The sequence below is a fragment of the Ursus maritimus genome, unplaced genomic scaffold (genome assembly GCF_017311325.1).
Source record: "Ursus maritimus isolate PB19 unplaced genomic scaffold, ASM1731132v1 scaffold_34, whole genome shotgun sequence".
Taxonomy (NCBI): domain Eukaryota; kingdom Metazoa; phylum Chordata; class Mammalia; order Carnivora; family Ursidae; genus Ursus; species Ursus maritimus.
Genome location: NW_024426008.1, coordinates 19,000,069 through 19,122,947, shown reverse-complemented (window position 1 = coordinate 19,122,947; position 122,879 = coordinate 19,000,069). Strand labels below are relative to the sequence as shown.

General features: G+C 41.3%; 3 protein-coding genes across 7 annotated transcripts in view; all 3 read left to right on the top strand.

The window, feature by feature from the left end:
- Window positions 1-3,827: 3,827 nt before the first annotated feature.
- On the top strand, window positions 3,828-55,007 carry CBWD1 (COBW domain containing 1). Of its 5 annotated transcripts, none has more exons than XM_008690933.2 (15): window positions 3,828-4,078; window positions 7,712-7,798; window positions 9,563-9,659; window positions 10,802-10,893; window positions 24,810-24,869; window positions 26,287-26,324; window positions 32,096-32,142; window positions 34,114-34,200; window positions 36,770-36,814; window positions 42,528-42,584; window positions 46,117-46,168; window positions 51,389-51,457; window positions 51,559-51,624; window positions 54,183-54,312; window positions 54,690-55,007. In XM_008690933.2, the coding sequence occupies exons 1-15, from the start codon at window positions 3,925-3,927 to the stop codon at window positions 54,794-54,796; spliced, it is 1,188 nt and encodes a 395-aa protein (XP_008689155.1). In that variant the 5' UTR covers window positions 3,828-3,924; the 3' UTR covers window positions 54,797-55,007. The 5 variants fall into 5 exon arrangements, with proteins under 5 accessions (XP_008689155.1, XP_040476214.1, XP_040476216.1 ...); XM_040620282.1 differs by having other exon boundaries at window positions 3,853-3,990; XM_040620281.1 differs by having other exon boundaries at window positions 3,935-4,198.
- Window positions 55,008-60,373: 5,366 nt separating this feature from the next.
- LOC121100126 (forkhead box protein D4-like 1) lies at window positions 60,374-64,712 on the top strand. Its single transcript, XM_040620279.1, has one exon. It carries the CDS (start codon window positions 62,641-62,643, stop codon window positions 63,988-63,990), a length of 1,350 nt encoding a protein of 449 aa, XP_040476213.1. The 5' UTR covers window positions 60,374-62,640; the 3' UTR covers window positions 63,991-64,712.
- Window positions 64,713-102,863: 38,151 nt separating this feature from the next.
- Window positions 102,864-122,879, top strand: part of PGM5 (phosphoglucomutase 5) — a 182,568-nt gene continuing 162,552 nt past the window's right edge. The window contains exon 1 of the mRNA XM_040620278.1: window positions 102,864-103,152. Within this exon, the coding sequence (XP_040476212.1) occupies window positions 102,892-103,152 (261 nt within the window). The 5' untranslated portion in view covers window positions 102,864-102,891. The remainder of the gene's footprint in view (window positions 103,153-122,879) is intronic.

Below are 122,879 nucleotides of genomic sequence, written 5' to 3'. Positions count from 1 at the left end.
GGAAAGAGTATTATTTCTTGTCCTTACAGTGGTTTTACATCTTAACAGAGGGCATACACTGTTTGAATATTGATATTCTAATCTAACGGAAGCAGTCACAAAAAGGCTTTGGCTTCTGGCCTTTCAGAGATGTTCCCACTAAGTTCATGTGCACCTAGTGAAAAACCAGCAAATAAGTCAATAAATGTTAAGTGTTTAATGGATGTTTTGTTTGTTGTTTGTTTACCAACCACAGCTAGGTAAGAGGAACTGGGTTAATTCTGAAACCCTCAGTTTCCTTTTCTCTAAACCAATAGCTATTTTGGGCCACGAATGTGTTCTTTCCTTTGTAGGAAGTTGCAAAATGAGAGAAGAAAAAACAAACAAAAGAAAAGCAAAACCAAGCTGGCATATCTTTAGCTTTCCTCTGATTTGGCTATAGCTACACTCCTTACTTTTTCTTCTGGCGACTCTCTCTTAACTGCTCTAAGGAGTAAAATGAGGCAAAGGGGAGGAGCAGGGAATTGTGCCAAAGGACTTAAGGCAAGGTTATTGTCTCAAAGCTGAGCTGCTGGAATGCAGGAATCCAGACAGCCAGGGGGCTTATCTGCTCCACTCCAATGCAGGCGGCTCCTCCCATTAGGAAGACTCAGGTGCCGCCTAAATTGGGTCCCTCCGAGACCAGGTATCAGTTTCCTTGGAGAAATAGTTTAAGCCTCTTGGCTTCAGATCTTCCTCTGAATATGAATATGGTGGTAACTGTGGTGCCCTACCCTTTGAGGGCAAGGCATTGTTGCAATGGTGAAGGATTTACAGACTAAGCTTAAAATAGCAAGAATGCTATTTAAAAAAAAAGAGTAGTAAATAAACAAAAAAAATTAGCAAAGTTGATCTATTTTTGCAAAATTTCATTTAATACAGCTTAACAAGGCAGCGCATGTTAGCTAGATCTGCCGTTGGCGGACAATGGCTTATTGCCTCTCTTTGTACTGCCTGCAAGCTGAGAATGAAAAGAATAGTATTTCATGACATATGAAAATTGTATCAAATTCAAATTTCAAAATTTGCAGAAATTTTTTCTCTCTTATGATTAAGTACCTACATAATATCCTTGAATTTGGCTGTTGACTTGTGAAACATAAAATATTTACTACCTGGTTCTTTACAGAAAAAGTTTGAAGATCCCTGGTTTAGGTGAACATGGGATCGAGTATCCGGTAAATCTGGGATGAGCCCCAGGGCTGCCACTTACTCATTGTATGACCTTGAGCAAGATATTTAACTTCAAGCCTTAGTTTCCGTTTCTATAAAATGGGCACAGAAATAATATTTATCTTGCCAAGTTAAAGGAAGTAATGCCTTTGATATGCTTAACACAATGCCTATCAGATGGTAAGGCATCCACACATTACTATTGTTGTTGTCGTTTTTGTTTTGCCACAAAGCTACTGAAACTAAACAAAATGGCAAAACTAAGGAAATTTTAAAGTTACCTTAGAAAATGCAATAGATTCTACAATACTATAATTAGGATTTTTTTTTTCTTATTTTAAACGGTATTTGGGATTCAATAACAACAAAACCTCCCTCAAAATAGAATGGATAAAAGTGGAAAGTCCTATGTTAAGATACAAGCGAAAACAGTCACACACATGTACGGAGAGCTGAGATTGCAAGCCATATATCTGAATATATCAAAACCCTCCCCTCTTCAGACACATGCATGCTGAATTTTGAAAAAAAGTTAATAAAAGAAAAAAAATAGAACTCTACAGAATTCATGGATAGATATATTGCTGAAGAGTCTTACAGAAACAGATGGGAAAGGAAGAAATTCATTAAGCTGCAATCTTTATAGTCATGCCTGTGTGTGGCTCAGCTGAGAAATCACCACCAATTAGGTTCAGACTTAACTGCTCAGAAGGCCAGGACTTGAGACGCCTGGAGGCAGACCTTGCGGGGAGTGCTTCTCTGCAAATTCACACTGGCACCCCCCACATTTTAATGCACACAGTAACCTTTAACACTTTTAAAAATAGCAGCTCTGTTGGAGTAAAATTCATGGCGTCTGACTCTTGGTTTCAGCTCAGGTCATGATCTCATGGGTCATGAGATCGAGCCCCGAGTGGGGCTCTGCCCTCAGCAAGGAGTCTGCTTGAAGATTCTCTCCCTCCGCCCCTCCTCCCCCACGCTCTCTTTCTCTCTCTCAAATAAATAAATTTTAAAAAAAAAGTATACAATTCAGGGTTTTTTTTGTGTGTGTTTTCACATAGTTGTGCTACCATCACCACAATCAATTTTAGAACATTTTCATCACCCCCAAAATACACCCATGAGCAGTCACGCCTCTCAGCGCCCAGTCCCTGGTAACAGCTAATCTACTTTCTGTTTCCATAGCTTTGCCTACTCTGCACATTTCACATAAATGGAATCATACGATATGTGGTGTTCCAACATGTGAAGTGAACACCTTCTTTCACTCAGCATAATGCTTTTGAGGTTCAACCATCTTATACAGGTACTTCATTCCTGTTTGTTGTGAGAGCATTTTTCATTGTATGGATGTATCACATTTTATTTATTCATTCATTGGGTGATGAACACTTGGAGTGCCTTTAACTTTTGACCACGGTAGTGTAGAAAACTTTTTGCTCTGACCAAGGCTATATACTGTTACAGCAATCTTTGTCAGCCACCCTGCCTTAGCTGGCCTTCTGGGCACAGGTTGCTCTTGGTGGGATAAGAGATGTTAGTAAAATATTCTGTCAGAGCCACGTAAGGGAATCTGCAAGAACGTGTCTGAGAAATGTGCAAGGGAAAGTGGTCAGGGCTGTAACAGCTTCTGTTCAGGCAATAATACAGTGCTGAAGTGTCGCTGAATGCTGTCCATAGAGCAAAACCTGGAAATAATTGACAGGAAATGAATGAAGAAGTTGCTGTATAGTCACATAACTGAATATAACACAACGGAGGAGTTGAAAATATAGATAACCCCGGGAGATGACATACTGTATGATACTCTTTTTATGAAGCTCAAAGACAAGCAAAATTCAACAACATATTGTCTATGCACATACATGTTTGATAACACTAAAAAGAAAGGAGGGAATGATCAGTCATGTGAACTCAATTCAGGATAATTGTTACTATCTTAGGGGAGAGACAGAGCCAGAGGGTTGGAACAGGGTACTGGCTCCACGTAGATAGGTATAACTTACTGTAATGTTCTTGGGCTAGGGATGAGGTCAGAAGAGTTCATTATAAACATATAAATATAAAGGAGAGCTACCCATGGATTGATGATGAGAGTGTCATGAACCAAAGAATATGATAAATGAATACAGGTTACGAGTCCAAATAAGAAATGAGAAAGAAAAATAAATAAACGTAATGCGTGTACATTGTAAAAATTTGGATATACATGTAAAATATGTAGTTATAAAAAAGAAGAAAAGTTTCACTGGTTATTTCTTCAGGTAGAAAAATTACAATTAATATAGTAGTGTTACAGCTTCCCATTCTTTCCCCTATGAATTAAAAAAAGTTTTTTAATGACACTAAAAAATGTCAAATTGATAAAGTCTGTTCTCTACGGGGACTATGGGTCAAGCTACCCACTCCAGCCTCCCACCACCCAGATCTCAGTCGGTGCACAGAGTGACAGCACCGCGGCTGGAGCCCTAACAGCTCCGCCCAGCTTCGCGCATGTTCAGAGAACACGCCTCGGGGGCGTGCCCAGCTCCTCTGGGGGCGTGGCTAAGAGGCGAGGCGGGCCTCAGCCGGCGCTCAGGTAATCTGGGCGGGACTTGGAGGCGCCACACGTCGCGGCGTGATGACGTCAAGAACGCGCCCGGCGTGGCGCTTTCGGCGTGCGCAGCTGCGTTTCGGCGTTTTGGTCCGGTCTCCTGTGCCGAGGGAGAGAGACGTCTTGTGCACTTGGCCGGGATGATACCGGCTTTGGGTACTGCGGGTGAGGAAGAGGAGCAGGCGGAGGAGGACTGTCCTGAATTGGTACCTATTGAGACGAAGCTAAGAGAGGAGGAGGAAAAGTCTGGTCCCGGCGCTAAGATCCCAGTCACAATTATCACCGGGTATTTAGGTAACTAACCATCCCGGTCAGAAAATGCCGTGAACGCTGGTATCCTGGGATTTTGGGGGCTGCCGGTGCCTCTTCACCTTAGGCATCTGGGCCTTCTGGGCGACAGCACATGTCTCTGAGGTAGGGGCTGGGTCACTCGCTCCCCGTTTGGGTGTTTTTCATCTCGGGGCTAAAGGATGCCCAGACCCTTTGCGTTAGATTCACATTTATCGAGGGAGATTGAAAGTTAACCTCGCATTTTGAAACTACTTTCGGGTTTGCATATAGAGGCTTGGACCCGCCCCCCTAATTAGCCCTTTGGCCTCTAACAAGTTGTCTTACCTTTCTGAAGCTCGTCAACCTTACTGGAAAGTGGAAGTAATATCGGTCACCTGGTTGAGTTTGTTTTCTTAACTGCTAAATGGGTCAGGAAACACCTATCTTTATGTTCGTTACCTTTAAAGGGTGTCCTGTCTATAAAATGCCAGACCCACAAGGGGCATTCTTTAGTAGATTACCCCCTTCTCCACGGGCCAGCCTCTTCCAGCTATTCGAGGAGGGGACTTCTATAAACATTTTTTTGTTTGAGGTCTGTTTGCGAAGCACTGTAGGAGAAAGTAAGAATAAAATCTCTACCCTCCCAGACTTTTTCTCAAGTCGAGGACGTTCAGGAATGCACATGGACACTTAAATTCATGGGTGTGTAACCGTGCAGTTTTCCTGAAGGACACTTTGCGGGCTTACACTAGAGGTACTTTCTTGAAAGAATCTGAGAAGTATTTTTTTAAGGCCTTACATTTTGCTAGAAGGGCTAGAATAAATACAGGACCATATTAAAAGTGTGGGGGAAAGTTAAGAAATACAAATAAAGTGAAACGATTTGGGGTCAATAATACCATTTCTAGATGATGCCAGAGACAAGTACAAACTTGGTGCACCTGAGGGCCTTTTACATAAAAATAAGAAATCTCTGGTGTTAACTTTTTTCACTTTGTAGACTGAGTTTATTCTCCTTTTTCTTCTGGACTAATTTTGTAAAGGAATTTATTTTTGGTGTGTCCCCACTGTTATTCAGAGGCTGCTCTAAGAAGTTAAGGAAATTCCTTGTCTGAGACAGTGTAGTTCGGTCTTCTTTGGCCTTTCCCATTTTTCTTATTCCTAGGCCAGTAGAGCATTGGAGGTAATGCTCTGAAGCTTAGGAATGAGAACTTGTGCCAACAACCTTGTTGCTGAATATAGGGGATCTAGTTTCACTGCTTATTCTTGACCTTTTTCTCTTTTTTGAAACATTGTTCTGTCAGCTTCCATCACGTTTTTCTTCTGAAATTTCCACCTACTTCTCTGGCTTTTCTCTTTTAAATTTTCTCCCACCTCTGTCCATCCTTTCAACTTCACACTCTGTTTCTATTTTGATGTCCCACACCTCAAACTCAGCAGATCCAAAACTTCGTATGTTACCTTACCCTCCAATCCTCCTGCTCCTGTGATTCCAACCACTTGGAATATTCTAAAAGTTTTCTAACTAGTCTTGTGTCATTCTTCCCTTTAATATATATATTCTCTGTATTTTAGCCTTAATGATCCTTGTAAATGTCAACTGTGTTACACCCTTCAGTGATTTCCATTTGGTTTGTAGTTCAAATTCCTAAACTTGAATCAAAAGGTCCTATGTGATCTGGCTCTTGACAGTCTTTCTAGCCTTCAAAACTGTGGTCCAGCCGCATTGAACTACTTTTACTTATGAAGGGTACCAAGTATTTTAGCCCCTGGAATACTTTTTTGTTATTCCTCTGCTTAGACCTCCCTTTTAGGTGCTTATATATCTGTCCACTCTATAGTCCTGTGACGTCATTGCCTCGTTATTGGTCTGAATTACCTTTTATCTCCCACTCTCTTAGGCTTTGTAAGCATTGTGAAAGTAGAGACAGTTTGTCTCTGTTTTGTGCACTTTTCACCAAGGCCCAGCCTGAAATCTGGCCCATAGTAGACTTTTGAATGAACCGTGCCTTAAAGTCTTCTGCTTCATAATATGGTTAATTATTAAGTCCTAGTAATTTTATTAGAAGGTCTTTTACATCCACCTTTGCCTTTCCATTTTCACTGCCACTGCCTAGTGCCCTCATGTTCAGGGTCTGTCTCACACTTGGACTGGTTCTAAGAGTTTCCTCATCGCCCTGCCTCCTTAAGCTCTGTCCCTTTCATTCTATACTTCATACTTTTGTGATGTTGAGCTTTTTAAACACCAGCCTTTCATCCTTTCAACAGCCTTTAAAGGAGTATGACTTTAAAATGTGGAAGATATTAATACCCTAATGGTCATTAAATCCCTCCTAGTTACAGGCTAAAAATCTTGTAAATGTACTTCAGAAGTTGCATACAAGCTTACACATAAAAGTTCTTAGCAGACTGTTTGGGAAAATAAAACACTGGAGATAACCCAAATACCCACCAACAGAAAAGTAAATAAATGATATACTCGTACAATTGAACTACACTACTGTGCAGTTTGTTTTTCGTCTTTGAACTTTGATGTGTATAGTTGTTCACAAGATAAATGTTTTTCTTCTACTTGAGCTGAACATACTAGGTTTAACCTGCCACCTACTGGATAAAGTTAGTGTAGCTTTATGAATTTATCTTCCTAGTACTGAATATTCTGTATATTGTTAACATTTTCTACATCTGTTCTCCCTTTTTGTGTGTGTTTTATAGATAGGTAGACAGATACAGTTGACCCTTGAGCAGTGTGGGGGTTAGGGGTGCCAACTTCCTGCACAGTAACTTTGGACTCCCCCAAAACTCAACTAATAGTCTACTGTTGATCAGAAGTTTTACTGGTGATATAAATAGTCGATTAACACATATTTTGTATGTTATATGTATTACATACTGTGTTCTTACAATAAAGTATGCTAGAGAAAAGAAAATGTTATGAAGAAAATCATAAGGGGGAGAAAATACAGTACTGTACTATATTTACAGAAAAAAATCCACATAAAATTGGACCTACAACCCACACAGTTAGTTGTTCGAGGGTCAACTGTATATATACACGTATTTTCTTATAGGTTACTTTAAGTACTGAAGTACTTGAATTTGTGTCTGGTTAATGATGGATGTTGAAATAAAAGATAGGGCTTTATGTGTAAGTTTTAGGGAAGTAAACCATGTATTCTTGGCTAAGAAACATTGTCATCATGTGAAAGTGTCTAAATATTTTAAATAAAGTACACAAGTAATTTAAATAAAGTAAATTTAATTTACTTTACATTTAAATAAATAAAGTATGTGAGTACTTTATTCCCTGGAACTCATTATTTCAATAATTTCTTAATAGAAAATTTAGATGTCTTTACATTAATTATATTATAAATTGTAGAGAAGGCGTATTTTTGCTATATGAGGTTGAAGAAAGCTGTGATCCAAGTTGTAGGCGTATTTGTAAATGTTTATTAGAGTTTAAGTCCACATAAAAGTTTTTTAATAGTTTGTAGAGGATACTTTAATCTTTTCCTCTAGAATCTTCTATACCATAGTTAAATAATATTTTTAAAATAGCACACAAATTTTTAAAAACATTGGGATTCTGTTTTTGTGTGTGTGCCTTTAAAATTAGCCTTGGATGTTGTTATTTAAAACAAATATGTTTTATAGGTGCTGGGAAGACAACACTTCTGAACTATATTTTGACAGAACAACATAGTAAAAGAGTAGCAGTTATTTTAAACGAATTTGGGGAAGGTAAGTAAAGTTCAGTGAATGCCATGCTGTAGGAATTTACAGGATAGCTTATTCCCCTGGCGACCTGATAGTCCATATTTAAAAATGAAAATACAATGTATTATAATGTGAACACGTTGATGCGGATAGTCTTGGGAAAATTAATTCCTTTTCAAGCTTTATTTTGTACAGATTTGAGATACTGAAATTAAATAGGTTTTATAAAATTTTATGTAACTTTGGAATTCACAGCAATAGAATTAAGTTTTTACATGAAATAAATCCAGAAGTAAAAATCTATAAACATACGAGAGAAAGTTCTTTCAGGCACTTTCTATGTACTTTTGTACTGACTATATTGTTCACTTGTAACTTTTGAAAAATTCTTTAAAATGCTTCAGTTTTTACAAGTTTACCGTGTTGGATGTTTATTGTTTGCAAAGCATTTAAAACTGAAGATTTAAAGAAGTTAAACATTGTTTCCATCTCAAGCATTTGCAGTTGTCTGTGGAAATACATGCATTTAAAATTCCATTTTTTTTTGTTTTTAATATTGAACTGTGCTTAAAGAAAATCTATACAGTAGTGTTAGACACAATTCTTTGATTACTTTTAGAAGTTTTTCTTAAGTGTGAATTTTAACTGTAGCCCACTTTTAGCCAAAAAATATGTTTTATGTTGAGCTATTCCTTAAAGCATACTGTTTTCTCAGTTGTAAATGAATAAAGGAGCTAGATTTTATGTACGAGAAGGGAGAACCTGTTAAACTTGATTTCTCATTTTAATAAACTAAAGTGAAAAGTCCTATTAAAATAAAAATACTAAGATTTTTAAAATCATTGTCTTGTACTCCAGCTTCTTATTAACTGATCTGTTGGACACTGATCACATTTATTATTTTTTATTACTATTTTTCTTCATACCTTCTGGATCATTTATATAATTTATATAAGAGATTTATTTGCAATATTTCCTTTGCATTTTATTCATATGCTCTATACCCTGAATTCTGTAGCAGTTGCATTCCGAGCTCTTTATCTTTGCCTAACTGAAATATAATCAAAAAATACATATATGAAAAATTATTCAATTTTCTTTTGTGGCCATTTGCTTTCCTGGATATTTAGAACTCTTCCTTGGCTTTGGTATATTTATTGGAGGAAAAGTAAGATATTTAAAATCATTCTTGTATGATAACAATCTCAGAATTTCACATATATATTATTCTTTCTTAAGCATTGCTAGGACACTTTTGTTTAAAAATTTAATTTTTAAATGAGCACATTGATACCCTAGCCAACAAACTTCCTCACAATGAACTGGGGTTTTTACTCATACCAGGAATATTGAGTAGTCTGTCTGGTTGAAACAAAACAATTTAGAAGAAGAATGAAAAGAAAAAAATAGAGAAGGCAGTCTTTTAAGAGGTTTAAAGCCACATTAAAAACCAATATATTAAGCATACTAGTTGGCAAGAAGTGCTTTTGAAATAGGCACTCTATTAGGATATAGGAGTGGGCAAGTGAGAAGACCAAAGAAGTAGGTATGAGTCATTAATTTTGGATTTGCCTTTTTAGGGACTTAAATCCTCTTTAAAAAATAAAAGCTGAAATAATCTAGAGTAGTATAGTTTAAAACATTGAGGCTGCACAAACAGAATGAAAGAATAAAAGTTATAAAAGGTATTTGTATAAAATGATTTGAAATCGGTATTGATATCCTCATCTTTGTTTTTGGTTGGCTAGTGAACATAATCTAAAGACTGCTTCTTGTTAATTATTCCAGGAAGTGCAGTGGAGAAGTCCTTAGCTGTCAGCCAAAATGGAGAGCTCTATGAAGAATGGCTGGAACTTAGGAACGGTTGCCTCTGCTGTTCAGTAAAGTGAGGAATGTGTTTATTGTGTGCTTGTTGGTTTGTTATAAATGTTTATTGATTATATTTCCAGCTTTGATTTTCTCGTGTAATGTAACTGAATTTACAGTCTGCTTCATTGTATTTTCACACAGAAAATAACTTATTAGGATGTATTTTCTCAGAGTCTTGCTGTCGTATTTATTTTTCTTTCTGCTCTAATGCTTTGGTTCTTTTATTGAGTTTCTTTTTATTGTCTTTGATGTCAGGGTTTAATTAGTAATTTCTGTGGTACATGAAAGTCACATTTCATGTGTAAAAATTATTATTTTACATTGAATGAGTCATTGGTCTTATTTCCAGAGATTCACCTTCTAAAAACAAAAATGACCATCAAAAAGGTGAAAAAGCTCGTGTTGTGTTCCACTAGTGATAGTTGGCTTCCAAGGACAGTGTCTCTTTTTTCCACTAATATACCATAGATCTTAGAAAAGGACCTGACATACCTATTCACTCAAATATTTGTTGAGTAAATTAGGAAAATTAATACCTGTACTGTTGACTTTGTATATTTTAGTGAATTAAATCTTTTCTACATCGTTTACAACTTAGATTTGACTTTGAGTCAAATATATTAACAAAGCTAAAGTCGTGACAGATTTTCTTGAACAACCAAAATGAAATCCAGTAAGTATTTTCTTGCACTGTTGACGTTCTAAGAAAAAAGGGAAATTAAAGTCTGGTACTCTTATGCAGAACAGAATTGAAAAGTAATGATCATGTCCCTTTAGATGTTATAGTAAATCACTGTAATTCATAAATTTTATCATTGTTTTGGATGTTGAATTTTTTCTTTCATACTACTATAAAAATAGCAGATTTTGACTTCAGTTAGGGTTATTAAAGTTTCCTCTGCTTTTAATTTTAATAAAACTAAAGTATTAACTCCTCATGTATCTGATTTATATTACTTATCAGTACATATGCCTGTTTTTCCCCACCGTTGGTAAATATTGATGGATGTTGTGTTAGAAGTTTGGGAATGAGTTAAAGTTTTCACATGCCTAAGGATATTTTTGTCTCAGGTTGCTAAATGTATTTTAAAACGTTTATAATGATCAGTTTAAAATATTCAGGTAATCAGTTGTATTTTATATTTTGGTATTCTCCAGGGACAATGGCCTTAGAGCTATTGAGAATTTGATGCAGAAGAAGGGGAAATTTGATTACATACTTTTAGAGACCACTGGGTTAGCAGATCCTGGTAAGAAATGACATTATTAATAACCAGACTATAGTTCTTAAACATTTTTAAATGTGTTAGAGAAATATGTAAAGTAAGCATTAAACCTGTACTCCAGACTAAACATTTTTTGTTGTTTAAAAACAGGAAAAATACTGGATTGTACTGTTTCTTTTGCAGATAAATCATAATCAGAGTACTTGGTACTTTTAACTTGATAATAGGATTGAAATTCAATTGATTGATTTAAGATTATTGGTAGGAACACAAGTTGTTAAAAGTATGGAAATTTAGGAAAAATAAAGACATTCTACTTCTAAGTTCTATTTCTATATTTGATTGATTATACTCTACAGAGATCTTATTTCTGATTGCTTTCTAATCCAGCTTTCTTAGAGGGTCATTTAAAGATACTTAAGGGTTTTGGACTCTAATCTCAGCATTACTGACTCTTTTTCAGTTAATTATTAGCATTTTGTTTTTTTACTACTGAAGTTGAATTAATTTTATTTGTAAACACTGTTGTTAGCTACACAGTTAAATTAAGGCTACCAGGCCTTTTTTCCTGGTGTGAAATTAATGATTATTCATGAAATTTTTATCTCTGAATAGAATTACATGTAAACTTCTCTATTGAAAGCTACACCAAGTTGAACTGTTTTAACAATCGATTTCTGTTTCCTTCTTACCCAAATATCTTTTAGGTAACACCTTTATTCCTAGTTTGCAGAACATTTAGTGTTCATTGTGTAAGTCTGACCGTACCTTTTTTTTAATTTGAGTTAATGACATTGGGCCATAAAACTACATAAAGGACTATATAGAAGTACTGTTTAGGAATAATTTATTAGGAGTCGTAACTGTTTAAAACAGATATTGAAGTATACTGAAGGTCCAGATGTAATCAGTGGTTATTGTACTTATAAATATTGCATAATAACATTGTCCTCCTGTTTTCAAATTAGTGTTGAGTTGGGCTGTTTTGTTCCTGTAGTAGACCATACTATGTACATTTTCATACATTTCTAGTATATTTGACTGATGATAGGACTTGGACTCTTACATTGATGTTAAATATTTAATCTGGTAAGATGGGAAAATGTATGCCTTCTTTTTGAAATAGCAAATATCAATTTCTTTCATGGTAGTAGCCACTTCTTAGAGAAAAACTCTTGTAACTTTTCTTCAACGTGGGTGAGTTTAATAAAACATGGTTCAGCTTTTCAGAGGGAGAGGAAAAGTTAAAGATCTCAGAGAAAGCTTTTGTACAAATTGTAGGTGTGAACAGGTTAATGTTTCTTGCTTCTGACTTTCTTTAGAATAATGATTTTATTGTTTGGGTAAAAATGGAACATTTGTTATAAAAAAAAATTTACCCAATATCTAAGAAAATGCAAGAAGAAAGTTAAAATAAATCACACTGTATCTCATTACCATGAAATACAAGTAGGTAAATTTTATTGCAGGGGTTTTTCTGTACTATTGCTACTTGCTGAATGACAGCTTCAGTCTCTGAAACTTGGGAAAAATGCAGATTCTTGGGCTCCATCCCTCAGAATCTGTAAGGGTGTGAGCCTAGCAATCTGTTTTAATAATCCCTCCAGGGGATTCTTAGACATTCATAAATTTGGTAAGCAGTGCTCTGTGTGCTTCTGAAAGCTGTATAAACAGACAAATAATTTTACAAAAATGTGATTGTATTCTTTGTGCTATTCTTAGTAATTATTAATTTAGTTTTACTTGAATCTAAAAGAAGAGAACTTGGCGGCAGTTCAAGATGGCAGTTTAGGAACACCCTGAACTATCTCTTTCCATAGACACACCAGATCTACAGCTACTTATGGAATAATTCCTGCTCAGAAAGAACTGAAAACTAGCTGAACAGCTCCTTCTACAACAAGGAATGTAAGGGCCACATTGAAATGGATAAGAGAGTTAGAGATGTGATCCTGCCAAAAACTTTACGCCTGGTGCAGCAACTCAAAGAAGGGAGGGGTTTCACGGGTCTGGAGTCTTTACCTGAGGAGGGATGGGTTTATACCCCACTTTGGGTATGCCAACTCTTGGAACCTGCACTGGAGAGTCAAGGCCCCCTCAAATGGATTTGGAAACCAAAGGAGCTTGTGTACAGTGAACCTGGGGGGCTGTGGGAATCTGAGATACTGCTTTTGAGGGGCTCACACACTAGCACAGTCATCTTGGGACCCAGTGCAAAGGCAGCAGTTTGAGAAGTGACTGAATTATATGTGAAGCAGATTCATTTGCTAATTCTAAAGTGTTTGCTGAAGTAGCTGGGACCAGTAGGGACTTTGGGTCCAGCGGTGCTTGTGAGCACCATTTTTGCACTCTCCTTCCACTTTGCAAGTGCAGTTAGGCACCGTGGACACAGACAGCCTCCCTAAAGCCATGGGCGTGCCCTATCCCCAGCCATCTCCCTGCCTCACTAAAGCCTCGGGTGTATCCTGCCCATAATAGTTCTCCTTCTGCATCCCTGAAGCCATGGATATGTTCCACCCTCAGTACTCTTGAAGCCTTGCTAAAGCCTGTCTTGAGTGCAGTCCACAGAGGGAATGTCTGTTGATCACCTGTCCCTGGTGGCCAGAGGGGCTTGAATTTCTGCACCCTATGGGACTATAAAAGGAAGGTAGTTTGGGGAGGGCTACCATACCCAAGGCACTGCATAGACAGCAGGCTGAAACACTATTTGTCTGCCTATGAAAAAGGCCCATCCACTTGTCCTGGAAGGTGCTCTCAAATGTAGGCAGGGGGACACCATCTTTGATCTCTCCTTTGGCCTCAACCCAGCTTGCTGGTATCTCCGAAAAGTTTATGCACTTCTCTGAAGCCCTGATTTTTGCAGCCTGAGTTCAGGAGACATCTCCAGATCTCTTGGGCTGGCAGTCAGCAGGGTTTATAGTTGTGGTGCCACAGGGCTATATATTTGTATACTACAAAAGCTCCTTCCTGTGGATCTGTCTTCCAGTCAGTCTGAAACTAGGTGCTGAGATCACTCCCTTTGGAACACTGGCAGGTCTTAACACACTCTCAACAACTGTGGGATCTATCAAGAATAATTCAGGCTAATTAGATAATCACAAAGTTTCAGAGAGACAACCAAGAGCTAGGGCAAGGTTAAATAATAAAGTTTATCTCCTATACAAGGCCACTCCTTCAAGACTGGGAGAGGTAACTGTTTTGTTTAATAAATAGAGAGTCAAGCAAAATGAAGAGACAGTATTTTCCAAACAAAAGAAGGGGACAAAACCTCAGAAAAAAGATCTTAATGAAGTGGAGATAACAAATCTACCTGATAAAGAGTTCAAGGTAATGGTTATAACGATGTTTACCAGAGTCAGAAGGATGGTTGAACACAGACTTCCACAAACAGATAGAAAATATAAGGAAGTACCAAATGCAAGTCACAGAATTGAAGAATACAGTAACTGAGCCAAAAAATACACTAGAAGGGTTCAGCATCAGAATAAATGAAGCAGAAGAACAGATCAGTGACCTGGAAGACAGGGCAGCGGAACTCAACCAAAGAAAGCAACAACAACAACAACAACAACAAAATTAATGAAGATATCTTAAGGAACCTATGGGACAATGTCAGGTGGAATAACATTCATATTATAGGGATCCCAGAAGGAAAAGAGAATGAAAGAGGCAGAAAACTTCCCTAGCCCAGGGAAGGAAACAGACATCCAGGTCCCAGAAGCACAGAGAGTTCCAAATAAGATGAACTCAAAGACATCCGCATCAAGAGACATTGATTGCAATGTCAAAAATTAAAGAGAGGATCTTAAAAGCAGCAAGAGAAAAACAACTTGTTAAGTACAAGGGAATCGCCAAATCACTATCAGCTGATATTTCAGATGAAGCTTTGCAGGCCAGGAGGGAGTGGCATGATAGATTTGAAGTACTGAAAGGAAAAAACTTCCAACCAAGAATATTCTACCTGCTATGGTTATCATTCAGAATTGGAGGAAAGTTTTCTAGACAAGCAAAAGTTAAAGGAGTTCACCACTAACTGGCCTCATAAGAAATGTTAAAGGGACTTCTTGAAGCTGAAAAGTAAAGATACTAATAACAAGAAAACATGGGAAAGTAAAAATCTCACTCGTAAGGGCAAATATATAGTAAAGGTAGTGAGTTAACCACTTATAAACCTACTGTGAAGGTTAAAAGACAAACGTAGCAAACTTTAGAATAACTACAATAATTAAGAGATACACAAAGTAAGAAGATGTTAAATATAACATGAAAAACAATGTGGAGGGGAGAGCAGAAATGGAGAGTTTTTATAATACATTCAAATTTAAGTTGCTATCAATTTGAAATAGGCTTTTATTTATATATAAGTATATATATGTAAATATATATCAGTATAAATATAAACATAAGCATATGAGTATACAAACATAAGTATATAAATATATGTGTGTGTGTGTGTATATATAAAAGCTGCATATATATATGTATAGGCTGCAAGGGAAGTGAGCAAGAGAAAGAAAGAACAGAGAGGAACTGCAAAAACAGCAAGAAAATAATTAACAAAATGCCAAGAAGTACATACCTATCAATAATTACTTTAAATGTAAATGGACACAATCTCCCATCAAAAGATGGGAATAGAATTAAAAAAAAGACTCATCTATATATTGCCTATAAGAGATTCATTTCAGATCTAATGACACATAACACTGAAAGTGAAGGGATGGAAAAAGATATTCCATGCAAATGTAAATGAAAGAAAGCTGATGTGGCTATACTTACATCAAACGAAATACACTTTAAAACAAAGTCTGTAATAAAAGATAAAGTACATTGTATAATGACAAAGGGTCAATCCAACAAGAGGATATAACATTTGAAAATTTTTACTCACTCAGCAAAGGAATTCCTAAATACATAAAGCAGATATTAAGAGAATTAACGGGAGAAATGGATAGCAATACAGTAATAGTAGAAGACTTTAGTACTCTATTTACATCGATGGATAGGTTATCCAGACAGAAAACCAATAAGAAAATATCAGCCTTAAACAACATATGAGACCAGGTGGACTTAATAGGTATGTGGTTAACCCTTAAACAACATGGGGTTTGACCTGTGTGAGTTCACTTATGTGCAGATATTTTACAGTATAATACTATAAATGTATTTTCTGTTCCTTATGATTTTCTGAATAACATTTTCTCTTTTCTAGTTTATTGTAGGAATACGATGTGTAATACAACCTTCAAAATATGTGTTGATCGACTGTTTATATTATCAGTATGGCTTCTGGTCAGGAGTAGGCTATTAGTAGTTCAGTTTTTAGGGAATCAGAAGTTACATGTGGGGGCTCCTGGGTGGCTCAGTTGGTCAAGCATCTGCCTTTGGCTCAGGTCATGATCCCAAGGTCCTGGGATCAAGCCCCTCATCATGCTCTCTGTGCAGTGGGGAGCCTGCTTCTCCCTCTCCCCCTGCTTGTGCTCTCTCTCTCTTATATGTGGATTTTGGAAGGTCAGTGCCCCAACTCCTACATTGTTCAAGGGTTAATCGTATACAAAGTATATCATCCAAAAGCAGCAGAATACACATTTCTTTTCTGCATATGGAATGTTCTTAGGATAGGTCACATGTTAGACTACAAAGCAAGTCACAATACATTTAAGAAGATTGAAATCATGTCAGATATCTTCTTTAATGATAGTGGTATGAAACAAAGTCAATTACAAAAAACTGGAAAATCATAAATATGTGGAAATTAAATAACATGCAACTATTATAATCAATGGGTCAATGAAGAAATCAGAGGGGAAATAAAAAATACCTTGACACAAATGAAAATGGAAATAAAACAATCCAAAATCTGTAGGATGCAGCAAAAGCAGTTCTAAGAGCAAGGTTCATAAAAAGACAGCTCTACCTAAAGGAACTAGAAGAAGAACAGATGAATCCCATAGTTAGTAGAAGGAAAGAAGTAATAAAGATTCAGAGCAGAAATTAATGACACAGAGACTAAAAAAACAATAGAAAAGGTCAATGAAAGAGCTGGTTATTTGAAAAAGATAAAATCAGAAATAAAAGAAAAATTAACATACCACAGAAATCAAGGATCAAAAGAGACTACTATGATAATGAAATGGGTTAATTCCCAGTAACAGACAATCTCTCAAGACTTCCAGTCTTCCATGAAGAAATAGAAAATCTGGATAGATGCATTACTAGTAAGGAGATTGAATCTGTAAACAAAAACCTCCCAGCGAACAAGTCCAGGACCAGATGTCTTCATTGGGGAATTCTACCAAACATATAAAAAAGATGTAATATCTATTCTTCTCAAACTCTTCCAAAATATTGAAGAGGAGGGAAAGCTTCCAAACTCATTTTATAAGGCCAGCATTACCCTGATAACAAAACCAGAGAAGGACACCACAAAAAAGAGAAAATTACAGGCTTGTATCCCTGATGAACATAGATGTAAAAACCCTCAACAAAATATTAGCAAACTTAATTCAACAATACAGTAAAAGGATCATACACCATTATCAGTGGAATTTAGCCCAAGAATGCAGGGATGGTTTAACATCTGCAAATCAGTGTGATATACCGCATAACAAAATTTAGGTAACAGTCATGTGATCACCTCAATAAATGTAGAAAAAACCTTTGATAAATTCCAGTGTCCATTTATGATAAAAACTCTTAAAGTGGGTATAGAGGGAATACTTACATATAGTAAAGGCCATACATGACAAACTCATACTCAGTGGTATAAAGCTGAAAGCTTTTCCTCTAAGATCAGGAACAAAATAAGGATGCCCACTCTTTCCTGTTTTATTCAAGGAAATCCTACCCACAGCAATGACACAAGAAAAAGAGATAAAAGCATCCAAATTGGAAAGCAAGAAATAAAACTCTCACTATTTCCAGATGACATGATACTATATATAGAAAACCCTAGAGACTCCACCAAAAGAACAATAAATGAACTCAGTCATGTTGCTGTATACAAAATCGGTGTACACTTCCTGTTGTGTTTCTATACACAAATAATGAACTGTCAAAAGATTAAGGAAACAATCCTTGCAAAAAGCCTAACAAAACAATTTGCATCAAAAAGAATACAATACCTAGGAATAAATTTAACCAAGGAGGTGAAAGACCTGTAGATTGGAAACTGTAGGACATTAATGAAAGAAATTAAGTCAGAACTAAATGGAAAATTATTCCATGCTCATGTTTGGAAGAACAGTTTGGAATACTGTTAAAATGTCCATACTACCCAAAGCAAAATATATATTCATTGCCAACTCTATCAGAATTTTATTTGTTTTTATTTTTAAAACATTTTTTTAAAGATTTTATTTATTTGACAGAGCACAAGCAGGGGGAGCAGCAGAGGCAGAGGGAAAAGCAGACTCCCCGCTGAGCAGGGAGCCCGACGTGGGGCTCAATCCCAGGACCCTGGGATTATGACCCAAGCAAAGGCAGACAGTCAACTGACTGAGCCACTCAGGTGCCCCTCTATCAGAATTTTAATGCCATTTTTCACAAAACTAGAACAAATAATTTTTTAAAAGTAATCTCTACACCCAACATGGGGCTTGAATGCACAACCCTGAGATCAAGAGTCACATGCTCAACTGAGTGAGCCAGCCAGGCGCCCCAGAACAAATAATTAATCCTAAGGTTTATGTGGAATCACAGAAGACCCCGAATAGCCAAAGCAGTCTTTTTTTTTTTTTTTTAAGATTTTATTTATTTGGGGGTGCCTGGGTGGCTCAGTTGTTAAGCATCTGCCTTCGGCTCAGGGCGTGATCCCAGGGTGCTGGGATTGAGCCCCACATCGGGCTCCCTGCTCTTCTGGGAGCCTGCTTCTTCCTCTCCCACTCCCCCTGCTTGTGTTCCCTCTCTCACTGGCTGTCTCTCTCTCTCTGTCAAATAAGTAAAATCCTAAAAAAAAAAAAAAAAAGAAAGATTTTACTTATTTGACAGCACAAGCGGGGGGTGGGGACAGCAGGCAGAGGAAGAGGGAGAAGCAGGCTCCCCGCTGAGCAGAGAGCCCGATGTGGGGCTCAGTTCCTGGACCCTGCGTTCATGACCTGAGCCGAAGGCAGACGCTTAACCTCCTGAGACACCCTGGGCCCCCATAGCCAAAGCAGTCTTGAGAAATAAGAGCAAACGGGAGATGTCACTGTTCCAGACTTCAAACTGTACTATGAAGCTGTAGTATGAAACAATATGGTATTGGCATAAAAACAGACACAGATCAATGAAACGGAATAGAGAACTCAGATATAAACCCATGCTTTTCTGGCCAATTAATCTCTGACAAAAGAGGCAAGAATATGCAATGAAGAAAAGATGGTCTCTTCAATAAATATTGATGGGAAAACTGGACTACTATTTTACATGATATACAACAGTTAACTCATAGTGGATGAAAGACTTGAATGTAAAACCTAAAACCACAAAACTCCTAGAAGAAAACAGGTAGTTAGCTCTTTGACATTGGTCTTGGCGTTGAATTTTTGGATCTGACTCCAAAAGCAAAGGCAACAAAAGCAAAAATCAGTAAGTGGGACTATATCAAACTAAAAGGCATCTGTACAGCAAAGGAAGCCATCAATAAAATGAAAATGCTGTCTATTGACTGGGAGAAAATATTTGCAAATCATGTATCTGATAAGGGGTTAATATCCAAAATGTCTAAAGAACTCAATAGCTAAAAAAGCAGTCTGATTGAAATAGACATTTTCCCAAAGAACTTATACAGGTGGAACATATACAGGTGGCCAACAGGCACATGAAAAGATGCTCATCTTCGCTAATTATCAGGGAAATGCAAATCAAAACCACAATGTGATAGCACCTCATACCTGTTAGAGTCGAATTGACAAGAAGTAAGTGTTGGCAAGGATGCGGAGAAAAGGGAACCCTTATATACTGTTGGTGGGAATGCAAATTGGTGCAGCCACTGTGGAAAATAGTATGGTGGTTCCTCAAAATATTAGAAATAGAGCTATCATGTGATCTGGTATTTCACTTGTGGGTATTTTTCCTGAAGAAAATGAAAACATTAATTTGAAAAGATATGTTCGTTGCAGCGTTATTTACAAAAATAGCCAAGATATAGAAACAACTTAAGTGTCTGTGGGTGGATGAATGAATAACGACGATGTGCCATATATATCTGTGTAGTATATACATACACATACACACACACACATATATATATATACACATACACAGTGGCCGTGCCTTTTGCAACAATGCGGATGGACCTTGGGGGTATTATGCTGCAGGAAATAAGTTAGATTCCATTGATCTGTGGAACCTTAGAAACGATCAAACAAAACTCAGGTACAGGGAACACATTGATGGTAAACAGAGGGGAAAGGGGTTAGAGGGCTAGGGGGGGTCAGTTGTATGGTGTTGGATGGTAACAAGATTTACTGTGGTGATCATTTTAGATGTATATAAATACTGAATCATTATACCATACACCTGAAACTAATATAAGGTCATATACTATTTTACCTCAATTAAAAATATATTCTATATGTAAATCACATAATGGAGCCAACACATTAGATACTCTGCAAATCAACTATAATATGATTAAAATTATTTATCTAATAAATTGCTCTATAAAAGGTGGGCAGAACCGCAAAAAAAATACTATGTAATTGAATAAAAGAGAACTTGAAAGAAATGAAGGAATCCTGAATATCAGAAAAATGCTTTTTCACTGGAAGTATGAGTTACAGGGGGAAAAAAGGTTATAAAGAACATAAATGGATGAGTTAGTTTTTGAACTATATGTGTCAGTTCAGAGTATTTCTTGACTCCCTGACATAAAGGAGTAGGGAATGAACACTTCTTTTTACTCCCATCTCCTGATTTTGGTTGATTTATTCTGTGCTCTGTTAAGATTCCTAACATCTACGTTCTCTCACACTTTGTTTAGTTCTATATTAAGCAATTTTAGTCCTCATTACCTCAGTACTGTGGCTTCTCCATTCCTGAGTTGATGAATCTCTTGATTGACTGAATTTCCTGGTCAGGTAATCCTCTCAAGCTATAGATGCTGTGTTCCTTGACTTTTTTTTTTTTTTTTTTTTAAGATATATTTATTTGAGAGAGAGTCGGGAGCGGGGCAGAGGGAGAGGGAAAGAAAAGTCCTGGGAGGACTCGTGCTGAGCGCAGAGCCCAACATGGGGCTCAGTCTCATGACTCTGAGATCACAACCTGAGCTGAAACCAAGAGCTGGATGCTCAACTGGCTGAACCACCCAGGCGCCCCCCCCCTTCCTTGAGTTCTTGCATACTCGCTTGAGAATGCTTGTCTTTTGTTTTTATACTTGAAGGGTTATTTGACTAGGTATAAAATTTCCAGATCACAATTTCCTTCCCTTGGAACTTAGCAAATATTGCTTATTGATCTCATAGTATTTTTTGATTGGCTGGATTTCCTTTTTTATTTCATCCGGAAGGATTTGTGAGTAGTATATTTCTTTAGTTTTAATGCTGTTGTTTCCTTTAATGTTTTGAGTCTGTCTACCTGGTGTTTTCATTGTTGAAAAACAACTTGGCATGAGGTGATATTCTTAGGAACACTTTCATTAGAACTGTGTGGTCATTATTTTATTTTATTGGGGCAATGAATGTTACTGTAGAAAAGTCTGATTTCTTTTCTGCCTCCTTGAAAGTGACTTGCTTTCTCATCCGAAATGCCTGACAATTTTTTCCTTTATTTTTGAAGGTCCAGTAATATAACCAAGATACATCTGCGTGTCATCCATAATCATTTTTTCTTGGATTACAGTATACTCTTTAATCTGTAGGTTTATGTCTTCAGTTAGAAGCATTTTCCTTATTTATTACTATGAAAATTTTTTTGTCCAATTATTAGGTCCTCTACTTTATGACACCAGTTTTCCTTATGTTGAATTTTCTCTTGTTCTCCATATATTTTATTTTCTAATTGTCTTTTGCTTCTGCATTTACTTTAATCATCTCACATGTTCCTTTTTATCAGTAATTCTGTTTCCACCAGTGTCTATTCTATTCCCTGATGTTTTAAAAGAATTCGTTAAGTAATGATATGTTTATTGGCTGTATATGTTTCTTCAGCACAAAGTACTGTTTCATATTACGCTGCTTTATCTTGCCTTTTAGAGGTTGTTTTTAATTGATTGTGATGTTTTTAAGTTCTTTATTATGAATAGACCTTTGAAAATTTTCTTTGGCTTCTTGGGTTATGTTTCCTTCCAGAATGGGTTCTTTGCCATTTATATGCCTTACTCATTTCTTCAACTTTTTCCTTTCATTTATCTTCTTTTTTATTTCTTCTAAGCTGTAATATATGTGCATTGTCTTTTCAGCATGTTGGTGACTGATGTAGAGAACATCAGCCTACTTACATATGGTGTTGATGAATTATTTTTAATATCTTACCCATCTTACCTAAATGTGTTTTTCTCCCGGGCCTCAATTTGAATGCTGGGTATTGCTGGGAGCAGAGAAGGGGAAGCAAAGGAAAAGGGGTGACTGAGAGAGCCAGATGGGCAATATGACTTTTAGGCTCTGCTCTCTTAAAGTACTCAGTGTTCCCCTCCTGAATTTCCTCCAACTACTCATACCTTGTGTGGGTATATCCTCGAGCCTCAGACCTTTCAGTTCATTTTGCTCTGAGCCCTAGAAAGTGACCCCCTTCTCCAAAAATGTGGAAATGTTTAAAAACTTTTACCCTTGGTTGACTTTTCCCTGTATTACTTATTCCTTGCTCAGTTCTCCTTCTTGCCATTTTGGATAAGTATTTGGATTTTGTTTCTTTTTTTTTTTTTTTTAAGATTTTATTTATTTATTTGACAGAGAGACAGCCAGCAAGAGAGGGAACACAAGCAGGGAGAGTGGGAGAGGAAGAAGCAGGCTCCCAGTAGAGGAGCCTGATGCGGGGCTCAATTCCAGGACCCTGGGATCAGGCCCTGAGCTGAAGGCAGACGCTTAACAACTGAGCCACCCAGGCACCCCATGGACTTTCTGTTTCTTATTTAGACTATCACTCCTCAAAAGTTGTTGCAAGACGTTGTATATTTCATTGTTGCTGATAGAATTTAGCTTTTAAAATTTTTATTTTAAATTTTTGTTGTAATCGGTTTCGAATAAGGGAGATTCTATAATCTAGCTCAGGGTTTCTTAACCTTGGCATAAATGGTAGTTTGGATTGGGTAGTTCTTTTTTGTAGGGGATTGTCTTGTGGATTGTGGAATGTTTTTGTTTGTGTTTTGTTTTGTTTTGTTTTGTTGGGTTTTGCCTTGTGGGATGTTTAACAGCATCCCTGGCTTCTACGCACTAAATGCCAGTAGCATTCCCCTAGTTGAGACAATTAAAAATATCTTCAGACATTGCCAAATATTCCCTGGGGAGAAAAATCACCCTGGGTTTGGAACTGCTGATTAACTTATTCTCTCATCTTTACTCCTCTTGCTAAACATCTGCATCTAAATTTTAAATAGTTCTTTCTTGAAGAGCCTGGTAAGTGTTGCCAAAGATGCACATCAGATTTAGGGAAAAAAGCTCAATATACTCTTGCAATTCAACTTAATATTACACGAATGTTAACTGTATAGGACTTATAAGCTGTCTGAGTAGTAATCCATGAATTAAAAAAAAGGTTTATGAACAAAGTGGAATTTTACTGAGTGAAAAAATTGAGACTTTTTTAACAACTTATTGTTTGGAGTAATGATACTCACAGGTTTACTTTTTTCTCCCTCATTAGTTAAAATCATGTTGATAGCCAAGTAAGTGAAGAAAATTCTTATTGGCAATTCAGTTGTTCTCCGTTTAGGAGACTGACACTCTCCAGTTCTAAGCTAAATAATTGTCATGGTAAAGTAATTTCCTTGAAAAGAACAGGCATTGATTCGCTCCTGTTACTCACAAATCCTATTTCAGTCAAATTGGAAAACTATTAAGTTTTTGGGAAAAAAATCAATAGGTATCAGGAAACCATTAGATCTTGTGGCCCTTGCTATATCTTGCATGAGTAATCACTGTAAACAGCTGACAGGTATTTCACTGTTGACACAGAGTGATGCTTGGGGGACCACATCTCCTCAGGGTAGGTGGACAGCTTCAGACACGGGAATGAGTTCAGTTATCCTTGTTTTTCCCTAGTACTCATTCTTTTAGACAGCCCTGTCACTAACTGGACCTGAGATGCTTTGAAAAATCAAATACTTTCTTTACTGCCGGTTTTCTTTTTCTTGTGTAGTGGCATCCTAATCAGGGCTTGTACTTTGCTACTGAACCAGTTTCTGTCAAAAACAAGTTTTAATTTCTTCGAAATTTTTTTTCCTCAGACCCAAATTTTCTATCAGTATTAAATAAATAGTATAAGGTTTTATTTAGTAATGCTGTAGAGTATATAATTTTACCTTCTGTTCTTTTTCTTCTATAAAACTTACAAGTTTTTCTATTTTTCGGTCAAGTGGCTTCCAAATTATCTATGTTGGTTTTGCTTCCCTTTAGAGAGATAATTCATTATTTGTGAACTGTATGATTACTAAATTGGAGAGAGAAAACATAAAAATAAGTCCCGTGTGCACATATCCATAATGCCCAAATTATTTGGTAATACGTATTGGTAGATTATTATGGGATTGATAGAAGCTTGGTGTTGGGTTTCTATGTGATAAGAGCTGATCTGTTTTTCTTTCTTTTTGAGGGGGTAGGGTGGAGAAGGGAGAGGGGAAAAATGAGTATAAGTAATAAAAGGTTCTATCATTGTAATTCTCATAAGTTTGGAAAGCCATACATACTTTGTATATGTGTTCGCCTGCTAATTCTGTCAGGACACCGTAAAACAGCCTGGGTAAAATAGTGTTTCTCAGTTTGAGTAAATATTTTTATTTGATGAATATTTTATATATTTTTCAGGTGCTGTAGCTTCTATGTTTTGGGTTGATGCTGAATTAGGGGTTGATATTTATCTTGATGGTAAGTTAAAACAAATATTCTTTTGTTTTCAAGTAAAATGTTATGGTTTAGATTTTTTTTTTCATTCACATTATAATTTTAATCTTCGCATTGTTACTCTTTTTAAACTTGTTTAGTTTGATAATGAAGTAAGATTCCAAAGCCCCAGACAGTAGTAGAACTAGATGTCAGGTCTTAATTTCAGCTCTCAATTTAGTGCTTCCACTCTGGTTTTCCTTTAAAATGCTATGTCAGTTTCATATATCCTCTGACTTATGTGCTTAGTATGTTAGAGAGTTTTTAATTTTATTTAAAATATACAGTATGAGGATCATATTTATGCTTTCATTTACCCTTGAAGATGAGAGTTAAGCAAAGCCCCCACCCCTACTTTCTTTGCCTTAACACTTTTTGGGCAATTTTATTCATAGACTTCATTTAAGACATACGGAAACTTTCTGAATGAAGTAACTGTGCTCCACCCACCTTTCTTTCTTTCTTTCTTTCTTTCTTTCTTTCTTTCTTTCTTTCTTTCTTTCTTTCTTTCTTTCTTGATTTTATTTATTCATTTGACAGAGAGAGATAGCAAGAGAGGGAAGACAAGCAAGGGGAGTGTGAGAGGGAGAAGCAGGCTTCCCGCCAAGCAGGGAGCCCGATGCGGGGCTCGCTCCAGGACCCCGGGATCATGACCTGAGCTGAAGGCAGATGCTTAATGGCTGAGCCTCCCAGGCGCCCCAACCCGCCCACCCTTCTTTAAACCAGGTCTTCCATAGACTGAAGAGTGAAATTTAAGACTGTGCCCAGTCATTTGGCTCTGGTATATGTAGCATGTAACTGGTTGAATTCCCTAGGCATCAGACTCCTTCTGCTGTTATCATTTGAAAAAATTATTTGGCGTATAAATTCAGAGATTGCTAAACTAATTGACCATTTGGAAACTTAGGTAAATGTTATGGAAGATAATTGTGTGAGTTAGATTTGGTGCAAATTGCTAGGAATAAGATCTCTTAAGGCATCTCATCTGTTAAGCAGTAATATAAATGTTAAGAAAAGTCTTGATTTTGATAATGTGAATATATAAACTGGAAATAACCTGTCTTGTATAATTTATCACATTCCAGTTTATATTATGGAATTTGTCTCATCATATTTTGGATTGTAAGCTTTTTAAAGGCCAGAGAAATCTAACATTCTTTACTTCTTTACTTCTTTGTTTATGTAATTTAAAAAATTATTTTATAACACCTCTAATGCCTTAAAATGGTGCTAGACACTCAGTACACATTTGAAATGTGTCTGTTTGTGGAACTGAATTAAATTGAAGCTTTGGCAAGAGAAAAACCAATATTTTATTGAGTAACATTTGTGAACTGAAATAAGTTAGTTGTGATTTTCATTCTCATGCATAAAGGTGATTAAAAGATGTATTCCTTTGTAGGTATCGTAACTGTTGTGGATTCAAAATATGGATTAAAAGTAAGTTGAAAGAGTGCTGTGAATTGCTAATTATTTGTTAAAAGCTTTGTATATAGGGATTGATTATATTATTTTTTTCTACCTTTTTGTTTGAATATTTTAACAAAAAGGTTTTTTTTTTATCATGAAGAATAGGTGAAATTTGTGTGTCTTTTAATTGCTGTGTTTTAAAATTAAGTGTATATTTTCTGTTACTCTGGCTTGATGTGATAGAAGTTGGAAGTGTAATATTTTGTAATGATGATATTACAGGATAAAGTTTGGGTGTGTTTAACTCCTCACTGGGATTCAACCCCAATGTTGATGAGTTTTTCTATTTGATAGAAGAAATTGAGCTTCATAAAGCATGTAAGAACTTTTTTCTCTTGTTAAACTGCTATCAGACACAAACTGGAAATAATTGCCTTTAAAAAAATAATTGCTTTACCTTATTTTGAAGAAATCAGGATTTATATGTAGGTGTAGTGAGGAGAAACTCTCCTTTAAAAGGTATCCTCCTGTGAATGTTTTCATAACTGCCAAGTTCTTCAAATGCATTTAAATGGACTTTAAGTCATAAAATGCACTTAGTAAGATTTTTAAAAACATATTGCATAAAATAAAACAGTATTTCTCAACTTTCCAAGTGAAATACTACTAAAGGGAAAAGAGAATGAAATTATCCTCCATCTCCCATTCCCATTCTGTGATGTGAATAGCCCCCTAAGTAATCATTTCTTAGAAGTTTAAATTTATTTAAAAATTCACATCCATTTTGTATTCTCCACAATATATCTGAATTTGTTAATTTGAAAAAGTTTTCCTTCCGGGACACCTTGCTGGTTCAGTTGGTGGAGTATGAGACTCTTGATCTCGGGGTTGTGAGTTCAAGCCTCGTGTTTGGTGTAGAGATGACTTAAAAAAATAAAATCTTTAAAAAACTGTTTTCCTTCCAAACCTTCAATAAAATTATGCTCTAGGAATATATGGCAGGCTTGTTAAGTGGTTACCAATATCCCTTCACTGGCCCTTGGTCTCCCTCAGGAATAGAGCAGTCTAATTTGAGATGTTTGGAAAAGAATTTTCTTTCTTTCTTCCTTTCTTTCTTTCTTTCTTTCTTTCAGATTTTATTTATTTATATATTTATTTGAGAGAGAGGCAGAGACAGAGCACAAGCAGGTAGAGGGGCACAGGAGAGGGAGAAGCAGGCTCCCCGCTGAGCAGGGAGCCTGACGTGGGGCTCGATCCTAGGACTCCAGGATCTTGACCCGAGCCGAAGGCAGACACTTAACCAACTGAGCCACCCAGGCACCCCCTGGAAAATAATTTCTTTGTAGATTTTAAGTCCAAATTTATTAATCATCTTAAGAATCAAAGAAAGATTCCAAATATTATAATTTTACTCAGAAAAATTCTGACTGTTCTGAAACCCTGATATTTCTAACAAAATATTTATGGAGGAAGCAAACCAAATCAAATTCTTCATTCTGAATGTTTATTATAGGCACGTTTGAATTCATCTCTTGTATACATTTATTACCAAATTTGGCATACCTACGGGAGAGATAGCAGTTAAGATACTTTATTTGTTTTCTTGATAGACCTAAGGTGTCATACCCAGTGTTAAACTCTTTATGTATTTATGATTACAGGAATAATTTTATATGTATATTTAGATGTGCAGAGGAGTTAAAGAGAATCTATTATCAGTGTAATTGAGGCCAAATAAACAAAGCAACATTCTGAATAATGCAAACACAGTAAACGTTTAACCTCCTGCCACCTTGATAAAACCTCTTAAATTATTAAATCAATATACCTACACAAAACTGACATACTGTCAGGATAATGGAAACTTTAGATTTTCTAAGTCAGATGCCAGATAAATAACTTTTCCTTTATATAAAGAATTTGCCCACTTGTCCAATTCCTCTGGTTGCAAAGCTTGACCCCAGTAGCTGCTTGTGATTCAGAGAATTCTGAGGCAGTACAAGTAATGACACTTGGATAATGGGCAGCAATTTAAGGGTGTCATGCTTCACAGAGCCAGCCCATCACAAGTAAAGCTGAGAAATGGTACCCTGTGGCCAGGCAGCCAAATTGAAACTGAAGTGGTAATTGATATCATGGGCTATCACTCTAATGGGATTGTCACCCATTGATCTGAAATATTCATTTTTTAATCACGGGCAAAGAATTGGACAACTTCAAATGACAGCTTTCTATTCTCAGGACTTGACACCCAGGCTGCCAACATTGTTCTTTTCAGTTCTACAAACGTGACAGCATTTAATGCAATAGAATCGGTGGATGAAGTTACACAGGAAAGGTCAAGTGAGAGGTTTCTTTTTGGCTCTTCTGTTATATTGCACTAGCTGTTGAAACAATTCAGTCAGAAAACAGTTTGGCTTGGAAAAGACTGGAAAAATAAATAGACTGACTTTATGCAATAATCGTTTTCTAACAGCTGAAATAGCGTCAGATCTATAACCAGTCCGTTAAGAAGAGAGAGCTGCTGCTGCTTTTTAAAAATGTCGTCTGACATCTTTGACACTAGATTTCTTTCCATTTTGGTCAACAACGGCGTTTTCCCCCGTATCTTTCTCTCTTCTTTTCGGTCCAACTTATTTCTGTTTCTGCAGAAGGGGATACCTGATAGCCCTTACTGAAGTCAGGTCTACTGTGATGTTATTTCACAGGGTTTCTTTCTTTCTTACTCTGTGCTGGGTTGGAGGGTTGAACCTTGACTTTTGGGAAGTGTTGGGTTAATTAATACCAAAATCATTTTGGTCTTTTTCAATATATAAGCAAAAGCTATAGTCTTTCAGCAGAGATGAGGAATCCTTTGGGCATATGTATACATTCTCTCACACACACATACACACACTAAAATTTTTGAAAAAAAATTTGCAGATGTTTTCCTTCCTTGCCTGTACGGGTAGAATATCAAAATTCCCATTTTTTAACTTTATAAATGCAAGTTATCCAACTGAGTAACCAGTATTGGAGAATGTCCCTTTGACTAAAAGACAACTGGTCTTTTTGCAGAGTTTGACTTGGGGAGGTAGGAAGTTGGATAAGGGAAATAAATATTGGGCTGATACCCAGAGAAAATCAATGCTGGTGTGCATTTATTATTTCTTTATGTTTGTATGGTCTTCAAAAATGCATAGAACAGGGCTTTTATCTCTTTTTCTATAATTATATGTGATTATTGCATGCCTTATCTGTAATAGAATTGTACATATTGCTTATTTTTATTTGGGGGATTTTATTTATTTATTTATTTTTTTAAAGATTTTATTTATTTATTCGACAGGATAGAGACAGCCAGCGAGAGAGGGAACACAAGCAGGGGGAGTGGGAGAGGAAGAAGCAGGCTCGTAGCAGAGGAGCCTGATGTGGGGCTCGATCCCATAACGCCGGGATCACGCCCTGAGCCGAAGGCAGACGCCCAACCGCTGTGCCACCCAGGCGCCCCTATTTGGGGGATTTTAAAGTGTTTTTATATTTGGTACTTCTTGACTGCCTGAAGTTAGTAAAATGTTGGTTTTTCCCAGTTAGCTTTGAGTGTAGATTTCTAATCTTCTGGAGAAGTAAATGTGTTAAAAACATGGGTTTGTGAAACTACTGTTAGTTCCATTTAGATATGGAAATTCAAAAACAAAATATCTAATTTTCCTGCCATATCTTTTTTTTTTTTTTTTTAAAGATTTTATTTATTTATTTGACAGAGATAGAGACAGCCAGCGAGAGAGGGAACACAAGCAGGGGGAGTGGGAGAGGAAGAAGCAGGCTCACAGCAGAAGAGCCTGATGTGGGGCTCGATCCCATAACGCCGGGATCACGCCCTGAGCCGAAGGCAGACGCTTAACCGCTGTGCCACCCAGGCGCCCCCTGCCATATCTTTTTTTATACCCCACAAACTGACAGCCAGATAGCCCCAAATTCATATGTAAATAAAGCTTCCAAAAGGTCAACAATACACTATTTTGAAAAATATTTCAAATTTTCAAATCCTGAAATATTTCAGGATCTTTCAAACAGATACCTTGCTAAAAATACATCGTTAGTGAATAGATATACTGCTGAATAGAAGGGGATTTATTGCTGCACATTATATAGAATATTTCAAATAATAACATCCACTTTTTCAACAAATAGGGGTGTTAACTGGAATTCATTCAACAAATTATTTGTTGAGCCTGGTGCCAGGTACTATTTCCAGGATGGTATCAGCCATATTCTCTACGGGACATAATAATAGGGTTTGCAGTAGCCTCAGGCCAAGAATAATTAGCAAAGATAGTGAACTTCTTCTTTTGGCAAGAAAGTTTTTGATATAATACTCTAATAATAATAATAAAATTTTGAATGTAATTTTTAATTAATCTCTATGAGAATACTCTTACGTGATTGTTAACATTTAGGTAACATCTGTATCCAAGATTGATTTTATGTAACAAAAAAGCTTTCATTCACAAGTTTTTAAAATTATATGATCATTTTACTTATATTGAACATGTTTTCAGTTTTTGAAAAATACCCCTATAAAAGAGTATCCTGTGACAGTATTAGATTTAGTTTCTTCTTTTATAAAATGAGAATAGCCATTTCCTCTAATTCTTATGAAGGCTAAATGAGATAATGTATGTAAAATGATTTAAGAATTGTGAAGTTTGATTTAAATACAAAGAATATTAATGTAATCAAATTGCCCTCAGTAGGCCGCTTTTTCTTGTGACAGAGAGCATCTCTTGAAGGTTAAAGTGATGAAGGTGGAATGTTTTGCAGACATGAACCTTATGGCATTGATGCCTTTAGGGATTTAAGTAGAATTATGGAAAAATAATAACTGCTTCCAGAGAGATGAAAGCTGCCTTGTGGGCCCCTAAGTCAGTGTCACAATATTTTTTTTTTTTTTTTAAAGATTTTATTTATTAATTCAACAGAGATAGAGACAGCCAGTGAGAGAGGGAACACAGCAGGGGGAGTGGGAGAGGAAGAAGCAGGCTCATAGTGGAGGAGCCTGATGTGGGGCTCGATCCCGTAACGCCAGGATCACGCCCTGAGCCGAAGGCAGACGCTTAACCGCTGTGCCACCCAGGCGCCCCCACAATATTTTTTTTGGAGCTAGTTTGACTTTGGAGAGGTCAGCAAAGTAAACAGTTGCACTGAGGGGCCAGATCACTTAAGTGTGGGTTTCTCTAAATGACCACCTGCTCCTAGGCTGGAATTGGGGCTGTGGCCTTCCCACAGCTTGTTTCAAGGGAATAGGAAGGGCTCAGCACTGAGTCTATATTGTGTGTGATGCTGGGGAGGGAAGTGGAGTGTGCAACCGGAATGGATGGAAGTGTATTAGATTTTGAGAAAGTCTCTTTCAGCATTTATCTCTTTTACATATAAGTAATAATGAATATTTAGAACAAAAACAGTTTTGTGAAAAGGAAAAGGCTTATAATTTGAATTGTAATGCTGTTTGTTTTTATTGACATTATTTAAATCTGGAGGGTTTTCCTTTTAAGAAAAAGGAGGAGATGTCAAGGAGACAGAATTTTAGTCCTGCCCCTTCCCCCAAAAAACTACAGTTTCACTGTAGGAAAACAATTACAAATGGGGAATAAAATGCTTTCAGTTAGAAAAATTACTTCTGCATTTGTGTATTCAGTAATAGAACTTGTTGAAATCTATATTGGAAGCAAGAAAGGAGTCGCCAAAGTAAAATTCTTTGTGTTGACATTAGCATTTGTGTTCTCCCACAGTAACTTTTTTCAAACTTTGTTTTTGTTTAGCATTTAGAAGAAGAAAAACCGGATGGCCTTATCAATGAAGCTTCTAGGTATTTATATTTAAAGTATATATTGATTACTGGTTAATCGGAAAGGGAAAATTATTATGAAAACCAAAACCAAAGTGAGAAATGAAAAAACATAGTCAAGGAAAATTTTTCTTTTTTCCCTGTAATTGAATCATTTCTATTTATAATGGTCTGATAACTAAAATTTTATATAAAACTTTTATATATATCATAAAATGAGTGTTGGGTATAGCAGTTCTTCGAGAGGCGCTTGGGAGCAGTGAACATTTAAAAACTTTTCTTGTTCTTACATGATTTCTTTGGGATTCAAGAGGATGATGAAGAAAAGAGTTGGTTCACTTACTGCCTTCTTCAGCAGTAATTAATTTGATTCGTATATTCACTGTTATTCAGAACACAAGAGGAGGAAATATGGAAATAGTTTTAATTGGCATTTAGAACATTTTTTTTTGTTTAATACCTTTATGTTCCTAATTGGGTTGTCTTTAGACTTAGAAATACTTAAATCACTTTGCCTACTCTAAGCATATTCTTCTAATGGGGGAAAAAGGCTTTGGGATAAACCACAGTTGCTAAGTCTTCTGCTGGGGTTAAGGGGGAGTCTCCCTGAGATTTGCTAAGGATCATCCAGACATAAATAATAGACTGCAAGCAAGCAGTTGGCTTCCTCTCATTTTGGACTATGGTGCTTTGTGGTGCTACAATCCTGCCTGAACACTGCATTGGGTATGTAGGTATGATTCAGATTAGACTGAACTTAAACATTTTAAATTTTTTCCTTAATAAAATATATTTATTATAGAAAATGTAAATAGGCCAAATAGAAAATAGCTGTGTCATAAAAGCCACAATAAAGATGGGGCACCTGGGTAGCTCATTCAGTTAAGTGGCTTGATTTTGGCTCAGGTCACGTTTTCTGGGTGTGAGATGGAGCCCAGCGGCAGGCTCTGCGCTCAGCGGGGAGTCTGCCTCTCTCCCTCTCTCTCTCTCTCTCTCACCCTGTACCTCTGCCCCTTCCCCCAACTCATGCTCTCTCTCTCAAATAAATAAATCTTAAAAAAAAACAAAAAATAAAGTTAAACGTAGAAGGCCTCCAATTTAAAGATAGTAACTGTTTATATTTTGAGATGTCCACATTAAATCTTTATTCATAGAACACTTACTTAAATAAAAATGGGATTATGATGTACATACTGTTGAAACTTGCTTTTTCAGTAAATTAAAGTTAATTTATTTTTGAGAATTTGGCTATGTCTTTTGAAATAATTGGCTATATCTTCAGGTAGCATAAAACTAGAATTAGGAATAAATAGCCTAGTGATTAAAATTTCCAGAAGAATTGAGGAAAATTTAAAGAATCCTTAGCTCTACTACTCCTGTTAATAGAAAATAGGACTTCTATTTATAGTAAGCTATTTTGTTATCTAGCATTCTGTCAATGGGACAGAATAGCATTCTTTAACTTGCATGTCTGTGTATCTGTTTTACAGAGAAAATACTTATTTGTAGTGATGAGGAAGATACTTGTTCATGATCCTGATGTATCTTCTGAAGTGTAGTTTTAAAAAAACTGTTCAGTGTTCATGTTAGTTTGTTTTCTTTAAAAATTCCATATAACATGGAATATTTTAGTCAGTAGACTGTCCATATTTTTACCGTATTGAATATCTGAATTTTATGCATTTCTTTACAAAGAAAATTATGAGTTGAAAATGATCCTTGATTGAACTTTTGAGATTTATCTTTGTAGTTTCAGAGAAGCAATGAGAGCACTTAGTAAATATTTTTTGAATGAATACATGTGAAATCTGAATTTATATAGTGATGGATGCAATTTATTTTTACTATTTGAAGAATGATAAATAGGAGTAAAATCAGTTACCATATAGAGTACTATATAGTTCTTAAAGCTATTTGATCTGAAGGAAATGTTTCTATTTTTAATTTCTTAACATTTCTCTTTTGACATCTGTTCTTTCTTTGCTAATTTAGGCAAGTTGCTTTGGCAGATATCATCATCATTAATAAAACAGACTTGGTTTCAGAAGAGGATTTAAGCAAAGTAAGAACAGCCATTAGGTATGAAGTTTTAAGTGTTAACTACCTACAGATCCAAAGTGTACTATACAAAATATTTTTCCTATATTACCCTGTAGAAACTTAAGGTTCAAGTTGACCTGCTTCAGGTACCATTCTGGAATCATTTGTTGATGCCTAATTGACTGCTATGTAAATAGTAACACATAAAATCATTCCCCATTTCTTACGGAAGGTAGTGAGAATTCTTAGACTGATATTCAGGGTCTTCGGACCTCATCCTCCTTTTCCTGTCTTCTCTTTGCCTCTTTCTCTACAGGAAGTTCTCTAACTTTACTCAGGACGACTTACTTTCCCATGGATGTGTTTTGCCAGATCCTTTCTTTACTCTTACGTGTTCTCACTCTCACTCTGCCAATCCTTGAATTCCTTCCTTGTCTCTGTTTTTCTTTGCTTTCTTTTTTTTTCTTAAGCAATTTTATCCATTCTGTAGAGTTGTCCTGGCGCCTCCTTTTCTCGCTCGCTCCTCTGTGAAATCTCCCCTGACTCAGGTGGTCTCCTTGCCCTGAACCCTCACTGACTTTGTCTTTCTTGACTGTCATCAACCATGCCTGTCTCCTGGCTTGCTTTAATGTCTTCAGTGTCCATGGCCAAGGCTGGTCAACATAGGACAGTATGAATGGTACTCAAATATATGCTAAATGATTCAACTGTTATTTTGACTTTTCGAATGAGATTAGAGTTCAGGGACTTTGAATTATTTTTTAAGACCTAAATTAATAAATGCCATCTACAAAGAAACATTCAATAGCTTTTATTATTAGTCATCTTTAATGCATGTAATCTGCTGACATCGGATTTTGATTCTGTCAGTACCAGTTCATATAGTATGTTATAAGTTGAATCAATAAAGGTCAGGATCATGAGGAGATTGGCTGCAGTGATGAATGATTGAAGAAGAAAGAAATTCATATTTTTCAGCATATTTTGTTTTATTTTAATGTTAATATCCTTTGAGTCTTTACTATAGAAAACTGTAATACTGGCTCCATTTGGAGGGCAGGTGGTAGTGCTGCATAGTGTTTAAGATGATGGACTTTGGGATCTGATTGGATTCTACTCCTTGTTCTGTTTCTTGCTGTGTTCTTTTTGGTTCTCATCTCTAAAACAGGAAATAATACCTACTTCATTAAGTTTGGTTTAAGTGTTCATGAGACAGTGTAGGTGAACTATGCGCAGGGCCTGACACATAGTAAGTGCTCTGTTAGCTACTATTATCATTATTAGAGTGTAGATTTTTTTTTCCTGGTTTACATAGTAATTTCAAGCTACAATGAATAAAAATAGGAAAGAAATAGAAAAATGGTTGATATTTTTGAAAAGTCTAGAAAGATGAACGCAGTGAATGGAGATTACTTTTTTTACCCTTTGACTCTGGTCTCCTAAATTTTGTTTCTCTTTTCAAAATCCTCTGCATCATTTTGATTGCTGGAAAGGAGAACATAAATCCACGTAACAAACATGTTTGGCGTAAAAGGAAGGATTATTGCTACTGGGCTTTTCTGTCCCCATGTTGACTTTTTCAGCTGGGTCTCTAACAGCAGCAGTAGTGACTGTTAGCCAGCTTGTTGCCAGCCTGCTCTGTACAGCAATACCAGGAAAGAATTTGGACACAGTGCTTTGATAAATTACAGACCCTTTGGATTTTGACCTTCCATTGTACATCAGACTTGCAACTAACTGGGTATTAGACTTGGGGAGTTGGAAGAAGGTGAACATATCTGAGAGGAAGTGGCCATCAGATTATACAGTATATTCAGCAGAAAAGATTAAGAACTTTGTGAAATGGTAGAGAGACTTGCCTTGGAATCATTGTAGATGGGAAACCTTACTCATGAGAATAAGCTTGAACAAAAGGCATATATATTAAGCAAGTAACGCTGAAGGCAATGGAATTGGAGGTATAAAGGTAAATAGAGGAGGTATATAGTATGTTGGAAAGAATTTAACAAGTATTTTTGGTGCCATACAGAGGGAGTCCTGTTTCATTATCTTAGTATCAGAAAGGGAAGGACCAGCAGAGTAGGTAGAGATTCTAGTTAGGGAATGAAGAGGTTATTCTATGAAAGAACGTGGATGTGTGACTTACTGTTACTGTGAAAACTGAGGACGGGCTAGGGTCAAAGCCACTCACAACTAGGTTTTTATTTCTAGCCTGTGTATAGCACACAATGTGTGCTTGTGGAAAATTGAGTATCAGTAAAAATCTTGATTTATCTACTCATTTTTGAGAACATTAGAATTACTGGCTGTTTATGAATCATTTTTTTCTAAAGTGAAGGGTCTCTTTATAATTCACAAAGTAGCCCCTAGTTTGTCAGTTGTGCAGTAGATTTTTGCCTGTCATGTTTTAATACCTACGTGGAATAAACGTGATTTATGGTTAGAAAAAAAAATAGGCTATAAAAAATGTAAGTTTTGCTTTTCTGTTTTTTTCTCCAGATATATTTGTATATGCTTATTTCCTGTTTTAGAAATAATATCTTTTATAATCTTTAAAAAAGTTTAACATTCACTTTTTTACCTTTCTTCATTTTTATGTTTATTTCAGATCAATAAATGGACTGGGAAAAATTTTAGAAACACAAAGATCAAGGTACTTTTAAAAACCATTACTAATATTGACAGTAAATAATTTTAGTTAATAATAATTATTAAGTAATTGATAAATATGCTCGATTCTATTATAAGAAAGATACATGTGCATTTTTAAAAAATGGGATCCCAAAATGTTTTGAATGTTCTTTATAAATTATTTTGGTATATTTGGTTAATATGTTTGCTTCTTCTTGTAGCTGAGACTACAGAGCCATGGCAAGACTGGGTAACTGTGCTTTTGTTTCATGAGGAAGAAAACATAGGAGGTTTTGTCCACTCAGTAAAGTAACTAGTATAGAAAACTGTAAAAGTATATTATTAGGAATCTCAGCTTAGGTTGAGGTACTTAAATGGCATTCTAATATTTTCAAAAAACTTCCTAGTTTTTTGTATAGCTGCAAAAATAATCTGTCATGTAAAAATAGATGGAACCTTTAAGTTTCTAACACATCCTTTTTTATATCTTTATTTTCATTTCCTGTAGGTTCTTCTTTTTATTCTGTTCATACAGATGTGCATTACTTTATAAAAATAGACATATTCTTGAAACATCTGTGAAATGTATTTCTCTGGATTGAATTCTGTTTTCCAATGAATGCCATTATGATTTCAGAAGATTTCTTACAGGGATATGTCGTTAAGCTCCTTTTTTAGCAAGAATGGTNNNGCAGCTCATAGACCCAGCAACATGCAGCCAGCAGCTCTGAGGCTCACAGCTGGCGGTCTGGTGCCAACCCAGTCCTTAATTCAGAGATTCTTTACTTGGAAGTGCAGCAGAGGTCTTAGCTGAGAGGCTTGTCTGCTACAGCAGAGATTAGAGGTGCTGACAGACTGCCCTGAGCGTGAGGCAGGGACCGTGGCAGCTGCCTGTGTGCATGTGAGCAGCTGGGGAAGGAATTTGGTATGTGTTCTCAGAAGCCACTCATCTGCTGGCCGGGGTGGCGGAAGAATGCCCTTAGTGTAAGTCTTCTGCAAGCGTCACCAAATGCGCTCCCTGCATTTCAGATTCTAGTGTAGAAAATCTCTGGTAATCTAACTCATACCAGAGTCATTCCTCAGTTATGGGTCTTCTTTCTATTACATTTTACCATTTTCTTTCTCCTTAAATTTTCTCTTCATTACAGAGTGACACACAGATGACCACATAAAGCTGAAATAAGTTTTTAAAAACCATATCCATAAATAGCCATGGTTCCGTTATAATAGCATTTATTTGGTTCATATTTACAAACATCTCAGGTCAGTTTTTACAGGCCCCTGGATTTACCTTGCTTCGTTTTTCTTTCTGTTTGTTTTCATTTTAGACCGTTATGTCTTGCATAAAGGTTTTATCTTGAAGAGATTGTTGTGTAACAATTTTGATGTTTATATGACATTTCTAACAGTTCTATTATATCATAGAACAATAAACATGCAGTGATTAAGAATGAGCAAATGGATAAATTCTCCTTTTTTCTTCTGTTTCTTCAGTGTCTTGTGTTTGCCATTGTATCTGAGAATCTAGGGACTTTCTGAAATAGTACTTACTTGCTGTGGGGGCTGAAGTGGGATTAGGATCTTTTTCAGTGAAGATCAGACCTCCATGTAGAATTCTTACATGATCATGAATCTTACATTAAATATTTCCCCCAATTCCTTGAGGCATACCAACTTGAGCTTTCTGGTTTAGAAACGAGAGATCTGGTTTTTAACAAAGTGGTTGAAATCACTGATGGAAATTTTGTTTTACTGTGTTTTTTTTTTTTTTTTTAAATATTTTATTTATTTATTTGACAGAGATAGAGACAGCCAGCGAGAGAGGGAGCACAAGCAGGGGGAGTGGGAGAGGAAGAAGCAGGCTCCCAGCGGAGGAGCCTGATGTGGGGCTCGATCCCACAACGCCGGGATCACGCCCTGAGCCGAAGGCAGACGCCTAACCGCTGTGCCACCCAGGCGCCCCTACTGTGTTTTTTTTGTTTTGTTTTTAAATTTTGATGCTTCAAGCATTTTTGGTTGACAAACACAGATGGTAGTAAAACTGATAATAATAAGACTGCTGTAAGCATATGTAGAAAAGGCTTACCTTGAGTGTTTAAGTTGAGGAATAAGAATCACGTGCAACATTGTCTTATTGGTAAGATTTAAGTTCACTCTGAGGCAAATGGAAGTTCTAATGGGGCATATCAACTTCAGAAGTAGGAGTGGGAGATTAGAGGAACAGCCATTCTTAACTCTTCCTGACTCCTTTTTAATCTTAGAGATTTCAGAGGCCCGAACAGAGAAAAACTAAAATCCAGTTGTTCAATAATAAGTTAATCAATTCAGTAAAGTATTTATTGGGCATTCTATTAGTTGCTAGGCATCTCTTGGCTTGTTGAGGATTTAAGCAATGGATAAGGTAAAAACTCTGCCTTTGTGGTAGGTGATGAGTCATTTGGGGGAGACAGAAGTAAACAAGCAGAACCCAATATATTAAATATTATTAGTATAACAGAAGTATTAATTGTGTAGGGTCCTATAAGAACAAAGACATAGAGGAACAACTACTCAGCTCTTCCTTTTTTTTTAATTTTATTTTTTCTATTATGTTCAATTAGCCAACCAACATGTAATACATCATTAGTTTTTGATGTAGTGTTGAACAATTCATTAGTTTTGTATAACACCCAGTGCTCATCACCACATGTGCCCTCTTTAGTACCCATCTCAGCTCTTCTTGATGAAGATTCAGGAAATTTTGAGTGAGAAGGTGATTATTGACCTCTTGAAGAGTGAATAGGATTTTTCCAGATGAACAAGAGTAGCAGTGGCTTTTTTAAGGCATAGGAAGATTTTGTACTCCAGGGACCTGTGAGTAGTTTAGAACAGCTAGAGCACATGGTGTGTGGCAGAGAGAAAAAGAGGTGTGACTGAAGAGATGGAGAACTTTCCACAAAGGATCTTGAATGCCATGACATATGCTTTGGATTTTTTTTCTGTGGGCAGCAAGAGTCAGTGAAAGTTTTTAAAAGTAGTACGAATCCTGGTAGAAGGATTGAATATGGTGCAGTTCTGCATGGAAGAAAATACCAGAAGGAGGAGTAACTTCCGGGTGAGGTAGTGATAGCAGGTATTTGGTAAAAGGTGTTTAGTTGAGTTTTGTAGATACTGAATTTGAGGTGCCACTGGGGAAGACCTTCAGAAATCTGGTTCTAGAGTTCAGGACTTAGCTATTGGATGGGTTTGACAATTTGTAGACCTGGGATTGGCTGGTGGCCCCTGTTTAGGAGACTCATTGAACTTCGGAAAGATGACTAATAGACACTAACCCCGGGGCAGCAGCTGAACTCCCCTCCCTACCACGTAGAAATTGATGGTACTTGTCTTTTTATTTTTATTTTTTTGTATTACTGTTTTGGAAATATCTGATGTTTTTGTCTATAAATTTGTAAATTAAATATATTTTATGCCGTGGAAATTAGTTTTCTAATTGGACGAGTGAAGTAATTTATTTTCCATGGTGGTACTAGATTTGGGGCAGGTCCTTGGTAACTCTAATCTGGAACCTTAGACTTTTCCTGTCTTACTCTCCATTGAGAATCTGGTGAGATGCAGTGAGAGACTGGTACAATTTTATTCTTTGTAGGTTTTTTTTCCCCCCTCCCCTCCCAGCACTGCCGTAGTGCCTCCCGCCCCCAGTGGTCCCCACAGCAGAGAGCCCCAGTCTGGTCCAGGTGGGAGACCAGAGCTCCCCCAGCCCTATTCCAGTCCCCTCCACACATGTACAGAGAAGAGAGGCATGCACCCTGGCACCCCCGACATGCCCAGCTCTGCCGCAGGAGCAAGGACAGCAGCTGGGTTGAGGTAGCCTCAGTGGGGCTCTGTTCTCTGTTGATTTTAACCTGTACAGATCTCGTGTTGATTCTGTGTATTTTGGATATATCAAAAGATTCTGGGTATCAAGCAGAATTATTTCTAAATGTATGACGTGGATTCTTAAGAACACTGTCAGAGTGAAACTGTTTATTTTAGAAACTTGTGTTTCAAAACTGACTTTTGGTATTCATACAGTGGGCCTCAATTTTGATATTCAGATGATTGGCAGGTGTACTTTTTAAACTAGCTGTTTCCTAAGGTATAGATGATAAACTTGGGGGAGTTCATTCATTTGTCACGTATCAGTACAAATATTTACTCAGCTGTCATAGTGACAATGGAAATATGTTTAATGTTAAGGCTTTGATCTCTTATGTAAGATGATATTTAAAAATTTCTTAATGGAATATTTACTTCTTTGATGATTTTCCTGACTCTTTTCATCTAGAATGTCCAGAATTTGAGTGTTGTTATAGTTTATTAACCTGTAACTTTGGAGTATGACTCTTTTAGTAAGATGGGAATTTGTCTGCCTTGTGTGGGATAGGTACTCCTAATCAAACAGTATTGTTGCCACAGGCTGAGTATTTGGCAGACTGTTGAGAATCAGCAAAGCTGGCAGAGCTGGTCACTCCTAAGTTAGAAGAGGTGGTTTGGCTTACATGTTGGCATATTTTTAAAAATCTTGAATTTGACTGAATTTTGTTTTCTTTGTAAGAGAACTTACATGTTTGGCAAATTCCTGGAGTCTAATTTTGAAATTCATACTGTTGTCATTTTATTGAAACGTTCCTGCATCATAGCTTTGATTATAGAGAAATCACTGTCCTCTACTGTTTTACACGCTCATGTAAAAATTGGAGCTCATTCCCTAGTCTTTGTATATGTATTTAAACCAAAACGAATGCTGTCTGTGATATGATACTCTCTTCTGATCTGAATCACTGCTTTCCTAATAAGCCACAATTACCTCTAAATAATTCCCGTGGAAATAATATTTATTCAGATAGAGCATTAACTGGGATATTTCAGTCTATGCAGTCCCAGTCTGAAGGAAATAAGCCACATTCTTTGGATGTAGATTAGTGTTGTAAAGTGAACATCTATATGTTAGTTGTTTGACTCCTTGTATTCTTAAAATACTACGTGTTACATCACGGAAGCAGGGAAGTGAAGTAAAAGAAACACAGACGTGTTCTGGGTGGCTCAGTTGGTTAAGCGTCTGCCTTCAGCTCAGGGCATGATCCTGGGAGCCTGGGGTCAAGTCCTGGGTCGGGCTCCCTGCTCAGGGGGTAGTCTGCTTCTCCCTTTGCCTGACGCTCCCCCTGCTTGTGCTGTCTGTATCTCTGATAAATAAATAAAATCGTTTAAAAAAAAAAAAAGGAAGAAATGCAGACGTTCTGAAAGTGAGGTTCTGTACTGTGCTAGGTCTTTTGCTCCACTTCCCGCAGTTCATCTTTTGAGTAATGAAGTGCTGCTTTGGAAAGTTCCAGTTCTATAACTGATTGATTTTTTTTTTTTTTGGCTGTAAAAATGTATTTGAAATCAAGCTTATAAATTTCCATGATTGAAAAGACAATTGAAAGTATAAATAAAAGTGTATATAGCTTATTGAAGCAATAATCAAGTGATTTTCTGCCTTGAATTTATAGTATTCACTGTTTTTTGAATTATATGAAGAAATTCTATTTAAAAATTTTACAACGAGCGTTTTGTTCTTGTCATTTTTATGTGTTTCCCAAAATAGTATGATATATTGATTAAACTTTATGTTTACATTTTGGGTAAAAGGGTCTTAAGAGATTTTTTTTCCCCTTGATTAATTGGATATATTTCATAGAACTTCCCACTGTTTACATTGGATTTCTTCCTTTTAGAGTTGATCTCTCTAATGTATTAGATCTTCATGCCTTTGACAGTCTTTCTGGAATAAGGTATGTTTTCCATATTTTGTTCGCTTTTATTGTAATGTACTTTTTATTCCATGGTTGTACAAGTTACAGGAATGATTTATACAGTTGCACACTTGATTTAAGCTTCTTGTTATGCCTATGGTGTACAGGATCATTCCTAATGATTATATTCTTGAAAGTTTTATTAATTGGATGTTTGGAAATCACAATGCATTTTCCTACAGAAATTTTAGTATAAATGGTAGTTAACTTTACGGATTCATCATTAGTATTTCTACACCAACCACTGTCTGTAATACTTTCTATGAGAAAAATGGATGAAATACATAAAAAATTTTAGCTTGGGGTATTCCTACACACTCCCCCTTTCTCCTAAGTGATGGATCACTTTCCTGTTTCTTTCCCTGGAGGGAATCTTTTGATAGGGGAGAGGAACGTATCTTTCTTTCCTGGACATCAGTATCTTTTTTTTTTTTAAATCTTCTTAACCGTTTTTAAGTGTATAGTTCAGTAGTGTTAAGTATATTCACATTGTTGTGCAATAGATCTACAGAACTTTCTCATCTTGCAGAACTGAAACTCTGTTGAATGACAGCTCTCCGTGTTCCCCTCCCCACAGCCCCTGGTAACCACCATTCTAGTATCTGTTTTTAAGAATTTGCCTACTTTATGGGCGCCTGGGTGGCTCACTCGGTTAAGCGTCTGCCTTCAGCTCAGGTCATAATCTCGGGGTTCTGGGATCGAGCCCCGCGTCTGGCTCCCTGCTTGGTGGGGAGTCTGCTTCTCCCTCTCCCTCTGCCCCTCCCCACCATTCTCCACCATTCGTGCTCACTCTCACTCTCTCTCTCTCTCTCTCTCTCAAATAAATAAATAAAATCTTAAAAAAAAAGAAAGAATTTGACTACTTTAAATACATTATACCAGTGGAAATGTATGGCGTTTGTCTTATTGTAACTGGCTTATTTCACATAGTCCTCAAGATTCATCCATGTTGTAGCATGTGACAGGATTTCTTTCCTTTTAATGCTAAATAATATCCCATCATATGTATGTCCCACATTTTGTTTATCCATTCATCCATTGATGAACATTTGGGTTGCTTCCACCTCTTGGGTGTTGTGAACAATGCTGCTATGACATGGGTGTGCAAATGTCTCTTCACAATTCCTGCTTTCACTTTTTAATATTTTGAGGCACGCCATACTGTTTTCCACAGCAGCGGCACCATTTTAACTTCCCGCCAGCAGTGCACGGGCGTCCGCTCTCTCTGTGGACTTGCCAGCACTTGGTATTTCCAGTTGGTTTCGGTAATAGCCATCCTCATGGGTGTGAGGTGGCAGCTCCTTGTGCTTGTGCTCTGCATTTCTCTAACGGTTAGAGATCACGACCATCTTTTCGTGTCTTAGTGGCCATTTGTAGATCATCTTTGGAGAAATGCTTATGCAAATACTTGGTCCATTTTTTAATCCCGTGGTTTGTTGTGGTTTGTGGCTGAGCTAGAGGAGTTTTTTTTAATGTATTCTAGGTATTACCCCCTCATCAGTTATATGATTTGGAAACATTTTCTCGCATTTCCGAAATGGTTGAGTTATAAAAGCCTCGTGTGAGAGGTACCCTCCCTGTGCCCAGAGGAAAGGAGCATCCATATCTCTGAATGGACGAAGGTACACATGGAGGAATCTGAAGAAACAGGCCTCTCTGAGTACCTCCCAGTTTACTACACTTGTTTCGTACTCTGTCCTATTGTTTCTTTCTACAACCTTCCACTCTTCATCAAACATAGCATAAAAACGATCGGGTTTAACCATTTCTGTGGTTCTTCATTTCTTTATAAAGGCTCTTGTGTCACATAAAATTTATGATAATAGGAGTGTCCGACTGGCTCAGTCTGTTAAGTGTCTGATTCTTGGTTTCTGCTCAGGTCATTATCTCAGGATCCTGGGATTGAGCCCTGTGTTAGGCTCTGTGCTCAGTGGAGAATCCGCTTGGGATTCTCTCTCCCTCTCCCTCTGCCCCTCCCCACTGCGCCCTTTTTCTTTCTCTCTCTAAGATAAATAAGTCTTTTTTAAAAAAACAACTTACATTAATACACTTGTACCCTTTTCTCCTGTTAATCTGTGTTTGTCAATCTAATTTTCACGCCCAGCCACGCACCTAAGAGGGTTGAGGAAAACTTTTTCTTCTGTTGCACAAATTGTTGGCAGTTATTTTTAACAACATTAAATATTGAACATAAGGAAAGAACGTGTGATTTTTTTCAAACATTTCTAAGGTAATCTCATTCCACACTTGCTTAAGAACAGTGATAATGCATTAGTGACACTTAAAGAAGTAGCTATTTAATGTGATGCCCTTTCTGTGGCTCAGGCCTGCGCATAACTTTTCACTGTGCTCAGTTGCAAAAATGGAGAATCCTTTCCTGGGCAACCAGCTGGCAAGGATTTAATTTGACATTTTCTCTACTAAGACCCCCTCCAGTGAGGCTCATTTCCCTCCAACAGTTCCTACAATCCTTTTCTCTTTTCTAAACTCCCTGTTACTAATTTACCCCTCACTGTTCTGCAAAGCAAAACATCTGCAAGGTTTTAAGTCTTTTTCCTCCTCCCAGCCTACCCCCGTCAGTGTCCAAATGTACGCTACACTTGTTAAGGTTGTAATTGGTTGTGCCATATTGATCTTCTTGCTCTTTTTCATATCAGAACAGTACATTTTTAGGATTCTTTTTGTTTTCTCGCAGTCACTGGCAACTGACTATATAGAAGGCTTATATTTCAGATACTACTTATTTCTTAATAAGTAGATATGTTTAAGGGAAAACATTGATAAAGGAAAACATATACCCTTCTAACGTTCTTTAGGTACTAGCCTTATTCTCACATTAGGAAGCATGGGACAAGTTGATGAAATTTGGAGCAGTAGTAAAATGCTCATGTATATTTTTCTAGGCCGGTAATTGATCTGTTGGAAATAAAAAGAAATCTGCTGACATATTTAACCACACAAAATAGTGTCACTAAAGATTAGTTCTTTTTCTGTATCGTGTGTATATGTATGCGTGTGAATGTGTGTACATTTTTTACTGAAGTATAACATACAGTGTTTTATTTTCAGGAGTACAACATAGTGAGTTGAGAATTATGTATCTTACTCAGTGCTCACCTTCATAAGTGTGGTCACCACTTCCTGCTTTCACTATACAACGTTACTGTAGTATTATTTACTATATTCCCTGTGCTGTACTTTTCATCTTTGACTTATTTATTTTACTTCTTAGTCCCTTTCACCCATTTCACCCGTCTCCCATCCACCTCCGCTCTGGCAACCACAGGTCTGTTTGCTTGTTTGTTGAATGCGTACACATCGTTAGGAAACATCTTTAAACAGTCTGTTAGCTTTTCTCTATTAGAATGTGTAAACAGCATGTAAAATTGGAACTGTGTAATAGATTGAGTTGTGGAAACGCTCTTCTTTTTTTAGCTCTGTATCTCTAAGTAACATATAGGGTTAAATCAAAAGTATATTGATCTCCGAATTTATAATCAGTTGTTTTTAGTTTGCAGAAAAAACTTCAGCATGTGCCAACAACACAACCTCACCTTGATCAGGTAAAAACAAAGTCTTAAAAAAAATTTTTAAGCATTTAAAAAAAATAAGTTGGTTCTGTTAGGACTGTTTTATTTGAGTATTGATTTAAAAAAGTGTTTTTGAACTGTGTTGATAATTTTCAGAATTTGGATGCTTTTGAGGTAATCTCATCTAGCTTCTTAATGCATAATAGGAATTCATTAAACCAGAGTTCTTTAGACTCTTAAGAAATCATGCTTTCTAGCTTCTCCATTCAACAGGTCACACAGAATATTTTGATCAGTTCTTCCAATGGGAATCACTGCTTGAAAGCAGCCTGGGGGTTCTATATGCAGCCTATTTTTAGCTATGTTGAACTAACAGATTAAGGGAAAGTCTGGTGAAAGCATCTATGGCTTATTTAAATGAAAATTGACGTTTCACCTGCAGATAACACTGTAAATTTGAACTCCCTAAGGGGTCCTTCATTTAGGTGCTCTAAAACTAATTGCTGAGGGAAATGTTGACAATACTAGGAACAAACAAAACATGTTTTCACTGTACCAGTCTTTCTTTTAAGCAAGTCATAGATGGTGGAGGTTTTGGGGAACTTCTTTCTTCTTTTGAAACATGGTGAGAGCAAGGGGGCATGTGAGTGAGCCGTGTACCGTCTTCCCTCCTCTGTCTGGAAACCGTCACTCACTCTTTGAAGCGTTACTCGCCGTGATGGGACCACTTGTTCGTTTGTCTTCATTTTGGCTTTTATTTATGGGGACCCGTACAACCGTGTTCCTGGCACTTGCCCTCTCGAAACTTCATAAAATATTCATCTTCGCATGTTTTTAAAATGAGTGAATGAGAGAAATACAGTTCTCTCATGGTGGTAGAATTTTTGGGAAAAACCAACTGTTTACAATACTCAGCAGTAGTCCTGAAGATGAACCGGAAGCGTGTTCATACTGACTTTCCAGGTGAGGGACATCATACTAGGAGCCATGTAAAAGATGAAGAATGTAGTAGTCGGTTTCAAGAACCTTTATAACGGCCAGTATCTGTACCTACGGTATCTTCACATACCCCTGCCATGGCATTTACAATGCCTTATAGTTTGGGTTGAAATGCTTTTTCCTTGTCTGTACACACCTTAAGTGTAGATTCCTCAGTGCTTCGCACAGGGCACGGTATGTGGTGGCAGCTCAGTGAATATTTGTTACAAGAATGAAAAGCTGTGATTCTCAAATGGGAAACATCAGAGTCACCTGTGGAACATTTTAAAAAAATTGGATGCTCAGTAGTCCCCCGTCCTTCATATCTCCAGGAGTGGGGCTTCGGTATGTGCAAATTAATGTGTTAGGTACATTTTTAACATTTTATTATGGAAATTCCCAAAGACACAAAAGTACAGAGAATAGCAAAAGGAACCCAGTTGGCAATGGCTGTCAACATTTTACTGATTTTATTTCCTGTCTTCCCAACACTTCTTTTCCTGCAGTGTTTTTCAAACGGAAAATTTCAAATATACTTGAAAGTAGAATAGTTTAATAAAACTGCAAGTGCCCATTACCCTTGCTGGAGTATATTAAGGCAAATCCCAGACAGTGTGTCATTTCACCAGTAAATAGGGCATGTCTATTTTTTTTAAGGCTCTACGGGAGATTCTGATGTACTTTCCTGCTGTAGGTATATAAGAATGGGCAGAATATAATATTGCAGACAAAGGGCTATGGGACTCAGAGGAATGATGGTCTCCTTTGGTTTAGTGGGTCTGAGTTTTCGTGAAAGATAGTTGTGTTTTTTTAAATGTACAATAAAGCATACAAGTTTTTAGCGTACAGGTCAGTGTGTCTTTACATATATTTGTGTTTATGTATTGGTCCATCTGCACACATGGACACATATCTATGTAATTCTCTCTTAGATCCAGATACAGAAGATTTCCAGAATTGTTAAGAAAGTTCCCTTGCTTCTCTTTCCAATTAGCAATGTTCTTTGCAAAGATGCAACTGCTATTCTGAGTAAGACATCAAAACGTAGCCTTCAACTAGGAGGTTTTCATTTGACTGAAGAAGTAAGGGAAAGAACAATCTAGGTGTTGAAAAGTGGGAACGTGAGAATGCTCTAGAAGAGGAAGACTGTAGTGTAGAAGTATTGGTGGATGCTTGGTAATTGAATCCTGAACTAAGGTGTTGGGCTTCGACGTGCAGGGCAAGCAGAACTCACACTGTGCTGTCCTACAGTGTCAGGTGAGCTGGGTTGGAGCTGATAGCAGGAGACCAAGCAGGAAGATACCCTGTGACAAGGGCCTGGACTGTGTGGCTCATGGGGGGGATGGAAATGGGATAAATCGAGGGCTGATTCACAGGTAGACTTGCTGGAATAGACTTACTGCCCGATGCTGGGGCAGTAAGACGGGAGAAGTGATGGGAAACAGGCCTGATTGACTGGAGGGACCTCGGTGTAGAGAAACCTGGAAGGCACACTGATTTGGAGAAAGATGCCAGACTTTCAGCTTCATACTTGGTGGCAGGCTATCACAGTAGAAATGACTCATGAAGAGCTTCACATTTGGGGTTGAGCATGTTAATGGGCTCAGTTTTCCAGACGAAGAAAATATGCAGAAGTTATTGCATATTAGATATTGTTTGCCAAGGAGTAGAACACCAAGGGAAATAACCTGAGATGTTGAATAAAAAACAGACCAGAAAACTAAAATTTTGGAGTTATTCCTAAATTTTATTTTAGGGACAGTACCTTATTTTACTTTCCTGAATGATTGCTTTGGTTTTCTGCTTCTTTCTGTGTCTGGGAAAAGGAGAGTTAATTTTAGATTCAAAACAAAAACTGGGGGAAAAATCTGAAATAGGTGACGTAGTAGGTATGTTATTAAGGTTTTATCCCTGAATCATCTGTAATACAGCTCTCTCTCTTTCATGGATTCCTTGTTCCTTCCTTATAAGGAAGAACTGAGGTTGAAGAGTGAGAAGATGAGAAAACCCAAATGGCAGTCTGTGCATAGTTTATTAAATTAGGAATTAGGAGTTGTGACCCTCATTCTCTGCGCTGGGAATTTGTGGATTTCATCTTTAAGGTTTGTCTGCTGTGAGGAGAGTTTATTGGTACAGAAAAACATCCAGTTCTAAAATGTGTATCTCCTTGAGCCCCCTGATGTATTGTCGTAATTTTTTAAACCCTTTTTATCTCAAATTAGAGTTAGAAATACTGTCGTATCGCTAACCTGCCAAAAGCAGTAGTCATTCCCATTCTTGCAGCTAGAATAAAGCAGTTTTGAGTTCCGTGTTGAGACCTTTCCAATATTGAAAGCCAAGTTATCCAACTTGAATAAAATACATTTTAAGCGGTTCATTTGAAGGTTGAATTGCTGCTGTCTTTTGAAAATGACAAATTATGTTTCATTTAGCAACCTTTTTGCTATGTATTTTGATATGTTACATGATTTGCTATACATTTTGATATGGATTTTTAGGTATTATTTGTAGTGATTGCTTTAAGGGGGAAAGAAAACTTTAAATGCAGAATACTATTAAACTTATAAAGCAAATAGTTTAAAAGCAGAGTGTGTTTATTTAGATTTAAAAATAAGTACTTTAAAAAAATTATGGTAAACACATGTGATCTACCCTCTTGACAAATTTTTAAGTATGTGGTACAGTGTCATTAGCTGATCCTGTCTGGGGGCTGTTGTGCAGCCAATCTCTAGACCTTTTTCATCTTGCGTGACTGAAACTATATTCATCAAACTGCAGCTCCCCATTTCCCTCACCTCCCAGCCAGGCAGCCACTATTCTGCTTTCTATTTCTGTAATTTTGACTGCTTGGATACCTCGTATAGTGGAATCATGCAGTATTTGTCCTTCTGTGACCAGCTTATTTCACTTAGCATGATGTCCTCAAGGCTCATCCATATTGTGGCACGTGGCAGAATTTCCTTTTCTTTAAAAGTGAATAATGGTTCATTAACATACCATATTTTTATACTATACTATGATACTACATTTTCTTTGTCCATTCATCTGTTAGTATTATTTTGTTTCGTCTCTTGGCTATTGTGACAGAATAAGTACTTTTAAAAATCTGACATTTTAAAGTCAATTTTAGTTGGCTTTCATGTCTCATATTTAGCAAGAAAGTGTTTTTTGCTTTTCCCATTACCAGCAAGAGTAGAGACTAAATGTCAGTATATTTTGTCCTTAGATTGGTCTTTAGTACTTACCTTTAGCGATCCTCTATGTTTAGCTAAAAAACAATTTGGTCTTTTCATATTTTCTGCTGTAAGCCTGTGTGCTTGGTGAATAAAATTGCTATTAATATTTGCAGTTGTAGGAAATTATGCAAAGCCGTGCTTTACTGTGTTTTTTGTTTTAAAGCTTGGTGGAGCATCTTATTCTAATTATCCAGGGTGGGATTTGTGTTTTCATCATCTTACACTTAACCCTTGTGTATTTTCATCATTAAGTTGAAATTTTGGTTACGGGAGCAAATGGTGCTTTGGATTTTAGTTATGTGACCAGCTGCAGGAAATCTTGGGCCTCTGGTTCCTTAGAGTGGACAGTGAGAGACTTATCAGGAGCAGGAGAAAAAATAAATCTCAGAGTTAACATTCTAAATGATGTCAGCTTTCTCAAACCAAAGGTGACATTATACTATTGTTCTCATCTCCAGATACTCTTCTCCTTTGGCACATACTTGGTTAGGGATAAACTGAATTTTTCCTTTATATTTTTTCCCAGAGAGCAGAATTACACTTTTGCATTTGAGTTTTACTCCCAGCGCTAAGTAGTTTAATTTTTCTGAGCCTTATTCCCCCCAGTTTACAAAGAGAAAATAATTCTCTTTATTCCACAGAATTGTTGTCACGAGTAAATGAAAAGATGAAATGAAGTGACCTGGGCAAGAGTCGCTGGCTCGGTACATAGTTGGTACACTGTAGATAATACCCTCCCGCTCAATCTGAGGGTCCTGGAAAGGATGAATTAAACCATCAACTGTCATGAAAGTTTCTCTGTTTAAATACTGACCCACTGATCACCTCTGCACAATACAGAAAATGGAATTGCTGCTACCAGAACTCAGCGAGATAGTGAAAAAGACCAAATATGGGTGGCAGTATACATGTTCATGAATGTGTTCCTTACTTCTTGTCTTAAAATATACTGACGTTACTATAAAATATACTGACATTCTAAAACTATGCCGACATTACTATAAAAAAATCATGGTTGATTGTCTCTCTTGACTTATAGAGCATTATTACGGTGACATTTGAAGTACGAGGAAATGCAAAGGAAGAAAGTCTGAATGTATTTATTCAGGTGAACGCAGTATTTAACTGATCGTGATTTACCACCTGTTGTGTTACGTGGTTGTTGCTGGCAGCAGTGGTTGGTCTTATTAAATATGTCACTTGATACAGAATCTTCTGTGGGAGAAGAATGTGCGGAACAAGGACAGTGACTGCATGGAGGTCATACGGCTAAAGGTGCGGGGTACCGTCTACACTTTCTTTCATACTTTGGGACAAAGGCTCTTTCCTTTCTTGACTGTTACATAAAACCGCTTTCGGTTTTAAACACAAGCGCTGGTTTTAGTACAAATAACTTTTGTCTCTTTTTATTTTTCTAATTTCCATTGCTGAAAAGATGCTTTGGAAATTACTGCATAAAGTGATTTATGTGCATAGCTTCATTCAGTGTTGCAGCTAGAGCAACCTATGTGCCCATCACCCCTTTTTCTCTCCTCCCAGGTATTCTGAGCAGTAATCTGGCTGCTGGAACTCTCCTTTCCTTGGCACTCAGCTTGGACAGTTAGGGAAAACTGAATGAATGTCTTTTTTTTTTAAGGGAATGGTGGGGAGGGGCAGAGGGAGAAGGAGACAGAGAATCTTAAGCAGGGTCTGCGCCCAGTGCCCCACATGGGGCTCGCTCTCACAATCCTGAACTGAAATCAAGTGTGGGACGCTTAACTGCGCCACCCAGGCGCCCCCTGAACATCATTTTGTGTTTAATTTTCCAAGAGAGCTTCATTAACGGAGAAATCACATTAGAAATCTTGGTGGAGCTGAACCTGTGTGGCTGGCACATTTAGCAGGCACTAAACAGTTGTCATACTGTAAACAGAGTTAGGGAAGACTAGAAGAATTCTTGCTCTGTATTTGGAAACCCATTCATGTTACTTGGCATTTGGGTATTTATGTAATGGAAGGTGTTTTTTCCAGGGGGCAGTGGTTCTAGTTGTGTGTTTGACCAGTCAGCAGTCATTTGTCTGCTCCCATGTTTCCAGAAGTGTGCATACAATTTTTATTATTACTATTTGTTATTCTTACTGTTAGTAGGTACATTTTCCAGTTAGCAGCTGACTTCCTGGGCTCACTAGAATGGCAAAGGTAGAGACAATCAACAGACCATTTCGGTTTAGATTTCTTCCCTCCCTGTGCTGGCTCTGCCTGGGATTGGCTTCAGAGCCACCTGGGTGACTGTTCCCGTCATTCCCACCCAGAGGAACTAAGTGTGATCCTGCTGCTGCTTTCCTGACTGCAGCACCACCTACATTCCGTGATGCTAACTGGCAGATTCTATTTCATTCCAACGCTGCATTTATCCCCTGCTCCTGAATGGGGGGTGGCTACGGCAAAGCTGCCCTTGGGGCATGTATACAAACGCTGCCACCAAGACCCCCACACACAGTCCGTGGCTCATCCTGCACCATCCCAGTGTGGATTTTGTCCTTAGGTGCAAGAGAATTTTTCTGCAGTTGTCTGTTCTCTTTGATTCTTCCCTTGGCCTTCCTCTCAAGCAACAACACTTTGAGATCTGGGCTAACACAGCCTTCACCTTCATAGACTTGCTTCTTTTCTGGCTAGGAAGTGTTAGTATGATAATAATGAATATGTTTAAAATGGTCATTCAGCTAACAGCTAACACTTCAAAGTCTTTATACAAATAACAGAAATTTGAGTTTAGATAACTCTTTCCTAGGAGTTATTACATATTAAAATTCAAATTTAAAAAAGCAGAGATGAGGGCACCTGGCTGGCTCAGTTGGTTAAGCTGCCAACTCTTGATTTTGGCTCAGGTCATGATCCTGGGGTGCTGGGATCGAGCCTGCGTCAGGCTCCCTGCTCTGCGGGAATTCTGCTTCTCCCTCTCCCCCCCTGCTCCTGCTCTCTCTCTTACTATCTCTCTCTCTCTCGAATAAATAAAATCTTTTTTAAAAAACAGAAATCAAATCATATTTTACATCTTAAACTAATACAATACTGTATGTCAATTTTATCAGTAAAACTGGAAAATAAAAAGCAGAAAACAGAAGTGGGCAAAGGAAAACAAGAGGAACATACACCTAAAATATATAAATGCACTGAAAACACACAAAGCTTATGTGGTGTGAGTGACTTTGAGTGGTTTGTCTCTTACCGTTCTGCAACATATATATATTAATTTTATAACAAGTATAACAAACATTATTTCAGAGAAATTACTTTATCCCCACAGGGGCCAGTTTATCAGATAACTTGTTTCTCATTTCTGCAAATCAATAAAAAATGAACTTTATCCAGACAGTGTTTCCTTTCCTTTATTCCATCATTCCCTGCACCATTCGTTGCAACCCAGTCAGAATTATCACCCCAGTCCTTTAACTCCTCAAATTTTCCCACTAAAACTGTGAAACGGGTGTAAAATCCTTAAAGTAGAAACATCCGTGATGCTTGTGTTATCATTTGGTGGTTTTAGTTTTTGGTTGTCATAACACTGAAAGGACATCTTAATACATATATTCATTTTATCATTAGAAAAAGGGATTATTTTTAAAAAAACCATTGTGCACACAAACCTTTTTTAAAAATTGGAGGCTTTAAGAAACTATTTCTATAATGCACAAATAACTGGATTTAAGTAATTTTAACAGCATCTTCTTTATGGGTGTGTATTTAAATACATTTTAAAAACAATGGAATTGGAATAATTAATCCATTAACATTGATGCTCAGTTTCTGCTTTAAATTTGAGCTGCGGCTGATGGTCCCTCTCGTCTGAGCAGGGGCTGGTGTCAATCAAAGACAAACCAAAACAGGTGATTGTCCAGGGTGTCCACGAGCTCTATGATCTGGAGGAGACGACACTGAGCTGGAACGATGACACCGAGAGAACAAATCGATTGGTTCTTATTGGTAAGTGACAGTTACATTTCTAAAATATATATTTGAAAGTGACATAATATGCTACTTAACCAGAATTAACCAATCTCAACCCCTTTCGTCAACCTAACTAAGCTTGTGATTAATGTGTTTGTCTTCATGATGTGATAACATTCATAAGAACTTGTTAGGCATTTTACTCCTCTTCAAATGTAGAAAAGTAATTAAAATGTCAGTTTGGTTCTGAGGAACTTAACTTGAAATAGGAAGTTAAGGGAAGGGATCACTGATTACTTGGTTTTTGTAAATTTCTGAAAATTATCAAGTCGTTAATGATTTGGAATTGATAGGCAAACTGTATCATTTTAATAAGGATTGTATAATCACACCGTATTTTATTCTGTTTGCAGGCAGGAATTTAGATAAAGAGATCCTTAGACAACTATTTATAGCTACTGTAATGGAAACAGAAAAGCGGTGGACAACACATTTCAAAGAAGATCAAGTTTGCCCGTAATAATAGAAGCATTTCTTATCAGAGGGATTGGGTGATAAGTCGGGAATAAGTTTCCTATTGGGTGTATTTCACGCATCTATTCTTTGCAGTACTTCTGTTATGAATTCCAGTGTCCTTTAAAATAGTGTTTGTTTTATGGAACACATAAAATGTAGTAAATAAGTACATAAAACATTTGACATTCATACAATAAAATATAATGTCCTCTGAAGTGTTTGTTTTTTGTTTTGTTTTTTTGAGAGCGAGTGTGTAGGAGGTGTGCGAGTGGAGGAGGGACAGAGGGAGAGGGAGAGAAAGAATCCTAAGCAGGCTCCATGCTCAGCACGGAGCCAGACATGGGGCTTGATCCCACGACCCTGAGATCATGACTTGAGTCGAAATCAAGAGGTGGACACTCTACCGACTGAGCCACCCAGGCACCCAGTTTGGGTTTTTTTTTTAAATAAATGTTTCACAAAAGTATCTGTCAGAATTGGCTTTGGGATTTACATATGCTGAATTTTTCACCCATGGAAGTTATTCATAGTCATGATGATAAAACTTACTCTCACATTGTCATTTTCCCTTAGAACTGCGCTGATTGTATAGATACAATTTTATTGTTACTAACAAAAATCATTTAAAAACAATATCACCATTTTTATTAAATGAAATATGGCTAGAGACTTACGAGTGGAAGAAATCTGAGTCAAAAAATTAAAGCCATCTCTTAGTCAATTCTAATAAGCTTTCCTTTTGAGTAATGGAGCGTCCATTTACTTCGTAATATATTTAGATGATTCCAATTTTAGAGCTTTTAATTTTAAGTTGTGGTATCAAATTCATTGTGATTTCTTTGAACTTCTTTAACTTTCAATATAAGCAAAAAAGTGATGAGGTGCAAAACTTCAGACGTAACTGCAGGTAACTTAGGATAATTTAACCATCTTTGTGTCAGTGGTTGGTGTGTCAGTGTACAGTGGCTTACTTATCTCCTCTTCCTACTAAAGGCCAGATCAGCATAACTATATCGGATTGTAAGAGAAAAGCATTAGATGGGATTTAAAGAAGAGCTTTCCCAAACTAATGATTATTAAATATCAGAAGCCTATCAAAATGCCTTTTAGAATTTGTTTTTTTCCAGAATTTTAAATAAAAGAGTTACATCTCTGTATCTTGAATTGATTCCAGTGTTTGGAGGCAGGCCAATTGATTAGATTATTTGTCTCTTGGGGCGCCTGGGTGGCTTAGTGGGTTAAGTGTCTGCCTTCAGCTCAGGTCGTGATCCCAGGATCCTGGGATCGAGCCCCGTGTCAGTCTCCCTGCTCAGCAGGGAGCCTGCTTCTCCCTCTCCTGCTCCCTCTGCCCTTCCCCCCACTTATGCTTTCTCTCTCTCAATGAATAAATATAATCTTAAAAAGAAAAAGATTATCTGTCTCTTCTCCCCTGCATGCTGTCCCTTGTTAAATGAACGGTCTCTGTATTTATCCATTTGCCTCCTGCATCCATTCTCTTAAATTCATGATTGAGAGAGTAAGCTTACTTGGTTGGGCAACAGATTGCCCAATAGAAACTCAGCTGGTTTTTGAGTCTGGTTGGGACTTTAATTCCAGTTCTTTTGCTTCTTGGCTGTGTAATCTTGGGCTAAGTATTTTCTCGAGATTAGTTTCTGTATTTTATAAAGTGGACGGTGATATATCAATCATTCAAGGTTGTGAGGACTGAATAGGTTTCTGACACAACCAACTCAGCTCCTGGCACACAGCAGAACCTGGTTAGATTTTTTTCTTGTTCCTAACAACTTAAACTTGATTTATTTTATAGTTAATGTTGCCATAATAATACTCCATAATGTTCTTTGGCAAACAGTAAGTATTTAGATTCATCTGTTCTGGCCGTGAGAAAGAGCTTACTTTAATTGTCCTGTTGTGGGAGAAATGTGTGAAGTAATACTAATCTATACTCTTAAAAGTCTGTCAAACTCACAAATATTTGTTTTTTCTTTAAAATGTATTAATCTTTAAATATTTTTTATCCCATAAGTATTGACTGGATACATGTGTGTTGTAAAAATGCAAACGTTGCAGATGAAGTCAGTCTCCCCTGACCTTTTTCTTTCTGTCACTGTCACTCCTTGGGGGTAAGCAGTGTTGTCAGCTTCCTGTCTGCCCTTTTCCATGTTTCTTTTCACTCACACACATGGCTTACGCTGTCGCCCAAAGTGAATTTTTTTCCAGTGATTAGAACCATAATTTAAGCTGCCGCTTCGGGAGATTTAGGAGCTTGCTGTAAATATCTTCAAGGAAAGGTTTTATTTTTATAATTTGTGCGTTTTAGATAAAGCATCATTCTTTATATATTGTAATGCAGTTTGCTTTTTAAAAAATTTATTTATTGTACAGAGAGAGAGAGAGTGCACCTGAGGGGGTGGGGAGGAGCAGAGGGAGAGGGACAGGCACACTCCAAGCTCAGTGCAGAGACCAAAGCAGGGCTCGATCCCAGGACCCTGGGATCATGACCTGAGCCCGAGGCAGAGGACGCTTAACTGACTGAGCCACCCACGCGCCCCTTCACTGTTTTAATTTAGATTTTGCACTGTATTTTTATGTTGTTTACATGTTCTTTTAAAGATGTGTTGTCCTGTTCTTCATTCTTATTTTTCCCCAAATGAAGTTTTTTTCCATGATCAGAATCATTATTGGTTTAAGATTTTTTTTTTTTTTTAATTTATGTGACAGAGAGACAGCCAGCGAGAGGGAACACAGCAGGGGGAGTGGGAGAGGAAGAAGCAGGCTCTCAGCGGAAGAGCCTGATGTGGGACTCGATCCCGGAATGCCGGGATCATGCCCTGAGCCGAAGGCAGACGCTTACCGACTGCGCTACCCAGGTGCCCCCATTATTGGTTTAAGCCGCACTTCAGGGGCGCCTGGGTGGCTCAGTCTCATCCGGCTCCGGGCGTGATCCCAGGGTTCTGGGATCGAGCCCCACATCAGGCTCCTCCGCTGGGAGCCTGCTTCTTCCTCTCCCACTCCCCTGCTTGTGTTCCCTCTCTCACTGGCTGTTTCTCTGTCAAATAAATAAATAAAATCTTAAAAAAAAAAAAATAAACCTCACTTCAGAGGACTTGCGAACTTGACATAGATATCCTGGAAAGAATATTTTTTTATAATGCAAATCACTGAATAAGGTGAGCTGTTATTCTGCTAACTATAGAAAATTTGAAGGGTATTGATGATGATCAAGGTTTAGGCATAGTTTATCTAAAACTCTATAGTTTACTGAGTAATATAGGCTAGATTACTAAATCTCTCTGAGCCTTTGCCTCCTTATTCATAAGATGGAGATAAAATGCACATCTCTCTCATTGTTCCAGGGATGAAATTTAAAGCACCCTGAATACAGAGTCTCAGTACACGCAAATTCTCTTTTTACAGCAAGATTTGATTAAAAAAAAAAATCAAGCTTTCTGCATACCTTCCTAAAGCAAATAGTTTTTTTTTCTAGGCTTTTCGCAGCTTTTAGTGTAAGGGGCAAGAAGATTGAGTACAAGAAAGCTGTAGGAAGGGGTGGGCACAGTGAGGGAAGACCAGGTGATTGAAAGGGTCTATAATTATTAGCTCATGATGTTCAAAGGGAGTTATCGGCAAAAATAAAGCTAAGAAGCTTTTAAGCACTTAGGAACTTGGTTGCTTGCTACAAATTGAGTAGTAGTTTCCTTTGGGTTACTAGTGTAGGTGGGAAAACTATTTTTAGATTGATTTGAAAAGACTATTCCAGTGTTAGAAATGCCATACACTCTGGAAGTAATGTTGAAAGAAGTAAATTCTGCCTTCATAGACTAGCAACTTGCCCTTCCTAATTCGATGAGAAAGAAAGATATGCTAGATTTTTCTTTCTCAATTGGTCTTAATACTAGAATCCACTTTAACTGTTGACCACATTGCCTTTAATTTTCAGAGTGAAATGGAGAGAAACCAGACATGTGCGTCCTTTTTGTAGATTTGTTTGGAAAGTTTGGTTTTTCACGCTAGGATGGCATTTTGTGAGCCCGATAGGTTTGTTTAGAAGAAAACCTATTCATTGTTAGGAAAGAAGTAATCACCAAGTATTACGAGTGCTCACCATGCAGTAGGCCGCGTGTTAAATATTGCAGGAGCTACAAAGGAAGGCTTTTGATTTTTAAGGCAACACTGAAGAATTGATGGGATGGGACTGGAAGAGTTCCTTTCTTTTCTTTTTCTCCCCCCCCCCTTTTGTTTTTTAAGAGTGACTTGGCATAATGGAATCTTTCCCAAACACTCACTCAGTTTTCATTGATAAAGCTCTTTGTTTTTACATTGACATATTTTGTATAACAGTTTTATTTAGATATACGTACAGTGAACTTTACCTTTTTAAAGTGTACAGTTCGTGGCTTTAGTATATCTACAGGTAGTGGCAGGCACGACCACCACTGTCTCATTCCAGAACATTTTCATCTCTCCCCAAAGAAACTATCCATCAGCAGTTACTCCTCCTTATTTCCCCCTGCTCGGAGCCCCCAGCAACCGCTGAGCTACTTTCTGTTTCTAGAATTGGCCTATTTGGACTCCTTTCACATACCATGTTTTCAAGATTCATCCACTGTAGCATGTATCCACACTTAGTTTCCTTTTATTGCTGAACAAAAGTCTATATACCACATTTTTTTAATCTATTCATCAGCTGATGGACGTTTGAGTTTCTGCTTTTTGGCTCTTTGGCCTTTTCTCCCATGTTTAATTTTTTAAACAGAATGTAATTTTCAGAACAGTTTTAGATTTACAGGAAAATTGAGCAGGCAGTACAAGATAAAAAGACAGATAGTTCAAGGTCCCATATCCCCCTCCCTCCACACTCAGCGTTGTACAATAGTCTGGCTCATTTGTTACAATTAGCGAGCCAATACTGATAGATAATCATTAACCAAAGTCTGTAATTTATTCAGATATCCTCAGTTTTTACCTAGTGCCCTTTTTCTGTTCCAGGATGCCATCCAAGGTGTTGGTTGTCATGTCTCTGTTTGACTATGACAGTTTCTTAGCCTTTCCTTGTTTTGGTAACCTTGGTAGTTCTCAGGATGATTTCGATTGGGTACATAAGATGCTCCTCTGTTGGAATTTGTCTGTTTTTCTCCTGATTTGATGGGTTCTGGGGAGCGAGATGACAGAGTATTATTTTTTTTTATCACATATCAAGGGTATATACTATTAACATAGTCTATGACTATTGATGTTGACATTAATCGCCTGGTGACCTGGCTGAAGTGTGTGTCAGGTTTCTTCTCTTGTAAGATTATTCACCTGCCCCACCCCCACCCCCATTCTGTAGTCTTTGGAGGGGAGCCACTCAGCGCTGCCCACCACGGTAAAGGAGTCGGTATGCTCTACCTCCTCCAGGGTGGGGTAGTTCCGTTGTTGGAAATTCTTCTGCATGGGAGATTTGCTTCTTTCCCCCATTTATTTTTTGGGGTTTTGTTTTGTTTTAAAGCAAGCTCTATGTCCAATGGGGCTCTTGAACTCAGAACCCTGAGATTAAGAGGCACATGCTCTACTGACTGAGCCAGCAGGTGCCCCTCCTTTCCCTCATTTATTAATTTACTTGATCATTAATTTTTATCAGTATGGACACTTGAATATTTACTTTATACTTTGGGTTGTAATCTAATCCTTCCTCAAATTACCACGCTCGGGCTCCAGTGTGTGTGGGAGGGCTCTTTCATTTGTCTCCTGTGCCCCCTTTGACATACCTCCAAGAATGGGGGTGGTTTCAGTTGTTTTGTTTTGGCATGCCTTTCCTTTTCTCCTTTCATTTTTAAATAACCCAAATCCCCACAGAAGTTGACTCTAGGAAAACTAACAATGCTCCCTTTCCAGGTAATCGGATTCCTCTGCTGCTGGCAGAAAGGTCCCTTACCTGCAGGGGGTTGACAGGGAGGCAGCTGGGAGCCTGAGTTTGAATAAGACACCACCTGTCTCAGCCCTCCTGGAGCTTAGTTTAGTAGATCACACAAGTAGTAATTGGTGAATCTGGGATTCAAACACAAATCTGTTAGGCTCAAAAGTTCTGTCATTTGTCCTACTTCAAGCTACATTTGACTGAGAAGCCTGAGAAGGTGAGAAGCTCAGGAGTAGAGGATAAGCTTTTAAAAGACATGAGAGAAAGCAGTTTTCAAAATTTTATCCTGAAGGGACAAGCTACTTTGAGTTTTGGGGGTTTTTTTTTTGTTTTTGTTTTTTTGGTTTTTGTTTTGTTTTGTTTTGTTATATTGTGCCCTTTTAGCTGGCTTCTGATTTCTTTCTGAAAATTCATCCTAAATCCAGAGTGGAAGTTTCACTCTGTGACAGTCAGTGGCATAATACAATATTTTCATGCTGCATTTTTGTTAGATGCCTTCTCAAATTCTTTTCACTAGTGGGTGGGTGTTAAATGATGAATATATACTGTTGCTCAGCATTTCCGCATAAGATCCCTTTCTAGAACACACAATATATTCCACTGGATTGCTACTCCAGTCCCTGAGCAGATAGATTTAAATGAAGCCAATCTAAAAATCCTTACTTGCAAGGGTGTCAAGTGAGTTGAACAGAGCTGCTCTGCCGTGTCGCTCCTCCAGTGTAGGCAATGACGACCCAGTAATTTGGCAAAGTGCTGAAACTGCACCTCTTCCTTTGCCTTATTTAAGTTTCGACGTTAGTATTTACTATTATAGTAAAAGTGCTTAATGTTGGCTTTACAAAGGGGGGCAGATAGAGCACATGCGTGAAAGATTGACTCTCAGACTGGTGCATCCCTTGGTGTTCTGAGGCTGTTATTCTGAAAACAGGATTTTTCACACTGGCTCTGTACTGGTTAGGATGTGGCAAAATCAGTGTAGTTGGTCCTGGACATTTAAAAAAATATATCAGTGGTCACTTGTTTTATGAAACCCATTTTAGTTATAGAAGTCTATCTATCCAAGAGTGTGACATATAATATATTTCATACCGTGGTTAAATGTTAAAGGAGTTAGAGAATCACTGATGCAAGGGAACTTCGCTTTAGCTCTCCTGCTTTCCTTCTACCATGAACTTCCATAACTTAATGCCAAGGACATTTCAGCCTTTTCTGAAAAGCTGAGTAGGGGAGAACATTTTGGGGAGCTAAGGTGGGGAGTAGAAGGGACCATGCAAGCCTCCCTCACATCCCCCTGAGCTCATGGATATACTTAGAACATTAAGAATATTTCAGTTCATCATTCTGGATGAGGAATCCACCAATGAAAATGGGTGAATCACCAGCTATGAAACAGGAAAACATACTTTTACTGTTACACATTGTTTTACAGTCAAGCACTGTGTAGACACTTAGTGCCCCCATCCCCCATTTCTGTCCTCCAGGGGCGAGGCCTGAGTGTCGAGGTAGCCATAGATTGTTGGGTACCATATTTTCCTGCCTCTTCTTTATTTGTACGTTTTCGAAGCCCTTTAACAGCGCATCTTCCTTGCTGGCGGGTGGGTGTAAGAAGGAGGAGGCTGAAGGTTCTTGCCCTGTCGGGTAATGTGCAGAGGACCCTCATCATTGGACTGCGTCGGGAGGAAGTGGGAGCTCTCCGAGGTAGAGGAAGAAGGGGTATAAAGAGGGGAGGGAGCCAACCACAGAGGGACTCGAAGAAGCATTAATAAAAGGCAAAGTGCATCTTTGCTGGACGGTGTTGGAAACGAAAAGAAACCAACAGAACACCACCAAAGGACAACCACAAGGGTTTCTGCTTTTTGGAACACTCTTAACCAAGGCCTCCAGCCCAGCCCCCCGCGACCCAGGTGAGCAGCCGCCACCTCCCCTGCGTCTGCCGGACCTGTTCCTCCATGAACTTGCCAAAACCCGACCGCCTCCACCCCGCACTGCAGCGCAGCCTCCGGAGCTCCAACAGGGAAGACGGTGAGATCGACATCCTGGGAGAGGAGGAAGATGAAGACGAGGAGGAGGAAGAGGAAGAGGCGGAGGAGAGCCATCGGCTCCTAGAGCAGCTGCAAACGCCGGGGACGCAGGAGGCGCGGCGGGGCGCGGGCGCGCTTCCCGGAGAGAACCACGAGAGCGGCGGCGCCCGGAGCGACTCCTCCAAGTTTGGCACCAAGTTCAGGGCATCGAGCGGCTGTGCGGCGGCCTCTGGGGACGGCCCGCAGCCGGCGAAGCCCCCCTACTCGTACATCGCGCTCATCACCATGGCCATCCTGCAGAGCCCGCACAAGCGCCTCACGCTCAGCGGCATCTGCGCCTTCATCAGCGGCCGTTTCCCCTACTACCGCCGCAAGTTTCCCGCCTGGCAGAACAGCATCCGCCACAACCTCTCGCTCAACGACTGCTTCGTCAAGATCCCCCGCGAGCCGGGCCACCCCGGCAAGGGCAACTACTGGAGCCTGGACCCCGCCTCCCAGGACATGTTTGACAACGGCAGCTTCCTCCGGCGCAGGAAGCGCTTCAAGCGCCACCACACGCCCCCGGGAGTCCACCTGCACCACCCCTTGCCCCTGCCTGCTGCGCCCTCCGCCCTGCACGTCTCCTACCCGGGCCTGCTGCTCGGGCCCCCGGCCGCGCAGCAGCCAGTGTCGGGGGCTTACCCCGCCGCCGCCGCCGGGAGCCGCCCGTGCGCGCTGCTGCACCCTCACCCGCTTCGCTACCTGCTGCTGTCTGCCCCGGCCTACGCCGAGACGCCCAAGAAAGCGCAAGGCGCCGACCTGGCCACCTCCGGCGCGCTCTCGGCACTGCAGCCCTCTATGCGCTCCCAGACCTGGGACGAAGGCAAGGGGCTGGCGGCGCGGCAGGGAGACCGATGCACCCCCTTCAGCATCGAGAGTATCATGCAAGGGGTCCGGGAAGGGGGCACAAGGGCCGCGCAGAGGCAGAGTCTGCCCCCGACGCCTTGGGGCTACTGCCACCTGCTGCAGCGCCCGTCCTGCCTGTTGCACCACCGGGCCGCTACCCCCTTGCTGCACGTGTCCGCTGCGGCTGCCGCGGCCGCTGCTCGAACGATTTTAGAGCAGCAGCCGCAGCAGCAGGACTGTACCAGCGGCTGCGCTCCCAGCGAGGGCGCTCTGTTGGGCCAACACCTGTCCGCCCCCGCGGTGCTGCTGGGGTGTCAGCCTGGAGCACAAGGCTCTAGGCTGACCACGGTGGCCAGCCTTTCCGGCAGAGAGGGTAGCTTGCCAGCCTTCTGAATAGCATCCACACCCTGTCCTGGCGCTGACTCCGCAGGGCGCACCTGCAGCCAAGCTGCAGCGCAGAGCGATGAGGGGTCCCGCTCTTCTCGCCGTCTGCTCTCACCCATACCACCCTGCACAGCGGGGACAGGACGGGTGCATCTGAATCCCTCATCGGAACAGCACTAACTGAACCACAGTTCGGGTAACTGCAAAATATTTACAAAGCACAACTTGGATACTGTTCAGACAACCGGAACATAAAGTTCGGAGGGCGGCAACTCTTGTCCTTTCTTTTCCAGCCTCCACTTGTGGCGGCCAGGGCTTTTCCGGTTATCCATTTCCAAGGAAGTATGAACGTGAGTGGGACATTTTGTTCTGGTGAAAAAAAAGAAAAAAAAAAAAGAAATATACAATGTCCAATGCACAACTTGTTTTCCCTTTTTCACTCCCTAGGAATTGTAAATATTAGTCCCAAGTTAAGTGCAAACTACTTATGCTCTTTATTTCTTCCTGAAATGGATGTGTAATATGGAATTTTAATTTCAAAACATTTGTTCCTGATCTGTGTGTCTAATGTGTCATCTTCCGTGGAAAGGTGTTAAAATCAAAGCTAGCTATATAGACTAAATAAAATGCGAAGTCACTGCACTACATTGTTTATTTCACATTACTTTGCAATAATTGCTTTCTAAATGGAACTTCTTTCAAAACTTAGTTCTTGGGGCACCTGGGTGGCTCAGTCGGTTGAGCATCTGCCTTCTGCTCAGGTCATGATCCCAGGGTCCTGGAATCCAGCCATGCGTCTCTCTCCCTGCTTAGCGGGCAGCCCCTCCCCTTCTTGTGCTCTCTCTCTCTCTAATAAAATCTTTTAAAAAATTAAAAATGAAACTTAGTTCTTTCCTCCCAGTTAAACAGTTTAGTTTTACAATCCATATTCATTTTAGGTATTGGAAACAATTTTCAAAATGACTTTCAAAACTTCCAAATATTTGAAGTTGAAAAGGTCCTGGGTTTTAAAATAATGGGATTCTGTATTTATGAAACCGATAGAAGAAAAAGAATTGGAGGGAAATGTAAATATATTCTCCATTTGTTTTTCTTTTTTCTAAAGATGTTGATTTTTCCCATTTATAAAGCGGAGCACTATTTGAGATCAATTTAGAATGTAGTGGTTAACATTTACTAGGGAAAATTAAAAGGCAAATTTTAAAAAGCATTACAATCTTCTTCAAAAGCAGGGCCAGGGGAAAAAAAGCAAGTATCAAATGAAGCAATTGTATTCTGGACATTTACAGTTAAAACAATTTTCTCCTCAGATGGATGCCTTCTAAGGGCTTATAGTCCATTTCTTTAGAACAGAAAGAACTTTGTTGTTATTGTTTCAAAAAGAATTAAAAGATATTCTGAAAGAACTTTGCAACCAGAAAGGTTTCACTGTCGTTTGGCTCCAGGTGACCGGTGGGAGGGAAACCAGATGAAGATGCCCATCAGGAAATACTCCCCAGAGAAAGCAAGTTTCTAGAGACCCTGCCAGACTCCCGTCCCGAGTAGGGCTCCGGTTTCAAAAGAATTGCGTTCCTTGCCACTTTGGGAGAAGTCACTTGGTAAGTGTGAGAAGGTCCTTCTCCTTCATCTACCCCGCTGTTCCAGCTGTGAATTTCTAGGAAAGATAGACACATTTTTGCAGCCCTTTAATTGGTCCACTTTTACCCCAGTTTCTCATCTCCTCCCCAGCACTTAGAACTTCTTCACAAGTCCTGCCTGCGATCCTCACCTCCTCCGGGGCTTGCGGTAGTTCAGTTCTGGGGACGTTCTGGAAAGTTCTCAATCCCAACCCCCGGTAGCCGCCTGGACTCGAACTTCCATTCTCCCTCCACCTGCACGTGCAGTAGAGGCTTAGTTCACATTACCAGCATCGCCGATTCCCTGCAGCGCCCCCCTATATTACGGCTGCCAGCGACCCAAAACCGCTTCTTCTCCCCGCAGCCACCTTCCCTTCTCACCTTCTGCACCCCAGCTTTAAGATGCGTTTAGCATATTCTGCAGATCTCGGCGTATTCCAGCCCCCCCCCTCTTTAGTGCGAAACCCTCTTCAGGCCTACATGCGTTCATTTATTCGGTCAACAAACTTCGTGGGAGCAATGGGTGGAGCCGCCTCTGAGCCCAGAGCCGATCCTCCGGGCTGACGCCGGTTTCTTCCTTCCCTTTGCCCCAGGCCAGACCAGCACCGTCACGAACATGGGTGTCTGAAGGTCAGAACCCGGCTCAAGGCGGCCCCCACGCTCTTACAAATGAAACCATATAGACCATGAATTTGCAAGAAAAAAGTCGATTCGGTGGAAGAAGGAATTAAACGTTGTTCTGCAGTTGCACTTGGCGACGGCGGGGACAGGTCGGGCCTCGAATGGGGCCCGCGGGGTGCCCCTTCCCCGCCGCCCAACGACGGCCCGGCTGCTGCGGTTGGCACGAGCCAAGCGGTGAGGACGAGCCCGGGCCGAGCCCTCACTGCGGGAGGGGCGGCGCGGGGGGCAGGTGGGTCCGCGCAGGGACGTCGGGCGCCTCTCGGGTGCCCGCGGCTGTCAGGGCCACAGAGCGGGTCCGGGGTAAACTCCGGCGCGCGCGAGGCACAGTGCTTCCCAGTTGCGCCGAGGGATCGAGAGGCGGGGTTGCCTTCGACCTTTGGGCTCATCTTCTTGAGGCCGGGCTGACTGGACACTTCCAGAGCTAGGGGAGCTTACCGGCTGGGAGGAGCATACAGGCTGGGGCGAGGGCAGGAGGGAAAGCCGGGAAAGCGATCCCCCCTGGGGTCCCACCGGCTAATAATAGCAGAATGACTAATAACATTAATGACAGCGCCTAACCGTTATCCTCTGCTCCCTGTCTGTCTGCCAGGCACTGGGCTCCCCTTTAACCCTCCCAGCATCTAGTGGAGAAGACACGATGGAATCCCCATCATACAGGTAAGAAGTTTGCGACTTAGAGAAACTGAGAAACTCACCACAAGACCCTTAGGCGGTGGAACCAGGCCCTATTTGGTTGCTGAACCGCTAACCCTAAGGGCGCCCGCGACCGTCTCCTGTTGGGCCTCGGGTGGGTCGCGGAGACCGAGGCCTAAACGGAGCGGGTCCCCAAAATGCCGGCTCCCTGCCCCAGGCCCGGCGTGCTGGGAAGTGCTCTTACCCCCCAGGACCCGCCGCCCCAAGCTCACGCCGTCGCTTCCCCAGCCCAGCAACATGCGCTCTGCTCCGGGTTTCTCCGGGAAGTGCTTGGGTGGAGCAATGGGAAGGTCACGGCCGAGACTGCACCTGGCTGTGTCCGGGTCCGCGCCAAACTACGCAACTCGACCCCAGGTAGCCAGCCAGGAGGCAGAGGAGTCATGAGAGTGCGTTTTTCCTCCCCAGTGGGATTTGCGTCCTCTTTCCGCTGGTGATCCCCAAGAACCCTGGCGCGCCTGGACGTAGTTGGCGGCGGTGTTGCGACCCCCCAGTCCGCCTGCGGGTCCTCAGTCTCCGCCCCCTCCCTGCCGCCGGCCCTCCGCGGTGGAGTTAGGCTGATGGCTGCCCCGCCAGGACACAGTTCGTCCCGGGAACCTTGACCCTGCGCTCCAGATCGTGCCCAGTTCCAGACACTGGTTCTGCACTGCTCTATAGGGTCGTGATGTGGCCAGGGAGTTGGGCCGCACCTGCCTGGAGAGAGCTAGGGAGGGATGGCGACGCTGGGCTGGGACAGGGCGAGCCCTCAGTTCACCCTCAGGTCAGAAGGAATGGCCCCACTGCATGGGAGTGGAGGTGGGGGCCCCTTCCGGGCAAGGAGAGGGCGTCTGGGAATCAGGCAACTGAGCTGGCAGAAAGCCATGAGCCTCGGTGCCCGTCGGTGGCCAGCCCGCGTCGCGCAGGTGCGGTATGGCTCGGCGGTAACGTTCTCCGCGTCCTGCTCCTGCAGGCTTCGGGCGTCCGTAGTGTTTCAAAAATATTCATGGGAATGTAGGTAATGTAGCTCTCATCCTCAGTCTGCCTAACCCAGACGCCCCTGCTCCTTTCATGTGGCTTTCACATGCCTTAGAAGCACTAAGGGCAGAAAATCTTGAGAAACAGCAGAAACTAAGAGAAAAGGAGTAAGATCAAAACGGAAGTACGAACTAACGGGGCTGGGGGCGAGATGAAGCAATTTTCAGCTTTTGAGATTTTGCACCGATCCTTCACCACATTTCACTGAAAGCGTGGGGGGCCTCGGCTCTCATTCCCCCTAGCATTTAGGAAGAATGTTCAGAAATGTCTTCCCACGTGAATATCTGATTCCAGTCTGAACTGTAATCTTACTCTGACTGCTAATGTCCCCTACCTGTAATTTCTACAAAAATGGCTTAGGCTCAACGGCTGTTTTTTCATAACAGCCCTGAAATTATTTGTTTCAAGTATTCGTGGATTCCATATACACCACTTGGTTCAAAGAACTTAAATAGATGATAGCTAAAAATACCAAAATCTACCACCCCTCCCCCCCAAAAACCCACACCCACGGAAAAATAGGTGTAGGAGAAGCAAAAGGATTTGAGAATCCAGTCTGAAATTCAGTTCAACGCCAGTTCCCTGTTGCTCAACTACTTTATTATTTTTTTTAAGATTTTATTTATTTATTTGTCAGAGAGAGAGCGAGAGCACAAGCAGGGGGAGCCGCAGGCAGGGGGAGAGGGAGAAGCAGGCTCCCCACTGAGCAAGGAGCCCAATGCCAGGCTCAATCCCAGGACCCTGAGCCAAAGGCAGAGGCTTAACCCGCTGAGCCACCCAGGCATCCCTGTTCAACTACTTTAACATAGTCAAGGTTTATATGTCAAAATGGATGCTTATAAAAGAAGTACCTGGATATAAACTTCATTTTCTTATTTGTTCTTGGAATGCAGGAGTATTTTTATTGAAATCAGTAATTAAGAACACTTTGGGATAGTTATGATTTATTCAGCTAGTAAAGCAGTTTCTATTCCCAAATATGGGCAAAGAGAACAATGAAATTAAGTGTAAGAGATTTCCTTTTTTTTCCGGATAATTTTGCTATGAATAGCTATGTCTATATTTAAAGCCATATTTATGACCAGTAGTTCCTAAAAGTAACATGATTATTATTGTGTTACCCGAAGTATCTCTTGTATAAGAGATATTGTGCCATATTTCAAGCAGTGTCTATTTTTCCCTTACATTTTAAGTCTTTTGAAATATATATAATGGAAACTTCCAAACATACACAAATTTGGAGAGATTAGTGTAATTAACCTCCAGGTGCCCCTCGCCAAGGCCAAACTGGTTTCATCTTTAGCCTTTAATACTCCTCTTCCAGCTGAATTATTTTGAATCAAATCCCAGATACCCTGTCATTTCACCCATAAATATTTTTGAACATTTCTCTAAAAGATAAGAATTCCATATTGTGGTACGTAGCCACCATACCATTAGCACACCGGAGTAACTTACTAACAGCATCAACTTCTCCGGGCAATATTTACATATTGTGAATCATCTCAAAACTTTTTGTTTCGTTGTTTGGTTTGAAGTAGGACACAAACAAGGGCTACAGGTACATGGTTGGTACCATCTCTTCTGTGTTGGTGAAGATTCTCGAAGCCCCTTTATTGTACTGCATTTTTGTTGTTGCAGAAACTGGACAGTTCGTCTTGAAGAATTTGACATTCTGGATCTTGTGGTTACAGGCAACATCTTTCTGGTAAGATACTCTCAAGCATAAGGATATTTATTTTTTAATTTACTTTTTATTTTAAAGATTTATTTATTTATTTATTTATTTGAGCAGAGAGCGTGAGAGAGTGCACAAGTAGGGGGAGCGGCAGAGGGAAATGCAGAAGCAGACTTCCCGCTGAGCAGGGAGCCCAGTGCACTAGATCCCAGGACCCTGGGATCACAACCCTGGCCAAAGACAGATGCCCAACTGACTGAGCCACCCGGGCGCCCCAGTATAGGGTTATTTAGACTTTCAAATATTTTCAGATAATAATATTGTTTGTAGAGGGGCAGGGAGTAGTCAAGATACCTTGACGAGTCAACTGTTGAGAGAATAAATTTTTATTAGGGGAACCATGGGAATGCTTATATGAAATTTTCCTTGATGTATAATTTTTAAACAGAGGTTATTTTCCGGGATGCCTAGCTGGGTCAGTCAATAGAGCACAAATAGTGGGGTCTGCTTGAGATTCTCTCTTCTTCTGCCCCCCCCCCACTGTCTCTCAAATGAGTAAATAAATCTTTTTTTTTTTTTTTTAAAAAAAAAGGTAAGTAATTAACTTTTTGGGGTTTCTATTACTTTAATAAGTATACACACTAAATAAAATTTCCATTTCCATTCTTCCATTGTGTATTGGACTTCTGTTATCTCATTTGTCTCATTCTGCAGTTATTTGCAGATGTTTCTATGTTATGCACTCTCTGGAATCCCTGTGAGTCTTGATCTTTATATCTCAAATGGTTTCCGGTACATTGTCAAAAACACAGGTGAAATTAATTTAAATTAGTTGTATCTATAATATTGATAAGTGTGTAAAAGTGTGTTCATATGTATTAGGCTCTGATTTGAGCTTAGGTGGATCTAAATATTCAAATTACCAACGTTGTTTGATAATTATTATTCACCTAGAATGGATAGAGATTTTAGGTAAGGCTGGGTCTGTATGTTATAATACCTTAATTAATAGGTCACATTTCCTGACCGTTTAATTTCTGTTTGGTAAGCAGTTGATGCTCTGTATAATGCTGTTGGGAATTTTTTTGTTTGCTTGCGTTCCCTGATTCACAGCATTCAGCACTTACTATGATACGATATATTATATCTGTATATTATATATTATATATTATCTATGTGTATCTTACATGTCTATTATATACGTATATTTGGCATTCAATAGCTTTGGAACTTTAATCCTGGAATAGATTTCCAATGTTTACTAGAACTGTTTAAATATTCACTGCAAGGAAACAGCTTTTATTTGTTTTAAAAAAACAAAACCCAAAACCCCAGGCTCCTGTTTTCTCAGGGACTAGCTGAGGATAGATGGCAGCGAGGTCTGGGTCTCTGGATGAAATGTATGTTGGTTTGTCTAGGTCTGCCTTCTACTAGCTCTGTGATCTTGGGCAAACCACTTAACCTCTTAAAGCCTCAATGTCCGCATTGGTACAGTGGTGATAATGACAGATTTCATTGCGAGGGTTACCTGAAATAATGCATGCGAAGTGCTTAGCAAAGCTCCTGGTGCACAAATGTTCTAGAAAAGCCAGCTGTTATTTAGTGATGATAGTAACTACGATGTGTCCCAAAGTTCTGGTGGAATTTTGCTTGACATTTTCTTTGGGTTCCAGTCCCAAGGAAGCAGGCGACCATAGGATGGTGTGACGGGAGCTCTGCTGGGTAAACCTATGGTGTCATGAAAACACGTGGGAGGGATGAGGGCATGTGTGCAGCTCCATGGCAGAGGGTACCAGGTTGGTCTCATCACTGAGATTGGAGGTGGTGGGACACCTGGGTTCTGGTTTGTCATCATGAGGTCCAGTGGGTTCTGGTGGGTTCCAGTCTGTACTTGCTTTTCCCCCACTTCGTGTGCAGCTTTGTGTCCTGACTGATGGCTCTGTCGAGCTGCAGTAACTTTAAGCCATCAGCAGACATGAAGGCATCTGCCTGCTGTGGACTCTGTCAGTAGCTCTCATAATTGTAGAAAGTCTAGCCCCTCTAATAAATCCCTGATCACGTATCACTCATAGGGCTTCTGCTTCTCTGAATCCTGACAGATACATTCCTGCATTCCCCATTAGTTTATAAACTCCTTGTGGAAATGGACCATATGACATCCTTCTTCCTCTGGAGTCTACACCAGGGTCAGCAAAATCTTGTTTTAGGCATCATGGGCCATATGTAATCTGCTACTTTCCCTTTTGTTCTCTCCCTCTTTATTCTCCTCTCCCTTTTCTCTTCTTTTTTCCTTTCTCTTCCCTTCCCTTCTCCCATTCCTTCCATTTCCCCTCCCCTCCCCTCCCCTCCCCTCCCCTCTTCTCTTCTCTTCTCTTCTCTTCTCTTCTCTTCTCTCTTCTCTTCCCTCCTTCCTGTTTCTTCTCCTCTTCACAACCTTTTAAAAATGGGAAGTGATTCTTGGCTCACAGGCCATACCAGTGCAGCCCACGGGCAGTCCATAGTTCGCTACCCTTGTCTATTCTAAACCAATGGTTATCAAAAAAGTGAAACCTCATTCAGGGAGTGATTTTTGGTTTTGGGGCACCAAGATTGGGAGGCATTACTAAAATTTTTGGGGGGTGATATTTAGTTTTTGTTTTGTTTTGTTTGAGAGAGAGAGAGGGAGAGAGGGAGAGAGGGAGAATGAGTGGGGAGGGGCAGAGGGAGAGGGAGAGAGAATCTTAAAAAGACTCCATGCCCAGCATGGAGCCTGATGTGGGGCTCGATCTCACAACCCTGAAATCCTGACCTGAGCCAAAAACAAGAGTCTCACGCTTAACTGACTGAGCCACCCAGGTGCCCCTGGGTGATATTTAGGGTTGATGAACATCCCAAAATATACCAGACAGTCCCACCCAAAGAAGAAAAGCATATTTGGTATTTGAATTGAAATCCGCGGTACAGTACCTCTTGCGATGGGCTGTGTCTTCCATGGTTTAAATGCAAGCTCATGACTAGTGTGCTGTGTTCTGTGTTAGTCTTACCTGAACAGCTAGAAAAACCTTAACCTTATTTCTGTATTTTTTTTCGTCCCTCTTCCCTCCTGGGACTCCAAATACAAATGTGTTCGGTTGTTTGAAGTTGTCCTATAGCTCACTGATACTCTTAGTTTTTTTTCAGTGTTTTTTTTTCTCTGTTTCATTTTCAAAAACATACTTATCTTTCATTCTGCAGTGTGTAATCTGCTGTTGATCCCATCCAGGGATGGGATCTCGTCTGACACATTATAATGTTCATTTCTACAAGTGCGTTTGGGTCTTTCTGTCTTCCATGTCTCCAGTTACAGTGCTCAGTCTTTTTCTTCTGGAACGTATGGAATACAGTTACATAACTGTTCAGATGTGCTTGTATGCTAACTCTTATTTATGTCATTTCTGGGTTGGTTCTGATTGATTTTTATCCTCATTCTGTATCCTGTTTTCTTGCCTCTTCACATCTCGGATAATTTCTGACTGTGTGACATTATAAGTCTCACGCTGTCGGGAGCTTGATAGTTTTGTATTTCTCTAACCGTTCCTGCACTTTGTTCCGTCACACTGGTAAGCTGCTTGGAAAGGGTTTGATCTTTTCAGATTCTACTTTATTAGGCATTAAGAACAGCACTTGAGGGACACGTGGGTGGCTCAGTCAGTTAAGAATCTGCCTTCGGCTCAGGTTGTGATCCCGGGGACTTGGGATGGAGCCTGGCATGGGGCTCCCTGCTCAGTGGGGAGTCTGCTTCTCCCTCTGCCTCTACCCCTGCTTGTGCGTGCTCGCGCTCTCTCTCTTAAATAAATAAATAAATAAATAAATAAATAAATAAATAAATAAATCTTAAAAAAAAAAAAAAAGAACAGCACTTGATCTAAGACTGTTTTGCCCCAAGCATTGAAGCAGAGCCCAAAGCCTCATGAGAACTCTAGCCGAAGCCTCGTGAACTGAGGTATTCCACTCGGGTTGACAGCACCCGGCGCTAAACCTGCTCCATGAGAGCACCAGGGCTGTTCCCTTTAATCGTGGTGGTTGGTTTTTTCTCCCGCGCTCGCTCACCCCCGGCTGGATGCAGTTCATCCTCATTTGGCAGAGGAGGAATCTCATCTGAGGCACAGAGAGGGTAAGTCCCTTGCCCAGGGCCACACAGCACGTATATGGTAGATCCTGGAATTGAGTCCGGAGTCCCTTCAGTCTCAACTCCTGAGAGCCAGATGCTAAGGAGCCTGGCTGTTCTGAGCCGAGCAGGGCTAACGACAGGGTCCTGCAGGCAACCAGGAACCTCTAAGGCATTTGAAGCCAGAAGTGACTCGTCTCAAGACAGTGTAAGAAGGCCATCCCAGAGAGAAGCCTTAACATAGAATTCCGTCGGGATTTTTACTGGGGCGAGCGGTGGTGAGAGTCTGAGCTCGAGCTGCAGTGGCGGAGATGGACAGGAGGGGAGGCATTTAGCTCCTGGGTGATGTCCTTTGGCGTGATGAGCACGGTGAAGGGTGCAGTTGGAATCCAGGGAGAGGCCAGGCGTCGGACCTGTGCCCCTGTGTGGGCACAAGGTTCTAGCAGGAGAAGCAGTGTGTTCGACAAGGGGATTCCAGATGCAGACTTCTCCCTTAGCCGTGGAGTATTTGAGGTGCTTGCACACGCGCCAGGAGGAAGTCCAGGAGGCAGTAGGAGATGGAAAACTGGAACTCAGGAGAGTGGTTTGGGCGGGGGGTGTGGGGACCCGTCAGCATGGGGGCGGCGGGAGAGCTGGTGTTTGGAGGAGGCTGGGGTAGAGGAGAAGACAGGTCGGGGCCAACGTGGGACACCCCTGTTCCCGAGGTGGCTGTGTGCGTAGAGGCACTCAGGGGCGCTGAGAAGACGCCAGGGAGAAGGAGGGGCCAGTCATGTTACAGGCGCAGAGGAGCAACAAGGAGTAAATGAGTAGCAGGAGCCCAGAAAGGTCAAATGAAATCAAGACTGGATTTGGTGCTAGCTGGTCCCATGCAGAAGGATCTCGGAGCCGGAAGGAAAGTCATGGTGACTTACGGGGTGCCTTAGTTTCCTGGGGCTGCCAGCACAAAGCACTGCACACCGGGTGGCTTAAAACCACAGCAGTTTACTCCCTCCCGGTCCTGGAGAGTGGAAGTCGGAAGTCAAGGGGTCAGGAGGGCCATGCTCTCTCTGAAGGCTCTAAGAAAGGTCTGTTCTGTGCCACGTTGCACCCGTGTCTTTACTAATTTACTAACTTCACTAATTATATGTGCAAAACCCTGTTTCCAAATAAGGTCACACTCTGGGGTTCCTGGGAAAAACATACATTTTGTGTTGGGGGGCACTCATCACCCCACTACAGGGGTAAATAAGTGTCAAGGAAGAGTGTGGACTTTGCCTTAAGAAGCTGGAGAGAGAGACGAGAATAAAGAGAAGATTCCCACCCCCCCCAAAACAGGAGAGTCTTAACAAGTTACTCTGTTGAAGAAAGGAAGGAGCCCTAGGGATGGAGAGGTTAAGGATTCCGGGCTGAGAGCAAGTCATTGATGGTGCAAGCCATGGGGGGCTGGGGGCTGGAGCCCAGGTGCTGGGTCCACGCTGGGCAGGCAGAACGGGGAGGAGGGGGGCAGGAGGGGGCGAGGCAAGCCCCGCAGACACACGGGAACGTGTCTGAGGGCAAAGGGCAGAGGGGACACAAAGCTGGGTGGGACGAGGCGTGACAACGCAGCTCCGTGCCTGTTGGAGGTGCTCCGTTCAGCAAATCAAGAGCAGATGTTGAAGTGAGCAGCTGAAACAACAGCTTGAGAAACTAGTCCTACTTTGTGGGGAGAGGATTAGTTAAGGATTCTGGCCATGGGAACCCAGAAGAGGAAGGTTGTCTGTTCGTGCCTGTTACAGAGGTTTGGGGGAGCAGTTTCGGCGTCGATGGGAGAATGTTCATGAAAGCCAGAGGGAGAAGCCCTGTCATCAACAGAGCCAGCCCCTGTCTTGGAATGCTGTCGTTGCCCTCCGCATAATAACGGTCCTAGATAGGGCCATCTGGAGGAGTCCTTATGGCAAAGGACGGGGTGGGGGGGCCCGAAGCCCCAGTGTTGAAATAAAAAGATAACGCAGGTAGGTGGGGCTGGCGGAGGAGGGTAAAGGAAGTCGTGTGCTGTTTCCAGGTCAGCCTGGCATTCAGTCCCCAGAGAGCAGAGCCATCACCAGCCTTGGGCGGCAGGCTTGGGGAATCCTCCCCCAGAACACGTGTCAGATGATCACACACGTGCAGGGGAGCCCCTCCGTTCTTTCGCTTCAACTCCGCCCCCCCCCCGCCCCCGCTTTCGCCCCTTAATCTCAGAGTCTGTGAGAGCAACCAGGAGGTTTGAGGAAGAATTATTCCAAATGAAATCCCTAGTGTATTCTGTTTATCAAAAGCAGGGAAAAACGCAGAACAGTTAGAGTTTGCACAGAGCTTACTTCTATCCCATCAGCGTTGGGTCCGTAGGCAGGAGCCTTTCCTGGATCAAACTATTCCATTGTTGAGGAGGGCCTGGCCTAAAGTCTGAGCAGATGAAAACCATTTTAGGAGAGTGGAAATTCTAACCCTTGCTGGGGTAAAGCCGCTGAGCCCCGGCCCTGCGTGTTCACACATCTATTTCAGTGAGCTGCCCCTACTGCTAGAACTGCGGTTCCCAACCAGGGGCAGTTTTGTCCCCCAGGGGACATTGGGCCCTGTCTGAGACGTTTTTGTCCCTCCTGCTTTTAAAAATTGTGGCACAGGGGCACCTGGGTGGCTCAGTCATTAAGCTCAGGGCGTGATCCTGGGATCCTGGGATCGAGCCCCACATCAGGCTCCTCCACGGGGAGCCTACTTCTTCCTCTCCCACTCCCTCTGCTTGTGTTCCCTCTCTCGCTGGCTGTCTCTCTCTGTCAAATAAATAAAATCTTTTAAAAAAATATTAAAAAATTGTGGCACAATACACAGAACATAACATTTAGTGTTTTCACTGTTTTTCGGCGGATGGCTCCGTGGCATTAGGCACGTTCACACCGTTATGCAACCATCACCACCGTCCACCTCCAGACCTCTTTTCATCTTATATTTTATTTTTTTAAAGATTTTATTTATTGGTTAGAGAGAGAGAGAGAGCACAAGCAGGGGGAGCAGCAGGCAGAGGGAGAAGCAGGCTCCCCGATGAGCAGGGAGCCCGATGTGGGGCTCGATCCCAGGACCGTGGGATCATGACCTGAGCCTAAGGCAAATGCTTAACCGACTGAGCCACCCAGGTGCCCACCTTTTCATCTTATAAAACTGAAACTCTATACCCGTTCAAAGATAACTCCCCATTCCTTCCTCCCCTCTAGCCCGGGGCAACCACCATTCCCCTTTCTGTCCCTATGAATTGCACGTCTTCGCAGCTCACACAGTGTAACCAGACTGTCTGGGGGTAGTCACAGCTGGGGAGGGGCTGCTGCTGGCCCCCAGGGCGTCCAGGCCAGGGATGCCTCTCAACATCCTGCAAAGCATAGAACAACTCCCACAACACAGCATCGCCCAACCCCAAGGGTCACTTGTACGGAGCCTGAAAACCCTGAGATCAAAGAGGTCTGTTCACAATATCAAGCTGTTGTGTATTAAGCAGCAGTAATAACCAACCTCCAGGTCTGTGATTTGACACAAAGGAGTCTAATTTTTGCTCTAACATGAGGCCTTGTTAGTCAGCGACCCGGGCGTGGTGAAGTGTGTGATGGCTTTGAAGGCTTCCATGGGAAGTGGTCACATCACTTTAACCTACGTTTTATTGGTCTGATCAAAATCACACGCCCACGCCTCATTTCAGAGGAAGTAAGGACGTGCATTTTTTAAAAAGATTTTAATTTCTTTATTTGACAGAGAGAGAGAGCACAAGCAGGGGGAGCAGCAGGCAGAGGGAGAGGGAGAAGCAGGCTCCCCCCTGAGCAAGAAGCCCAATGCCAGGCTCCATCCTAGGACCCTGGGATCATGACCCCAGCAGCAGGCAGACGCTCAGCGGGCTGAGCCACCCAGGCGCCCCAAGGACGCGCGTTTTTATTCTGTGCTTGTTAGAAAGAGAACCACCACGCAGAGCAGTTAAAAGTAGGCTTCATGATGTTATGAAGAGCTTGACGCGCTGGTGTGAGCAAGCCTCCTGCGGGAGCGCTTGGGCTGCGTGTCCCGGGAAGCCGCAGCTGTGGGCGCTGTGCACGGGGGCGGTGGGTGGGGGGCATTAGTGGCTGCCTTACTCCCCATCTTCATATCTTGCTGTCAGACTGGCCTCTGCTCTGCTTCCAGATTTTCTGTTTACCTCTGTTCCACCTCCTGTTTGGAGCCTTAGTTTATCTATTTCCTCAGTCGCAGCCCCACCTCTTCTTTTGGGCATGGTGTCGTCTCCCTTTTGGCCTCAGCATACTCAGGTAATCTGGGGCGACTGTGTTCGGCGCATCCTGGTGCTTCCTGCAATCTCAGTTTTTGTGACTTTGGTCTAAAGGTTTTTACACGGCACTGTTGGTTTCTTTCTCTTTTTTAAAAATAGACTTTATTTTTTCAAGCAGATGTAGGGTTACAGCAAACTTGAGCTGAAAGTACAGTTATTTCTCATATACTTCCTGCTCCCCGTGCCCCCACATGCACAGCCTTCTCCATGATGAACACCCTCACTGGAGAGGGCCATCGGTTATACTGGTGAACCTCCCCTGACACATGGTTATCACCCAAAGTCCGTAGTTTACAGTAGGGTCCACTCTTGGTGCTATAGATTCTTTGGGTTTTGACAAGTATGTAAGGATATGTATCCACCATTATTCCATCATACAGACTAGTTTCACTGCCCCCAAAACTCTCTGTGCTCTGCCTACTTCTCCCTCCCTCTCCCCCAGCCCCTGGCAACCACTAATCTTTTTATTGCTTCCATAGTTTTGCCTTTTCCAGAACGTCAGGTCGTTGGAATATTCCAGTTGGGAGCCTCTTCAGAGGGCTTCTTCCACGTAGTAATATGCATCTAAAGTGCTTCCTGTCCTTTCATGGCTTGACAGCTCATTTCTTTATAGTGCTGAGGAATATTCCATTGCCTGGGTGTGCCAGAGCTCATCCACACACCTACTGAAGGGCGACTTTGTTGGTTCCAGGTTGTTGGCCACTTTTCAGAAAGTGATTTAGCAGCAAATACCCTGAATACACAGATGAATTGGAAGAGATTTCAAGTATTTAAAGGAGTAAATTCTTTTTTTTTTTTTAAGATTTTATTTATTTATTTGTTTGAGAGAGAGAGCGAGCGCGCGTGAGAGAGCATGAGCAGGGAGGGGGCAGAGCAAGAGGGAGAAGCAGACTCCCCGCTGTGCAGGGAGCCTGATGCGGGACTTGATACCAGGACCCCAGGGACCACTATCTGAGCCAAAGGCAGACGCTTCACTGACTGAGCCACCCAGGCGCCCCTAGAGGAGTAAAATCTTATCTTTCCTCCGATAGGTCATTTTTGTTTTAAAAGCTTGGTGGGTTTTCATCCTAGCTGCGTATTAGAGTCACTGAAGAGCTCGGAAAAATATTCTGATGCTGGGCTCCATTTCAAGCGATACTAAATTAATTGCTTGGAATTTTTAGGTGCAGCCAAGCTTGAAAATCATTTTGCACGGAACTCATCGTGGATGGTATCACTCTCCTTAGAAACCAGAGCCTCTGTTTTGATAGGGCAGTTGATGAGTAACTCCTGCTCCTATAACTTTTTGCCTTTTCTCCGTGCTATGAACTAGAACTGCAGGGACCTCACCTGAATGAAAATTATTCAAGTGTATGAGAAGATTGTAAGCTGTATTTTGGTGAAAATATTGACCCTGCTGGAAGTGCTCTTGAAGCTCACTTCCCAAGTGAGAATAAAGACAGTGTTGGGGCGCCTGGGGGCTCAGTTGTTGAAGCATCCGGCTCTTCATTTCGGCTCAGGTCATGATCTCAGCATCCTGAGATCGAGCTCCGAGTGTGGCTCTGTGCTGGGTGTGGAGCCTGCTTGAGATTCTCTCTCTCCCTTTCTCCTTGCCCCTCCCCCAAGCTCTCTCTCTCCCCCCCCCCCGAAAAAACAAACAAAAAAATGGTGGCTATCACTTACTGAGCAGCTACCATCTAACACTCATTGAGCTGAACACTTTCTCTTACTTTATATAAGCTTCCACATGAATTATCATGGGAGTTTAAAAAAAACATTTAATATACTTAAAAAAATTCTTTTAATTTAAAAAATTTAAAATTAAAAAAAATTTTAGATTAAAAAAAATTTAAAAATTTTTAAAAAATTTTAAAAAATTTAATATATTTTTTAAAAACTCCCATGATAATTCATGGAGCAAGAGAGTTTTTTTTTATCTTGCTATTAAATGTGGAAATTTATTTTCTTAAGACCCATATATATTTTCTGTTTTTAACTCATGAAAATTATTTATTGAGATACACTTGACATAACATCATATTAGTTTCAGGTGTATAGTGTAATGATTTGGTATTTGTATATATTGTGAAATGATCACCACGATATATCCCGTTAACATCCACCACTATATGTAGTTTACATTTTTTTTTCTTGTGATGATAACATTTGATTCTTTCTTTTCTAAACTTATTTATTTGAGAGAGAGTGAGCGTGCACGAGTGGCGGGAGGGACAGAAGGAGAGGGCGTGAGAATGTCAAGCAGACTTCACACTCAGCACGGAGCCTGACAGCAATCAAGCACTCAGCGACCATGCTCCTGAGAGAGACTGTCTGATAGATAGATTAACTTTCGTGGCTTCTAACTTCCCTAAACCCAGTCTATGCTGTGAGCCTCAGAAGGCATGTCTCTGATGAGGTAATTTCAGATATAACTCTAGAAAAGCCTTCACAAGAATAAATGTTACTATTATGCTCTCCACTTGTATTTGTGAGAGCAAGCCCCAAATGGTATCACCAGGTCCTCTTCCTGTGGCAAGTACCACAAACGGCTGAGACAGGGAGCTCGAGGAATAGCTTTTAACAAGGTCTGGGGGCAAACGAATACATGAACATGATTTGAACGTGAACAAATACATAAGCATGATTCCTGAGTGGGCATGAGAATGATTTTCAAAGGAGGGAAGGATGTTCACATGCTCACTTGAGGCAGAGTAATGAGCGAGAATCAGTAGCTGAGACCCCAGTGGTCACTTCAGACTTTGTGCGGAAGGGAAAGGGGCTTAGGGGGTGATTTCACGTGGAGGGTTGGAGAGTCAGGGAACAGTCTTGAGCTATGTTTGCATAACAGGCACACCATTTTCACTCTCATCGTGTATTTATTTGGGGTGACTTTGGGAGCAGGTCTCTGGAGTTTATGAGGGTCTGGAGTCCCTCAGACATCCTGGGTATCACCACTGTGAGATAGGGAGTCAGAAGAAGGCAGAGTCAATGACGATGACATCAAGACATTTGGTAGAACAAGTGAAAAGGAAGTTGTGTTGATAACACATATCTGAACCAGGTTTCTATAACGTTTATGAACAGAGAATAGAAGACATTTTCCATAATGTTGGTAAGTCCCCTGTTGTTGGCCCATGTCATAAAGCCCCATTTTAGCTTGTACTCTCTGGCCGACTAGGACAGTTCTGCTCATCCGTTTTCAGCTTCTAAAATTTTGTTGACTTCTCTCTTCTGCTGATAACTCTTCTCCAAGTTTCTTTGTCCTTTGGGCTTCGGTCATTAAAAATTCCCCTTCATGGTTTTGGGACAAAGTTGACACAAAGAGTTGTATTCGGTCTTCCGTGTTTTTCCATAGGATTTAGGAATCTCTCCTGGTCCTGCTCTGAATCTGGATGCTTATCTCTTTCTCTCTCTCTCAGCAGAAATGCCAATGTCACGGGCTCGCATGGGATTGTGTTCTTGACTTCAGGAAAGGTTGGACCAGGCTGGAGTGGCTGGAAGATGACATGCTCTGAGAGGTGAGTGGCTTCAGTGCATGGCAGGTACGTGCACTGGGCCCAGCCACCCCGTAGGCCGTCACAAGTGCTAGGATGGAGCATTCATGTGCGGTGCGAGGGGAAAGGTTTCTAACCGGGACAAGGGCTTGGAGGATGAGGATTTTGGGGGCTGACCCAGAGCTTCAGCAGGAAGATATCGGAGGTCAGGGAAGGGCGTTCCTGGCAGAAGGGCAGCTCCAGGTTCCAGGTGAGGCCGAGAGGCCTGGGGGAGATTACATGACGTGAGGAAGCAGAGAGGAGCCTGAGGGCATGGTGGGGGGTGTTGCTGGATGCCAGCCTAAAGAGTTTGGAGTCTGTCCTGCTTGTGGAGAGGGGCATAAGCACAGCACATCTGGAAGGAACACTCAAGAGAAGTCTTGTTCATTCTCCTGGATTTATACAGGGGGAAACTGAGGCTCAGGTTTGCACAGCTGACAAATGGCCAACATTGGGAAACCGTGTGAGGGACAAAGTTTGAGGACTGGCCTGGCTCCTGGGATAACCACTGGTGGCGGGAGCTGGGGATCTATGGATGGGGGAGTGGAACTACCCTGGGACACAGGCTCTAGTGGGGGGCCCGGTGGGAGGGTCATGGGACACCAGTTGGAATGGAGGAAAGAAACTGAGGTAGGAGCCGTGTTCTGCCTGGATGAGGGCAGCCAAGGAAGAGGGACTGGCAGAGCTGCCTGGGAAGACGAGAGAAGAGACAGAGTGAGAGCATCTGGTCCCCGAGAAGTCAAGGCAGGAGAGGATTTAAAGGAGGGTTCAAGGAGCTTCAAAGTTTGAGTTGGCGATGGTTCCTGCTGCAGAGCACAGGACTGCAAGGGGTTGAGGGAAGGGAGGAGACCCCATGGAGCGGGTGTGCACAGACAGAGAATTCCAGATGTTGGCCAGAGTTGGAGTCCAAGAGGAGAGGGAGGCAGGACGCTGGAGGCAGAGAAGTCCAAGAGTACGTCTTAGGAGGGAGAAGTGTCTTGTTTGGCTTGGAGGGATGAGCTAATCTTGCATAATGGGATTAAAGTTTTCTTTTGCTTTCATCTCTGAGACCTCCGTCTTTCATCCTTAAAACAGGGATTAGAAAGAATTTGTCATAGGTTTATGAGGATTAAATGGGAAAATGCAGGAGTAACGCTTAGTACAGTGCCTGGAACATTATAAACATGTAACACATGGTACTTATTTTTAATATTATATTGTTACAGATTTGTGAAGGGCTCATTCCAGAATCTTAAAAATATTGCTTACATTTTAAATCTTGGTATTTTATATTTATCACTTTATGGGGTACAGTTGATGAATAAATAGGATTTCATATATTTTGAAAAATTGGGCTGGAAACAGGCCCAAAGAAGCATTCTTTTTTATCTCTTGGGTACCTGTGGAAATTATACATTTTAATTAAGTGCTATTACATGAGCCAAATTCCCTCCTCATGGGTGTTGTGGGAGTTTCCCATTTGGGAGGGAGAATTTGGTTTTGGACTTATTACTTACATCTGCAAAAGGAGTAAGGAAGAGCAAGAACAGGACATTCGCTGATAAGCGATTTGAGTGTTTTTTCATTTTGATCTATAATCTGTAATTCAAGATTGGGGTAACGTTTTTATTTATGAAAAAAACTTTTTCTGTAGGCTGGAATGATCTTGTTTAAGCAAGGATAAATCATAGATGATAGGCTTTTTCCTTGGGGTAGTCCATCTCTGTGCTTTTTAGTGCAAACTTCATAAAAAAAAGAGCCAAAAAACGAGGGTGGGGGTAGAGTATGGTCAGGAAACCAAGGGACAAAATCTTTTTCTTTTTAAAGAAGACACCTGTGATACCAGCTAGTGAGCACGGCCACATGGGGCGGAAAGGAATTAGTTACAGTCCTAAACGAGGGATAAATGCATCTGGTGTCAGATTAACTCCAGCAAACAGTCTTGCTTACTCCAGAATGCTCCGACTCAAAAGCATGCTGATTTCAGCGTGAGAAACAGATGCGTGAGGATGACTTCTCAATAAGCAAAGTGTGGTGGGCACATCTTAAGTGGACATAAAGCAATTTCAGTAGGTCTTAAAAACATGACGTTGAGTGCAACGATAAGAAAAAAGACTCGATTACATCGGAAACCGGGGATGTACTGTATGGTGACTAACATAATATAATAAAAAATCATTAAAAAAAAAAAAAAGAAAAAAGACTCGATATGATGCTATTAGGTCATTTAAAGCCACATGTGTGCCCCGATTTCTACAGAGATCCATGCATTTAAGGACATATATCTAACATCCTAGAGAGGTTATCTAAGAGGAAGGGGAAGGAGTGTGGGGATCAGAGATAATAGGGGAAGAATAAAACAAGAAAGGGGCTTTGCCATGAGAGACTATGGACTCTGAAAAACAAACTGAGGACTTCAGAGGGGAGGAGGTTGGGGGAATGGGATAGACTGGTGATGGGTAGTAAGGAGGGCACGTATTGCATGGTGCACTGGGTGTTATACGCAACTAATGAATCATCGAACTTTACATCAAAAACCAGGGATGTACTGTATGGTGAATAACATAATATAATAAAAATATTATTATAAAAAAAAAAGAAAGGGGCTTTGCACAGACTGATGATAATGATAATGTGCTGAGTTAACTATGCTTCTAAAAGAGAGAAGTCTTGTAGTCATTGGTCTTCTCCTTGTGGCGGTATCATCACTCTGATACGAAAGCACAGAAATTTCAGGCGAACCTGGCCTGGTGGTAATGGGTTCTAGGGATTCCTCAGAGCAGTTTGGGATGGCTTCCAGAACGTAAAACCAACCCAAGGGACATTGCTTTCATCTAAGTGTCAGAAGCAGGACATCAACTGCATCAGAACTCCAGGGGGCGCTCCTCACACAAGCAGAGACCGCGACCTGCCCACCTGGGCAGGAACCCTGAGCCCCCCCCCCCCCTTTTTTTTTTTAATAATTTTTATTTTGTTATATTAGTCACCATACAGTACATCCCCGGTTTTTGATGCAATGTTCCATGATTCATTATTTGCGTATAACACCCAGTGCACCATGCAATATGTGCCCTCCTTAATACCCATCACCGTCCTATCCCAACCTCCACCCCCTCCCCTCTGAAGCCCTCAGTTTGTTTCCCAGAGTCCATAGTCTCTCATGGTTCATTCCCCCTTCTGTTTACCCCTCCTTCATTCTTCCCTTCCTTCTCCCACTCCTGCTGTTTCAGGGTCTGTTCTCCCAGGATATTTTTACACGTATGTTTAGACCTCGTTCTGGTGGAAAAGTTATGTTATGAGGATGAAAACAAGCAAGCTGGGAACTACGTCATGGCATTTTTGCCGGAGAGAAACAGGATTATATGAGAGCACGAGTGGAATACCTTAAATATTTTATGACTCGGGTTTTTTTTAAATTTTAAATGTTTTACCCGCCCTTAAGATGCTTGCTTCAGCTGCAGCTTATCTATTGGCCAAAAAAATTGGCTTTTTATAAGCTGAAGGGTTTGTAAAAAAGGGTTCTCGGAATGAGTTTGAGCTTTGATCCTGTATGGTCCATCTTGCTAGCAGGGATTCTCAAAATGCCATCCCTGGACCAACAGCACCAGCATGGAACTTGTTAGAAATGCAGATTCTCAGGCCCCACGGGAACCTCTTGAACCATGAACTCTGAGGGTAGGGCCAGACCATCTGTGGTTTCACTAGCCCGGCAGGTGGTTCAGAACCAGTTAAAGCTCTAGAGCCACTGATCTAGACCCCTGTGTCTTAAAATGGGCTGTACAGACTTTCTTCGTCGTAACCTTCCAGGTTTTTATAAGCTGAACAGTTTGTAAAAACTCCCAGGCCAAACCATAGACCCTTACATCAGAATCTCCAAGAGGTAGGGCCCAGACATCAGTATTTATTGTTTCTCCAGATGGTTCTTTTTTTTTTTTTTTTAAAGATAGAGACAGCCAGCAAGAGAGGGAACACAAGCAGGGGGAGTGGGAGAGGAAGAAGCAGGCTCATAGTGGAAGAGCCTGATGTGGGGCTCGATCCCAGATCGCCGGGATCACGCCCTGAGCCGAAGGCAGACGCTTAACCGCTGTGCCACCCAGGCGCCCCTCTCCAGATGGTTCTAATAATTCTGCCAAGTCAGAGAACTGTTGATGTAGACCAGGGCTTCTCAAATCTTACCGTTCGCTTGAATCAATGGAGATCATGTTATAATACAAGTTCTAATTGAGTAATGGGATGGGGCCTGAGGTTCTGCATGTATTTACAAGCCTCCAGGGCATACTGCTGCTTCTGGGTTGCCACACACTCAGAGAAACAAAGATCTGGGGTGCAGAGGAAAGAGCATTAACTGAGGGTTAGTAGATCCAGTGTTAGAAGGTGGAGGAGGAGGGACAGTCTTCTCATTGAAAAGGCACTTTGAGACCAGGAAACAAAGCAGGTGACTCCATACAGGATACACAGAGTTTTATTCAGGGTAACTTAGTGACGGGGGTGGGGATCGTGCGGGTGACAACACAGAGCTATGCAGCTGTTCTCCACGAAGTCTGGACCTTAGTCCACCAATTTTATAGAGCGAGAGGACATGCAGAAGGGCATTGTAGTGAGATCAAAGGGTTCACATGCACCTAATTGACAGTTGACCTTTCATTAGATCTTGTGGCACCATCTGTGTGTCAGGAAGAAGAAAGACTGTTATTTTTAACCAATTGACGGAGGGCCAAAGCAAGACTCCGCCCATTCTGGGCTTGGCGGGTATTTCTAAAGTACATATATTAATCACCAAGGGGCCCAGGACAAGTAGCCCCAAGAGAGGACATGACCAAGATGGCGGGCCACAGGTGGGGCCGGTACCGTCAGCACTCCTATACCTGGCTTCCTGGTCATGGTTTACGTTTATCTGGCTGCCACCTTGCTTGGACTGCCACCTCATTTCACCCGGCCAATGTCTGTCCTCCTTACCTACCACATAGGGAAGTTAAGAACACCAAATGTATAATGCAGAGTTATTTCCCATGTATGTGCATATATCCCAGGAATTTAGAGAGTGTGTGGAGAAACACTGAACATTTTTAATAGTTGTGAGTTTATTGTTACAAGTACTTTACTTAGAGCAAGTGATACTGGCTTTCGATATATGGTAGCTATAAAAAAATCTTTTTTTTTAAAGATTTTATTTATTTGAGAGAGAGAGAGAGAGCACAAGTGGGGTGAGGGTCAGAGGGAGAAGCAGATTCCCTGCTGAGCAGGATACCCCCCCCACCATGTGGGACTCGATCCCAGGACTCCGAGGCAATGACCTGAGCCGAAGGCAGATGGATAATGACTGAGCCACCCAGGCACTGTAAAGCTACCTTTTAAAAGACATGTTACCTGCACTTAGAAAGTGAGGCCATTTAAGTAAATAATAGTAGGGGTCATTGACAGACAAAATTAATGAAGGTAGGATGAGAATCACTCAAGTTTGGGAAATGCTGAGAAAGCAGATAAAGACCTATGAGAGATTAAAAAAAAAAAGCCCTTGATTTTGATTGGCGAAATGAGATTATATGTTAGATCATTTGTGGGATAGGCATTCTGCAACACTCTTCTTGCTCTCAAGGGTGATGGGCTCATTATTCAAAACATATTTATTGAGGGCTTGCTTTGCACTGCATACTCTTGGTCACTGGGGAGAGACAGAAACAAATCATTTATGTCTACAAGGAAATTATAGGAGGACAAGAGGTTATGAAATAAACCAATATGCACTTTTAAATTTAATATTTCCTTATAAAATATGAAAAAAAGTCTTGCTCACTAACAGCTGGGAAAACTGCCCAAACACAATAATTCACTCATGCACAAATCAAAATCAGGGAAAGTCAAAATTCTCAATTCTGACAAATTCTAATGGATTGGCCACGTTTACCAGACACAGGGAAAGGAGCCAGGCTCCCGTACCTGGGCTGATTTCTTTTTTTTTTTTTTAAGATTTTATTTTATTTATTTATTTGACAGAGATAGAGACAGCCAGCGAGAGAGGGAACACAAGCAGGGGGAGTGGGAGAGGAAGAAGCAGGCTCATAGCAGAGGAGCCTGATGTGGGGCTCGATCCCATAACGCTGGGATCACACCCTGAGCCGAAGGCAGACGCTTAACCGCTGTGCCATCCAAGCGCCCCTGGGCTGATTTCTTGAACTAACTAAATGGTCTTTGTGTAGTTGTGTTATAAGGATGCCCTGTGGCAGCCCATGAGGACAGAGCTCAACGAATCTGAAAGTCACTGACTCTGACTCAAAATGAGAATTTCGAAGATTCCTAAATGAGGAGGCAGGAAGGAATCTAGCATAATTCAACCATACCTTGTGGTCCTCGGCCTCTGCCCCTGAGCCTACATGGGGCTTGTTGAGTGGTCAATTTCTGTTTTATTTATTTAACACTTTGGGAACAAATGGCTCAACCTCCTCTGGGCTTCAGTGTCCTCACCCATGAAGTGACAGGATTGGCAGTGACCAGGTTCTCATCAGATGTAACATTCTGGTATCTACGATTATAAATTTGAGGGTGGGATGTCTAATGCGGAATACAGACAGCAAGAGCAGAGGGCTTGTGAAAAGGATAGTTAGACGTGAATTTTAAGAATAGCATTTTCTAATAAGGTCTTTGTCCAGTCAAGGTTTATGATCCTACCTGATTATAGCACCTGTAGGAGTGGGTGTGTTAAAAATAAAAATGAGGTGAAACAAGACTTTATTTGAACTTATTCATAATGTTGATTCTTCCCTTCAATCTGAGGGTGTGAAAGCTGTAGAAAATGTGCCCTGCATTGGGTGCATCCAGGCAAAGTGAAGGTGGACTCAATGTCGGGTGAATTTAAATAATGCAGCCAATAAAACGAGCGATGTAAGCGCCCCCTGTTTCACCAACACCCGTATAGAAATGGACAGAGAAAAATTCTCCATTTTTAATTGTAGGGTTTGGGGAATTGAAATGCAGCCACACTTGCTCGCGCCTCTCCATTCTGGCTTGCTTGAATACAGAGGCATGGAGAGGACTTTTCCAGGCAAGCCTCCCTCACCAAGCCTCCCTCGCCTGTAACCTGCCATCTGGAGACAGAGGTCTAAGATTTATCTTACTTTAGCCAAGAAGGAGCCAAAGGGAGGATGGAAATCTGATGGCTCCGTTGCTCCACGTGGAAAAGAAACAGACTGGGTGAATTTGTGTAGGATCCCCAAGGAGAAAGTGTCTTTGCGCTATATATCTTTTTGACCTGAAAACCCTGAAAGGAAGTCAGTTACAAGGTGGAAGAGGCAGGTCCTCAGGTCTGGATTTGTTTGAGTTTCTGGAAGAGCCTTGATTAGAAAGGAAGAAATGCTTTATTTATATACACCAGATGGAATGCAGGGTTCCCTGCTCTGTCTTTCCAGGCACCAAGAGCCTCTTGATGAAAATCAGTTGTCTCAATTAGGAGTCATTCCTTGTTCCGCAGAACCTGATATTAACATTTCCTCGCAGGATTTGCTGGCATCTGTGCATTCCCTTCAAGTGATGACAAACTAATTGCGCTGGCTTCCTGTCCCCAGCACAGTCTTCCTGCAGAGAAGGGGGTGGGGGAGAGGGGGAGGTCAGTCTTTCAGATGAGCCGGGTCTCAGCTTGTTTTCCATGGCTGACACGGAGTGGCTCCGTTGCACTGAACAGCTCTTTACTGTAAGCGGTGCTGTTGGACCATCTTCCTCGTGCGCCCTTGCCATCCTTACTGCAGCGCATTCAGAGGCTGATTTGATACCAAAGGGCCTATTTCTTTTCACTAGTAAAATACACTTTCTTCGTATGATACTTTCCCCCTACTGAGACTCCGTGGAGGCAGCCCTGACTCCTCCTAGTTTGCAATCCTGAGATTTCTCTTAGCTGTGATAAAAAAAAAATTAAATCAAGCAGTATGGGTGACGGAGTGCTGCTTTCTGGAGATGCCTGTCTGTTCAAACCTCAGTGGTTTGCAGTGGAGGGTTCTGAGGATGCACGGAGGCTGTGGCAGCTGATGGTGTAAATAGAGTAGGAGCAATGGGGGAGAGACCACAGATAGCAGAAAGTGAATTATTATTTTTATATAAAAGAAGTAAAGGGGTGCCTGGGTGGCTCAGTTGGTTGAGCGTCTGCGTTTGGCCTAGGTCGTGATTCTGGAGCCCTGGGATCAAGCCCCAAGTCCAGATCCCTGCTGGGCGGGGAGTCTGCTTTTCCCTCTCCCTCTGCAGCTCCCCCTGCTTGTGCTCTCTGTCTTTTGCTCTCTGTCAAATAAATAAATAAAATCTTTTTTTAAAAAGTAAAAGAAGTAAAAAAAAAAAAAAAAAAAGAGAGAGAGAGAGAGAAAAGGGGAGGGAAGCCCAGAAAGGTGCAAGGGAAGGAGAAAAGAAGATGTGCTTTGATGACGAGCCAGAGAGGCCATTATGGGCTGATTCCACGTGTTCCACTTTTTAAGCCATACCTTAAAAAAAGTGTATATATGCATGTATTCCATGATAGGTGCATGTATTACTTTTATAAGCAGCGAGGGGATTTACTTCCTTTTCTCTCATGGCTCCTTCTCCAGGTCACTGACCCCTGGCAGTCCTATTTACCTTCTCCCTCTTTCCAGAACCCTGCAGGACAGCTGAGCTTCATGACCCTGGCCCCGGGAGAGTTCTGCCGGGTAAACATTGGATCTCCAAGTAGCTCGCCTTTTAGAGAAAGTGAGTCACGTTTTTAAACTTTGTATTCTTCAGTGCTTATTTCATATGAGTATGAGCCATTAGACCTGTTATTATTTTTTCATAGAGGCGTGAGCTCAGTGGTGGAGGTCATTGATAAACTCGTTTTTCCCTCAGTGTCAACAGTCAAGGCTCTCTGGTCCTGGTAAGGGGGTGACCACTGGACTGGCCCCTCCTACATAACGTATTTGTACCATTTTTTTTCAGAAGGAAAATGCGGAAGCTTTGGTCTGGGGCAGTCTGGCAGGAGAGGGCTGGTATACTTGGTTTCCTTCTGTCACACTTTTGGTGAAACGAATTAGACTTTTAAATCAGGAAATTCAGCGAGATGCGTTAGATCAGTGCACAAAAGCAGTGGAGGATTTCCAACTGGCTGGGGGTATGATATGGAAATGTCTTGCTAAATCAGGGTCTGGTGGATTGTTGCTCTCCTGGCGGGCTCTGTTTCTTGCAAGCAAGCTGTGGGTTGCATACAGAATGGAGCGAGCAGGGAGCATAAGCATTGTCTTGCTTGTGGGAAGACCTGGGGGTTCAGATGTTTTTCATTAGGAGCTGGTTGTGAGCTTTTTCAACTTAAGGGAAAGCAGCATTTTTAGTAGGAAAAGCCTTCCTGAGCCCTGTCTTCTGTTTCCGGATGCTCTCTGACAGGGAGTCAGGTTTTAGCATAAAGGGGGACTTTGTGCAGCAGAAACCTTATGGGAGGATGGGAAAGATGGAGAAAGAGGTGGTTATGGACTTCAGCACTTTATTTAGAAGCTGTTGGTTTTATAATCACCAGCCAAGACAAAAACACTCACTCTGGTTGAAAATGTTGCCTTCCCTTGCAATTACAGATAGTTCCGTGCTAAGACTCACCCGGCAATGCATTCTCCCCCCGCCCCCCACCAAATGATGGCTGCTTTTTTCTGGTTGTACAAACAATATCCAAATTATCAGGCAAACATTTGTCTCAGAAACCAATATTTTATACCATATTGAGCCAATCACCAGTGCTTTCCAAGGTAAGGCCTGACCTCTCTTTTCCCTCCATTTGTAATTTGTTAGAATCAGGTGTGTGTTCTGTGGCTTGGCTCTGATGTAACCTGAATGAAGCTCTTCACATCCTCTTTAGACAGAAAACACAATTTGGCTCGTTGTTTCTGAGTTCACATATGGGTTTTCTTGCCTGTGGACACCAGGGACTTTCTTGGATGTTGCTGTATTAAAGGCTGGGTTACATCAAGAGCTTGAGACGAGGGGGTAGGGGCAGGGGTGGGGAGGGAGGGAGGCGCAGGACTGCCCAGGACTCAGGACACAGGCCTCCAGGTGTTACTGCTGGTGATCTGATCCTGGCAAACTCAGAACCTTCAGGTTCCCAAGTGGGAGAGTTCACCGCCCACAGTCTGCCGGGCAATGTGTGTCCAAAGAAGAGTCAGACGCATGTTGGATGAAGGGAGCAAATCGATAGTCGTCATCATATTAAAAACAACTCAGATGAGCTGGTCTTCTGGTGGCTGGTCAGGGGTTGAACTTAGTAGAACAAAATTAGGGAGGTTCAAGGGAAAGCTCCCCCCCCCCCCAGGTAGGTTTTCCTTGTCACATCCTTTCCGGCCTTTCAGTTTCTTGTCCTCGTTGCTCAAGAATGCCCCCTGCTCACTCTCTCTGACGCTCTGCTTCTGCGCCTTTGCCTTTTAGGAAGGGGGTGCTGGCAAGTTCCCCGGTTGTTGGCGTATGTTTAGCCTTCCAAGAGTTCTGCTTTTATTTTAATTAGGGAGCTCTTGGATAAGAGCAGACCATTCTAAGGTCCTAAAGTAAAACATCTGAAATGGTGGGATTTCCTATGACATGGAGAGAGAGTTTTGGGTAACTTAGCTTTCGAGTGAGCCTGGCATGTGAATGACTGCTTCTTCAGCGCCTCAAATATGCCTTTAGTTGAGAAGATTAATTCTTCTTCCACTTTTTCCCGTGTTTGGGACAATATATGTAGTGGTTAGAATTGAATCAGGGTTGTGCTGTTTACTAGCTGTGTGACTGTTGTGCCGTTTACTAGCAAGTGACTTAATCTCTCCAAATCTCAATTTATAAAATAGAAGTAATAATTGTATCTTTCAAAGAGTCATTTTTTAAAAATTTATTTTATTTTATTATTATTTTAAGATTTTATTTATTTATTTGACAGCGAGAAACAGCCAGCGAGAGAGGGTACACAAGCAGGGGGAGTGGAAGAGGGAGAAGCAGGCTCCCAGCGGAGGAGCCTGATGTGGGGCTCGATCCCAGAACTCCGGGATCATGCCCTGAGCTGAAGGCAGACGCTTAACGTCTGAGCCACCCAGGCGCCCCTTATTTATTTATTTTAGAGAGAGAGTGTACACACGCACCAGTCAGGGCAGGGGCAGAGGGGAAGGAGAGAGAGAGAGAATCCTCCAGCAGACTCCATGCTGAGTGTGGAGCCGGACATGGGGCTTGATCCCAGGACCCTGAGATCATGACCTGAGCCAAAATCAAGAGCTGGCTGCTGAGCTGACTGAACTACCCAGGTGCCCCTTTTCAAAGAGTCTTTGAGACGTTTTTGTGAGCTTCAAATGGGTCTCACACACACACACACACACACACACACACAATCGCACAATCTCCTTGTTCTTAGGTACACAGGGTATTCTTTAAATATAATACAAAAATCTGGAAACATTTGGTTGCCTCCAGGGAGTTAAGCAGGGACAGGGATGGAAAACTTTTCATTGTATCCTCTTCCTTATTTTTGGAATTTAAGACCATATGAATGCGTAACGCAGATTACATACTAAAATTAAAACATTCCTAAGTGACTTACCAGGAATTTGGTTAACATAAATGCCACCTCGCCGGTGGGCAGGCCACTGGCAAGCGCTTCTGAGAGCTCCCTTCAGTTAGTCCTCACACGTACTGTGTGAGGAAGACGCCCTAGAGGGATTCATGGTTGGGATATCAAACTGAGGTGGTTTGGCAGCTATCTCATGTATACGGAATAACTTTAAAAAGCATTTGTGTTATACAACATTTCAAACATATGGGAAAGTAGAAGTATCTTTCTATAATTATTTAGAATGTTCGTAAGGGGTGGCTATAGAATTTATCATTCAATTTGGGGTACTTTTGAGAGAGAAGGGGCTGCTGGTGAGAATCATGCTGGGGGAACAAACGTAAACTCGACAGCCCCAGGCAACTGGGTCAGAGAGTCCGTTGGAAATCAAGCATCACCGTAACTGTTGAAGTCCCCACTGTGCCTCTTCCTGGCCCATGTTACCGCTGCCCCCCAAGGCAGCCATGATCTGCCGTAAACGTGCATGCTGTTCACAGTCTGTGTGCGGACTCCATGGGTGTGTGTCACAAACCTAGAGAACATTCCTTCATATGTTTCTAAATGTTACATAAATGGGATCCCGGGTTGTCACTTTTTTAAATCAGTAAGGCATTTTTCCTCCCGTTCCTGGAAAATTAAAGGAACTGGACCAGGGACTAATAATGCGTTAGCTAAGGTTCTTTTGACTGAAAGCGACAGAAACTAATTCTGGCTAGCTTAAACCATGGGAGGATTTAATGAAGACTATTGAGGCATCTTAAGTGTCTGTCCCATGACTGGAAAATGGGAGATTCAGGGCAGCTCCTGGGACATGAGCCCCGGGTAGTTATGGGTTCAATCCTTTCCTCACACATTATCAACATGATCAGATCACAGTGACCCCCAGCCTCTCTATGTCTGGATTCCACTCCTCAAATTCCAGAGACAGTGAGAGAATCCAGTTGGGCGATATCCCTCCGTGGGCCAACCCCCTCTATTTGGTCAGGAACGCAGGATCATGTAGTAGGTTCATAACCACATAGAGCACATCCCACAGTACTGGGGCTGCTCCCAGCGGAGGGGAAATTGTGAGCTGTGCACCTAAAGAGGAGACAACAGTAAGTGAGCCGAGAAAACCTGGAGATGAGAAGGAAAGTTCTGTGTTGATGATTTCTTCTGAAAAGGAACAAAGAGGGTGTTTTCATTTGGGAATTCCTTCCTGGCATTTCTTGGGAAATTTATATGGGCTCCTGAATTCTAGATTCTGAGTCAAATTAGTTGAGAAATCAGGAAAATTGGAAGAAGTGTTATAATTCTCCTGGGAGAATTAAAGCTTAATTGTCCATATAGAGACCTTACCGGTTTGAAGAAATCCACTGCCTTCAAGTTGAAAGCAAGAGCAGGAAACATTGATGCATGGAGTCAAAGGCCAGGGTTGACATTTTTGGGCTGGAGACAGGAGCCATAGGAGAGGAGTGTCAGTGGAACTTTCTTGTATCTGTTGCTCTAAGTGGGCGTTCAGGGCCTTGCAGGTAGTGAGTTTTGGGGATAAACACAAATAAGTTATATGCTAGTACTTTTTACATGCATGGTGTTCTAAGAAACACCAGGTTTTGGAAGCAAAATATGTCCTTAAGTTGACTGTTCTGACATTTGCCTCTCCGTAGTGTTCTTACTCTTGCCAGGATATCCGAATATTATATTATTTGAATTCTATTGGAGAGAACAGTTGATGCTTTGTGGGGCTAAAAATTTCATTTAAAGAATGATAACATTAAACTATTTGGGGAAAACTTTCCAATTTCTTAATGATTTTTATTTAGCATTATTTTGTGTTCATGTTCATTTCTTTTGAAGGTTTTCTATTATCTTGTGCCTGTTTTAGGTAGAGACCATTTTTATGTTACTGGGTTTTATGATCTTGTCACAATCTATTGGTTAATAATAATAATAATAATAATAATAAGCCATGTACTTGTTATGATAACTTTTTAAAAAAAGACCAAGGAAGGTTTTCATATAATCCTATTATAGAAAAGTGATTCTATGCTTATTATCATGGCTACTTACTTTTCTTTTTAAAAAAGATTTATTTAAAAGAGAGAGCATGTGAGTGTGTGCACACATGAGCTGGGGGAGGGGCAGAGGGAGAAAGAGAATCCCAAGCAGACTCTCCATTGAGCATGGAGCCAGACAGATGTGGGGCTCGATCTCACAACCCTGAGATCATGACCTGAGCCGAAATCAAGAGTCGGCCGCTTAACCGACTGAGCCCCCCAGGTGCCCTGTGGCTACTTATTTTTCCAAAAGCATCTAAGTTAAGTGTTATGAAACTTATGGCATAACATGAATTCTGGAAATTTCCTCATTCTTGAATCCCAATAATTAATATTGGTCAAAAGTTTGGACGCACTGTAAGGGAGTAGCATCCTATGTGGGATCCCTGGTGGGGTTAATGGTGAAGGGTCATTATTTCTCTCTGAGATACTCTCACTGATGATGTCCCCACGTAAGTCAGACGCGTTGAAGTGCTAAAATACACAGAGACAACTGCTATTGGGTACAAACCTCCCGGTTGATTTCAGTTCCTGCTGAAAGTTGGAAAAATCAATTCCATGAGAAATGAGAAGCGACCCTTTTCTGGCTTCCAAGGGAACATGAGAAACAAGAGGGAGAAAAAGGCTAATCAATGAAGGTGCCCATGCACTTCCAGTTGAAGTTGATGGTCATATTTTAATCTGAGAAACCCTGATCATTGGCATCACTTCGGGGTTAAAACACTGTGTCTAAACCCCCGGGTTAGAGGGCAACTGTGTGCATGGTTCCTCTGCTTGAGTTAATTTTCAGATCAGTGTGCCCTCTGTAGATGTGCTCTGAGGGAATGAACAAAAGACTGGAGGAATCTCAGGGAGAAAACTGATCTCCACTAGGGGACAGTGATTCCCGACACATGGGTAAGTGACCTGAGCTGGGCCTGGGCTGGCCCAAGGGGCTGACAATGACATCTGCTCGCAGACCTGAAATGGGCTGGTCCCGATGACACAGTATTTTTTTCTTTTTTTTTTCTTTTAAAGACTTATTTATTGTTAGTGAAAGAGAGAGAACGCATGTGCTCGAGCAGGGGAAAGGGCAGAGGAAGAGAGATAATCTATCTTACGCAGACTGTCTGCTGAGTGTGGAGCCGGACTTGGGGCTCGATCCCAGGACCCTGAGATCATGACCTGAGCTGAAATCAAGAGTCCGATGCCCAACTGACAGAGCCACCCAGGGGCCCCGGTATTTTTTTTTAAATTGAAGTGTAATTAACATACAGTGTTATATTAGTTCTAGATATATGATCTAATGCTTCACCAATTCTACTCAGTGTACTTTTTTTTTTTTTAAGATTTTATTTATTTGAGAGAGAGAGAGAGCAAGCAAGAGAGAGAGAGCAAGAGCGGGGAGAGAGGGAGAAGCAGGATCCCCGCTGAGCAGGGAGGCTTACACGGGGCTCGATCCTAGGACCCTGGGCTCATGACCTGAGCCGAAGGCAGACACTCAACTGACTGAGCCACCCAGGCGCCCCTACTCAGCGTACTTTTAATCCTCTATCTATTTCAACCATCTCCCCCCCAACCCCGGAACCACCAGTTTGTTCTCTGTATTTAAGAGTGTTTTTTTTTTGTTTGTTCGTTTGTCTCTTTTTTCTTTGTTTTATTTCTTTCATATATGGTTGAAATCATATGGTATTTGTCTTTCTTTGACTGACTTATTTCACTTAGTATCATACCCTCTAGCTCCATCCATGTTGTTACAAATGGCGAGATCTCATTCTTTTTATGGCTGAATAATTTTCTCTTGTGTGTGTATATATATATATTTACACACATATATGTGAGTGTATGTGCATATATGTATATATATGGTGTGTGTATCTATATCTATGTCTATATCCGTCTATCTCACATCTTCTTTATCCATTCATCCAGTGATGGACACGTAGGTTGTTTCCATATCTTGGCTATTGTAACACAGTATTTCATTATTAGTCATGCAAATTAACCCAGACTTCTCGGCTAAAAAAAAATCATAAGGCAGGAATCCTGGTTAGTATGACCTACTTGATATTTAGCTCTGTGATGTAGGTGGATATAAAATAGCTTTTAAACAATGATTTTACATAGGAATGTTAGATATTTATTCAGAGATTGGCCATATATTGGGGGGGAGGGTATCCCCTCCTAAAAGCCAAAACATAAAAACCACTCAAGAAAAATGCCATGTAAGCTATGATTGCAAATGACTAATGGAATGTAATTTTAGTGGAATATGAAAAATACATTTCCTTTTATAATAAAGACCTAAGTTGTTTCTTTTTGAAGCCTTACAAACAAAATTCAACTATTAAAAAAGTGTAGCGATAGCTTTAGAAAATCTTTTGCCTTTTATGAAATAAAGGACTTTGATAAGATTACTTATAAACTTGTTAACAACCTGTTACTGTATATCATGGATGTTTCTAGATACTGTGGGGGCCCCTGGGGATGGAATATTCATTTTTGGCTGAACAATGGCCTATTATTTTTAGATAAAAGTGAATTAAGATGAAACCTTTTGATCTCCCCAAACCACCATTTTTACAAGTTAGTGAATTAACATGAAATGGTTTTCAGAGTTGGGGCCAGAGCACGCTGTAGTCAGGAAACCACACCTCTAAGAGTTTTCCACCAGCTTCTCAGGCTGGCCTCAGGGGATTTCTAACAGCAGGACAGTACTCTAGGCTTCCCGTGGTTACCTCCAAAAACAAACTCAGTGGAACTGGAACTTCCACGTATTAGGCTGATGGCTCTTCTTGCACAGTTGCTTACAAAACAGTTAAGGATCAGTAAAAAAAAAATTTTTTTCATCTTTAATAGGAATTCACTAATTTGCAAATGATGTCAGGCTGGATATTGTGCTGACAAGGTTAATTAGCCATAATTCATGGTTGCCGTCAAAGACAATATGGTCTGATACAAAGATTCAGAACTGTTAATTATTATAGTAATAGGAATTATGGTAGTACTATTTTAGTAATTATTTAACGGTAATATTTAACAATAATTTTTAATAATTTAATAATAATAATAATAATTACGGTCCAGGCTCCGTGCTAGGCAATCTGCACATATTAGCTCTGAATGTGGTCATCAACCATCGGAGGTAGGTAGCAATATGTTCATTTTCCAGATGCAGAAACTGAGCTTTAGGGAGGGTGAGCAACTTGTCCAAGGCCACACAGGCAGTCACTGAGGAAGGTGGGAAACAGAGCTTTGAAGGCTGACATACAAGAACATAGAGATGAGCGCACAAACGTTTGCAAGATACACATGCGACATGCTCTCTTCCTTTCCTTGAACATTCACTCAGTGGCCTTCTAGTGAGGGAGGTGAAAGGCAGCAAGTTCTGTTGGAATTATGATACGTTATTTGATTTGCTGGGGAGCAGAAGGGTTAGTGGAAGGCGGTGTGTTTTAGAAGAAATATGTAATCGACTTTCCCCATGACCAGAAGCTGTTGGAGTGAACATCCAAGATGTCCGCCCGGGAGATTTTCTACCTGCTTTTCTGCCTCTTGTCCTGTACTTTTGGTATTTCTTCTGCTCTTAGCGTCAGTGAGTCAACGGCATGTTTTTAGCTCTCCCCGTGTGCACAGAAGTGGACCCTAACTGAACAGGGGTGTGTAATTACCATGGGCCAAATATGCGTGCCAGTCTTTCCTGCCAACAGGAGGTCAGGATGGTGGTGGTGGTGTGTGTGTGTGTGTGGGGGGGGGTGTATGGAAGAACAGAATATATAAAATAAAATTATCTATAAATATATTTAATTCATTTTAAGTCTCAAAATCGCTCAAGGGTATTTTTTTTAGTTGGGCAATTAAACCTGTTCCCCTTGGCACGTTCTAATAAGTTCATACATGGAAGCCTGAGAGAAATCAATCCTTTAATGCCTCACAAGTAGAAAAGGAAATTATAGAATGATGTAGCTGGGAGGGACCCCAGAGATCTAGTGTTTCATGGAATATTCATGTCCTCGATCTGTTAATAGGTGTTTTGCAAAAGACCTTACTTTACCATGGTCAGGGAAGATGTGGAAAATGCTAGGTTAGAGTTAAATAGGTTTCTTACCTGTGGAACTTGACGGCCTTTAATATGCTAATGTGCTTTGTCAATCTACAACGTAGACTGTAGACTGTAGTGTTTCAACACTTATTTAACCCCCTTCCCCCTAAATTCTTTTTGTGAGAAATGCAGGTCTAGCTGAGGCGGCTCCTGGAGTCTCTATGAAGATGGCAGCTGACACCTTTTTGAGAGCAAGGAAGTCTGAAGGGGAAGGAAGGATAGATCATTTGCTCCTGTTACGTGCCAGGAATTCTCAGTGAGATAGCTTTACCCTAGAGGCTCGGAGAAGGCTGACAGGCACCTCGGCAAACAGGGCTCCCCTTCTCTGTGAGCCACACCGCAGAGAAGTGTGAACACAGCACAAAGGGGTGATCTGCCCCTTAAAATCAGGAAAGTGTATTTATCCCTGACCTAGCCCCCTGGGGACATGTGAAGGGGGAAGGGGGGGCTGTCACCAGGCCAAAATCACAAAGCTAATCTGAGTCTTTGCCTGGACAAACTGGGCATGTGAGTTTAGATTGAGAAGTACCAGTTTAAAAGCTCTGAGAGCTTTTAGGATGAAAGTATGCATTGTAACGCTCCAAGAACGAGGTAGTGTGTAGGATATTTAAGTTGCTTGACCATGCAGCTCTTGCTTTGTGCGGCGTGTGGGAGGCAGTCCTGTTCTGAGGAAAGCCCTTTGGGAAACGCTGATCTAATCCGACCTTCTCATTTTACCAGTGAGCAGCTAAGGACAAGGTATTTCTTCTGTGGGGCCCTTTCAGGTCCCTTTCTCCATCACTGTAACACAGTTGTTGGAACTAACCTGACCAACTTGGAGGGCAGCTTTGGAGAGATTTCTTCAGTTCATAACCCCTTTTTGTATGTTTCAAGGGGAAATTTACTCTATATACCTAGAAGTTTCATTGTCAAAAACCACAGATTAATTCAAGCAACGTGTATAGAATATCGCCTATGCCCAAAGACCCTTTCCGTACAGTGGTGGTCTACAAAGATGTAAATTAGTTCTTGCTAGACAGGGCATTAATAATAATGATAAATATGATATTGATGGCAATACTATGAACAGCTAACATTTATCGAATGCCTTTCTGTTTGTCAGGCACTATACCAAGTACTTCAATTCTCCCAACACCGAGTGAGGTGAGGATGGTAATGATTCTTTTTTCACAGTGAGGATACTCAGGTGAGGAGAGGTTAAGGAATTATTCCAAGGTCACATACAGCTGGAGAAAAGACGGCGTACACAGAAAGGTGGGGCAGCATGTGAAGCTTTCCTTACCAGTGATGCAAAGGGCTGTATGAATTTAGCGAAAAGAAAAATAAGTTTTGAAAGACTTGATCAGTGCAAGTGTCAGTTAAGCGGTGGACAATTATGGTTAGTCACCCATGTCTCCTCCCTCTGGAGAACAACACCTCCTTACCTTGGAGGAACTCCAAAGACACTGTGGGGTCTGGCTATGTGGTTGGCCACATTGCCTTGAGCTGGACCAGAGTCTTTGGGAATTTGGGGATTAGAACCAAGGGAAGAGGTCTTCTTCTTGGCTGGTAAAACTGTAAATGCTTGTTGTGAGATGTTCATGCCTTGTCCTCAGCCCTGTGGAAGGAGCTAGGCTTTAGTAGGAGAAACAATGTTGGAGGTGGAGAGATGGAGGAGTAGATCTTCTGGTCATCTCTGAGGCTTGGAGGCTGAGTCCTCTTCTTTACTGGGGCAGAGGATTTACTACCCTCTCTTCTGGGAATGATACTGCCCTTCCTTGCAAAAGAAAATGTTATTAGACAGTGATTTAAAAACCCCTACGCCGTAGGGATATACACAGATCCTCAGAAGTGTTGAGGCTCTGTCTGTTGGGTGCTACAGGGGAATGGGCTCTTGGGGGCCCAAGGAGAAAGTGGAGGTAAAAAGATAAACAAAAATACAAAAAAACCACAACAACCACCCAACTTTGGTGCTTAAAACGATAGCTAAAAGTCCCAACAGGATTCCATTGATGGCTTCAGTGTTTTCCCCATCACACTTCAGTGATACTAATAAAAACAGGAGGGGCCATACAAGAATTCCGACCCACTGCACATGCGTCTTAGCCACTCCCTTGATCTCACAGAAAGCCTTCCTTTTCTCATCTGTAAAATGGGAAAGATAATGAATGCCATTCCTTCTTTTGTTTTGATCCTCCAAAGAGAAAACAGATGAAAAGCCTTTTGTATGCAAAACAGCATGTAAGTGTGAGCTCCTGATCACACTCATCTTACTGTGATCAAACACTTTATAACCCTGCAGCAAGTCAAGCTTAGTCCCAGCAAGTGGACGGTATTTGGGGAGAGGAGAAGAAGCAGTGATTTCAGGACAGTCGCCTTAGTGGGTGCAAAAATGCTTGGAGGGTGAAAGGTGATAGAAGCAAATAATAATAATAATTGTTTCTTCCCTCTTCGGATTTTATTCCTTTGGTCCATTCTCTCTTCACTTCTGTTTTCTATGGAGTATTTCTCGGTTTGGGGTTTTAGATGGGCTTTATGGAGACAAGGCAGAACATTCGTAACCCCCACAGAATGACAAGATGCATGGAAAGGACCCAGAACAGTTCCTGTTTAATTTGAATTTATTCATTCATTCCTGGTAGGATATTAAACAGGGCTTTATCCTTCTCCTATTTAAAGTGATTAATCTGGGTAGGAGTTCAGCAGTGTGGACAAATACAGAATGGGACCAGTCTGTTTCTAAGCCTGAGCTGGGCTAGGGAGGGTGAGAGGAGTAAGAAGAATAAAGAAATACATGTCTGTGTTGCTGTTGTTGCAACCACAACAAACAAGGGGGAAAAAAGTTTCCACGCCGAGGATCCTGCTGCCTGGAGAGAGCCCAGGGAAAAGTGTGGATGGCTGGGTGGGTCCTGCTGGATTGAGGGGCCTGACAGTCTGTGATTCCCTGGAACAAATGGTAGTGGTGGGGTGTGTACACACAGACACACATGCAACGCTCAGCCTCCAATTTCAGCGCTGGCAGAAGATAACAATTCTCAGTTCGCCTTTCCAGGGTTATTTTTGGCCAGGGCCGTTCGCTGGTGGCAAAAGGTTCAGCCCCCTCCCAACTCCCTCCCTCGTCCTTGTTCTAAAGAGAAACTTGGGCTTGTAAACGGCTCATTTGCAGGGAGACCGGGAGACAGGGCTGCGGTGGGAGGGGAGAGGGAGTGGGGGTCTGGGAGAGGTCCCCAAATCCTGCTCAAGCTCTTAACACCCCCCGGGCTGTTTTTTAGCAGAGGGTGTGCTCGGGAGGGAAGCCATCGCCAGGGAAAGCTGGGGCCAGACGCGCGAGGAGGGTCGCCGGGGTCGGGCTAGCTGGCCCTGGGAGCGGGCTCTGGGACACCCCGAAAGTGAGTCCAGCTGGGGCACGACCCCGCCGGCGCCTCGGGCGATCCGGCCGGAGAGGGAGTTGAGCAGGAGCAAACTTTCTTGGAAGGTAGAGGCCGAACTCTGCCGGGGCGGCGCGGGGCGGCGCGGGGAGGGAGGACAGACGGTGCCGCGGGAGGGCGCAGGGCGCGCGGGCAGGCTGCGGAGGGGGCCGGGGCGCGAGGCGGAGCCCGGGCTCGCAGCCAAGCGGGTGGGGGGGCCCGGCGGGCTGCAGATTCCCTCCGACTCCCGGGAGCCGCGGCAGGACCGGCCAGGAGGCGCCATGGAGGGGAGCCCCATCCCGGTGCTGACGGTGCCCACCGTGCCCTACGAGGACCAGCGGCCGGCCGGCGGCGGGGGGCTGCGGCGGCCCACCGGCCTCTTCGAGGGCCAGCGCAACTACCTGCCCAACTTCATCCAGAGCGTGCTGTCGTCCATCGACCTGCGCGACCGCCAGGGCTGCACCATGGTGGTGGGTAGCGACGGCAGGTATTTCAGCAGGACGGCCACCGAGATCGTGGTACAGATGGCTGCGGCCAACGGGGTGAGTGACCTGCCCCGGCCGACCCTCGCCTCCCGCCGCGCCGCCGCCCTGCCCCCTCTTGCCTGCCGCCCCCTGGGCGCGCCCCACCCCCACCTCAGCGCCTCGGCTATCCCAGGCCCTTTCCTCCCGGGTCCCCTCGAGGGAACCTGCCTCGTCGCCCTGAGCTCTCCCCGGCTCCCTGCCCACGTCCCGCACCTGCCCGCGTGCCTTTTGGGCCTTCTCTTCCCCAGCCCTTTAAAGCCATCTCTTCGGACCGCGTTCACTACCTTCCCTCCCCCCACTTCTTCCTAAGCCACCAACATAGTGGTTTTTCACCTCTTTCCTTCTTTTTTCTCCTCTGTCCTATTGCAGTCCTCTTCTCCCACCCTAAATTTTGGCTCTGCCAGATTTAACAGTAGTGTCTCAAACGCACACATGCGTCCACACACACGCGCGCACGGACACACACACACTCCATTGTTGATCCCTGACATGTTAGGCAAGAGTGGACCCTAAAGATTTTTAATATAAGTGGTTGTTAACCCAGTGGAATTACTTCACTATGAATCTGATCCGGGTAGGGATGGGGTGGAGATCAATTTGATGTCATACAGCCTGGGCTCTCAGTTGTGTGTGCGCATGTGTGTGTGTGTGTGTGTGTGTGTGTGTGTGTGTATTTGGGGGGGTATCTCTCAATAATCTGAAATGAGACTTGTCATGCCTTTCTTTAAAGCATTTCCTAACTTCTCTGCAAGAGGCTCTTTGAGGGTTGACAGAGTTTTTGTGCCACTTCTCCTTATCAGTTTTCATCCTCATTTCCTTTCTCTTCTCCCACGACCTCTGCAGACCTTGGGTTTTTCTCCTTCTCCCTCCTTCCGTTCTGTCCTACAGCTAGAAACACCTTCTGGCATCATCCCCATACCCCCCATATCCTCCTTCCCAAATCTTGCGGCCTCTGCGGACTTCGGCAAGACGGACACCTCACTTCAGAGGTCTTGGTGGGAAACATTGTCTAAAAGAGTCATTTCAGCCTTGTTCATACAGTCAGATCCCCAAACTTAGCACATTTAGGTGGAATCCCTACAGATGTATAAATGAGTGAGAACGTTTAAAAAAAAGTGAAACTAAACAACTCTCTGGCATGTAGATTCCCTTTCTCCTTCCCAATCCCCTCCTTTTAATTTTCTCCCTTCCTTTCTTTTTTTAACTTTTGGGTTTGTCCATGCTCCATGTTTGTCTGCTCTGATTCCCCTCTCTCAGTGTTTTAGGGGTGGGGAAAGTGGAATCTTTTTTTCCTAAAGAAAATAACCCAAAAGCAATTGGGAGAAAAGTGCCGAGGGGTGACATGGGTGGTAGAGCTGTGATTTCCAACCCCAGCAGACGATGTGGCTGGTGACACAGAACTTGTATTTCTCGCTGGCTCCTTACTTGGGATTGATGAAAGTTGGCTTGAATCAGGGTGTTGGAGAGAGGTTGACAAATGGTCTTTTACTCCTGTCTGACAAAGCTGTTCCCGTGGAGTGATGGAGAGTAAGGAGCCTTGGGGGAGCTAGGGCAGCTCTCATAATCCTTCCTGGGCCAACTTTTCCCAGGGAGTGAGAAAAACATCCACTTATTTATTGTGGGTGAGGATATTTTTGAAGCTACAGTTGTCGATTTGCATGGAAAGGTATTATTACGCTTGCTTATTTCTTGGCACACGTTCCCATCAAGACTCTCCAGCTTCTTAGTTCAGTGGGTCTTCTCTGATAAACTCGTTTTATTAATGTTAAGGGTGGAGTTTATTTTAGGAGATAGTTAGCATATGTTAAGAAACCGTTAAAATAGAGCTACGCTTAACCTTGCGGTTGTTACAAGGGATGGAATGACGAGTCTCAGTCCACACGGAAACACCATCTCTTAAATAATCTGAAAGTATTACTTCTAGAATGGGTGAGTATGGGTGAAAGGAGTGGTCAACATTTATCAAAGTTTCAGACAGCCAATTTTAACCAGTCTTTTCCTCAATTTGTTCACCTTCTTGAGGGCTTTTGCTCGAGCAAATGAACAATCAGAAGGCTGGCTTCAGGAGAAAGGGGGTTTACTGTGAGCAAAATTGGTCTTGAATGATGGCAAATTGATGGGAATGAACTTGTCTTCTGACTTGGCCTGTGGAGTTACACTCAGGAATGAGGACCTTTGATTCCAAAAACTTTGCCTCTCTTGATTTCCCATTGGATGTTCATAAACAGACTAGAAAAATAGTAGAAAATAGAATTTATTCTCTTTGAACTGACTTGAATCTGACTGGGTGGGCTGCCTCTCTGTATTTGAAAAATCTTGGTTTTGATAGAAAAAGTTAATTTTACTAAGCAGTTTAATATAACAAACTATAGTTGCTCTTTGATTATATAATTGCTAGAGGAGAACAGAAGTTTGGAATTTCTAAAACGATGAACTGCACTATCAAAGTTTTAATAGTTCGAAATAGATTCTCAGGTGTATACCCTGTACAATTTGGGATAAAAGTTTTTTTATTGTAAAATTATGAAAATTTCAAACTTTCAGAAAAGCGGAGAGAATAGATAAATAACATCCATATGCCCATACCCTAGGCTGTTAACATTTTTCCTATATTTGTTTCATCTTTTTTTGAGGGCTAAAGTGTTTTAAAGTATATTTTAAAAATGACATTTTATCCCTAAATTCAGTATGGATCTCTAAAAACTAAGAACAATTTTCTTGATAGTTACAATATCATTATCATCCCCAACAAAATAAAAAAGGATTTCTTCAATTATTACCCAGTCCACATTCAGATTTCCTCAATTATTCTGAAATGTCTTTTATAGCTGTTTTTTCAGACTTGTTTCTTCTAATCAAGGAACACACGTTGCATTTAGTTATGTCTTAAAATCTCCTTTAACCTAGAAAATATCTCCCTCTTTATTTTTATTTTTTGTTAATGAAATTAACTTACTGAAGAGACTAGGTTGATTGGTTGTCCTGTAGAATAGCCCCCCTTTGCCCCCTTTCTGGAATTTTTTTTTTCTTATGATGTCATTTAACTTTTCATTATATTCCCCGTGTGTGTGTGTGTGTGTGTGTGTGTGTGTACTAGAAATTAGTTCTAAAGGTTTAATTAGATTCAGGCTTAACTTTTTTTTTTTTGCAAGACTATTTCTTAGGCGATGGTGTATATTCATGTTGTATCATGTCAGGAAACAATCTCTGATTGACCCGTTGTTCATGATGCTGAGATGATTATAGGGCTGTTGTGGTGATTGCCTCTGTCTTCCAGTATTTTCTCCCTCGGACCTGGCCAGTAGCCTGTGGGGTGAGGTTTATACCATGTGAATATCCAGTACTCAGTTGTTTTAGCATCCATTAGAAATCCTGGATTGAGTGGATTATTTCGTTAGGGGTTTCAAAATGATTTTTGAATTTTCTAATTCCATCTACATGCTTCAGCTAGCATTTTTCTAGAAACTGGGTGTTTTCCTCACTATTGAGCTATCCCATAATATAGTTCTTTCTGGAAAAGCAGAATATATATTTATTTCTCTCTCTTTTTAAGTTATAAATTTTCAGAGTCAGGATTTGGTGAAATAGCCACTTCCCCTGTTGGCACATGAATTTGTTTGGCTTTGCTTTTGCTCTTTTGAGTATCACTGTGAACTCTTAAACTTTTATATAATCCATTTGAGTGGATTTGTAAATAAGTGAGAAGATGTTTCTTACCTGTTTTTGTAATTTTTATGTGGCTGTGTGAACTTACCTAAAAAGTCCCCAGAAGTATTTTAATTCTCTTTTAAAGGTACAGACTGTCATGCCATGTAGCGCAACAGAAAAAGAACTACTAAGTATGAGAGTAAATAGCATCATTTAAATGAATTGAAAAACTTAGCTTGTTACTAATTTAAACTTAGTTTGTAACTAAGTGACTTTTTATCCTATTTCTTTTTCCCTCTGCTTCAGATACTCTTCAAGGATTTAGATCCTCTAGATATCAATTTATTTTAATCTCGTAAAGATTTCAAGAGCTAAATGTAAATAATGGCTACATTATGAATAAGTCCCTTTGCCTTTTTTCTGGGTGGATCCATCTGAGACTAAGGGCATCTCTCTGTTTCTCATCTTTGTTCTAATCTTTTTTTTTTTCTTTTCTTTTTTTTTTTTTGGTCCTAAAATACCTTTAATATTGGACAGATGGCAGCACTGTGTCTGCCTGAAGATGTTTCTGACTTTTTCTAAAGTCTTCTGTCTCTGGAGATGACACGGTGTATCATTCCTGTCCAGTAGAACTTTTAGAACTCTTTGAGATGATGGAAAGGTTCTGTAATCTACCCTAGCCACTAGCCACATGTGATTATCAAACACTTGAAATGTACCCAGTATGACTGAAGAACTGAATCTTCTATTTTATTTAATTTTAATTAATTAAAGTTTAAGTTTAAGTAGCTGCGAGTGATTAATAGCTACCATATTAGATAGCACAGCTCTATAATTCAGCACTTAAAATGTACACTTTTTTTTTAATGGATCGAAACTGTTACAACCAAGAGCGACTATAAGGTAAATAAAGGTAGGTCACCAAACACTACAAATGCATATTTGGCAAACCCCAAACCAGATTTCTTCATGTGATAACCACACTCTGTTTTGACTTGAGCCTGGTAGACAATTGAGGTCTGGTAGAAAAAGCGCTATATCAGCAGCTGGAAGGCTCACTTTCTTTTCCTATCTCTGCCATACATGTTGCAGAGCAAATGCTTTAGCCTCTTGAAATACCTGGAAACCACTTGTTTCCCCATCTATAAATTGGGTATGACAGCATGGCTGAGTTATCCTGGGAATCAAATGAAAGTGTTATGTAACATCCATAGCTTTAAGAAATGTAAGAGAATATTATTATGGTCCACTGACTATATCTCCTGAAATAACAATTTGCCCATATTGAATAAAACAACTTATAGCTCTGTTGCAAGTTTTAGCCAAGAGAAAATCCATTTGTTGATTAGCTGCACACTATGCTGGCCACATGGTGATCAGCAATGGTAATAATCATATTAGCATACAGTTCGGCTTACAGAATGAGTTCAGCTTCCAAGAATTTCTCAATGTCTTGTGAAATCTTTTAGAGGTGGAGGTTGACATGCAATGGTATGAAGAAGGCTGGGTCAGCAAGGGACTTGGGTGTGCCTCCCAGGTGGGTGTTTGTACCAGTCGTGTTTGATTCCAATGGGCCGTGCAAAGGTGGTTGTTCCAAAGAATGGGAATGCGCTTGCCTTGACATTTACTAGAGCTATCTGGGGAACAAATTTTGATGTCCCAAAGAAGAGGAGCATAGATTTGGAAGGAAGGCAGAGTGGAATATGGCGGTGTGTGGGACATAGGGAGGGAAGAAAAAGGAAGCAAGAGAGGGAAGCCTGTGTTTCAACACATAAGGTTTCTTTCCTGGGATGGATCTGGAAGTCTGGGGTTGGCTGGCTTTGGGTCTTATCTCTCGAAGGGAAAAGGCACTGGGTGGTGATTTTTCTGTATTTTCTACTGGTGTTCACTATGGAATAGGTGAATGGAATGAGTTCCTATGGCCCAGACTTTAGGAAGGGCAGGTGTGTAACACACAAGAAAGCCCTAAAAAGCTTGTCATAACTTTCTCTCGCTTCCCTTCCTAAATCCCCATCCCCGAATTGTGGAAACAGGAAATCTATTATATGAGCAATAGTCAATTTTAGGGTGCCCTTAGTTCCATCTGTCTCCCTGTTCAGTCAGTTCATTCTTGAATCTTTTAGCCTCAAGTCGTCATTCACTTTTTTTTATGAGGAAGGAAAAGGAATGGGAGCTGTTTTAAGAACAGCTGGGCCCTCCCAGTTGCTGGGGTGGGTTATTTTAAGCTTTGTTTAATGTGTCCAGAGACCCAGATGACATTTTTAACTAAGCTGCGTTATTAAATCTTGTGATAAAGCATAATGATGTTTATTGAAAAGACAGACACACATCAGCAACATTATGTGTGAAACTTGCCCAAGGAATTTTCTATAAAACATCTGTTCTCTTTGAGCCCTTGGTGAACTCTGGAAGTTTGATAGTTTCTGTACAGACTTGAGGGATAGAAGTTGGAACCTATTTTTGAGGAATCTAAGCATAGGTATTGGCTTCACTAACTTTAACCTTCATGATTTGGGCCCTGGCTACTCTTCTGTTAGACAAGAGTAACGTAAACAAATACTGGGATAGGATTTGAACAGGATTATTTGAGAATAATAGGCAGGGGGTGGAAAATGGACTGAATTTCCCAGGGATTTTTAAATTGAAGGTAGAAAACTCAATGTCCTTTGTTAGCCTACAGCTTTGACAGTTAATTGCAAACACTCAAGATTTGGCCAATATGCCTTTAATGTTTATACTTGTGGAACCAAAGGAAAAGCTTTAGGTCTTTTCGTCTGACTTGACTCTCATTAGTTATGAGCAACAGGATATCTAGAATATACACAAGACTTGTTAAAATCCACGTCTTCTGAATCTTTAAATATCTTTCATATCCTACATTTTTAGTGACGGTCCAATTTTGGAGTGATGCTTGTATCTGTATGAAGAGAAAATTTTCAGGAAATTCAAAGAAATTCTTCTTCTCGGTATCAAGTCACAGAAATTGTTCTTTCCCTTTCCAAGTCTCTAGGTATAGGTGTTTTGTAACGTAATATTTAATTATTACCTTTCTTTTGTTTTCCTCCTGTTTTGTAGCTAGGGGTATCTAGTTTTATATTTAAGGCTTTCTAATGGAAAGGGAAAAGAAGTTGAAATCAGAAGACCAGAGTTTATAACAAACGGCTACTAGCTACACTATATGAAAAGCTTTTCCAAATCAGTAAAAAATTCAAAAAATTCAAAAGAAATATTGTCAACTACAACAACAAACATATGAAAAGGAGGTCATCCTTATTAATAACTGAAGAAATACAAACAAAAACAATCCATCAATTTGAAAAAAATCTAAAGTTCTCAGAGTTGGTGTGACTGTTCGAAAATTGTCACGCTAATGGAAGTTCAACTGATAGAATCTTTCAGCCAGGCCGTTGAGCAGTGTGTATCAAAATTAATGGAGTACTTGTCCAATAATCCACCAATCCCTTAATCTAGGAATCTATCCTGTAAATTTCCTAATACACATGTGGAAATGTCTATGTACAAGAATACTCGCCACAGCATTTGCAAATGAAAAACTCGGGAACAGTTTATATGTTCAGTGACAGAGAACAGGCACCTAGTTTATGTCACAAGCATACCACGGATGCATTAAAGCCCGTAAACAAAGGAAGTGGATCCATACAGTACATGAAAAAGATATGAATGATAGTTTGTTCAGTGAAACAAAACAATTAGTAGGTTAAGAAGAATATGGTTCCAACTTCTATCCCTCAAGTCTGTACAGAAACTATCAAACTTCCAGAGTTCACGAAGACCTCAAAGAGAACAAATGTTTTATAGAAAATTCTTCGGGCAAGTTTCACACATCATGTTGCTGGTGTGTGTCTGTCTTTTCAATAAATACCATTATGCTTTATCACAAGATTTAATAACGCAGCTTAGTTAAAAATGTCGTCTGGGTCTCTGGCCACATTAAACAAATCAGTAATGTAGGCATAGAAAATAGGGTTGGAAGAACGTACTCCAGTTAACAGTTAACTGTGAGTATGTCTGGGGTATGTGGATGTGTATGGTGGGGAAGAAGAATCCTTTCTCTTTCTACTCCATATACTTGTCTTTATTGCATACTCATACATGTGTATGCATTGCTCTGATGATTAAACACATCAGGAAAAAATAATAAAGAAAAAAGGAGAAGGTCTGGATTTGAATCCTGATACTACTGTTTGCGACTTGTATGACTGCGGAGAAGTCACGTGGCTTTCTGGGGTTTGTCTCCTCATTTATACAAATAGGGAAAGTAAAACCATTTGCCCCCACATCTTCCAGGTTCGTTGGGAGGATTATTATCAATTATTTATTCTCATAACACAATTATTACATGATATACACTGACTAAAATAAGAGGACCTGGGCATATGCGCTTTGCAGTCTCCGTAGCTTTACTGATCAGAAGGTGCCTGTTGATGTGATCACAGTTGCTTTTGTCAGGCTTCCTGTTGACTTTCGGCTCCCATGCTGTGGGCTAAGGCTTGGGTGGTGACTGCTGAAGTCGCCACCCCATCCCTGCTCCTCGTGTGTGTGCATGCCCGCACACGCACACCCACCCTGCCACGGTACTTGAGGTGGCAACAGCTGCTCTGGCATTGCCTTTCACTCCCAGGACTTTTTTGCAGGGTCTGTACATTATTTCCCGGTAGGAATGAGCTGAGTCAACGCCATGCTTTTCCACCTTCCACCTTTCCGAGGCCCCAGCTGTGTTCATGCAGACCCCCCCACTGAAGCCAGAGCTTAATCTGCTCATTTCATGAGGATTTGCAAGCCTAATGGACTGGGCCATGTGAGAGATTACTGAGAGGAACAGACCGAGCAGAGGCGAAGAGACTCCAGGCTAATCTGCAGAGGCGTCTGAAAATGCACAGCTGCGGGTGCTAGCCATGCATTAAAGTACTTTGTCAGGACGTTTGTCAGGGTGCCTGTTCCTGCAGCCTTGCCGAATGTTTGGTTGGGAGGCATAAGCTTTTTTTGGACAGGATCTCCCAAATGTAAAGTGACAGATGCTAATGTGGAATATAATACAGAAGACCCAGCCCTGCTGTCATAAATAACAGTAAATTGTTTAATCTTGCTGAGTTGTAAATCTATGATTGCCAGAGGTCTTTAGTTCACTGGGACATAGTCTGAGGATGGGGGCACTTAGCAAATGGGCAGTAATTGTTTCCCAACCAGGCAGAAACGGGTCTGGTGGAATTTATTTAAAAAAACACATAAATGCATTTTAACTGATTGTGACAACTACTCAGGAAAAAACACATGGCTATAGAGACTGAGTTTTTTCAGGGGGGGTATGTAGGCAACACACACACATATATTGCAGTCTGTGTATATATATATAAGTATATATACAGACATATATATTCTATCTGTAAAGATGTCAAAGATACTGAGTTTTTCGTTATATATTAGCTTTGTTTATATATATGTGTGTGTGTGTATAAAATTTTTTTTTGTCTACCTATAAAGGTACCAGATGGAAAGTGTTTGGAAGCATTTAGAAAGTTTATCAAGTAGCATATGTATGTGCGCATATGCACCAGGATACCCCCTCCCCCAAATATATATCTTCTTCCCTGGATGTCTTCAAGAGGAGAGTAGAGGTCAGAAATGTTTGAAGACTACGTAGAACCGAAGGAGGTGGCTAAATGTTCCCCAATGACCCGTGTTTCTATGATAATCAATAGAATTGGGCTGGAGTTGGATGGACCGATTGTAAGAAACATTAAGTAGAAGAAATCATACTGTTCTAGGCGGGAATCTATCTTGCAAGAACGGCTCTCTGCAGTGAGCTCAACAACACGAGTAAGTTAGCAGGTTGGCATAGCATTTACTAGCAGATGGTACAAGTCAGAGGCACAGATCTGAAAATGAAGTGCTCCAGGTCAAGATGAGGTTACGGTTGTGGTCCTGTCACTCCTTACCATGGACTTCAGCAGTTTCTCAGTGAGCAGGCTTGGTGGTTAAAGAAGAAAGAAGACATTGTATTTATGTAGGCATGTTACAACTAGTTTGCTATTTCATTGTTGTCAAGCTACATTCAGTTTAATTTATTTCATAGCCTGAGTTTAGTCTTCAAACATGTTTTTAGTTTCACATATAAAAACTTTGGGTAAAAGAACACTTTTAAAAAAATTAATTTATTTTCAGGAGAGAGAGCGAGCACGCGTGCATGCGTGCGCACAAATGCCGGAGGGGAGGGGGTGGTGGGGAGGAAGAGAGACTCTCAAGCAGACTGTGCTGAGCGCAGAGCCAGCAGGGGGCTCGATCCCAGGATCCTGAGATCACAACCTGAGCCGAAGCCAAAAGTTGGCCGCTCAACCAACTGTGCCCCCCGGGCGCCCGCAAAAGCACTTTTATATTGGTCAGTAAATGGTGGTACATTTAAATATTGGAAGACTATACATATACTAAAATCATATTGTGGGAGAATATTCAGTGACACAGAAACATAGACACCAGGGAAGGGCTGGGTATATTAAGTGAAAGATGTAGATGACACAACAATTCCTTTTGTAAAAATATGGAAATATGTAAATGAAAGAGAGAGAGAGAGAGAGATTAACAGAGATACCAAGACACAAAGGGTACACACATAATGTGAACAGTGCTCATTTTTAGATTTAGAGATGACTCTTATTTTCTTCTTATGTGTCCTTCCTAAATGTCCAAAAAAGGAACATATATGTATGTTCTATCTATCTATCTATCTATCTATCTATCTATCTATCTATCTAATCTACCTGTAATTAGAAAACCACCACAGGGATGTCTGGCTGGCTCAGTTGGGTTAAGTGGCTGCGTTCTGCTCAGGTCATGATCTCAAGGTGTGGGTTCGAGTCCCCCATCGGGCTCCTTGCTCAGCAGGGAGCCTGCCTCTCCCCTGCCTGCCACTCTCTCTAGCTCTTACTCTCTCTCTCTGACAAATAAATAAATAAAATCTTAAAAAAAAAAAAGAAAACCACTGTAGGTTAGCAAAACAACAACAGATTCATTCGATTCCAATGAATTAAGGAATTCATACTTAAGAGTTAAGAAATGGCATGTGGAAGAGGAAGGAAGACAAGGGAAGCTCCTCGAGTCTTTATTTGGTGCAGACACTGAACTGAAGCTTGCTTGAGTTACCTCCTCTCACTTTACATCTTTTAGGAAACAGAACCAAGACACAGAGGGATCTTGTCCCAAGTCACATAGCCAGTAGGAGGCAAGGGCAGTTTTTATATACTTGTCTGTTGGATAAAAAAATCCCAGCTTATCTCTGGGTAGTCAACTCTGCCTTCTTTTTTCGATCCCAGGACCCCGGGATCACACCCTGAGCCGAAGGCAGACACTTAACGACTGAGCCACCCAGGCGCCCCTCAACTCTGCCTTCTTGACCCAGTAGATCCAGTGGTCCCTCTCCGGGTCTTCAGTCGGGTTGAGCACCTCATAAAATAGCAGCAGACAGGCCCTTTCTTATTTCAGTGATCCAAGTCCTATACTGCAAGGCAAAGATTTCAGTATTTTCCAAGTGCTGAATTGCCTAATTACCAGGAGGGATATAAATTCTAATGCCACCACCCCAATTCTGCACCTGAGGAAAGCTAGATTGCCTGATTCTCAATGAAATCTCCAGAATTGGTGAGCTGGTGGAGGAATAGAGCTTGGGTCAAACTTCTGGGTGCCCATGACTTTTCTGCACCTGTTTAGACGTTAAGGACCGAATGTGAAATCCATCTTGGTTTGATTCCAGTGGTTTCTCATCTCTCCTTCCAGCCCTGAAGTGTGGGTGTAAAGACTTCCAGGGGGACAGGAAGCTGAGGATGGGCTCAGTTGCTCCCATCTGGTCTCCGTGTAACAAAGCATATAACTGCATCATTATCCATGTGCAAATGGAGAAGTCCCTTGATGTTTGGATAACCACATCCATGTCTTGAGTTTGTTATTTCTTAAAATTCCACTTAGCCATCTCCGGCTTACTCATGTGCAGCACTGCACAAAGGCTGGCACGCCTCTCTGACAGCTGGGGCTGAGAGACCGGAGCCCTGCCATCATGGCGGCTTGGCTTGGGGCTTGCTTCGTGGGTTTTGGTTTTTGTTTAACTGCAAAGACAGGAAACAGGCATCTTTGTGTATATGGCTTTCTGTGCACTTTAGAGATGGGCTGTGGTGGTGGCTGTGTGGTCCCGCACAACACTCTGGGAACCATCAAGGAAGCTTCTGTTTATTGCTCTCTTCACTCTCTGATTCACGTTGGGAATGACAGGGATATGACACAGTGAGTGGAGGGTATTGGGGAATGTCATGCTTACTTTTTCTTGTCTCTCTTTGGGACTCTTTTTTTTTTAAATGACTTATATAAAGCTAAAAGGAAGTCATGGTGGGGGGTCCTATTTAAGGGAGTTTACACAGGAAAACAATCCTGCGTTCGTTAGTGTTATTATGTTCCTTGGAGAAACTCATTTGGAGTAAAAAATCTCCCTCTACTCTGAGATCCTAGCCTGCGGGTGTCAACTGCCCATCACTGCTCTCTAGGACTTTGAGCTACTTAGAAACTGAACTCATTGCTAAATCTAATTTAAAAGAGTAGTTTATTAGTGCTCTGAAAAGAGGGAGCCATGAGAAAGAAAATTATTATTTTTTAAAGATTTATTTATTTATTTTGAGAGGAGGGGGAGAAGGAGAGGCAGAGGGAGAGAGAGCATCTCAAGCAGACTCCCCACTGAGCACAGAGCCTGATGCAGGGTTCGATCCCACGACCCTGAGATCATGACCTGAGCTGAAATCAAAACTCAGATGCTTAACTGACTGAGCCACCCAGGTACCCTGAGAAAGAAAATTATTTTAAAAATGAGCTGTATACAGCACCTAGTATAAAGAAATGACTGGTCCGGGAGAAAGCTTTATGAGATAAATGTTCTCTTTTCAGGACACTGGTCCGTGGCATGTGGAGGGGCACACTGATTCCCTTGGCACCTGCTGTGCCAATTCAGGGGTGGAGCAGTACTGATGCAGGCCAGGTGAGGTTGAAGTGTCGGTGGGACGTACCAACATCAATTTAGGAGACTAGACACAGAGAGATGATTAAGTAACGGCCCCCGGGAAATGCACGCTGGCCCCTGCTATGGCCTCTCTTTCCCGAGCCTTTGGAAGTCCTGCCTAGCTAGGAAAAGCTCAAGCTGTGTCTGTCTGTGTATCTGTGTGCCTGGGAAAGCACGTGCCTCAGGTAGGGGTGTGGGCACCTGTGTGATGATGTTCACGTGGCTACCTGTGGGTCCTGGGATCCATACGTGTGTGCTGCCTATTGTGTGTGTACGTGACAGTGCACTGGGGGCCACCTCACACCTCTTTGCAAGGGAGGATGGAAGGACATGTTCCTCAGTGGTGGTGAAGCCCAGGCTGGTTCCCCTTCCTCCAGCCAAAGCCAGACCGCATGGGAATGGGAGCGGCGGTTCCCCCAGGGCCCCCCGTGGGAGCCGCAGGATGCCTTGACGTGGACCCCCTCCCCCTGCCAGGTTGTGGTCTGGGTTTCACTCAGGAATTAAAGTCGGATGCTACCTGCTCCAATGCCCTAAACAAAAGCACCGTTCATTATGTAAGTCGACCATCTTCTCCTCGCAGGGTAGCAGGCTGCTGTATTGGTGGAGGGTGATATTTCTAGGACTTTTTTGGAAAGTGAAATGGTAGTTTAAGGGATAACCTGTGTCTGAAAGTGAATTTTAGGGGCACCTGAGTGGCTCAGTGAGTTAAGCAGTTAAGTGTCTGACTCCTGATTTTAGCTCAGGTCATGATCTCAGGGTCCTGAGATCAAACCTTGCGCCAGGATCTGCACTCAGCGGGGAGTTTGCTTGAGATTCTCTCTCGCTCTCCCTCTGCCCCACCCCCCACTTGCCCACATGCTCTTTCTCTCCTCCTTTCCCTCTCTCTCAAAATAAATAAATCTTTTTTTTAAATTTATTTATTTATTTATTTGACAGAGATAGAGACAGCCAGCGAGAGAGGAAACACAAGCAGGAGGAGCGGGAGAGGAAGAAGCAGGCTCCCCGCAGAAGAGCCTGATGTGGGGCTCGATCCCTTAACGCTGGGATCACGCCCTGGGCCGAAGGCAGACGCTTAAGCACTGTGCCACCCAGGCGCCCCTAAATAAATCTTTTTTAAAAATGAATTTTAAATGTCTGAGGAAGGGGGGGCGCCTGGGTGGCTCAGTCGGTTAAGTGTCTGCCTTCGGCTCAGGTCATGATCCTGGGGTCCTGGGATGGAGCCCTGCATCAGGCTTCCTGCTCAGTGGGGAGTCTGCTTCTCCCTCTCTCTCTGCCCCTCCCCTTGTTCGTGTTCTCTCTTTCTCAAATAAATAAAGTCTTTAAAAAAGAAAAACAACAAAAAATGTTTGAGGAGGGTGATGGTAACTTATGTCATGCTTAAGTTCACAAAGCGTTTTTCTTTTTTTTTCCCCAATGGATCTCTTTTTTTTTTTTTTTTTTTAAGATTTTATTTGTTTATTTGACAGAGACAGCCAGTGAGAGAGGGAACACAAGCAGGGGGAGTGGGAGAGGAAGAAGCAGGCTCCTAGCAGAGGAGCCTGATGTGGGGCTCGATCCCATAACGCCGGGATCACGCCCTGAGCCGAAGGCAGACACCCAGAGACTGTGCCACGCAGGCGCCCCACACAAAGGGTTTTTCTTTATGGGATCTCATCTTAAGATTCTTAGCTTTGCAGAGGAAGACACGAAGCCTCAGAAAAGTGAAGTGATTTGTCGTCCTCCCGGATAGAGGCAAGACTCAATCTAGATCTTTTAACTTTGAAATTGAGTGCTCTTTCTTTAAACAACAGGGCTTCCAAAGGTTGTATTTCTTTTATCAGTTGCTAGAGGAAGGCCGGTCTGAAATCCAGCAGGGTCGCCTTTCCCCTGGGGGCTCTAAGGGAGAATCATTCCATGACTTTTCTAGCTTCTGATGTGGTGGCTGCCATACTCCTTGGCATTGCTTGGGGCCACTTTACTCAGATCTCTGCCTCTGTCTTCACTCTGCTTCTTCTTCTGGGTGTATCTTCTCTTCTGCGTGTCCACTTCAGGAAGAACAAAGTTCTTCCCCTTCCATGGTGGAAGTGGTCCAAATGTAATCAACCTAACACCAGGTGGTTAGCTGATCACCCCGGGAACGGTGCCGTATTAGGGACTCAGTTTTGGTCTCTGTTGGGTGCCCAGTGGCAGCTGTAGCCAGGCTGGCCTTGGGGAGAGGAAATCCATGTTGCTGAGTCCATGTGTAACCTCCCTCCTTGCCACCATGACCACTTTGTTCCTGAGCCCATTGGACAACGACAGGAGTGGCTACAGGAGAAGGAGGCTGATTGGTATTCACAGAATAGGTCATCCTATGCACTGGACTCTTAAAATCATTCTCTGCCCAAGTCCCCTTTTAGTGAGCTTTTGCAGGGAATACAAATGTCTTGATGATTTTCCATGTCTGACTTTAGAAGTTCTATCACTTGCTCTCATGCATCTCCTCCTGTCCTTATCATGCCTCAGACGGCCCGCAATTAGATTTATATACGGTGTTCAGCATTTCCTCATTTTTCTAGTAGTAGTGAGTTAATGAGCACATCTGCATAGGTAAAATTTCCAGATAACTAGAATTTAATCTTCTGTTAATCCTCCAATTATAACCAAAATGTTAAAGGTTGACATTTTCTTCAAGTATATTTTCTCACATTAACCTTCTTAAATAGAATATGTATTACCTTCTCAAAAAAGAAATTATTGAAATTTAGTTAAGATAAAAAGTTGGTCTATAATCTCTACTACTTAATAAATAAGTTTCTGTATTTTTTCCATGTTTTGGCCCCAAAGTGAATATAACTTTACAGTGTGTGTGTGTTTTTTTAAAGTAGGCTCCATGTCCAGTGTGGAACCCAACATGGGGTTTGAACTCACAACCTTGAGATTAACACCTGAACTGAAATCGAGAGTCAGATGCTTAACCAACTGAGCCACCCAGGTGCCCCTTAACTTTACATTGTTGTCGTAGCATAAAAGTTATTTTGTATTCTGAATTTTTGATTTAGTGTTCAAGCATTGTCTATGTTCCCTCTATACCATTTAAGAAAATATAATTTGTTATAGCAAATCAACCTTTTATTTTTTTATTTTTTTATTATAATTTTTTATTATTTTATGTTAGTCACCATACAGTACATCCCCAGTTTTTGATGCAATGTTGCATGATTCATTATTTGCATATAACACCCAGTGCACCATGCAATATGTGCCCTCCTTACTACCCATCACCAGCCTATCCCAATCCCCCACCCTCCTCCCCTCTGAAGCCCTCAGTTTGTTTCCCAGAGTCCACAGTCTCTTGTAGTTCATTTCCCCCTCTGTTCCCCCCCTTCATTTGGCCCTTCCTTCTCCTTATGTTCCACAAATAAGTGAAACCATATGATAATTGTCTTTCTCTGCTTGACTTATTTCACTTAGCATTATCTCCTCCAGTGCCGTCCATGTTGCAGCAAATGTTGAGAAATTGTTCTTTTTGATAGCTGAGTAATATTCCATTGTATATATGGACCACATCTTCTTAATCCAGTCATCTGTTGAAGGGCATCTCGGCTCCTTCCACGATTTAGCTAGCAAATCAACCTTTTTAACAATAAACCATTTTTACTACCTTTAAAAACAGTAGAAAGTTACTCACATAATAGTCCACTGTGGGTATTGCTGGTGAACAAAGACTCTTGGCTTCCATGTTCTGACCCTGCATCTCCTAGAGCCGGGTGCTCACCTGTACTGAGTCTGTGGAAGGGGAATACACAGCATAGAGGAGGCAGATCTGCTTCTTACCATCCTTACCCCAGAAGGCACATGCCTCACTTCTGTCCCCACTCTCACGTTTGTTTATCATGTGTTGTGAAATTAGCCATGTGGCCACACTAGATGCAAGGTGGTCTGGGAAATGTAGCCCCTGGCTGGGGGCTGGAGGTTGCTCCTCAGTGAGAGGTCTGCACTGTGGAAGGGGACCATTGCTTTTTGTGGACTGCGAACCAAGCCTGCCGTAGGTGCACAATCTTCTTAAGTGTCCTTTAAAATGGCTGAGGAATATTCCGTAAGTTGGTACATCACTTTATTTAACAGGCCCTTCGTTATTTATTCTTCCTTATTTACGGAGGTTGTTTTTGCTTTTTCACTTTTAATGAATACCACTGTAGGAATTATCTACACACACATACCTCTTCCCCTTTTTTTTTTTTAAGATTTTATTTATTTATTCCAGAGAGAGAGGGAGCAAGAGAGAGAGAGAGAGAGGAAGAGGAGGAGCAGAGGGAGAGGGTCAAACCAGATGCGGGGCTCGAGCCAGGACCCTGAAATCATGACCTGAGCCGAAACCAAGTCAGATGCTTAACTGACTAAACCACCCAGGCGCCTCCCTCTTCCCCCTTTTAAAAATTGTTCCTTTACAAGCAATTCTTAAAAATGGGAGAGACAGAAAAAATATGAACAAAGGTTACAAATACTTTTCAGATCCATGAACCTACAGACTTATTCCTCGAGGACAGTGACTAAACCTTATTTATTACTGTATCTGCAGGGTCTTGGATATCACCTGTTTCCTGGTAATACTCATTAAGATGAGTTGAATGACTAAATAAATTTTAACAAGCGCATTTGGCACATAATTTATTATGGCTCTGGATAACAATATGAGTGTAATTATTGTCCTATGTCTTTCCCATCTTGATAAATGACACCATCATTCATTAAGTTCTTAAAGGTAGAAATCTGGGAGTAGATTCTTTTCCTCACTGCCTTTGTATTAGTTGTTCATTGCTGTGCAAGAAGTTGTGACAAAACTTATGGCCTAACATGACAACGAATATTTATTTTACTCACAGGAGAGAGGTTGTTCTGACTTGGGGACTCTCATGAAGTCACAGTCACATGTTGGTGGGGGCTTTGTTATGTGAACGTTTGGTACGACTGGAGGATCCATTGCAAGATGGCCCACTCACACAAATTGCTGGAGGTTGCTCCTCAGTGAGAGGATCCATTGCAAGATGGCAAATTGCTGCTGGATCTTGGTAGGAGGCCTCAATTCCTCTCCCTTTGGGTGCCTACACATGGCTCCTTGTGTGTCTTCATGACAGAGTGGCTGGTCTCCCTCAGAGTCAACAATCCAAAATGTCAAGGCAGAAGCAGTAGTGTCATTTATGGCCTCACCTTGGAAGTTACACACACTCAGTTCTACAGTGTTCTAATCAGCCGGTTCTGCCTTATTCAGTGTGGGACTTATTCAGAGGCACAAATGCCAGAAGGCAAGGATCATTGGGGGCCATCTTGAAGGCTGGCTGCCAGAGTTCCTCTCTTCCATATTTCATTCTAACTATGTGTTCTTTTCATTCTCCTTCCAAAAAAAAAGCTCAAATAGAATCCCTTCTCTTCATTTCTCCTGCCTCTAGCCTAGTCCAAGACACTGTCCACACTCGGCTTCTCTGTAATATTCTTCCGTCTGATCTTCCTCTTTCGGCTCTTGTCACTCTAATGCATTTCTCACACAGCAGCCTTTCATTCATTTTTTCAGTGAATGAATTCAACATATTTATTGTGATCTTACTACAGGCTAGGTTTGCTCTCAAAATATATATTGTTCTCAAAATATAACAGGGAATAAAACAAAACCCTTGGAGCTTCTGTATAGCCGGGAAATAAATAAACGAATAATATGGGAAATATTAGGTGGTAATATGTGTTATACAGAAGATTAAAATAGGGTAAAGGAAGGAGAGGACAATAGGAAAATTAGTGATGTGTGGGTGCTGTGTTATATAGGTCAGCCAATGGTGCTATCTCTGATTAGTTGACATTGGGACAGAAACCCAAAGGATAGCGGGGGGAAGGCATATGAATATCTGGGTAAGAGTGTCCAAAGCAGAGGAAAGAGCAAATGCAAAGGCCCTGATCATGCTTGATGTGTTCGAGGAAGAGTAAACCAGCCAGTGTGGCTGGAGCAGAGGAGGGAGGGAAGTGGAAGATATCAGGTAATGGGGATCAGGTCGTGTGGGGCCTTATAGAATATGATGATGACTTTGGCTTTACTTTGGTTTTGTCATTGATGTATTTTGCTGACATGATATGACTTGCTTTCTGAAAAGTTCATTTGGACCGCTCATTCTGTGATCTTTTAAAATGTAAATGATATCAGGTCATGTCCACGGCTTAAAGCTCTTCAATGAATTCCCATTGCACATAAGATAAAATCCAAGCTCCCTTAACTATTATTATTACCATGTTTATTTTTATTATTAACATTGACACCCCATTCTTCTCTTTCATCGAACTCTGCTGATTTCCTTCCTAATACATATCTAACTAGTAAATATTATTATTATTAGGCTTATTTGTTTATAATCTGCCTCTTCCACTTGAAAATATGTACTTTGGGAATGTTGTGGGTCTTTCTATACTAAATCATCCTGGGACTGCTTTGTTCTTGGAGCTCTTGTGTTTGCTCTTTGTACATTTTTTCCTGTCTCTTCCCTCATTGTCATGTTTGGTTAGTGACCTGCTTCTAGCAATGCTCTAGTCGGTGCCACGGTAATTTTGGTGTCGAGCTGGATGCTAGAGTTTGCCTCGGCTTGTGGGCTATAGCAGTACTTGTCAAATTTTAATGGACAAATGAATTAGCTGGAAGGGGGAAAGGGGATCGTGTTAAGGTGTGTACTTATTCTTACTCAGCGGGTGTTGAGTGGACCTTGAGCTTCTGCATTTCTGCCAGGCTCATAGGTGATGCCCGTGCTGCTGATTCTTTTTTTTTTTTTTTTTTTTTAAAGATTTTATATATTTATTTGACAGAGAGAGAGACAGCCCTTTGAGAGAAGGAACACAAGCAGGGGGAGTGGGAGAGGAAGAAGCAGGCTCCCAGCGGAGCAGGGAGCCCGATGCAGGGCTGGATCCCAGGACCCTGGGATCACGCCCTGAGCAGAAGGCAGACGCTTAATGACTGAGCCACCCAGGCGCCCCCATGCTGCTGATTCTTAACAAAGGGATTTGATCACCAAGCTTGGCTGAATGTTGAAATCACCTGTAGAGCTTTAAA

Excerpts from the sequence above, each read along its gene's own strand:
- CBWD1 (XM_008690933.2), top strand. The coding sequence starts at position 3,925 with ATGATACCGGCTTTGGGTACTGCGGGTGAGGAAGAGGAGCAGGCGGAG. Across the intron at positions 4,079-7,711 it reads AATTATCACCGGGTATTTAG|GTGCTGGGAAGACAACACTT; the intron begins GTAACTAACCAT and ends TATGTTTTATAG. Across the intron at positions 10,894-24,809 it reads CACTGGGTTAGCAGATCCTG|GTGCTGTAGCTTCTATGTTT; the intron begins GTAAGAAATGAC and ends TATATTTTTCAG.
- LOC121100126 (XM_040620279.1), top strand. The coding sequence starts at position 62,641 with ATGAACTTGCCAAAACCCGACCGCCTCCACCCCGCACTGCAGCGCAGC.